The 144,179-nt window shown below is 42.6% G+C and overlaps 2 protein-coding genes across 7 annotated transcripts; one reads left to right on the top strand and one right to left on the bottom strand.

The window, feature by feature from the left end:
- Positions 1–22,908: 22,908 nt before the first annotated feature.
- On the bottom strand, positions 22,909–40,431 carry TASL (TLR adaptor interacting with endolysosomal SLC15A4). Its single transcript, XM_032777794.2, has 2 exons — positions 40,194–40,431; positions 22,909–24,810 (listed from the first exon to the last, which is right to left on the bottom strand). Exon 2 carries the CDS (start codon positions 24,807–24,809, stop codon positions 23,940–23,942), a length of 870 nt encoding a protein of 289 aa, XP_032633685.1. The 5' UTR covers position 24,810; positions 40,194–40,431; the 3' UTR covers positions 22,909–23,939.
- Positions 40,432–76,625: 36,194 nt separating this feature from the next.
- Positions 76,626–128,877, top strand: GK (glycerol kinase). 6 transcript variants are annotated; one of them, XM_032777788.2, is made up of 21 exons: positions 76,636–76,830; positions 90,098–90,171; positions 90,976–91,082; positions 91,608–91,685; positions 92,699–92,778; positions 93,595–93,732; positions 94,309–94,418; positions 95,211–95,277; positions 98,246–98,281; positions 100,252–100,319; positions 105,964–106,006; positions 107,063–107,143; positions 107,991–108,069; positions 110,247–110,343; positions 113,401–113,485; positions 115,117–115,237; positions 117,413–117,556; positions 119,418–119,498; positions 121,611–121,697; positions 124,492–124,558; positions 126,104–128,877. In XM_032777788.2, coding segments are annotated over exons 1-21 (1,722 nt in total). In that variant the 5' UTR covers positions 76,636–76,752; the 3' UTR covers positions 126,105–128,877. The 6 variants fall into 6 exon arrangements, with proteins under 6 accessions (XP_074915970.1, XP_074915985.1, XP_032633679.1 ...); XM_032777790.2 differs by lacking the exon at positions 124,492–124,558 and adding an exon at positions 96,382–96,399; XM_075059869.1 differs by lacking the exon at positions 124,492–124,558 and having other exon boundaries at positions 76,626–76,830.
- Positions 128,878–144,179: the final 15,302 nt, after the last annotated feature.

Genomic DNA, 144,179 nt, shown 5'->3' with positions numbered 1-144,179 from the left:
AAACCCATAAAGCTAATTATTGCAAAATCTAATGATGCGTATATTGGTTGCTGTGGGTAGTGGGCATCCAAAATTCACCAGGCTTGTTTAATAGCCATTAAGAAGAAAAAGATGCTCATGCTACACTCAATATTGCAGCACAGGAACTGGCATTTGCTCAGCTACTGTCTGCCTAACCTCTAACTTCTGAGTGTGTCCAAATCCAGAAAGGGCAGCCTATGTCAGGTGTACAGGTCAGTCACAAGAAGGGCCTGTAATAGGGCACACATGCCTCCACCCAAGGGAGGAAGGGGTTAATGGGCTACTAAAAGCCCAATTAGTCAAAATTAAGACAGCTGGAGCAGGAAGCAAGCCTGCAGGGAGGGGCTTAAAAAGAAAACCCTTGCCTTATAGCAGGGATCAGCAACCTTTCAGAAGTGGTGTGCTAAGGCTTCATTTATTCACTCTAATTTAAGGTTTTGTGTGCCAGTAATACATTTTAACGTGTTTAGAAGGTCTCCTTCTATAAGTCTATAATATATAACTAAACTATTGTTGTATGTAAAGTGAATAAGGTTTTACAAATGTTTCAGAAGCATCATTTAAAATTGCAGAGCCCCCCCGACTGGTGGCCAGGATCCAAGCAGTGTGAGTACCACTGAAAATCAGCTCACGTGCTGCCTTTGGCACCCATGCCTTAGGTTGCCTACCTCTGAACTATCAGCAGGGGTAGGCAGAGAGAAAGCAGATATGAAGGACTTATTGTGGGAGAAGGGCGAAGGGCCTATTGCCTGCCATATCTCCTGGAAGAATTGGAAGTGTTTGTTGCTTCAGACTTGTTTTGATCTTTGAGTGCCTTGGAAGGAGTAGAACTGTAAGTGATCTAGCCAGGGAGCTAAGTCTCTGCAACCCAAAAGGCACTGGAGGGTGGGCAGAGCAGCAGAAGACCAGCTGGGAAACTGAGACAGAGTGGTTGCTGCACTGCAGGATGCCAGAATAGGGCACCTGGTAGGGAGGTGCTGTGACAGTGCCATATAGGCACAGTGTTGGGGGTGATGTGGAGCTGCTCTGCACAGGGCAAGCAACAGAGACATTCTGCTTCAGAAAGGCAGAATGCTATGGAGCTGTGCAGGGGGAGCATGTACCAGGATACACTCTGACCAGCAGTGGTCAGGAGTCTAAATCCCTTTGAGGATCTGTGCTGTAGTGCTTAAGACCCACTCCAGGAGTGGGAGAACAGGATTCCATCCCAGGGAAGGTGATAGCAAAAGGCCTAATACCCATGCTCAGGCACAGGAGGGTGCACTCAGACACCAGGAAGGGGGTCAAAGGTACAGCTACATAGACATAGAACCAGACTCCATTCTGTGCAGGCACAGGGACACAGAAGGGAAAATGTGCACCCTCCCTAACCAGTGGTGTCTGGCGTTTACCCCCTGACAGAGGCTAGAGCAGTCCTCAGTTGTATGCCTTCTTCATTGAGCATGATGGGGCTTTGCAAGTATGTAAAGTAGCCAAGTGCATATCTGATGTAACCATGCCTTCTCCCACCCCCAATCCACCTCTATAGTCTGCTCTACCCACAACCTGCCTTCACTGTGCCCCAGAATGCCACCTGCACTCAGTGCTGTTATGCAAGTGGACATTGGAACCTCTGAAATGAGAGCATTTCCCAAGGTCCTTACCTACATGCCCTGCAACCCATTTGCACCAACCTAGCCGAACTTGGCCCTCAGTAGATGGTTGCTTGTGTGGACTGAGTATTCCTTGGCTTATAGCTGGGTGTGTGATGTACAAGGGTAGACCATATACCCTTGTTATAGAACAAGCAGCATTGGTATTAGTGATTAGAGAAAAGGACTGCGAGCTCAAGACTCCTGGAGTCTTTCTCATTTCATTCCGCTGACTTCAATGGCGTTTTCCTGATTTGCACTAGGAATAATAGCATTGAGGTCAATGTTGTTACACTAGTGTGGAGGAGAATCAAGTTTCAGGTTTATAGCCCATGGCTCTTATCTAACAATTATTTAATTGGACTGCTGCATATAGACGCAAATGTGTTTCACACTTAACTATTTGGGGAGAGATCTTCAAAGGCACAAATAGCCCTTGTGTGTCCTAACTCCCTTTTGATTTTTGCATGGGAGATAAGAGCCTCACTTCCCAACTGTCATCTTTGTGACTTTCCATTCCTCCTCCGTTGAGAGTTTAGTTCTCAGCGAAGTCCAGGAGTCCTGGATCTGTTTGTTTAAATTTGTCCAGCCATGCTTAAAAGTTACCACAACACACAAGGCTGTTTGGAAAAAAGCCCGGGGAAATGGTAGCAAATCATAGTTATTAAAGTGATGCACAGCATAGCAGCTTGTGAACAAGAGGAGTGCAACGCCTACTTCCTGCAGTGACACAATGATGAGACTGTGCCCACTATGTCTGCACTAAGGAGATGCTTTTAAGATAGTACTTCAATGAAAGTTATTAGAGGAAGGCTTTTGATGAGCATTAATTTTTACATCAGGAAAAATAAATGAGTCTCCACTTCCTTCCTTCTTCCTATGTTTTCACCTTCAGGTTAAGGTCTTAGCAAGGACAAAAAGCTGATACTTTTGCAGCTCACAACTCAGAATTAACTGTTCCTATGCCAATCTGAGTTTGAAGAAAATTTCCCTTCTAGACTGCAGTGCTGTGAGCTAGTGCTGTGGCACTTTTGAATGATTTAAATATTTTAAAAGAGTGATTAAAGAGCAAACAAGCCATGAATCCACTAAAATAGTAGGAGTCCCTAATCACTGATCACCCCTGTCCTAAATCAGCCCCTATATTTTTCTATCTCCTGAGCTCTCCCAATTGTCTAGTTTTATCCTGCTATCCTCCTTGCCACCTTCCCTTAACCGTCCTTGGATTTACAGGAAGCTAGTCCTGGTTAGACAGGTGTTCTGTCACATAACCTAGGCGGGGAGGGGGATGTGCTTAGAATTCTGAGCTATAAGTCTCATATATCATTATGGCTGTATTTCAGCCAGGTAGGAAGCCTTCCAAATCCATCTGTCTTGTAAAATCTCTTTGAGAAGTAATAATGGTTTAAAATATATTTTAACATATGAAATATGTGAACTGCATGTCAGAGTGATGATGTGTCTTTCTGCTGGTCCTTTACAATTGATTTGCTACAGCTGCTGCCAAAAATGAAATCCTAACAGGGAAAGAATTAGATCTTTCATTTCCAGGGGCTCTTTTGTACTAATATATGAACTAGAATTTAGAGCAGTTACAGCTCAGAAACCCTCACATCAGAGCACAACCAGAGAAGAACTGCAAAGGTTCAGGAATGAATGGATGAAACTGGGATCTGGCAGGCAGCTACCCAATTCTGAGTGACACTGTCCCAAATTTCCAATCTGAAGAGGGAAATCGTTGAAAAGTACAGCTTTATTCAGCATTTTTCTCTCCCTTCTCCATTTGCATCTTTTCCTCCTTACAGAAGTGGCAGGTATAACAACATTTTCCCTTCTGCCACTCGTGATGTGTTAGTGAGAGCGAGGAGCATATTCGTCAACAGTTCTGCATCCATTCCTGCAGACTGAAGAGGCAGAGTGCACAGTACACAAACCATTGAAAGATGGCTCCAGATGCGGACGGAAGCACAGGGATTGCTGGGATGCGAAACAACGCATCACAGGGCATTGGGACAGGACCCAGGATGCTCTGCTACCCCCTCCGCCTTCCCACAGTTCTTAGCAGCAGAAGAGGAAGAGATGCTCTGTGGGATAACTGCTCGAAGTGCACTGCTCTGAATACTGATGCAAGTGCCGCAAGTGTGAACACTCTATTGTGCAGGCAGCTGACAGTGTGAATGCACAACAGCAGTTTCCCTTCTCAGCGCTTTCTGAGCAGTGATGTAACTGCCGGTGATATAACTCTGCCAGTGTAGATGTACCCTAAGTTACATATATGCATAAGTACCTTGCTGGATCAGGGCCTAAGTGATACAGACAAGAAACCAACTGCACTCATGGCAATCAGAGACTAGCATATGCATATTATTACTTTGGTGGAAGAAATTTAAATGTAAATTCTGCACCTAACCAATAATTCTTTGCATAGTCTAATTTTTCTAGGAACAATGCCTTGGGTAAGGCTTGTGTGGCCCAGAAAATAAAAGCTTTAAAATTTTCTAAAATTCCATAATCCAATTTATCTGCTGCCTCTTGCTGAGTGATTTAGAGGTCCAGGGGCTTATTTAAAGCCCTCCATTCAAGGACAAGAAACAATGCTATTTAACTTCACTTATATGACCAATCTGCTAACACAGCTTGAATTTTAACTGAGTCCTCACAGCGAGCTGCTCATGATCAATCCACAGAGTAATAAAAGATACCAAAATTCACTGAGAAATATTTTTCAATGACTACATTCAAAAAACATGCAATCACTTCATTTTTCTTCTGCAGTCGGAAAAAAAGGGGAAAAAATTGTCAAGCTAATTGTGATGAATGTGGTGTTTGTTCTGTGGCAGTAATTCTGATAAAGAAAATCAGCATGCACTCCTCAGAAAACTAATTATTCACAAACATCCTTTAAAGATCTAATCTTCACACAGAGGCTATTTTATTTTATGCACTTATATGACTCCATTAATACCTAAACTCAAATTCTGGGCTACACTATTTGCTTCGCAGTTTACTTGGTTTACTCATCTAACCTTATCTAAAGAAAAGTGAGGATGGTGAGATGTTGACTTTGCAGATTCCTGCAAGTAAGCGAAACATCGTTTTAATGAAGATGAATCACTTTTCTGAGGCATGGGCTCTTCTGTACATCTGTTCAACACGTGGCCCAGCTACTTGAGCCAGGCCCTGGAGTCAAGATTTGCCCTCTCTTTTAAAAAAAATAAATTTTGGGAGTCAAATGCGGCCTTTAAAATGGACATCATCTTTAAAAAAGAAAAGTGTGCCTCATCAGTCTGGATGAGGTCAGGTATATTGTGCCTGCGTGCTAGTTTCATTGAGTTCTGTTTCTTTGTGTGAGGTAAATGTCACTCACTTCCAGTTTCAACTGAGGATTTGAGTCTGTTTTGGCTCTCTCTGGTTTTGCACCAACAGATGGTCACTGGTGCCTTCCAAATAATACCTCTATTTTAGAGTTTCATCACTGCACATTTCTAGTAAAACAAAACTGCATCTACAATTGAAACTACCGAAGGCGTGTGGGGGCGGGACAACAGTGGCTGGAGTTCACTGAGCCATTTTTTCATTTTTCCAGTGTATATTTGAGGAAAGACAGCTTTACGGACTGGTGGGGTGTTAAAGATCCTCTCAGCTTTTATTGTTTCACATGCTTAAACTATATGGAAGTCTTAATTGATACACCTAAAATAATTAACTAAAGGACAGTTTGCAAAGGACTGGTCTAATCTGTTTTTATAAGAATGTGGGAAGAATACAAATGATCAATCATGAATAATAGGAAAGTCATAGTAATAGTAATCAAAAACCATTTTTATTCAGATGTTGCTATGGAGGGATACCAATCTCTCTCATATTAGAAGTTGTAACAAGCTTTCCATTATTATAAGCCTGATTTTGAACAGCCTATCCTAAGTCTACAAAACTAAAAGCTGTCCAACTGAAATTTCAGAGGCATCAACTTATTCCATGGTAGATTTGATATATTTATTTATTTTTGTAAGTTTGGGACAAATTAACAGGGAATTTGGACAATGCATCAAATGAATCTCTGAGGATGCTTATCTTGGGTGCTTAACAATCAGGCCTCAGGACTGGGCATAGCATGGAGTGGTACTAAAATATAACTCCAGGGCAATAGATGGAGACAATATCTTAGGTTCAGTGCAGAGTTAGGTCGACAAAAGGCATAAGGTTGACCTAACTCTGTAAGCATCTATACCTCAATGTTGCTTCTGCCAATATAAGTCACCGCTACACCAACCTAATAACTCCACCTCCATCAGAGGAGCTTAGGTTGATGTAGCTAGGGCAATGCAGTGCCAACAGCCTGAGCTGTGAGCCCCAGAGAGGCAGGGCTCCAGCACTGAGCCCTGCTGTCAGCCCAAAAGGGGGTGAGGGGAAGTTCCAGCTGTCAGTGTCCCACACTGCCTCACACAGATGAGTACATGGAAGCGCTCCTGGTGATGATTGCAGTGGCTGTATGTCGACCTAACTTATGTCAACTTAATTTTGCAGTGTAGACAAGGCTTTAAACTTCATGCTACCCAACTTATGCAATATAAGTGCATTTCACCCCATGATAGTGTTTATATGGGTCACCATGAAAAAGTCAGAGTTTACCAACATATTTTGATATATAAGCAAAGTTGCTTCCCAATGTAGGTCTAGAAAATTGCTGTGGGCTGGCATTTTCAAAAGTCCCTAAGTGTCTTAAGAGCACAAGTCACATTGTGGCTTGTAAAAACAATGAGGAGTCGTTGTGGCACCTTAGAAACTAACAAAATTGTTTGGGCATAAGCTTTCGTGGGCTAGAACCCACTTCATCAGATGCATGGAGTGGAAAATACAGGAGCAGGTATAAATACATTAAAAGATGGGAGTTGCCTTACCAAATGGGAGGTCAGTCTAACGAGACAATTCAATTAACAGTAGGATACCAAGGGAGGAAAAATAACTTTTGTAGTGAGTCACTTAGATGCTTTTGAAATCTCTCATCTGATGTATTAGGTACCACAATGTAGTACATAGCAGTAAATACTGACTTTGGAGAGGCAACTACTGAAGGATGTCTAAAGACAAACAATATTGATAATACAAATAGGGGGTTCACTATGAAGAAGTATGTGTGTATGCTGTTGTTCTGTTGGTTTTAACATAGAGGCTACATGCCCTAGTCACAGACCAGGAACCTATTGTTCCAGGCACTGTATAAATGCAAAACAAAAAGATGGTCCCTGCCATCAAAGAGCTTACAATCTAAGTACATAATGTGATAAGCAAGAGAGAGAAAAAATATATTTTTAAAATCCAGAATTAGGAAACTTGAATGCCTGATATTAATAACATAAAGCTAACCTTAAGCACCTGAGAAAATGGCTTGCTTGTCAGTGGTGTTGATCACTTGCAGCTCCCATTCAAGTCAGTGGAGTTGCATCCACTCACAGTAAGGCTGAGTTTGTCTCCCTGACTTTATTAAAGGTGCATGATATGTAAGGGCTTGATTCTAATGCCCTTAACTCCTGTTGAGTGGTATCTTACCCATAATTAGCTCCACTGAAGTCAGTGGGGGTAACTTGCAGCAGAAAGTTCTATCTGGTATGGGTAACGGTGGCAAAATCTGGCCCTATGTTAGGCCAAAAGTTGGCCTTTAATTCTCATTTTAAAAAAAAATCTGTACTTGATGGCGTTACCTACTCCATTTGTGAGTGCTCCCTTGTAATTTGAAATGCTGATTAAAACTAACAGGCCAGTATCAGATGTCATATGACGTTATCTAGGTAAAATTCAGATAATTTAATGTCTTGTATGCAGTTGACCATACGTTTATGATTGGAATACAGAAACAAGGTCACTGAAGAATTTAATTTCGCAGCTCATGACAATTGGGATGTAAATTAAATAGAATGTGGAACTGTATTATCTTCTTGTAACTGTCTTTGGTCTTTTAATCCTTACAGAGTCCTTTATGTATATCAGTGGCATAAGGACCCTTGCAATGTATTTAGTGATAACTGGAATCAAATTTTTTGCCTCTTACACAAATACCACCAAAATGTGATCAAACCGTTAGCAAATACTTTTGTTCCTGACTTAAAAAGTATATTTATTGTTTTCACAGGGATACATATGTTATGTTAATCGTTTCAAGTTGATTTAATGAATATAATGGTAATGATTAGCATTTTCATCTGTCCACCCTTTAGGCAGACTCTGTGTCCAAGGAACCCTTCTGGAATCTCCTTGAGCAGAGGACCATAAGTTGATAGAAATAAAGGGAGTTGAATAGGCTTTTGCTGAGAGTTGTGTATTGTTCTAATACTTACTATTAATTGGCTTTTTCCAAAGACTGATCATATACCTCCTTCTGCAATTTTAGCGGAGCAGATAGTGAACTAAAATATCAGTCTCACCCTACTGAATATACTGGCTTTACCGGTAGTTAAAGGTGACTTGCAAAGCTTTTTCACCCTCACCCCCGCTTTTTGGCTTATGAGACTCATGATCCATGAAGATCCATTTCTGTTTTATTTAATTTGCCAAAATGCCTGCATCTGTCATTTTTTTAAATTGCAAATGGTGGCTCTGTCCTATTTCCTCCTGCCCCCAGAAAAAACAGAGTGAGAAGGAATTACGTTTTGCCCTCAACTGACATCACTGCTATTTGCGTGCCAGCCACTAGCAAATAACTTTCCTCTCTCACCTTCATATATTCTTGCCTTGGTTAAAGTTGTTATATTGCAGCCTCCCAGCACAGACAGTGTAGGAAGGAAAAATACTCACTGGCTGGGAGCAGCTCAGATTACTCTCCTGTTCTTTTTGCGGATACAGACTAACACGGCTGCTACTTTGAAACCTGTCATTATGCAAGGCACTGCATTTAGCCGTATGGAGTGGAAAATCCATCAACTTCACGAAAAAATTCCTGCTGTCTGTGTGTCCCTGATTAATGTGTCCGCAGTGTTTGTGATATCACTGTTTCAGAGAAAAGCTAGGTACACAAGTTGCTGAGGGCAATGTGGTACATCCAAAGAGTAAGCTTCCGGGAGGAATAAAAGACGGGGGGGGGGGGGAATGTTTGCCTGGGGGTTGTTTGTTTTTTAATTATTAGGAAAACTTAAACATAGCTGATAAGATAGAAGGGCTGCTAGGAAAATTCAGGAAAGCCTTACAGGTCACTATGGAGATTTTGAAAATAGTCTGAACCAAACCAAAAATAAGTGTGTGAACTTCAAACCCCCTCCCCTGCCTGCCCCAACATACCTAGACACCTCCCATTCCTCCTGCCCCAGCTTCAAGGCTGCCATGTTTTGTGCAGCTGTATGTGTAACATGTTATGCTAGTTATTTAATAGCTAATTTGCATATTTTCAAGTCATTTGTATATGATTATATGCTTCAGTGTATGATCAATACACAGTTCCCCACGCAGTGAGGCAGGCAGAACATGGAAATGCATATCATCTGACAGCTATGAGGCTGAGGCTGGGAGGGTGTCCAGGGATGCTGGATTGCTGACAGATGTGGGATTGCCAGGTTAGGTGGGTGGATTCCGAGGTGGCTGGGCTGGTGGGTGCTGAGAGGTTTCTGTGGTAATTGGGGGCTGGAAGTGCTGGGGTAGCCAGGTAGGTGGTGTCTAGGAGGGGAGCTGCAACCTCTCTGGAGGATGATGGCTGGGGTCTTGCATTTGGCTGTGAAGTAGGGGGTCTTATTGGCGGACAGAGGTCAGGCTTGGAGTAACCTGGAGGTAACATTGACTGAGCCCCCCCACATACACACACCCCTTCTGTCCCTGCCAGCTAACTGTCTGCTGTGCGGCCACCTCCCTGCCTCTCTTTGCAGCTGTGGATTCTCTGCACAAGTCCAGCAGGGGGAGCAGGCAGAAGGGAAGCCAGACAGTATGCCTGAAAGCAGGCTTCACAGTGACTACTAGAGGCCAAAGGTGGATCTGCAGCTTACAGATGGTGGTTCTGAGATAATGGGGGATAAGATCCACAAATATTACCACAGCTATCAGATACAGGGTGATCAGACTTCAAGTATGAAAAATCGAGACAGGTGGTGGAGCGTAATAGAAGCCTATATAAGAAAAAGAGCCAAAAATCAGGACTGTCCCTCTAAAATCAGGACATCTGGTCACCCTAATCAGATTCCCCATGGACACTGTGTAGCATGGCAGATGTACCAGGCAGTGTAATACTACCTACCATCAGTGGAGGTCTCATGATGAACTGGAGCTGTTTCAGCTCCTGAAGGCTGCTATACACCTGAATGCCACAGGGGACACCTGGCCCTGTGGCAAACAAAGAGCATGCATGCAGCAGAAGAAGGGAGCACATGACAGGCTATACAGCTTCTGGAAGGACTGAAGACCGTATGGAGCACCCTGCAGCTACTGTCCTTTCCTGCTGCCTCTGCTACTCCTTTCCAGTCCTACCAAAAACTAAGAGAAGGGAATTACTAATCTTGGTGATGGTAATGGTGTGTATCACACAGGTCAGGGAGGGGTTCAGAATGTGGAAGATGAGTTTTCTGACCTGGACGGTTGTGTGCAAGGGGGATATTCTTAGTCTACAAGTATCAGCTGGGAAATGTTGCCAACTCCAGCAATTATATTGTGTGTCTTGTGATCTTTGCTATTTCTCTTAAAGCCCCCGCTCCTGGAGGCCTGTGATTGAGCAGCTCAGCTTTCATATTAACAAAATAGTAAGTTTCTAGGCTTAATGGTGAAAATCATGAAAATATGAAATCTAAAGGCTTGAAACCAGAAGGAAAAATTAAAAAATGCAACATTTATTATTGTCTAAAATATTATGATATAGGCAATGTGCTTCATGATTTTTTTGAATGCTTGGAGTTAATTTTGGACAGAATTTTAGAGCTTGGTTGCAAGAAGCTTCTGATCTGTGAAGAGTTCAGCTGAGATGTAGCAGGGTTGTAGCCTAGGGAGGTAGGTATGGGGTGGAGGTGTGTTTCTGAGTAGACTGAAAGTATAAATGAGGGATCTCAAGGAGATTCAAAGATGGACGATGACATGAGAACCTGCTACCATAGGGTGGATCTGTGCTGATCTGCCCTGCGAAGGGCCAGGAAAGAACCGGGTGAGCTGTAGAGAGGATGGTGCTCTAGAACTATAGGGTACTATATAACCAAAAGGAGTGGTGCCTATCTAAGCTAGCTTTTGCAGAGATCGAGAAGAGCTACATTATGCACACCTGTGAACAGGTGTCTTTCTCGCACCCTGTGGGACAGAGATATCCTAGTCTTGGTATTTGACTTTGTCACCAAACAAATGACAATAGGACAACATGAAGTCCATCTGCGCTCACAGGCTTTCTGCTCCTAGCATTCATAGTTCAGTTCAGGCTCAGCCTGAAGTTTTCTCTACATCTAATACCAGATTCTTCATTCAGGACAGCTCAGGTCTAAAGCCTGTTTCGTTCCCCTTGTTTTATTCCTCCAGCTGGGGGGGGAGGGTCATTCCTTCCAGGCTTGATAGTGCTAACAGGTGTTGGGGGTTAGAGACATTTCCAACTTCTGTCTCCACAACAGACAATTAAGCTCTTCCTGCCCTGTTGAACCCAAGGCTTGTCCACTCTACCATTCCTTTCGATGTAATGTGTTTTTGCTTCTCTCTATTCTTAATCTTGTTGTTAACACACACATTTGAGTCTGGCATTGTTTTGAGGTAAAAATGCAGTCCATTCTGAGCAGGAAAACAACCTTCTGACTTTTTGTGAGAGGTGATTGGGGAGAAAATATCACCTGTCATGGGGCACTTGGGAAAGTCAGTATTCTTCAATGTGTCACTGCATGGCTGTGATCAGCAGGTGCACAGGGAAAGCTAGCTGACCACAAAGAAAGTCAAAATCAGGAATCTTCGGTTAAATCAAAATCAAAGCAGTTAAATGTTACAGGTGTTACCTTTCTGTACATTGGACAAAATAAATCCTCCTGAGACAGAATGAGCTCAACACTCCACCACTCCTGCCCTCTCCCAAGTGTGCGTTTATGACTCCAAGTGCAGGGAGTGACTTTTTAAGCATTGCTATTTCAGAGGGCCTGATGATTGGAGATTAGTCCTGCTTTGAGCAGGGGGTTGGGCTAGATGACCTCCTGAGGTCCCTTCCAACCCTGATATTGTATGATTCTATGATGAGTACCTCTGACTCTCATTGACTGGTGGTTGCTTAGGCTTCAAAGGAATCTAGGTATCTAACTCCCATTGCAATCAATGGGAGGTAGGCACCTAAATATCTTTAAAGATCTGGGCCTCTGTCCCTCTCAGGATCAGTCTTTACCTAGCTAATCTTTTCTCTTTTTTTTTACTGGATTCTTTTGGTAAATGCCATGCTTTTATTCCGCTGATCTGTTTTTTTCCTATCTTGTTTTTAAAAAAAATAGATGCTGGTGGTTTGTAATCAAATAATTCAAACTACTGTTTGGTTCATCTCCAGCTATAGGGTCAGTACCATATATCTGTAACATGCTCTTATTAATGGGCAGAATGACAGAGGAATATATGAAGGTAGCTTTTGAATAATGTTCAGAAATATCTCTTCAGTCAAACGGTCTGCCTCTGGAGTGCTACTTCAGCCAGCTTTGCATTTAAACCTACGTTTGCTAAATACTTCAGCAACACTTGAGACTGATTGGTTTAAAGTGGTGGAACTGACAGCCTATAACCTCAGTTTCCTAAGAGCCTCAATTATTGCTACGCTTGCCTGTGACATGTTTAATATGTTTCTTTCCTTTGATAAATAGCTTTCATTTAGAAATGCACTGGAGTTTGCCCATTGTGGACAGAAGACTGTAGGTATCATATAAATTATTATTGACTTTTTCTTCAGCTCGTTCTTATACTCCTATCCCCAAAATAGGAACCACTTTCCAGCAGAATAGTTTGCATTTAAAGGACAAAAGTTTGAGGATTGTATAAATGCAAGTACATCGGTCAGCTCTTGTTGTAATTTGACTCTAAGCCAGAGTTCCAGCTACTGGTTGTTATAGTGAAATTATACCAACAAAATATGCTGCCTAACCGAGCTGTATGCCTATTAAATCTTCCTTTCCCATAAACCATTTTAAAAAATCTCCCTTATTCTATTTTTGCTTAGTAATTTATTTGCCCAGGATCTTCACCAAAGGATCAGGCTATTAAATATCCAGGTTTTGGCTAGCCCTACCTGCTAGCTTGTCCAGGTTCACAAAATGCCTCAGTCCATCCTAAAGCAGAAGTTCCTGTGGATTTCCCTGTGGTTCACTCCCACTACTAGAGTGCCCAAGCTCCTTATTCAGTGAGAAGAGTTCAACCAGTCACACCGGGTAATTGGTTGTAGGTCCCCAGCTCTGACTCTCCTCTGGAAATGAAGGGAAGGTGGATGCTTAGTGTTTTCTGAAAATCAGAGTTGTTCTAAGCTGGCCTTGCAAAAACTGACACTTTTGAAAATCTTGCCCCCATATTGCTGTCCTCCCTTCAATAATCGATGAGGAATAGCTGGACCATTCTGTTTCCTGTGAGACAATTCTTAGCAGGAACCATTTTGTGAAATATATTTCCTGAACGTCCTGCAGAAGCTGAGCACATTTCACAACCCCCGTGCGGCAGAGATGTCATTAACTCTTCAGTCATCTCCACACCACACTGCTCTTGCATTTCTGTTAACGGTGAGTCTGCTGCCACCACAAGGCTTTGTGTAGTCCCACCAGTACAGTCTGACATCACTCAGGGTTGCCTCCAGGTGTCTAGTACGCTGCTGTACTGCTTCTTTGATCCTTTCCCCATCCTCTTATAGACTCCAATGACTCCTTTTAGACTGCTGTCTTTTATCCTTTCTCTGTGATGCCATGAGCCCATTCAGTACTCTTACTTACTTTCCTGATTCACCCCTAAGAGCACAGCAATTTTCACTTGTGTTTCTCTTTGCTTATGGAAGGATCCCCCCTCACCCCTGTGCATGGGGAAAGGAAAGCAGTGGTACTTGCCTCAGCTTCATTTCCTTTCTCTATGCTGGTCATCTCTAAGTCCTTGGCTGAATAGAAGTGTGACAGACTGTGGGGAGACAAGGTGGGGAGGTAATATCTTTTATTGGAACAACTTCTGTTAATGAGAGAGACAAGCTTTCAATCACACAGAGCCTTTCTTCAGATCTGGGAAAGGTACTCCCAGCGTCACAGCAAAATGCAAGGTGGAACAGATGTTTTAGCACAAGTCGTTAGCACAAATTGTAAGGAGCCATTCAAGGGAGAGTGACCCATTTGACACCTCTGCCATCATAGGAAAAAAAGGAGGGGGTTACAGATTCTTATAATGAGCCATAAATCCAGTGTCTTTATTAAGGCCACTGTAGTCTTTATTTTTAGCTAAAGTTAATTTTAGTGAAGTTATATTACACCATCTAGGGTTTGTCTCTGGCAGCTACAGTCTCAAGTTCAACAGAGTTATCTCTGCTTGTTTTAGAGCGAGAGTTCATAGGAACACATGAAACCATAGGCAAGTAACACATATAATCACAAGGACAAGGTCCACTATCTCATCAATTTTATTAAAGTTGCCAACAAAGTTATGAATCTCACAGCATAGACAATTCCTAGATATATCAATGCACCAGTTATAGCTACAGACATGTTCACATCCTCCTAGATAGTGTTAGAGTCTGAAGGCGCTCTCCTGGATTGATCATCAGTACAAGGATGGTTCCTGCTGGAGGTTTCCCAAGGGAAGCACAATTTTCCTGCTTTGGGCACCCCCTTGTTATAATGTGATTCTGTCTATACCTACATTCAACACATGTACATGAAAGTGTCAATGCTCTTTTTCCTTATTGGTCTGTGTCCCCTAGAAACTTGATACCCCAAATTCTACAGGTTGTGTAAGATCTCTTTATTCTCATGAGCACTGACGTACAACCTATACCCTGGAGCTAAGACACATGTTAGAGACAGAAGTGCCTCTATAGCATTTTTATGATTTAAAATTAATCTTCTGGCTAATTTTTTGCAATATTACCAGTTAGTATCTCTTTTCCCATAATCTTAGGGCATCGGGTTATTCTTCAGTCACTTATTATGTCAGCATTTTTTATCTCCAAGGCCTAAAATAGCTAAGTTAATACTTTGCAGGCCTCAGCCCACAGGTCTTGCATTTCAGCCTATCTTACTTAGATATCTAATACATGATTCCCTCTAAATACTGCTTAATCTTATGCTTCCATGATCCTAGAATTTAACTCTATTTAACATACAATTTTATATATCATGACATATGAAGTAATCATAACATCTCACAATAAATGGATAATGAACTAAAATCATTGTCTACACCGCTGTCCTTTGCTGGCCATAGAGGGCTGTTGAGCAGCCCCAGACACAGCTGTCTTTTTTAATCAAAAGGGCTTGGTTGAGTTGGTTTGTTGTTGGAGGCAAGTAGCAGAGCAAATTAGTGAAAATGCACCAGGCCTTTCACCTCCAAACCCTTGGGTTCCAATCCTTTGCCACAAATAACAATTAGTTTGGCGGGTTCAGAGAGCCATATCAAAAACCACCCCTCGAACCCAGTATGACTGGCAGTGCTTTGGAATGGAATAACAGGGCTGCTGCAGGTCACAACGGAAGATCTGTAGCAAAGCTATATAGGGAGTTTTCCTAACGCCTGTTCACAGGAAGGGGAATTCATCACTGTGCCATGGCTACTTTATACCAGTTCCAGCATAAAACTGGCTGCAAAGTAGGAGGTGCCCACATAGGACAGGGACAGGCCCATCTACACCAGCTCTCTGCCCCATCCACAGGAGGCCATGGCTTAGTGGGGAAGCTGGGGGTAGAAGGAGGGATGGTGGGATGTCCCTGCCTATGGCAGCAGGGAGAGCAAGTTAAGGCAGAGCTCAGGCTGCTCAAACCTGCTCCAAGGGTTGCTCCAGCCCTAGCACAGAAGAGATGCAAAGCATCCCCTCTCAGGGTACGTCTACACTGCACGATTATTTCGAATTAGCTTAAACCGACATTACAAAACAGATCTAATAAAATCGGTTTAGCGCGTCCACAGTGGGATCACGACATCGTTGTGTGCGTCTGGTCAAAGTACATCGTTTCAGGAGCGGTGCACTGTGAGGTAGCTGTTCTCGCTGTCCCATAGTTCCCACTTCCGGGTTGAGAGCCAGTGCCTGATGGTGGCAGAACATTGCCCCGGGTGGGCTGGGTACAGCCTCACCCTCCTTTGTGAAGTTCAGGAACCCTTTGGCGCTTTTTCCGGAGTGCATTGAGCAAACGCATGCCGCTCGTGGACCCTGAGATTCACAACGGTTCCTGCCGTTGTCAACCTCGCGTACTCTCGGTGCTGACTTTACTGACTATACTGAACAATGAAATGCAAAGGCAGGGGAAGGGAGGAAGGCGTTTGCTGAGCGGCTGGACAGCGATGACAGATGGAGGCTATTTCGCCATCACGCTGGCCCAGCGTTTTGCACTAAGAGCATTATCGCGTCCTCTCCCCTTCTGGTGGGTAGACGGTACAGTACTCTGTAGCAGCAGAAACTGTTACTTCTTCCTCTTTTTGTCATCAGTAATGGGACTAACGGATAATAACCTGTGAAATTTTTGAAGCAAAATTGGATTGACTCCTTGGGACTGAGTCAATCTTGCCTTTATGGTTAATAAATAGACGTCAGTCCGGACAGAATAGGATCGTGTATTTAGCAGTGTATCACAGCACGCTGCTCCGCATATCGTATTCCAGAGGGGAGCCCCTGAGTTAACGCACGTTGCTTCCCACCTACCTGGGCTACCATGGTAGTGACCCCCCCCAGTTTGCATGGTGGTTATGAGAATGCTGAATAGAATCAGACTTAGTTGTGATGATAAAATGAGGGGAGGCGCTCCATGGGCTATGACAGTCCATTGCAGTTCAATCTTTTCTTTTACACAGAGAGGAAGGGTCTGTGAGCTACGCCCAGGTGATAAGATGAAGACAGTTTACCAGCCGTTCTGTACATCACTGTCAGAAAAAGGGAGTATTTGCCATTTTCACCAGGAGCCCGGCCAGACTCAACAGGAGCACTCATGGGCGACCATCTACCACTGGGGGGCGAGGAGCGGTACTGCTCTTACCGCAAGCAGCATCGCGTCTGCCAGCATTCAGTACACAGAGGGTGAATTGACAGTACTCAGGAATTATTTATTACTTTTCTTTCACCGTGTGGGGGGGGGGAAAGAGACTGACGGCTGTTCCCAGAACACGAAGCACACAGTCTGTATTAGTAAGGAATTGGTGGCTCAGCAGAATGCAAATAGTTTTCAAGATGCTGTGGAGAGTGGTAGCTGTTAGTTCCTTATTACCCCCTACTCCTCCTGAGATGATTTGGTCTTCTTGGTTCCGTTCGGTTGTCACGCACCCTGTGTATCTGGAGTTTATTTTTCAACGCTTGGCTTTCTGTCTTTACGGAGCTCTGATTAAAACCGTTTGTCTACCAGTACATTCGATCAATCTAGTATCTCCCGTAAGGTTCAATGCAGAGCTACTTTTGCATTTGAAATGCATCGCACCGTGATGATCAGAGTGCGAACCGTGAAAGCAGGAAATGTCATTCTAAAGGTCTCAGGGCTTTTTCCTGTTTACTGAGGCACTCGCTCCGGTTCGGAATTGGACCAGGCGGTCAGTGTGCCTGTGGGATACTTAGAGGCCATAATTGATCGATTTCCGTCACACAGAACCCTAATTGAGTTATCCTATCGAATTAGCGCTACTCCTCTCGTCTGGGAGGAGTTCCAAAATCGATTTAAGGAGCCGTTTAACTCGATATTAATGACGACGTCGTGTGAACGGGTACAGCGTTAAATCGGTATATCGGCCATTAAACTGATTTAAAGTCGCAGTGTAGACCTGGCCTCAGTCCTTGCAGAGGGCTCTGCACTGGCCCTGAGATGTAATCCCAGCAATGTGTCCGGCTCTAGGCAGTGCTGTAACTCTTTTCATCAATGCATTTTGGTGCTTAAAGGTCAACTAATTTATTTAGGGTCATTAAGTGGCCAGTAAATAAGCTTTTTGTTCTCATTTGAACATAGCCACTCTGGCATTAAATGGTCATTTTCATATCACTTACACAGATGTGTGCATTACATAGCCATCCCCTTTGGGCTGCACTGGAAACTGGAACTGGTAAAGAAGCCGAGTCTAAGGTGCAAGACTTGAACTGAAAGGCAAGCCTGCGACCAGCTGAGCCACAGGTACACCTGTGTCATCTTGCAGCAAATCTGTGTCCCCTTCGGATTACACATTTGACACCACACACCATGGCTACTTGGATTTTCACAGTGACAGTATTCAGATAGTGATGGGCATGGAACCTTAACAGAATAGGGGCATGCTTCATCATAGGGTTACATTTATAAGCAGTTTATAAAGGACTAATAGATGTTATAAGCAGGTCACAATGTGTCGTATGTAGTATAGAAAGTTATAAGTACATTTGTAGAGGGTATTGAAGATGGTTTTAAGTCATGTTTGTAATCAATCTTTTGACTTGTTGGAGACTATAGCACGCACTTCACCACTCATTGAAGCATCTATTAATCATTTATTAAGCTTTATAAACTGTTTATTAATGTACCCTTAATGCAAAGTGGGACCTGGAAGGGATTACAATAAAGTGGGGGTAGCATTCAAGCTTTTTTTCAAAACGCTTAGGCTCTGCCACTGGAGCTAATGCTGATTCTCCAGAAACATTGTAGCAGAAGGAGCTTCATGTGTCAAGAGCTCATATGATACAGGGTAGAAATTACTGTCAGTGGAGTTACTGGAAAATAGGAGCTTCTCCTTTTCAATTTAGCATCCAAGAGAGAAAGAGAATGATTATCTGCCTTAGGTAATCACCTGACTTAATTTAGTAAGAGCCAAATTAGCATCCAAAGGGCTTTCAGCCAGGAAAGAAAGTGAGATCTAGTGTGGTAGTGACAAAAGGGATGTTAGTTTTGGCTTGAACAAAGACAGATATGGGAATGAACTTCAGTCTGAGTACAGAGTAATCTAAGGAAGTGTCCATGTGCTTAAGATGATACCTCCCTAAATTCAAATAATGTTTTGAAAATAACCTGGCCAGGGACAAGAGGTGGATGACACCTAGTTATCTCGAGGAGCAGGTTCAATACAATATTTAAAAAACAAACAAAGAAAGGAAGATATATGTAAGTATTCATACAGGAGAAGGAAACAACTGTTTGTGTCCAGGGAAAGGTTGATTATTCAGCTTCCCAAAGTAAGTGCTCAATTGGAAATTAACGCCCTTACTTTATGGATATTCAAGAATATATCAAGGGGAGTTTCCTTGACAAGAAATTTACTGTGGCTGTGCCTGCACTAGAGAACTGAACCATTGGTAGTTGATCTAATGAGAAAGCATCAATATAAGTACCAGAGATTCAGTTGTGTCTGCTCTAATTGTGTTCTTTCAGTTTTACTGTCAATCCCCATTTATGCTTTAACACACTATTACAGTCGTGCTTCCCTGTAAGTACTGAGCCTACAGTTCTCAACTCAGCTCCCTGAAACCTGCTACTGGGAGTTTTCAGTGAGCTCAGGGTAATTTTGGGGAAAGAGGTGAAATTCTTAGCTTATGTTGGGCATCACCCATAATCCTTGAGGGATTTTCCCATAATTTCAGAGGTGCTGATGCTAATTCCAAAACCTTTTCTCAAAGTGGAGGCTAGGGTGAATACTTAACTCTTGCTCTTTCCACAGCAAGAAAAGGGGAGCTTTAAGAAAGCAGTTCCAAGGCAACTGAGAGTATGTTTTGTCAATACCTGCACAGGGCCAAAATACAAGGCAAATAGTTCAGAGTTATTTCTACAAAGCTCATCTGCACCCTCTTACCCCACCAGCAGCACAGGAGAAACATGTGCTCTTACAGTGTTTGAGAATGGTGTTCACTGAGTGCAGGGCCGGCTCTAGGCACCAGCAAACCAAGCACATGCTTGGGGCGGCACATTTTCAGGGGCAACTTTCCGGCCGTCTTTTTTTTGCTTCGGGCAGCAAAAGCCTAGAGCCGGCCCTGGCAGCAGCAGCATGTCGTGCGCGGTAGTGCCCTGATGCCGCTGCAGTTCATGCCATGGGGGAACAGCACCTGCACCTTGTGGCTAGGCTGGGCAGGCTCCGAGCAGGGGACACTCGGGCTAGGGGGCTACCCCACAGGGCACACAGAGCTGCTTGAAGGTGCTGCAGAGTGGCTGCCCCCCAGTGCCGCAGCCAGGGCTGGGCAGAGTGGCCTGAGCAGCCCAGGGACTGTGGCAGGGAGGCCAGAAGCAGCAGCGGGGCCATAGAGGGCGGGGCGTTGCCGTGTGGGGCCCACATCCGCTCTCCAGGGCTCTGCTCCCTCTGGAACTACCCTGCCCCGGGCTCCTCAGCACCCTGCTGAGGCGGTCCCCCATCTTTGCCCTCCCGGGTCCCGGCCAGTCCTGGATGTGGGAGCCCTGGCTGGAGGGATCCTGGGCTGAGGTGCGGCCCGGGACCCCTACTGCTTACCCCAACCCTGCCAGCGCAGAACTGTCTGGAGGTGATGGGGAAGTGGGCGGAATCAGCACTACTTGGGCAGAGCCCGGGCTGGGGCGGCAGGGAGTGCAAGTAGGGGAGGGCACTGGTGGAGGGGGGGTGAAAGCCCAGCGCTGGGGTGAGGGGCAGCCAAATTTTTTTGTGCTTGAGGCAGCAAAAAACCTAAAGCCGGCCTTGACTGAGTGGACTGGACAGATACAACTTTGAAGTCCACGATGAAGTTTTGCATGGCAAAATATAGTGTGTTGCACAGGCTTGTGATCAAGGCAGCTGATGTTCTGGAGATCATTGTGGGCTTTAAGCCACTGGGATTCCTGAATAGTGCGGGATGTACTGATGTAACATATGTTTCCATTCTGAAGAAAAGAGTGGCAGGTTCTTGTGTGGAAGGTAGCCACATCAAATACTTGATGGCAGAGGGACGGAGCCTCTGTCACTACTGCCAACAGAACGTATTAATAATCATCCTTTTCAATGATGCAATTCTAAATCAAAACTCCAATAAGACAGCAGCCAAAATTGCAGTATATTAATCTCTTGTATCTCATTTAGCCATCTAACTGTGCTTGGTTACATACCACCTCTCACTATAGCTAGTTACAGTTGCATCTCAGGAATCTGGGGGATACCTGCCATGCTACATGACTCAGTGGAAACACTTTTTAAAACATATTCACTGTACTTGCTAATCAAGTGCCCACCATTAAGGAAAAATAAATCCAGTTGTGGACTTATGAGAATCAGCTGATTAAAATGTCAATTGTGTGATCACAAGCCACACACCAAATGCTATGCTTAGAGCTGAGTGTTTGCAAGAAACAATTTCAGTGCCTTGATGAGGATGCAAGCACTTTGGGCAAGAATATTCATGCCTCTGACTTTGCAATTCATTTTCTACTAACATTTGTATCAGTAAAAGGCAATCATTTGAATGTTAGCAGAAAGCAACCAAAAACAGGGTACAAGTGTGGTCAAACTAAACTCATTTAAAAATCTAAATGCATATCTGTTAAAAAAAAATTGCATTATTCACTTACTCTAGTAGTGCTTCACATGCTATTCACAAATAGCTTCTAAAGGGCCCATATTCTTCTGGGCAGGTTTAAAAAAGACCATAAAGAATTTGAAGAGATGTTTATTGTTAAGTGATGTTGCATAACTCTCTACATGCTCGCGTGAAAATGTGTTTCTTGGATGGAAAATAGCATCATTTCTATTTGTAAATTGCATTTGATCATTGAAGTATACTGAACTGTAACAAAGGAAAGATTACCTTTCCTGATTTGCTGCATAATAGTATTATAGTAGGTTGCTATGACAACACGATATAACACCCCTGTATTTGAATGGGGCCCTCACTTCAAAGGTATTAGAAATCTACAAATTTCAACAATTTTTACTTCAAATATTCATTTCATCCTGAAATTATCACACAGTAGGGAAGTATACATGTTATCACTAAGCAATTTGTCACAAGAGAGCAGCAACAAAATGAAGTTTTAAGTACAGTAACATGTTTATTTTTTGAAAATGTTACACGCTGATAAAAAAACTGTACAGATGAAAGTAAAAAAGATCCCGCCAAGAGAGATGCAAAGGCAACTATTAAGCTCTAACGAATTGCCAAAGCAAAAATACCTGGTGGATGTTTATTAATAATTTATGGTATTACAGTAGCACACAGAGGGGCTGGCCCCCCATTATGCTAGCTATTGTACAAACTCATAATAGGAGATAGTGCCTTCCACAAAGAACTGAGTCTAAAAATGTGAATGCAAGTCTGGGGGGTGAGAAGGACTTCCTTATAAGAGTACATCAAGAGCCAGGCTCTGTGATCTGAGGTGCATGCCAGTGATCACAGCAAGGGAAACTATTCTGAAAAAACAAGTTAATTAGGAACAAATCAGAACAAGCCCAAACTTTAACGTACTGCTTGCTGTGTACATGTACCGCTGCCCACTGTTGGGTGGGATATTTAGACTTCCTCAAGCATTCAGTGGAAATAGTCCTGTTACCTTCAATGGGTCAGGCCTTTAGTGTGCAGTTTGAAATTCTCCCAACTATGATGAATCTGATTTTCTGCTCCCTTCAATACCCTACACCACTTAATTCATAAGAAAATATTCATTAAACAGCCTAAAAAGAGGAAGTTAAGGAAGATTCTCTTTTAGCTGAAGAGGTAGAGTGCTACATTCTAAAGCTCAATTCTATTCCCCAAGCTGCATTGTATCTAGCTAGCCGGCAAAAAACACCCAATGTCTCCAGGTGATTGCAGATCACTTTTCCCAGTTCTTTTTAAAGGTTCAGTTCAGAGAAAAACAAATTTATACACACACTTGGGGAGCCTACTTGGCTCAGAATGGACCTTGGATTGGATCTGAGGGAAAGTGGGAAGGGAAGGTGGTGAAACAAAGGACGTAAGGAGATGGATAGAGTTGGGGCAGACAATAGAGATTAGTCATAGCTGCGAGATCTGGACACAGCCAGCTGTGTTTGGGAGGAAGGCTGAAGTTCACACTTGTACAAATGATTAGGGCCCTGCCAAATTCACAGCCATGAAAAAAGCGTCACGGACCATGAAACCTGGTCTCCCGCCATGGAATCTGGTCTTTTGTGTGCTTTTACCCTATGCTATACAGATTTCACGGGGAAGACCAGCATTTCTCAGATTGGGGGTCCTGATCTAAAAGGGAGCTACAGGAGGGTTACAAGGGGGATTGCAGTATTGCCACCCTCACTTCTCTACTGCCTTCAGAGCTGGGTGTTCAGAGAGTGGTGGCTGATGGCAAGCACCCAGCTCTGAAGGCAGTGCCCAGCCAGAGCAGCACAGAAGTAAGGGTGGCAATACCACACCATCCCATGCCACCCTTACTTCTGCGCTGCTGCCTTCAGAGCTGTGCAGCTGGAGAGTGGCAGCTGCTGACTGCGGGCCCAGCTCTGCAGGCAGCAGCATAGAAGTAAGGGTGGCAATACCATACCATGCCATCCTTACTTCTACATTGCTCCTGGTGGTGGCTCTGCCTTCAGAGTTGGGCTCTGGGCCAGCAGCTGCCACTCTCCAGCTGCCAAGCTCTGAAGGCTGCACCGACACCAGCCACAGTGCAGAAGTATGGGTGGCAGTACTGCAACCCACCCACCCCTGACAATAACGTTGCGACCTCCTCACAACTCCTTTTTGGGTCAGGACCCCTACAATTACAACACCATGAAATTTCAGCTTGAAATAACTGAAATAATGAAATGTACTATTTTTAAAACCCTACGACCGTGAAATTGACCAAAATGGACTGTGAATTTGGTAGGCCCCTACAAATGATAGAACTGCAGATTCCAAGCAGGAGGGAAAGCTTAGCAGGACTGGGGATCCTGGATGCAACGACTGTACAAATTATAAATAACAATAATGTTTGCAGTGTTGTTGCAGCCTTGTGGGTCCCAGGATATTAGTGAGACAAGGTGGGTGAGGTAATATCTTTTATGGGACCAGTTTGGGTTGGTGAAAGAGCCAAGCTTTCAAGCTACACAGAGCTCTTCTTCAGGACCAGATCTGTGTAGCTCGAAAGCTTTTCTCCCTGGCCAACAAAAATTGGTCAAATAACAATACTATTCATTATAACAGGGTTTAATACAATGATACCAGAAAAGTACTACACTGAGAACTTTACATTTGTATTTACAAAACCTGTGAGCTTTCTAGCTGCAGAGCACCTTAATGCCACCAGTCTACATACTGATGCTGCTTTATTGCGAAATTTGCAGACTAGGGGTGCTTATTTCACTAGATACTTTTCCACTGGCCAGTCGTAACAGGCAGTTAATGACCATGTCTTTGGCCTTGGTGGTCTCCATATTCCTCTCTCGTGATATCTGCATGCTGATTTGGTCTACGTTGGTCATGATGAGCTCAGAGGCCAGGATCTGAGTGGGGGATGCACTGTTGACCATGCTGTCCATGATATACTGCTTGTACAGCTCCACCACTTTCTGCTCTAGGTAGTCATTCAGTATTGAATTGGAGAGGGGCTGCTGGTGTTGCATTATGCTGGTCACTCGCCAGCATGATGAGTACCCTTGGATGGGCTTGCGAATGAGGTCATTGGGTGGCATCCTCATGGATTCCATAGGCGGAGGAATCTCTGATGACTCCAAAAATGGGCCTATCTCACTGTCACAGGTAAAATCTGTTGTTACTGAGCTGATAGGCATCACATGGCCACCAGCAATGTGCAAATCATTGTAATTCTTGCAAATACTTTTACAAGAAGAAGGAACCAGGTAGGTATCTCTACTTGTGGATCCTCCAGACATATCTGCAACGGGAGGTGTTTGCCTTTCAAACTCCGTGCTCTGAATAACCTGCAGTAAAGTCTCTTTCTGTCTTCCATTGTGTTTGCTTCCTTTGGAATGGACTGAAGAAAAGAACTTGCCCACAGACCTGCACCTCTGAAAGAGACTTCTGCCCTGTGTTTCATCCATGGAGGAATAGGTAAAGCCACACATGGAGCTCATCTCATGCACCTTCTCCTCTGCTGCTCGCTTTCTGTAGAGCTTGGAACTCAAGAAGTCGTCACAAAAATAGGGGATTCCACAAAGATACCCTTCTGACAACATCCTTGAAAAAAGAGGAAATGAGACATAAAAGATTAAATTAGATGATCGTTATTAGGAATAAACAAACAGGAAGATGGAACAGAAAAACAACAAGAAAAGGAAAGTAGTTCATTTGTTTGTAAAAAGATTTTTGTATTGATTATGTTCCCCCTGAAAATCTGTTATTGTTTGCATATAGATTAGCTTTAGATCAGGCTATTAGCATGAGAGTTTATCCCTTTCAAATGGCTTGAGTTAATGCAATGAGTGGCTAGTTCTCAAACTTTAGTACAGGTGACCTCTTTCAAATAGCAAGCTTCTGAGTGTGACCCCTCCCTTATAAATTAAAAACACTTTTTAATATATTTAACACCATTATAAATGCTAGATGCAAACCAGGGTTTGGGGTGGAGGCTGACAGCTCGTGACCCCCTGAGAGGTCCTGACTCCCAGTTTGAGAACCTCTATGTTAGACCAATCATATAAAATAATTTTAGGCACACTACCACATGCAATATACTGTGTTTTTGTTTTATAAGGGTATTTTGTGCAATGGCTTGTGGTTTATATCTATGTGGTTTCTGCAGAAAGTGTATTGATTTCAGCAGGTAGCCATAAAAGGTGATTTTTTTTCCCATTCTCCATGCACATTCAAGCTATGGGATTTATTTCAAAACTTGGAGGCCTTCACATGCCACAATCGGAAAAGGTGGATCTCAGATTCATGTTCTGAGTGTAACTTCTTCCTTCTTCTCAGGCTGAATAATTGTTATTTTCGTGGTTGCTTTTTCATTTAAAAAACCCCACCAGATAGTGATTATACAAATTTCTATACTTGAACTGGCCAATAATGGTTATCAGCCAGTCCGAATGCTCACTTTGAGTTCCCAAACTGAGACAGTTAGGGCCTGGTTTTCAGACATTCTCAGTACTCACAGCTCCTTTGGTTGGAGTTTTGGATATTCAGCAGTTCTGGAAATGGGGTCTGTCATAAACAGATAGTTAAGGGTTAATGCCTCTTTTACCTGTAAAGGGTTAAGAAGTTCACCTAGCCTAGCTGACACCTGACCAGAGGAACCAATGGGGGAACAAGATGTTTCAAAAGGAAGGAGGGAAGTTTTCCTTTGTTTAAGAGTTTCAGTTTCAGCCGGAATGAAAAAGATTAAGACGCAAGCCTCTTATCAGAGTAGTAAGTTAGAAGGAAAAGTAGGTGTATGATTCATTGCATTAGTAACTTGTACTTGGACCATAAAGGAATATCAAAAATTGGGTATTCAGTGTTATTAAGATTTATGCCTGGAACATCGTGTGTTAGACACTGTTGTCTGTAGAGACTAGCTGGTGTCTATTTCCCCAGAGGGTTTATCTTTTTACCTTTCTTCTTCATTAATTAAAGAACCTTCTTTTAAAAATAACCTAGATGATTTTCCTTGTATTAGATCACGGGTTGGATCTGGTCCACCCAGAGTGTGGAGAAAGGAGGGATGGTTAATTCTCCTTGTTTTAAGAATCCAAGGGATTTGGATCTGATTCACAGGAATGTGTGAGATGCTCATGCAAGGACTACTCCAGGAAGGATGGCTTGGGTGGTGGGCACGATACCAGTCTACGGTAATATAAGCTAGAATGTCCAGGCAGTCCCCACATACTTGTACCCTAAAAGTTCCAGATTGGGGGAGGAACCTTGACAGTGTTGAGCAGCGATGGGAGGGACTGTTTAGAACCAAAAGCCAGAGTTTTCTCTTCCTTGAGAGCTGAGTAAGCATGTGGAGAGGAGAGAATACATGATAGGCAACAATAAGAGATTCTAACAGAGGGCTTTTTGTTAGAAGGGAACTCCAGCTGTGATCACTGGCAGGTCATTATAATATTGCCAAGGTAAGTATTAAAACCTGTTTTACTTGTTTTTTCCCTAAAGAATCACATTAACAGTTAATCCAAAGATCCCAAGCGAGTTTCCCCCCCTCCATCGTCCTGCCCAGTATAGCTAATAGGTAGACCCGGGGAAAATGTCGGAAGTCAAGAGAAAGAACACCTCAACAGCAGCTAGAATTAGCTAAACTCCATGTTAGGAGAGCCAAAAGGAAACATGGACAGACAGAGGCCTGGCTGAGGCTGCCCATCAAGAGCTATGGGGATGACACAAAAAAGAGTGGAGGGTACACAAAAGAGATGCAGGAGAGGAAAGCGGGAAAGTCATGAAACTGGATTAGCAAGGCTAAGCGGATGTGACAGTCCAACCCTACCAACGCTTCTCCAGGTACTGCTTTCCATCCCAGAAATTCCTCCACCTACAAGTGCAGGTGATTGATACTGAGTCCTTTCTTATGAAAATTTCGACAAGGCCTGCCTTGGGTATAGCTCTATAATCATCTTAGACATGATAGAGCTAGGCACAGCTCAGTGGAACTCTTAGCGTATGGTGGTGGCTGAAATTGTCCTAAGGAAGAACATGACGATTATATAACTTTTTCAAAACCAAGCCTAGTACTTCAAATGGCTACACTTTTTGAACCATTCCCGTCTGGGCGTCCGAGCCAGGTGGAACTAGAGGTATTTACCTTCAACACTCGTACCATCATTGGAAAAGATAATTGGGACATGACTGATATAGAGCAATATGCCTAAATCTCTTAGACAGTAGATCTGTCTCTCACACTAGCAAAATGATGACTAGTTGTTATATAGAGGTGTATCCTGTGGAAATAGTAAAGGGACATCCTAAAGGGAAGCCAAATACTTGTAACCGAGCGGGGGAGATTGGAGCCAAAATGGTTGAAGTGACAGAAAAGAAAAAAAACACTCATAGATTGGAGCGAATATCAGAAAGACAAACAAACTCAAACTCTTCTACCTAGGGGGAACCCAAGGTTCCCTACAACCCATAAGGAATGCCCGATCACACTTATTTGTTCCCCTCCCCCGTCTCAGCAAAACTTCACCTCGGATTCCCTGTATTAACCAGTCTAGTCGGTGCCGATTTGTTTAAATGTAAATGCAACGGGAATATAGAAGCCAACTGCGTTTGCCAAGACCCAACCTGATTATCAGTTCATATACAACTCATATCACACCAAAAGCCCATAGCCGATCCTCTCAAATCCCTCGGAGCAAAGGGAAACTCTTGAGATTGTGGTGGAAGAAAGTTGATACGTGTGGAGAACTGGCACAAAGTGTTCAGCTATCCACCAATCTTAGTGAAATCCCAATTCATCAACCCAGAGGCCATAAGTGACAACTATCGACCCATTATGTCAAATCTTTAAAACTTGCTACAGCTGCTAAGTTGCACGTTCCGTACAAAGGGCTGGATCTATAGGAATGTGGCACTTATTGCAGGTCTAATGACATATACCCCTGCCCCCATTGTACTGGGGGAAAGACTTTGGCTCAACTATGTGAAAGCTGGCCAAGTGGAGGAATGGTCACACGAGACAGGCCAGGCAAGTAGCTGTCCACATACCTCCATGCGATGTTCGCTAGAGTCCACCAGAGGTCCCTGTGTGTGAACCTTGAACCAACAGATGGGTGAGTACCCGGCATCTTCTACTCCAGCAATGCTACCAGCCATAATTGACTCCAGTCCCAGAACCGGAAATCTGATAAAGCAAACCCAGCACTCAGGAACCGTGCTCGCACTGATCCTCCACGCGCTTGCAGCCCATTACAAACTCAGTGCCAGAGAAGGCACACCAGGCCTGAAACGGCAGAAGCAGAGCATGACACACCTACCCCAGAGCTCAAGCATGTAGCCTGAAAGTCACATAGTTGCCCAGCGGAAGACAATGTCATCAATCAACAAAAACATACACCCTTCACCTAATCATTCTCCAGAGGGATACCAAGCCAAGTCCACAGTCATAAAGTAGGAACGGTTTACTCCTAGCATCATAGGAGACAGTTCCAGGCTGAGGACAGGAAGCAGATGAAAGACTTCAGAAAGCTTGGGTGGCGGCACGGAGCACCCTACCACCTCTCAGCTCTTCTAACCGATCCCGGTTTGTTGTAGAACAAGGACTTTTATACAAGGAGACTCTTTCTGGTGAACACCAGAAAGAATGGCATCCTCAAAGACAGTTGGTAGTTCCAACTAAGTACTGGGTAAAGCTCTTGAGCTTATCCCATGACCATCCCAGTGGCCATTTTGGGGTGAAGAGAACCAATGACCAGTTGGGGAAGTCTTTCCACTGAGAGGGAATGGGCAAGGACGTTGCTAATTATGTCTGTCTTGTGAGGTGTGCCAACGAGTGGGAAAGCCCCAAGACCAGGTCAAAGCCCCTCTCCAGCCACTCCCCATAATTGAGGTCCCATTTCAGCTAGTAGCTGTGGATATTCTGGGTCCTTTCCCAAAAAAGACCCCCAGAGGAAAGCAGTACATGCTGACTTTCATGGATTTTGCTACCCAATGACAGGAAGCATTAGCTCTAAGCAACACCAGGGCTAAAAGTGTGCGCCAGGCCTTAGCAGATATTTTTGCCAGGGTAGGTTGGCCCTCCAACATCCTTACTGATTTGGGAACTAATTTCCTGGCAGGGACCATGAAAAACCTGTGGGAAGCTCATGGAGTGAATCACTTGGTTGCCACCCCTTACCACCATCAAACCAGTGGCCTGGTGGAGAGGTTTAATGGAACTTTGTGGGCCATGATCCGTAAATTCGTAAATGAACACTCCAATGATTGGAACCTAGTGTTGCAGCAGTTGCTTTTTGCCTGCAGGACTGTACCACATCCCAGGTTAGGGTTTTCACCATTCGAACTTGTGTATGGCCACGAGGTTAAGGGGCCATTACAGTTGGTGAAGCAGCAATGGGAAGGGTATACGCCTTCTCCAAGAACTAACATTCTAGACTTTGTAAGCAACCTACAAAGCATGCTCCGACACCCTTTAGCCCTTGCTAAAGAAAACCTAAAGGATGCTCAGGAAGAGCAAAAGGCCTGGTATGATAAACATACCAGACAGTGTTCCTTCAAAGTAGAGGACCAGGTTATGGTCTTAAAGGTGCTACAGGCCCATAAGATGGAAGCATCATAGGAAGGGCCATTCACGGTCCAAGAGTGCCTGGGAGCTGTTAACTATCTCATAGCATTCCCCACTTCAACCCTAAAGTGTACCATGCTAATTCTCTAAAGCCCTTTTATTCCAGAGAATTAAAGGTTTGTCAGTTTACAGCCCAGGGAGGAGATGACGCTGAGTGGCCTGAAGGTGTCTACTACAAAGGAAAAAGTGACGGTGGCGTGGAAGAGGTGAAACCTCTCATGACCCTGACATTTGCAGCGAACAGAATCTAAGCAGCTGTGCAACTAGACTTTGCGCAGAAATAGTTCAGCCAACTCCAGGACGGGACCGACAAGACACTGATTCCACGTCATTGCACACAGTACTGCTCACACCAATGAGAACCATATTAACGAACGGATCCACTCATCGCCGCAAAGAGCGTAATAAGAACAGGAAGACTCCTAAAAGTCATGCACAGATTGAGTATAAATCCCATCGTAATAACAGTGCAAGGGCATTCCAGTGGTCTAGTTACCTAAAAAGCAGATGGGAATAATGCTTTAAGCATATGGACTCATAAAGCCAAATGCTGTACTCATCCCACAACTATCCAGTGCCACGCACCCGATGAGCTAGTATTGGATAAAAATTGGATGTGCCCAGTCATATCATACATTAGACTTAACACCCAGGGGTACTCCAACGTACTGCTAGCTGAACCCGCCAAGGAAATGTAAGACACTTCATCACACATAGCAGGGTATATGAATGTAATGTCTTACTTTCGAGTGCTGCAAATGCATGCCCACCACCTTCAAAGACTGTAGATGGCTCCTAGCAGGACTGGAGAAATCTGCGTGTGCCTACCTTGATGATGTGGGCATTTTTTCTGATTCATGGACAGAACATCTGGAGCACCTGGAAAGTCTTCAAGTGTACAGGCAGGCAGACTAACTGTTAGGCTAAAATTGTCAAATAGGCCAAAACAGAGTGACTACCTGGGCACCAGTGGGTCAAGGAATAATAAACCCCCACACACACAACAACTCATACCAAAAGTGGCCTGTCCCAAAGTCAAAGAAACAGGTCACCTTATTAGGCTTGTCCGGAATATATACAGGCGATTGTACCACACTACAGCCAAATCGCTGCCCACTGACAGATCGGACCAAGAAAGAACAGCCAAACGCAGTTAAGTGGACTGATGAGTGTTAGAAGCCTAACCAGCTTCAGGAGACACCGTATACAACCCTGTGCTAAGGGACTCAGACTTGAGACAAACCATTCCTATAACCACAGATGCATCTGAGTGTGGTGTAGGAGCAGTTTTAATGCAGAAAGGACCGGATCAAAATTCCATCTTGTCGTGTTCTCAGCAAGAAACTGTCTGAGAGGGAAAGCCACTGGTCATCAATGAAAAAAGAATGCTACGCCATTGTGCACGCCCTGGAAAAGCTAAGCCCATACTTTGGAGATGGCGTTTCCAGCTACAAACTGACCATGCTGCGCTAAAGTGGCTTCATACTGCCAAGGGAAACAACAAAAAACGTCTTCGAGAGCCGCTTAGCTCTCCAATGATTTGATTTTGAAATTCAACACATTTCAGGAGCTTCTAACAAAGTAGCTGATGCACTCTCCCATGAAAGTTGCCCAGAGTTGACTGGTTAAATTGTCCTTAAAATGTGAAAAATCTTGTAGTTTTACATAAGTAGTATACATAAAGGTGCATGTGTTTTATTAATCTGTTTATTCTAAAGTTCTAGGAAGAAATCACCGCCAGTGTGGTTCAACACTGTCTGAGATTTGGGGACTGACCAGTGGCTTTCCCTCTCAGACAGGCTCATCAGAGCAAGAACCCATTCCAAGTTAGCAGGGAGGAGAAAGCAATTCACCCAGGGCCTCTCAGAAGGTAATCTATGCGTGTCATAAACAGATAGTTAAGGGTTAATGCCTCTTTTACCTGTAAAGGGTTAAGAAGTTCACCTAGCCTAGCTGACACCTAACCAGAGGAACCAGTGGGGGAACAAGATGTTTCAAAAGGAAGGAGGGAAGTTTTCCTTTGTTTAGAGTTTCAGTTTCAGCTGGAGTGAAAAAGATCAAGGAAACAGCCTCTTATCAGAGTAGTAAGTTTTAGAAAGGGATAAATAGGTTTATGTTTATTTGCTTTGTAACTTGTCTTGGTACCATTAAGTGAATTATCAAATTTGGGTATTCTTGTGTGTATTAAGATTTTTGCCACATCCTCTGTGTTTGGAATCTGTTGTCTGTAAGAGTAGCTGGTGTGCTAATCTCCCCGGAGGGTTTTCTTTTACCTTTCTTTTCTTTAATTAAAAGCCTTCTTTTTAAATACCTGATTGATTTTTTCCTTGTTTTTAGGTCCAAGGGGGTTGGAAAAGTAGTGCTTGGGGGTGGTGGCAGCAATACAAGATCTAAACTGGTAATTAAGCTTAGAAGTGTCCATGCAGGTCCCCACATCTGTAGCCTAAAGTTCAGAGCGGGGAAGGAACCTTGACAGGGTCACACTATCTCAATCAGACACCCAGAAATCAAGGCTCCCAAATCATTGGCTAGTTTTAAGAATTTAGGCCACACAGTATAGTTACATAAAAATAGCCATACAATGATTATTGAAATCAGACACTTAGAAACCAGTCGGAGTGCATAGTACTGCGTAACTGGGAGACACATGCAACGCTATGCATCAGCAAATGTGCAGCATCCCTGCATTCTGATCATTCAATTTCAGTGTAATTATTCATAATTATACATCAGGTTTTCTAAACCAATGGCAGGAAAATATCCTGTAAGAAAGGAGTCCTAGACCAGTCTCATATAGTATAGCAAAGAGGAAGTTGAATTTTACCAAGCAGATTTCACATGTTCAAATCATTTTTATCACAAAACTACCAAGTGATTGGTGAGAAATTAAAGTCTTCATTTTAGTAGTGTGTAGAACTCTTCATTTAACATTTAATCCAAATATAAAATGTAATAGGCATAGATATTGTCTCCACAGGCAGGAACACCTGTTATAGATATTTCTCAGTTTGACTGTTTCAGAATACCGGAACTGAGAGCACACAAGTGACTGGAAAATGCTTATACAAACTGTGACAGGAAAGAGGGTATCATTATGTGGCACATGGGATACTACATGCCAACTTTGTGGTTGTTGCTCATTATTGGTAGGTGTGATAGGTCTTTCACCTCCTCCAAAAGCCGTTCCTTGCATTACTGCAGCCATTGCAAAATGTGGCAATACATATTGGACAAAGTCCTGGTCCTGGCTCTGGAACCATCCTCTGAAACTGAGCCAGAAAGGAGCTGTCAGCAGGAGAGAACAGGCCCATCAGAGCAAGAACCCATTCCAAGTTAGCAGGGAGGAGAAAGCAATTCACCCAGGGCCTCTCAGAAGGTAATCTATGTGTGGAGATAATATCTACATACATATGTTAGGGACTCTGGGTCCTGGCTGTCCTCTCTCCCTGTGGCAATTCCATGTTTACCACAGCCCTGTGACTGCAGAAACTGTGATTAGCAGAACACAGTAAGAGACATGGACTCATGTCCATGGAGGGTTCCAGAGAGGGGGAGATCTCTTTCCCAAGAGGACACCTTGCCCCCTCAGATGACTGGTTTCTAGCATCCCTTCCTTTTAAACAGCTACAGAAACCCTATTGGGGGATTAATTGCCCTTAGGATTAGTTGCTGCTGGTATACTTTATTTATTAGCCACACTAAGAGAGCCATGAAAATCTATTGCAGATGTCAGATAAATTCTGCTTCCCTCATAGCAGGAGGAGATGCCAAAATAGTTCTCTCCTGTAGTTTTTCACAGGAAAGGGGAGTGTGTTGGCTTTAACTTTGGTCAGAGCAAAGATGGAATTATTGTGTTACTGACCCATATACTTATTTGTGGTGTAAATATTGAGAAACAAATAAAACATGATTACATGATCTATCCTTTTCTAATAATTGTACATAGTCTGTGCCCAGTTTATGTAGCATGTGTCATCACTGTTTTCCCAGCTGCCAGATGTACCATTCTTCTATCACAAAGTGATGTAGCAGGGAATTGAAACTGCTGGTTTCATTTCTTTGGCCAAATTCTGTAGTTCTTATTTTCAGGGTTAGATCACACCCAGTGTTGAGGGGGGGAACCCAGAAAAGTCATGAAACTGAACAAGTTCAGACCCACAGAGTACTTGGAAAAATCTAGTTGGCTGAGAGGGCTTTAGAGGATTGTTTCCCTTTCAGCCTGCAGATGTTCCCAGATCTTCAAGTGAAATCGTGCTAAGGTGAGTGGCAATTCTGAGGGCCTGGACATTTACACAGAAGCTCAATACATTCACATTATCCCCTACATCTTCTGCCCATCAGTTCAGCTAGAGGCAGGTTTCCATAGTCTCACTACTGGCAACTGGCCACACAGAGGGAATTTGAATGTGGAAAGGGTCAGCGTTATTTCCTGCAGGTGCCTTTTCTTTAGTAAGGGAAGAACAGTTATTCCCAGTTCCACTTTCTCCTGCCTCTAATACACATGCACACCACAGCGTCCCAAATGTATAGAGATCATGTATAAGAGATTGCACAGAGTTGGAGCGATGAGGATTTCATGCTCCTTTAGATCAGTCCATTTTTCTCCTGTCCTCCCTTGAAAAATTCACATGGATGTTTCATTCCAAGGGGGACAGAGAGACCAGATGGCCTAGTTCACAGTCTTTACTCTTGACATGTTTTGCCTGAGACAAGGCTGCTGGACTTTTCCCTTGCTTGGTTGTTATTTTTTAATATGGTGATTGAGTAAATTCTAAAGGAATACTAGCATAGCTTGCACTGGGGAGGAATAAAAGAAGCACTGCCTGTTATAAATTCTTTATTACCTTTATCTTTTTGGTTTTTAAAACCAAATCCCTGGCATCTGCCTTAACCTGTGTATTTTCTGTATTTCAGTGGAGAGAAGAGTTGACCTTTGATCTATGCTGCTAGCGTTAGTGTGACTACGGTGAGCCTCTGCACAAATGCCCAGAACCCAGAAATATCATAGGCTTTCTCAGACTGGCAGATCCACTGCTTGGAGATGATGGCAATGTGTGTACAAAGAGCCCAGTGCATAGCTGATAGAGAAGCTATATAGCTATATAGAATTGAACTGGCTGCCTGGCCTAGGCTAAGCAAGAGCCTGGAGCAATACATATATATAAGAAGAGTAATAATAAAATCTGCTTGTCCCCTAAAAAGCCTGAGTGAGCTGGAAGATTTCTAGAAAAGTGAAAGGAATGTAGTACAGCTAGTGGGCAAAAGGATATGTGGGATGGGGCTTTTAGAAAGGGACAGACGCAAATACATTTGGGCATGCAAAGTCCCAAAGTACGGTCCTAAATAATGTTACAGGTGTGCTGTTCGGTCTCTGGAGTTCAGCTTTGTATGTGATCCCTATACATACACAAAGCTTCCTAGAATCATAGGTGCAAATAATCCCTTCTCCCTCCATGGGCGGGGGGGACGGGGAGGAATGAAAATCCTATGGATCCCTTTCAGGAGATCCTCTCCCACCCACTAGGACTCAGAGAAGCCCTTCCATGAGGTCTGGATCCTGGTGGGAGGATGTAGAGCAAAGGCCCACCCTATGGGGAGTTTATACAAAAGTTATAGTGACTATCAGTATTAACTTTATGCCTTATGGCACTCTTACTTCCTATTCCCATCTTGAGGAGCTATAGCTGGAAGTGGAGTCCTGACAGTGCAGTATCTGTGGAGGCCTCACTGGCAGGATACAAAGGGGGATATTGCTAACATGGAGAAGGATCGGGATACTATACAGGAAGATCTGGACCACCTTGTAAACTGGAGTAATAGTAATAGGATGAAATATAATAGTGAAAAGTGCAAGGTCATGCACTTAGGGATTAATAATAAGAATTTTAGATATACATTGGGACGCATCAGTTGGAAGCAACAGAGAGGAAAGGACCTTGGGTATGGTTGATAGCAGGATGTCTATGAGCCGCAATGCGATATGGCCGTTAAAAAGCAAATGCGGTTTTAGGGTGCACAGCGCAGGTATTTCCAGCAAGGATAGGAGGTGTTAGTACCGTTATATATAGGCGGCTGGTGAGACCACCTGGAATATTGTGTGCAGTTCTGGGTCGCCCATGTTTAAGAAGGATGAATTCAAACTGGAACAGGTTCAGAGACGGGCTACTAGGATGATCCGAGAATGGAAACCTGCCTTATGAAAGGAGACTCAAAGAGCTTGGCTTGTTTAGCCTGGCCAAAAGAAGGCTGTGGGGGATAGCTTGCTCTATTAAATATATCAGGGATTAACGTTAGGAGGGAGAGGAATTATTTAAGCTTAGTACTAAGTAGGCACAAGGAAAAATGGGTGCAAACTGGATATTAGGAAGTTTAGACTTGAAATTAGACGAAGGTTTCTAACCATTAGGGGAGTGAAGTTCTGGAACAGCTCTTGAGGAAGTAGTGGGGCAAAAGACTTATCTGGCTTTAAGACTAAGCTTGATAAGTATATGGAGGATGATAGATGGGATAGTTTAATTAGGCAATTGATCTTGGATTATCAGCAGATAAGTCTGCTCAATGGTCTGTGAGGGATGTGATGGATGGGATCTGAGTTACTGCAGAGAATTCTTTCCTGGTGCTGCTGGTGAGTTGCCCACATGCTCAGGGTTTAGCTGATTCCTATATTGGGGTCAGGAGGAATTTCCTCCAGGGGATTGGCAGGGGCCTGGAGGTTTTCCGCCTTCCTCTGCAGCGTGGGGCATGGGTCACTTGCTGATGGATTCTCTGCAGCTTGAGGCTTCAAACCACAATTTTGAGGACTTCAATAACTCAGTCATAGTGTTAGGGGTTGTTATAAAAGTGGATGGGTAGGGTTCTGTGGCCTGCTTTGTGCAGGAGGTCAGACTAGATGATCATATTGGTCCCTTCTGACCTACGAGTCTATGAGTCTATGAGTCTATGAGTCAGGAAAGAGAGTGGAGCCATAAGATTTCCATGAAGATGGCCACACCTGTGGTGGATTCCCTGACATCCCCAGATTTAGGAAACTGAACCTCCTGCTCATGGCTTAAATTCAGCTGGAGCTGTCCAGAGCAAAGCTCTGATCAATATTTTCAGACCTACAGGACAGAAGCCCTGAGCCCTGGGGAGCTCTGGGAAATACTCTATGAGAATTTAAGCCCTGCTCCTGCTCATTTGATGAGGAGTAACTTGCCCCCTTCCACCACCCAACATGTACACAATGGAACAGTCTTGTACAAATTGTCCATGGGGAACCCCAATAAGTTTCCAGTCCCCTACAACTTTTTGTCCAATTTGGTCTTTATTTCAGGTCAGAAAAGGTTCCCTGGGCCATCCACTCTAAATTGCATTTTGCAAGACTCTGCATCTGAAAAGTCCTATAGCAAAGCTGTGTGATGTTGCACTCTATATGATTTTATAAACATATGCTAATGAATTAATATAATGTAACTGGAATATGCTTCAAGCAAAAGGTTTTTTGTAAGGTATCATTACAAAGTTTATTATCTACTGAGTGTGGTCATCCTATTTGTATAAATGTATCATTCTTGTATCTGAAACTAGAAATATTAAATATAACTCTGAGGGCCTATTGTAATTATGCAAAGTGTGGGCCATTAATGGTAGTTTGGAATCTTGATGGCTCCCATCAACCAGGACAATTGACTGTGGATTGCTCTGTTTGCAAGCAAGCCTTCCTGTGAGTCAGGCTGGGAGGAATGAAGGCTTAAAGTCTTACAGTGACATGTCATCATGTCACCTGAACTGGAATTCATCTTTAACCTGGTGCTTTTCCATTGAGAAGGAGGGAGTGGGACCCCAGAGAGAGACAAAGTATTCCCACCTTATGCAAAATATATATAAAGGGATGGAACAGAAGAAAGGGGAGAGAGAAGCCATCATGAAGAATCCCCTAGCTACCACCTGAGCTGGAACAAGAGCCAGGGGAAAGAATTGTGCCCAGGCCTGGAAGGTGTCCAGTCTGAGGAAAAAACTTACTGAAACATCTCTGAGGGTAAGATTATCTGTATTCAGTTTGATTAGACATAGATTTGCTCATTTTATTTTATTTTGCTTGGTGACTTACTTTGTGCTGTTTGTTACTACTTAGAACCACTTAAATCCTACTTTCTGTATTTAATAAAATCACTTTTTACTTATTAATTAACTCAGAGTATGTACAAATACTTGTGGGAGCAAGCATCTGTGCATATCTCTGTATCAGTGTTATATAGGGCGAACAATTTATGAGTTTACGCTCTATAAGCTTTATACAGGGTAAAACGGTTTTATTTGGGGTTAAACCCCACTGGGAGTTGAGCATTTGAGTGTTAAAGACAAAAGCACTTCTGTAGACTGCTTTCAGGGAAGCCTACAGCTGTTAGGGGATGTGGTTCAGACCCTGGGTCTGGGTTTGCAGCAGGCTAGTGGGTCTGGCTCAAACCAGGTAGGGCACTGAAGTCCTAAACTGCCAGAACAGGAAAGCAGGGGCAGAAGTAGTCTTGGCACATCAGGTGGCAGCTCCCAGGGGAGTTCTGTGATCCAACCAGTCACAAGCTGTTTTTAAATATTTACAGTGACTGTTCCTCAAGTGCTTCTATTGGGAGTTCATTATACTGCTCTGTTGCCATTATAGCTAAGAACCTTTCCAAATAGCAAATAAACACTTTTCTTCATTAGCCTCAGACATGATCTCCTTTGCCTACTGCCACCTAAAGCTAGGAGTTATTTTCTTCTCTTGTGTATAACTTTCTTGAGGGTGTTTGCCAGCTGTGATCATGATTCCTCTGAATCTTCTCCTTGTCTAGATTACAATTAATGGGCCAAAGCTTCCAAACTAGCTGCCTAAATTATACAAAACATGCATTTGCCTGCACAAAGGGAGTACAAAGGAACATAGGAATTGCCATTCAGGATTGGGCAGTTGTTGTCTGTAATCCACTAACCTGTCTCTGACAGTGGTCAATACCAGATGCTTCAGAGGAAGGTGAAAAAAACAAACCACCTCCATAATGGGCAATCATGGCACAACCTATCTATAACTAACTCTGCCAGTGTGAAACCGAAGCCCAAAGATTTCAGCCCCAGACAGGGGGTCTGTAATCTGAGTCCTGCTGACCAGGGCTGCAACTGAAACCTGAGCACTGCTTCAACTCCAGGCCAGAGGGCTCTGGCTTTAGCTTTGGGCAGTGGGGCTCAGGCTTCAGCTCCGGCCCAGGACCCCAGCAAGTCTGACACCAGCATTGGTGACCCCATTAAAACCCACTGGCAACCCGCAGTTTGAGTACCCCGGTACTAGACGATTTAGAGTGATACAATCTTTGTTTCTACACATCTACATGTCTCTCTTATAAGCAAATTTAAATCTCTGTTTAGTCAGTCTTAACTTTGTGGATTTTGTATGTGCATTTTAAAGCTGTATCCATGTTGTGATAATTTATTAGTATTTTGCATCTGAAGTAATTGGAGCAGGGGAAAATAGATTCATGTGCTCTTGTCACTGAAAGTGCTACACTTACTAAGAGTGGGGGACAGAGAAAGAGCTACGGTACATTGCTATTGAAACTATTGCCATGTTATGAAGAGTGAACAGTAGGAGAGTGCATGAACCTGACCATGGAATGAAAGGGTTACATCTGCTGAGGACTAAATGAAAGAGAGAGAGAGAGAGTGTGTGTGTGTGTGCGCGCACTCCTGAATTTGCTGTGAGTCTAGAAAATGCAAGGATTAAAGGTCCTACGGGTAATATTTATTTTAACCATAATTGGGTTGCTCAGAAAAATTCTAAACCTTTTGACACAGATATACAATATCCATTTTTTACTTGGGGAAAACAATCTGCATATGCAGAACTCTACTTCTAAACTGTTGCTTGGATAACTTCCTAACTCATACACACACATCAATGAAAAATGGTATAACCAGCATAAAAGCAGCACATTCAATTACACTTGCTTTAAAAGTGTTACATAATGTAGATTATTATTATTTTATTACTTGTATTATGGTAGTGCCTAGAGCCCTAGTCATTTACCAAGAGCCCACACAGGATCTGAGTGACTATGTTTTCATATCCTTAAGCCACATCAAAGACTAACTATTGTGACTCATGGTTCTGGAGGCAGATACACTAGACTGGAGTTTGTAATATACTTACCATTTCTGAAGGAACCAGAAATTGCATGTGGACATTCACAGAGGCTATGTAAAATCCTTGAAAACCTACACTGCCCACATGCCAATCAGACAAAGATTATCTGGATTTTACCAATGTGATTGCCAGTCAGACACTAACAAGCCAGGTGTAGAGGCAAGAAAATATTTACAAAGAATTGTATAGTGTATAATGTGTTTTAGTTCTTACCTTCAAGAGCTTAGCTGCTTTCCTGAGACAAAAGATACACAACAGCAAATGACCATGCAGAGAAAAATTGTAGTTCTTCCAGATAGTTTAAAAGCTCACTTGTATGTAGCTTTTTTCACATTGCAAAGTTGACATGTATTTTGTTTCTCACTCTCCATTACTCAGAAGAATTAAAGGGAAGTCCCTGGGAGATTTGGAGGTTTTATAACTGACTTCTTAGAACTACACCATATTAGACTCTTTCTTCCTCTTTTTATACCAAAATGAAACTGTGTTGTGAAACTAAATGTTGTTAAAATAGTATATTGCAACATAACACGTGTGTACCCATCAGCCTATGCTGCCAGTTCCGTAAAGAGACATGTTAATGAAATGAAAAAATATAGCAATCTGAGAGAGTTGGATAATCTAGAATTCTGTTGTGTCTTACCCCAACTTCACTCCATTTATGTAATTTTTCATCATTACAGAGATGGTAAGTCACCATAGGACCAACAGGAATCCATTCCTTAGCAGGCATACGGTCTCATAAAGACCCTATTACATCTAGCCTACTGCCAAATGAGCCAGTACAAGATGCTACTGGCACATCTGAATTGACCCCAAAAGACTAAATAAGAGTTAGCTGAAAAGGGGTTATCAGATTTCTGTACTGGGAAAATGATTACAAACTTTTCTTTCTCTTTTTTTTTAACTAAACCCTATATTATTTTTCTTTAAGAAGTCTAAGGTTTTATTATAAGCACGGAACTCTAGCTGCTAACCAGCCAAGGTATATATGCAGGTATATCATGTAGCATGATTAAATTATGTAAGTCACTTGGAAAACATGGAATCAATCAAAAAGACTGAGATCCGTGCTATCCTGGGACACTACGGGGGAGGACAGCCTTCTTTATCCCTTCATCTGTTCAGGAGAAATTGTACTGTACCATGGAACTATTTTCATTAGGTGATGATGGCTTTTCCACAGAGCCCAATAAGTTCCTGCATTTTACTAGAGCAGGGATAGATTCTAAAGAAAAATCTGAGATATGTAGATAATCATCTTCATTGTGATAATACATACACATCCCTTGAAACTCAAATTCATTAGACCCCACCTTATGCTACTTCAGATGCCAGTGTCTCATTTTTTCCTTTAGTCCAACTTTAAGTCTGAGTAGCAATAATATACAATGTCCTCTTAACCTTAGTCTTGAAAATCTGGCAAGAGACAACTGTTATCACATGTGTACATTTAACAGACGTAGTTTTTTCAAGCTTCATTCTTTGGGGGCAAATTCAGGCCTGGTTTTGCCCATCTGCCTGGGATAAATTTGGCTCTGTAGTTGGAATAGGGCATATCAAAGGTTCAAATAGTGAGAGATATTGTGAAGTATTACACTGATTTTCAGGTAATTATAAAATGATGAATATATGCTACAAGTTATCTTTTTTGGGTAATTACCATCTTCAGAAAAGGAAAGATAAAATATGAATTTTCCTCCACAGATAATGCAGCATCCTCCTCCCCTCCATTAATATGATTCCCTTAATGTGCTGCAACTTTAGACTCTTCTCCCAAACCTCCATTACCCATTGAGCTGCTGGGAATCACTAGCTTTTCTGTATTCTACAGAGCTCCATACTGCTGGTAGCTCAACAGTTCCGCTGAGAGTAAAAATGTCAAAAAATGAGTTTTTGCTAATGCAAAAGCACCTCCAGGAATAACTTAAGAAGAGTGGTCAGAATTTTAAAACTAGGTGTCTAAAGTGGGGCTTCTAGATGCATTTATCAGCATCTAGATACAAGTGGCCTGTTTTCCAAAAGAGATGAGCACTTCTAAGTCAGTGGGAGCTGCAACTTTCCAGAAATATTGAAAATCTATCTACTTTTATTCCAGTGCCTCAAGGGATTTAAAGATTTAACTTTAGGCACCCGGCTTGAAAAAATTAGTCAGTGCTCACTGCTTTACAGGACACAAAAACCACGATAGTCTGTTCTCATTCATCCTACTGTAGCTATAAGTTCCAGAGGAAGAGAGTTTTAATACTGTACTTTCTCATAAGACAAGTTGAGTATTAACACCCTGATATTTTGCAAGAGCAAGGTTCAACCTTTTGGTAGATATCCATGTTTCCTAGTGCCCTTGTTCATCTTCATCTGAAGGGCTATCCTCAGGCAGGCAGAATTATCACATGAATTGTTACGCTCTGATTTATAATCTGTTCTTTAACCTTAGCAATCTGAGGGTCAAACTTAAAGGTGAGTGAACTGCAGGGACTCTAAGATGCTGTAACACATCACCTTCTACCCCCCTTATCCTGTGCCTAAATTGGGTTGAGCTGGCATTACTGCCACAATGAGAGGGCTCAGATGATGGTGCAAATTGCAGCAGCTTTGAAACTCCTTCAGATTATTATCTGAATTTTGCTCTGAATGTTTGCGGCTGCATTTACTTATTATGCTCAATAGCCTTTGCCATCTAATGTGTACCTGTCTCAGGCAGACTGTGAGTCAGATTCACCAACACTGGCAAAAAGCCCATTTCAATGGCATCTCTCTGCATGAGAGAGAGGATTGCCCTTGGAATGACAACTTTAATTCCTTCTTGTGACCCCATAATCAGTAGGAATGTGCCGACATAGCTCAGCCCTGGCTCCTCCCTACTCCCCAGCCAATGTTGACCACCTTTTGTGGGTGGTAATGCTGCACTATTGCAAACGTGACGAGAAGGCTGAAGCTGCTTCACATACTTCATACAAACTCCACTATGTGAACTTTATGATTGAGATCCCATATCAATACAGGCTGAATATGGGCCTGCGTAGTTTAACACTGCAAAGATGGCTGCATTTCAGCAGTGAGTGAAAGGCTATTTGTCTTTGTAAAATTTGTGCAGTGTTTCGGCAACCAGTGAGGTGAAAGACACTTTATACATTTCCATTGTTATGAATATTATTATTAGGTGCTGACTCTGTGGGTTTTCCAGGGCTGGAACACACATGGGAAAAAAATGCGCCACAGCCCCCCATCAGCTTCTCCTCCTCTTCCCCACCTGCCAGCAGCTCTGCCAATCAGCGCTTCCCTCTCCCTCCCAGCACTCACCATGGATCAACTGTTTAGCAGTATGCAGGAGGTGCTGGGGGTAGGGGAAAGAGTGAGGGAGGGACGTGCTTGGAGGAGGGGCAGAACAGGGTGGGAAGAGGCAGGGCAGGGGTGGGAACAGGAGGAGCGGGATGTGGCAGGGTGGGAAGAAGTAGGCAGGGGCGGGGCTTTGGGGATAGGGGTGGAGTGGGGTGGGGCCTGATGGAGTGGGGGTGGGGTCTGGGGCACAGCAGGAGTCAAGCACACACACCCCTAGGAAAGGACAAAGTCAGTGCCTTTGGTAGGAAATAAATTCAGTCTGTATGCAGATGTCCATATTTTTTTTTGGTGCATATATTCAAGCTGTACAGAACAAAGGTGCACACTGACATCTGCAGACTAGACCAATTCAGAAACTCCTTCATGATCATAAATCATTAACTGGGGACTCTGGAACTGCAAAGGTTATAATTACATAGCCAAACTTTATAGCCTACTCTACTTATGATTTTATGCAGTATCACAAAGGGCTGCTATGAATCTTTTCCCTCTTAGAAAAAAAGACAGGCAAATATTTCAATACCTTAATTTATTGTGTGAGAGATATCATGAATAATTTAAGAAGCGTGACCATGTGTTAGCAAAATCAATATTTCAAGTTGCATAATACACCACTTTCTTAATTACAGTCCAGCACTACTTTCACACATTGATAATCACATACATACTATCAATTACATAAATAAAACAACAATAATCTTTCAGTGAGGAAGAAATATCATGGTTCTGTACAGTTCCTCTTTCTCACCCTTCTCTGTACTTAATGGAAAGCAAATTAATAGAGTGTCCTAAATAAAATATAGTGCCATTCAGTTAAACATCTATTTGCAGCTGATTCCTCTACTCCCAGGCAAAAAACTGCATCAGAAAAACACAGAAGCAAATACCCCTTCGCTGCTGCTATGCATTTCCCGGTACTGTGTGCATGTATGCAGCTCAGTAGCATCTTTCAGTGAGATGTTCTTTCCAGGGCCTCATTGAAAGCCCACTGAACTGAATGGAAGGACTCCCATTGAAATTGATGGGGTTTTGGATCAGACCCCAAGGAAATGAGAGTTCTGAACATACCTAATAATGGAGTGTATTTCCTGGATGTACCTGTGTGTCAATCAACATTTACAGGGCCTGGTTTGGACAAAATGGATCTAGAAGCAAAACATGTTCACAGAATCCAAATCTGTGCACACAGATGGGTAGTTGAATATGCTACTGCCCAATTTTCATGTGCAATTAACCTGCATGCACAACTACGCGTGTTGGGTTTTGGAGAGCAGGGGAGGGGAGCAGCAAATATGAGCTATATTCACAAAAGGTCATAGGCACCTAACTGCCATTTTAGGCACCTAAATCCCAGAATCAGGCCCAATTGTGATTTACAAAGCTCTCACTCAGCTGCTCTGAACTCTTTAGGTACCTAGTCACTAAGCACCTAAATTTCTGGAGTAAAAATTCCTGAGGCACTTACATTTCTGCCTCTGGGCATGCACACTGCATTCCCGCCGCAGGTATTCAGACACCTAAGCCCAGAACAATGCACAAACTAGGATAAGACAGATGTTCCTTTGCCCAAGTTGCTGGCAGGGCGTGATATGGTAAGCGTGCTCAGGCCTCACCTATCAGATCTGATTCCTGTAAGCAAGTGTGCACGTAACGGGCAGCAGGGGAAAGAGCAGCTCCCTAATAACTTTTAGGGTGGTTAGGATGCTCACTTGGGATATGAAATACCTCCCCGCAATTTAAGTCCTCCCTTTGCCTGAGGAGGAGAAGGGATTGGAAGTGGGAACTGCTGCCTCTCGGGTGCATGCTCTAACTCAGGGGTCGGCAACCTTTCAGAAGTGGTGTGCCAAATCTTCATAAATTCACTCTAATTTCAGGTTTCACATGCCAGTAATACATTTTAACATTTTTAGAAGGTCTCTTTCTATAAGTCTATAATATATAGCTAAACTATTGTTGTATATAAAGTAAATAAGGTTTTTAAAATGTTTAAGAAGCTTCATTTAAAATTAAATTAAAATGCAGAGCCCCCCAGACTGGTGGCCAGGACCCGGGCAGTGTGAGTGCCACTGAAAATCAGCTCGCGTGCCGACTTCAGCACACGTACCATAGGTTGCCTACCTCTGCTCTAACCATTTGGCTATGGGATATTTTGATGTGGAGCTCCTTCAGTCTCTCCAGCTGAAGGTGTTCCACTGTGAATAAATAAATGGTTCAGGAGGGATAGCCATGTTAGTCTGGATCTGTGAAAGCAGCAAAGATTCTATGGCACCTTATAGACTAACAAATGTATTGGAGCATGAGCTTTCGTGGGTGAATGTATGGTCAGGGACTTCGTCAGATGTATGTAGTGGAAATTTCCAGAGGCAGGTATAAATAATCCAAAGAGACTCCCAAGCAAAGGGAGGCACTTCCCTGCAGCCTGACTTAGGCCTGGTCTACATTAGAAAATTAAGATACACCCCTCATCTTGGCATCTTCCACTGGCTAGCTTAGGTGAGAGCTGCCTAGCGTGTTGGCTTTTGCGAATCCTGTTCTAAATCTCCAATCTTCCACATTCATTTTATAAGGAACCTAGGTGCCTCGCCCAGGCTTTGTGAATCCCAGTAATTTTCTAGCTGCCTAACCATTAAGTGGGGTCGCACTCAGCATCACCATATCTAAGTTTCTTTGTGAATCTAGCCCTAGTTCTCCAACTCATTCTTTGGTCCAAAGGGCGAAGTGGACAGCTATAATTCAGGCTCACGGGAGGATTACCCTTGGGAAAACAGAACACATTTACCATTTTTCTTTTAAGTCAGATCTTTTTAACAAAATCAAGCCAGCTTAAGGACACCACTGCATTTTGAGGTTTGGGGGCCATCTTAGCTCTTTCATTTTTATCATGTAATGGAACTCAGATGCATTGCCCAAAGCTGTGGGCTGCCTCTAGCTGGTTATTCCATGAGTAGTGCCATACTGACCCTGTCAGAATACAATAATCACATCCATGACCCTCTAGAAAGGAGTTCCATTGAGGCTTAAGAGGGCCCTGGGTGGTTTCCAGACTGCCAAATATTAGAGAACTACTAACCGCCTTAGTTCCTCTTCCTACTCAATCAAGGGAAGAATGGATATATTTATATTTATTTTTATTCTCTATTTATATTTCACTTCTCTTCCTAAAATCATGTAAACCTTTTATTTGCTTATTCATCAAGCATATAGTTTTTTTACATAGTTCCAAAGCATGGGTGGTACGTGACTCCTGCATTTGGGAAGGCTGGGCGTGAGCACCAGAAGCTTGCTAGAGGTGGGGAGCCACCAACACCTGGACCATGGCCCCACCCCCTGCTCCACTCTGAGACCCCACCCACACTCCACTCCCACTCCAGCCCAGGCCTAGCTCCCTTCCCTGAGACCCCACCTCTCATGCCTCTTTGCCCTCTCCCTCAAGACCTCCCCCCACCCACTGCTTGTGCCTCTCTGCCCCGAGCAGCGGGTGCCGGGATCCTCAAGGGAAGAGGCGGAGTGAAGGCTGGATCTCAGGGGGGAAAGGTGGAACAGGGGTGGGAAGAGGAGCAGTGTGGTCAGGGACATAGCGGAAGAAGATGAGCAGTTGTGGGGCCTCAAGGTGGAGCTCAGGCAGGGCTATGGCCCAGATGTCCTTTTGGTGGCAGCACTCCAAAGGCAGTAGGCCAGCATGCCTCCAGGGGGAGATCCTGTTTGGGGAGGCTTAGCCTCCCCTGGCCTCTTACACCCACTGCCCATGTTTCAAAGATATAAATGGAGACAAAAAGACAGGCAAGATCTTTCCTCTCAGAAACTTACAGCTGAAGTGCCCGATCCTGCACACTCTGCTCTGACAAAAGCTGCAGTGAAATCAATGGGAGTTTTATTGGAGAAAGGACTGGCTTAAGGGTTTTTTTGTCTAAGCTGTTCTGCATTATCTTCTCGCTATCAACCATCCTCTTCACCCAGCTATGTTCCATGTTTCTTCTCCAACTCCTGCTATTGTCTCGTTTGTCCCCATGCACAACCCTTGGATGGCGAAAGCTCCACAAATTACAGTAAAACGATCATTTGGAGTATTTACTGTTTCTCTAAGGTACTTGTATGGCCCCCATCACTGTAACATCCAAGTGTGATGTTACACTTCATATTCTTCATAGAAATATTGTTATGATATGAATATGGCATAACTACGATATGTTTTATGCAAGATGGGTCATGTGAGATATCATTGGAAAGGTTATGATTTGCTGAATGTGGCTCTCCAATTTGTATATCTGTATCATTTCTGTATCTGGAGTTAGGATTATTAACTATGTAACAATTATAACTGTGTTTTCACCTGGGAAACACCCACCAGACAAAAGGCAAAGAGTCTGGATGAGCCATTTATGAGAACTAATAGAACTTTGAAAATGCTAATCTTACTCCTTCCTGAGAAGATTACTGGGATGCTGCATTGACACAGCAGGGTCTAGTGACTGTGTCACCTGGCACAGGACAAAGTCTTAACTTGCTGTTACTTTTCCGCTGTAGGGAGGGTGGGGACCAAACAAAGGATTCTCGCCTTAGGTATGGCTGGGGAGGGGGTTAATCTTCACTCTCTTCCACTGCCTGCAGGAAGGAAGACTGCTAAAAACACCTGGAGGGAAAGGCAGGGCTCAGTTCAGGCTGAGAGGGTGGTCCAGTCTGTAAAGACAAACAGCTGGAACTCTAAGCTACAGAAACTCTGCAACTTGCCTAAAACAACATTGAGGGTGAGAAATTACATTTTGTAACCTGTTTCTTGAGTGCATTAAGCCTAGTTTGTGTATTTTGTTTTATTTGCTCAGTATTCTGCTTTATTCTGTTTGCTATCCCTTATTATCACATACAAGTTACCTTTTGTAGTTAATAAACTTATTTCTTGTTTATAACATAACACAGTTTGTGCAATTCATATGGGGGTGGGGAGAAGCTGTGCATCTCTCTCTTCACACTGAGGGAGCGGGAAATTTTTATGAGCTTCCGCTGTGCAGATTTTTCTATGTAGTGCAAGACAATATTATTTTGGGTTTACTCCCCAAAGGAGGTGGGTACGTGAGTGCTTGGTGAATCTCCGAACTGAATTCTCTCACACAGAGCTGACTTCTGTCTGTGTCTGCAGCTGGGTGTGGCCTTATGTGTGTGTGCTAGAGAAGGCTTGAGGGCCTGGCACAGCATAAGCAGGGTGAGGAACTCCATGCTGGTGGAACAGGAGGGTTCAGTGAGACCCCAGCACATCAAGTGGTATCCTAGATGGGAGATCGAACCCGTCACACCAAGCACCTCACATTTTCTAATGTTTTTATTCTCCTAATACCCTCTGAGGTAAGGATGTTCTATTATCCCAATCTTACATATGGGAAACTGAGGCACACACAGGCAAAGTGACTTGCATAAAGCCGCAGAGGAAGTCTGTGCATGTTGGCAGCTAGCACTCTAATCACACAACCATCCTGCCTATTTCGGGAGACCTGGGAGAGAGCGGCCATAGCCAGTCTTCCTCAGCCTGAGCAGAGATCTCCAGGATGCAAGGTCCTTGAAGGTGAAAATAAAAAAGTGAAAAGCAATGCAAGATAAGTATCTTTGAAAGTCAATGAAGGTTCAGACTAGCCATCCTCTCTAGATGTGGAGGAAGGAAAACAATTCTTCAGTTCCAAGAAAAATAGCTGGGAGGGGGCTCAGGGCTGGAGTAAGGGGTTGGGATGTGGAAGGGGATGCAAGGTGCTGGCTCTGGGAGGGAGGGGGTTCTGACTTGGGGCAAGGGTTGGGGTGCGGGTGGGAGTATGGGGTCTGGGACGGAGTTTGGGTTTGGGAGGAGGTTCTGACCTGGGGCAGGGTATTCGGGGTGCAAGTTCCAGCTGGGTGACGCTTACCTCAGGCAACTCCCGTTAGGAGGTGCAGTGGGGTTGGCTCCCTGCCTGCCATGGCTTCATGCTGCTCCCACCAGCACTGCCCCTTCAGCTCTGATTGGCTGCAGTTACTGGCTAATGGGAACTGCGGAACCAGCGCTGGAGGGGTACTATATTGGATGCTTCACAAGTATGATGGTACTAATGGCTCCAAACACTATTCCTAACATCTCCTGGATTAAACCACTCTTAACACACATGATGTAGAAAGGAATCATTACTGGGCCTGTGATATGACCAATCGGTAGGCCCAGGAGGAAGTTAATAAAGGAGCAACAGCTTGAAAATAGGTGAGACCTTTAATTTAGGGATTATTTCAGGTGTAACAGTGACAGGACAGTGAGCTGCAGCCCTGAGTACATGAGGAGGTGATGGTTGAGGACTTGCTTTTATTTCTTGGGGGTGGGGAGGGACAGGGGAGAGAATTCCTTTCCCCAAGACTGACTTATTAGAGCCCAGGCAGCTCCATTCCGCCCCCTCCATTAACCAGGTGGTCTGGTTCCCTTAGCTAATCCATTATTTTCCGGCTAATTCTGAAGGGGAACTGGCTTAATATAATGTCGAGCTTTCTGATGACACTTTCACTGGAAGTATGAAACAGCTGACTCCCGAGTTCCTGGAATAAGACAGACATTCTAACATAGAAGCTTTTATTCAGTCGCATTGTGCAAAAAGGAGTCTTGCATCACATTTCTACTGTACTTCTCAACCTACTACTGTGAGTTATTAGGGGGAACATTTTAAGGTTTACACAGAGCAGTTTTCACTGGAAATGGGATTGTGAAATAGATGGGGGCATTCCCTTTTGTGTTCTTACTGTATCCTCAGTTCAATATAATGAAGTATATACAACTCAGGATTTTTAAAACAATGTGTGTAAAATACCAAATAAGATTTGGAGAAATTCAGGCAGGACTTCTGTGGCATAAGGGCTGGCTATTTCAGCTGTACTGAAAGATGTGTGCACTAGCTATTTGGAGCCATCTAGTGATACTTTAGTTGCATGCAACTTAACTAAAATAACATGTTTTCCAAATACTGTATCTTATTGGGGGGGGGGGTTATTTGTTTTGCTCTCTTTTCCGTTTCTCTTCCTCTGCTCTGGCTACTCTTATTTCTTTCAGCTACCAAGAAAATAAACATTCAGACTGGGCCAAACTAATCCCTGGTAAAACTCCAGTGAAATTAGTGTCTGAATTCAGGCAGTCTCTGTGGTAGGGTTACTCCTGAAATGAGTATGGCTCACCGTACAGGAAATTTCAGTGCAGCAATAGCAAGTATGGTAGAACTGCTGAGTAATTAAGACAGTACTGTCAATGTTTTTCCCACATGGCCAACCAGTTCACAGAAGGGTACTCATAGGCATTGCTTGCAGTGTTGTTAAATGTGGGTTCTTTTGGTAAAAGCAGCTCTCTAGAGCAGACTTCCATGTTTCAGACTCCAAGGGAGAGGAAACAAACATTAGGAGATGAGACAGCCACAATGAACTTGATCAGTTCAAACTACAAGTATATAAGATTATATTATGCAGTAGAAGTGACGTTCATGGATGCGAGGGGGGAGAGGTTATCATGAACAAATTTCTGGAAGGTTGGTGAAATATGGGTAAAGTGGAAGGCTCAGGAAGTAGGATTTTGTTGAAGGAGTGTCATAGACCTGGAAGAAAAGAGAGAATTCAAAGAGTCAGGTATCCAAATAAGCACAAAGAGGCTGTTTTAGGTAGAGGGATCAGCATGGAAGAAGGAGGTGAGATAGGGATACATGTAGTAAGAAAATTAAAATTTCTAGGGATAGAATAGAAAATATGAGACGATATGGCCAGGAAGATGGAAGAGAGTGCCAGTCAGTTGAGCATCTCCAAAAATGAAGGGAGAGAATGTGCACTAGATTCTGGAATAGACAGGAAGGCCCTGAAAATCTTTGAGGATAGAATATTTATATGCCTGCTTTTTGGTACTGAGCGATGGTAGGGAAGTGGAGGAGAGTCAAGTGCTTAGTGTATATTCTAATGTAGCTGCAATGGAAGCTTCCAACAATCCATGAAGAGAAATGAGATTGCAAGAACCAGAAGATCAAGGCTACAAATGGTTAAAGATGAAAACGTATTAGGAAAAAGTTAATCATCATCACATTATCTATAGGCACTGTATTACCAATGCAGCATAATAAAAAGTTGTGTAAGCATAATAATAAAATACATTATATATAATTATCAGAGTAAATAAAAGTAATAAAATAAATACAAGAGATAAAGCAGAGGAACAGCTGGCTGGGGAATAAAGAGAGGACAGTTATATGGTTAAAGCAAGGTCTGAGTTGGATTCTCAGCTCTGTCCCAGGCTTCCTGTGTGACTTTGAGTGAGTCGTTTAACCACTGTATGAATCAGCTTCCTCATCCATAAAAACAGTACCCTCTTGCTAGAGGTTTTTTAAATTAAATTAATCAATGTTTATAAATTGCTTGGAGAATCTTAGAGTAAAGGTATTACCCATGTGTAGCATATTATTATTCTATAGATAAGGAAAGCGTTATCTCTGTGGCCTCGATCACGTGAGGGTGGGAGGGAAACAAAGTAAAGAACTTCAGAGTGGTGTTTAAGACAAGTGAGTTCAATAAACATTAGGTCAGATCAGACAGTACAGAAAAGCCAATTTTAGAAGAAGGAAGTAGGTTAAGTAATTTGAATTGCCATTGATCATCATATGGTCAATCTAGTTCTCATCTCTGCCATTTGGAGAACACTATGTCAGCTTGTGGATTTCACCATGTTGGAACAAGGTTCTGCCGATGACTAGATCATTCATATTACAGAAATCAACAAGCCTCTCTCTGTTTTCATTCATGGTACCACACCATTACTCTGTCATTGTTTGTGTTGTCCTTACCAAACTTGGCATTCAGGTCTTCCATGACGATAGTTAGGTCGTGGCATAGTACTCTCTCTCTGTCTCCTCCTGTAATGTGAGATAGAATTTGTCCTTTTCTTTTCATCACTGTCATATGTCAAAGCACTGAATCAGAGTAATATTACTGTGTTTCCCTTTCAGTCTGTCTCTCATAAGGTTGCTGCCGATGGATTTCTATTCAAACAGGGCATGCTCCACTCCCTTCTTCAAAAGGATGGCAACACCCTCATGGTGTTGTCCATCATCTCGTCCAGAATACAGCAAAGTTTCTCCCAACGCTATTGTTAATCTTCCTGATCCCATCCATCTGCTCTCCCTGACACCCAGGATATGTAAGCTGTAGCTGCTGTGACCCGAGTTACCTTCCCTATTTCATACATTGTCCGTACAGTCAAAAAAACAAGTTTGGTTTTTGTCTTGGTGTTGAGCACTTCAATCTTCATGCCAGTGGCTTCCTTTTGGCTTTCATCACTGGCAGTCAGACAGGTCATTGACTCCTGAAGGCAATCACACACAGTAATGGTTGATTTCTCCGCCTCGGTTTCCGTAACATATTTTGTTTTTTATGGGACAGGGTTGTTAGCTCCTCTCCCAACCTGGAGGACCAGGGTGTCTGTTTTGCCTGGCCCCTCCCACACAGGCCAACCCAGCATGGTTGAACCTGCCAGGAGCAAAAAGCCCCCACCGACACAGACTCTGGGGATTGTTAGAGCATGCAAGCTGTCCTGCCACGACAAAGAATGGACACTTTTTTGCTTTAAGTGCTGCTTAATGCTTGATTTCAGGGCCAAATGCGTCTCTAGATTCCAGAAATGGCTGGCACCTTTAATGAGTTGGCAAATAGTTTGCTTTAGGAAGGAACTTTAGAAATCATTAGAAATTAAAGGTGTTTTAGTATCCACACCAGTTCAGTATGTTTTTGTTGCATAATTTCATACCTGGATGAAGTCTGGATAATGATTTACAAGGATTGAGAATGTAAATTGGTTTCAGCTCCAAACTGAGCAGCCATTTTAGGAAGACTTATTGAGCACTCAGGAACTCAGAGATGTTGACTCTAAGCACTTTGAATGCTATTGTGTATCAAAGTAAAAGTAATGCAAAAATGTTTGCAATGTAATTATTCACACCCAAATACCATGGTAAGACAAAGAGCATCTGACACTAGGAGAGCACTTTGCCTTCTGCTTTATAGCTACTATTAGAAGTATGGCTCAAACTCATCCCCCTCCCACCGTGTGATATATTGCACAATGTCCTATTTCATTCAGAGCAAAATGAAAGACATGTTGCAATGGTTTCAGCAATTTTTGTTAGTAATAATTCCCCTGTGTGAGGACACAGTAGACATGAAGTTAACCGTGTTCTTTCCATGCAGGATTCAGTCCTCCTCCAGGATACGCAGGGTTGCTTGCTGCCCTGAAACAGGACAATTGCCTAGCACTTATGCTGAGCATGTGGGCTATTGCGCGGAGAACGGGCTAATTCCACATGCTGTACTACAGTGGTGTCCATCATGTGGCTCTGGAAGCTTAAAACCATGGCCCTCAAGGGCAACTGTGTTTGAAAAGAAAATTTGTATTTGAATATGAATTGGGGATATGGCCCCTCAGCTGTGTCCTGTGGTTTTTAAACTAAAATGGCTGAATCACCCCTGTTACCATGGAGAGGAGGTGGGGCACCAGCTGTCTCCCTAGGTGCCTCCCATTATATGCTCTATAACCCATGAGGCAGCTGTAGTGTGAGCTGGGTGCTCATGAGCAGCTGCTTTCTCTTTGCTGCTACAGCTGCTCCTCTGTTAGATTAGTTGTTCCCCAAAATTATTTGAACTACTGGTCCAGTAGCTCCTCCCCATAGACTGGGGGAGGGGCCTTCAGTCACAGGTGGGCTTGTGCCTCCCAACTCCTGGCTTTCAATAGCTGCTCCTCTGCTGGCTGCCCACTGCATCTAAAGGGAGGGAGGGAGGAGTAGATCTAGCTGCTCTGTTGCCTGTTTCCCTACCAGGCTGTAGGATTCCTCAAGGAGAGCTGAATTAACTGTCTCTCCCTGAACTCATGGAGACAATCTAGTGAAGGATGGTTCTCCTCCTGCATACAGTCATCCAGGGCATCCTAGGAGAGAGGAGAGGAGAAGCTGAGAACCATCCACCAGTTACAGTCCCCAGAGTCTCTCCTGCAGACCTGGCACAGGTTAGAGCACCCTGTGGACTGCTCTAACATGTGCAATCTGGCTATGGTACCCACAGCAGAGCACAATGGCAGCAGAAGAGGCCAGATAATCTGCTTGCAAGTATTAATTTTGGCCTTTTTGAAGTAATATGTTTGACCATCAGGCTTAAAAGGTTGCACACCCTTGCTGTATTATGTGGTGAAGGGCCACAATCTACTTCATGTTGTGATGAGAAAAAGTAGGCATATTTGTAGTGCAGAGCAGGGGAGGTGAATACCCAACCAGTGATACTCTGTTTCCCCTTTGTCAAAAGTGTCTGTTATGCAGCCACTTGGGAGTCCAGAAATTGCTTCACCTGCAGCCCAGAAGAAACAGCCCTTTCACGGTTATTCCTATTCAGGATCAGAAGATATTACTTCTTTCCAGGGCTGGTTGAGCTAGGCTGCCAAGTCTGCAACTTCAGGGGATTGATGGCCAAGGGGTGTGTGAAGACAGGTTGTCCATTCCATGCCATCTTATGGCTACTCCAGGGATCTGAGAACCGTTGAGCCTCATGTTGGTACCACAGGGTATCCCTAACAATCAGTATACAAAATCTCCATCCTTACCTTATGTCCTTGGCAGCTACATATTAAGTTGCTGCTCATTTGGCCCTGTGGCTGGTATATCTGCGCAGTTAGCTTTCCAATATCTGGTGAGACTTTTTTTAAATCCAATAGCCATAGATGACTCATGGCTCTTGATATGGAATCTAAAGGGGAGAACACCTGACCAGCCCATGTCTCTCCTCTGCCCAGCAATACCCCGCTCTGTACCCAGCTCAGGGCTGCCACACTCTCCCTGCCCCAACAGAATTACCTGTGGGGTGAAGAGGAGCTCTGTCCCTCTCTCGCTGCATCTCCTCTCTCCTCCCCACCCACCTCTCCCCCACCAGCATGTTTGGCCACTCTCCCTAGCAGCCAGGCCCAGGCAGGGAGTGGAACAGAGCCACTGCTTACACAGCTGAAGCTGGCAGTTCCAGGTTGCTGCTCCGCACAACATAACGGCTTCCTGTGAGAGATCCTGGCAGGGGCAGTGGCCCGCCCCACCCCCCCTCCTTCTTTCCTGCCCAGGCTGTCTGCTGGGGACAGGGGCCGAGTGATTTGGAGCCCACTCTTTCCCCTTCAGCATGTTTCTGGCTTGCTCGGCCCTTGATCCGGCAGCCAGCCCCAGACAGGGAGCTGAGGGGGCAAGGCAGGCCGCCACCCCAGCGAGGCTCTCTCTTAGGCAGCTGCTGCACTGCACAGAGCAGCAATCCAGAGCAGCCGGCATGAAAATTGGCTCGTTCTGCCCCTTCTGCTCCCTGCTAGAGCCCAGCTGCTAGGGACAGGGGCTGAGCATGCTGGGGGGAAGGCACAGTGGGAGAAGGACAGAGCCCCTCTCTGTCCCCCCCCTCCCCCCCGGCAGGCCAAGCAGAAATCTGGAGGGGCGCTTGACTCCACATGCCCCCCCACCATGCATCATTTGTGCCTAGGGTTGCCAACTTTCTACTTGCACAAAACGGAACACTCTTGCCCGGCCCCCTACCCTGCCTCTCCCGTGAAGCCTCGCCCATGCCCCACCCCTTCTCCAAGCCCGGCCCACTCCATCCCCTCCACTCATTGGCTCATTTTCACTGAGCTGGCTCAGCGGGCTGGGATGCAGGAGGGGGTGAGGGCTCTGGCTGGGGGTGCAGGCTCTGGGGTGGGGCCAGGGATGAGGGGTTGGAGCCAAGGGGTTTGGAGTATGAAAGGAGGCTCTGGACTGAGGCAGGGGCTGGGGTGTGGGAGGAGGTACAGGCTCTGCACTGGCAGTGCTGGTTCAAGGGTGGGGCCAGAAATTAGAGATTCAGGGTGCAGGAGGGGGCTCCAGGCTGGGGCAGGGGGTTGGCGTGTGGCAGAGCTGAGGGCTCCAGCTGGGGTTGTGGGCTCTGATGTAGGGCCCAGGTTGAGGGATTTGGGGTGTAAGAGGGTGCTGTGGGCTGGGACCAAGGGATTCAGAGGGTGGGAGGGGAATCAGGGCTGAGGTTGGGAGTTGGGGCCTGGGAGGGGAGGGGTCAGGGTGCAGACTCTGAACTCTGGGCTCCTACACTGAGGCATAGCCAGGCAGATCTGCGCACTGCCCCATCCTCAGGCACCTCCCTCACAGCTTCCATTGGCCGTGTTTCTGCTTGGGGTGGGGGTAGCCCCCTGGCTACCCCTACGCATAGGAGCTGGAGAGGGGACATGCCACCTGCTTCCCAGAAGCCATGCAGTGCAGAGGCTAGCCGGGAGCCTGCCAGCCCCGCTGCGCAGCGCCACCAACCAGACAGTCAACAGCCCAGTTAGTGATGCTGACAGGAGCCACCAGGATCTCTTTTCGACCCGGTGTTTCAATCAAAAACGGAACACTTAATCACCCTACCTATTCCAATAGCCTCTCAAACATACCAGTTAAAACCAATCAATGGAGAGGTTGGTTTTGACTTTGTGATAAACATCTATGTCCATGCGCTACCCCCTGACATTTAGCGATGGATGTAGAACATACCACGTGCAGGGGAAGTGAGCATCTCCCTTCTCTTGGGATCCCACCCATAGCACCCAGCTAAGTATTTACATATCTGACTTTTACAGGATATGTGGTTGTTTCATGTTTACATCATGCAAACATCAGCACATAACCCTCACCATATAAAAACAATTCAGAGCTTGCTTCCTACATAGTTCGTGCACAATGATGTAAGCTCCCACATTTAATATTATAGGATTCCTGCTTGGGCAGGCCACTAAATTCAGAATTCTGTGCTAAAAACAGATCTTCCTTGGGTTAGCTATACATACATTTTCAAAAAAAAGTCTCCTTTGGTTGTCAAGATATGTCGCTGAACTGTCTTTTTGCATTAGGCCCCAGATCGAGCCTTAATGTACAATCCTTAATGCTATTGTGTAATTCTTAAATCTTTCACTCTTGCCCCAGAAGGTTACATGTGCAACATGCTGCATTAGCAGAGACCACCAAACATTGCTTAGACTGCCTTAATCATCAGAGTCTTCAAAATAAATCCTTAAGCACATACATATAGAGTGAGCATGACATAACTGCACCACAAAGCTCCTCTTTTATTAAAGGGATCGTGCTTTTAATATCAAAATCTACAAAGAAAAGATAAGCAAATGGAAAAATAGCAGCAATTCATCCTGGAATAAATATGAAAAACATCCTCCTGTTTTGGTGCCATTCGTGTATATAACTTTAAGGAAAAGCGTGCCTGGCTCACTACAAAAAGGTCACCCACTCTGAGAGTAGCTTTCCAGTGATTTGGGTGTAGTGTCTTGATGATGGATGTTGAGGTGCTCAAAGAGAATGAGATCAGAATTTTCGGAAACAATTCAAAAGTTAGCCCCCAGATTTGAAACAAAACTGAATATTTGTCTCTATACAGAGCCCTAATATAGATTTAATTGCCTAAGTATGATAGCATATAATTCTGCTTGTTTCACAAATATTATGGTCTATAGTAATTTGGGGTTTGGTCAGTTTATCTGGGCCCACTTCCAATACATGTATGATTCTGTGTGCTATCTGACCAAGTTTTCTTCTTCAATTTCATAGTTTGTACTGTGGTCTTCTAGCAGCTCATCAACTTGAGTTGTATTAGCCCATTGATTCAGACATATGGTTTAACTCCTACTAGCATGAATGGAAGTTACACACGTTTGGTTAAATAAACCCTATATATATTCCAATAATCTGGAGGATTATTTACTCATGGTAATTAGTTGTCTTTTTACTATTTTCACTGAGTTCTTGTACCACTCTAATGCAAAAACAAGCTCTTTGTGTTTAACTGCATCAGTGTGTTTTTTGTTTGTTTTGTATTATAGAATCAATAAAGTTTTTAATCACAAAGGGTCAAATCCTGTGAAGTCTTCAGTCAGTTTTTATTCAGTCCTTATTTAGGCAAGACTCCCATACACGTCAGTGTAATCAGTGCATGAGAATGGACTTATGGCTTTGTCCTCTGATGGGTGCTGCATACCCTCATTTCTCATAGACTTAAGAGTGTTCAACCTCTTCCAGAATGGGACCCTAAATAAGGACTGGGACCAAAGTATGTTGTAAAGTAGGAAATGAAAAGAAGGAATACTAAACCCATGCAAATGTATCATTGTATACTGTTTTGGGTATATAATGCCTGAATTCTTTTGACTATGCCACGATATAATTTCTCCATAATTTTGGTACTTATTAGCAGCATCCTCTATTTAACTGCAGACTGTGCCTTCCAATATTGTTTATAGTTTTCATTATACAAAGCATTGTATCAAATAGTTCACATTTCTGTATCTGTTCCTGTTGACAATTCATGTACAGCAGTCTCATGGTTCTCTGTCATTGCTCTTATGAGGATTAGGTGGCGAGAAGTCCATAACGGATATTCTTTGTTTTTTAATGTAGCCACTATTCTATTAAAAAATAAACACAAACATACAGAGATAATTAATGAAGCTCCTCAAGCAAAGTATTATTTGCTGTAGTAATTCTGTAATCAAGGCTAATTCTACAATAAACATGGCAAAACAAAAGAACACATAAATTTCAGTCCAACACAAACACCAAACAGCACATAGACTGGGCATAAATTAAGGCAGTGGTCCATGCTTGTTCTTTGTGAACTCAGTGAAAAAACTTCCATTGACTTCAACGGGAGCGGGAGCTGGCCTATAAATATTCTTGGATATTCAAACAGTGGTGAACTAAGACTCCAGGCATCTAGTAGCTTGTCTTATTAGCTGGATAACAGCCCAGCAGCTATTGTGTATAGCAGACATAATAGAACTAGGTATACAGCACATGAAATCAAATCTCAAAGACATGGCTCATGTTCAGTGTGGGCTGAAGCTGACTTCTTGCCTCATGAAACATGATGGAAATACCAACATAGAAGCAGGTAAGGGTTGCAATTAAATGTCTTTTATACTGGTGTTATCTCATCATAAATATAACCTGTGCGTGCCAAATGAACAGCCAGGTATGAACTCTTCTGTAGGAGTCATGTCATTGCATAGATCATTTTCCTTGATTTACAATAAAATCTAGGAGCCAGCTCTTTAACTGGTGTAAATCAGTGTAGTTTCATTAGATTCACTGGAGCTATACTGACTTATACTATCTGAGTACGTGATCCTAGGATTTTATCTGACGCCAACATCATGAAATATTAATTACCCCCCAAAAAAGGAATATGCGGGCAAACGAATCTTTTGTAGTTATTAGAATGTTATTAAATGACATGGATGTAATCAATTAATAGAACTCTAGCTTCTAAATGTAAATGACTTACACAGGCTATACCCATTCCTTAGGCTTTATCTACATTAGCACTTTAGTCAGCAAAATTTTGTTGGTCAGGAATGTGAAAAAAACATTACCCCCCCCCCCCAACTGACATAAGTTTCGCCAACAAAAGTGCTGGTGCGAACAGTGCTATGTCGGCAGAAGAGCATCTCCTGCCAGCACAGCTACTGCCGCTCACTGGGGGTGGTTTAACTATGCCAATGGGAGAGTTCTCTCCTGCTGGCTTAGAGTAGCTACACAGGAGACCTCAGAGCAGCACAGTTGCAGCAGTACAGCTGTCAGGTCCCTAGTGTAGACAAAGCCTTAGACTGGTAGCTTCACTACGTAATGTGTAAAAGGAAACATTTGAAACTACTCAAAGAGCAGAGATTGCTAGATTGTTTGTATGCTTGATGGATATATAGTATGTTATTAGATGGTTCAGTCCTGCTCCAACTGGAGTCAATAGAAGTATTGTCAAACATTTCTGAGGGAATGGGATTAGGTCAACAGGAGAAGTTTAAGGACATGAGACTCTAATCCTACAAATAGTGATCCACTCTAAAGATTCATTCCTGGGTGGTTATGCACATCATCTCAATAGGAGTTGAGAGGGCTCAGTGCACTGCAGCATTGTCCAGTGGTTTGAGTACTAGCCTTGGACTTGAGAGAGCTTGGTTCAACTCCCTGCTCCATCTCCACAAAGTGTGTGTGACCTTGGGCAAGTCACTCAGGCCCAGATTCTTGGAAGCCAGTGGGAATGAGGTGCCTAAATAATTTTGAGGATCTGGGCCTTAGTCTCTCAGTGTCTTGATTTCCTATCTGTAAAATGGGGATATTAGCATTTCCTTACCTCACAGGGATTATACATTAAAGATTGTGAGGCATTCAAATAACATGGGGGGTCACATAAGTAACTAAGATAGATCAATAAACTCTAAAATAGTGGGCAGTTCTGAATTTCCAAAACCTTGTGTGAAGATAAAATATCATACTGCAGGATCAGCAACATCATTGCCACCCTGTAGCAGAACAGCAGAGCTTGGGACGGAATGTTGGTAATGTCTTTTTAAACATTTTTATAAATGAATATGTTTCTATAAATGATGCTGTCAGATGTTATAAAATAACCTACTCTGCAACGCTGAACTCCATTTCACTTTTGGAGCCCACTGTAGACATGTGATTGCTCCAGCCTGAAATCCTACTCATTTATTCTGCTTTATTTAATTTGTATTAGTTGTACGTGAATGTGGAGCTCAGACCAGCGAAGGATTAATAAAATTTGCTTGAGACAGAGTGATAGCGTCGGGGTTTTCATACAGCTCTGCTAATGCTTCTTGTTCCTGATGTGTCATTCCCTACTACATCAGTCCTAGATTTTTTCAAAAATTTATTTATGCACGCATTTCTGCTAGAGTTTAGGATGAAAATCACTAAACTCATTTTCAGTTCTGACCTGAGCCATAGTTTACAGAAAGCAGACAGCTGCTGGTGTTTACAATAATTCATCCTTTTTTAAATGTTGCTACTAATCACAATCTATCAGTTTTACTTGTACATCATTTTTGGCAACATTCACCTGTCTATTATAAAACAACATATGTGAAATGATGCACTGTACAAATTCTTTCTGCCTTGCTTCTGTGGAGTTAAACTGGAAGCCAGTGCAAGGAACAGAGCCCAGGGAAAACAGTACTCTTCTTATGTGCTTTTGGGATGTGAATAGGCTGAATTCAGTTGACTAAAGCAGTAAGATAGAAAACAAAACATGGCTTCTGGAAAACTAGCAGAAGGCTCAGTCTCATGTAACACTTCTCTTTAATATGATAAGCTTTTTCATTCCAGGATCCTACAAAGTGTCTCTTACAACAGTTAAATGCTTCTGAACTAACCATACTATTGTTTGTTTGTATAATTCTCTTCATTTCTCCCCATGAGGAAGCAGAGGTCATACCCTGTATGATGAAAGAAAAGACCCAGAATCCCCTGCAATAAATGAAGTACAGCCTACCAAGGAAAATGCTAGCATAAACAGTCTCTTAAATCGATAGTGACCACTGATTGACCAGTGAAGGAATGAAATAGCCTTCCAGGACAGTACAGGTCAGGTCAGGTTGAAATAATTATTATCTGAAGGTTTGTTGATCAAAATGTTTTGCAAACTTTGTGATAAGATGCAGTAGATATTATTACACTAGTTAGTGACTGTGGGCAGATGCAGGGAAACCCAATGGTACTTTTAGGTAAGCCGAAGCCTTGTTGCAAGAAACATTGCAGTTCATTTTAAAACTTCTGCAGCACAATACAGAGAAAAACTTTCATCAGTGTGGATGGAAAAAAAAAGAAAACAGAAAAAACAGCTCAGCAGAAGAGCATTAGTGTTTTTATACATTTCTAAAAAAAAATTTCTCCATGTTGATTTTAAAAGCATAGCATTTCATCCAGTTACTGTTCACTTATCATAGGTTTTGTGGTAAATTACTTACAGAATATAATTCAGATATTTGCTATGAAGCAATACACTTCTTTATCAGTTCACTGACTGATAATACAGCAATTAAAGTGGGATTTTATTTCAGTAAAAAAATCCTTTTTGCTTGATTTCCCTTAGCAGTAGCAAAAGAGGACAACACATGAATGAGAGATGCTAGTACATATTCCAGCTGTTCTTTGCTTGAGCCTTACTTTTCCTTTCCTCTATTAAATGCCACCGTCCGCCTTTTACCAGACATTCATTTTAAAATATCCTCCACACACTTACTATCATAGAACAAAGAACAGATGGTAGAGCTTCTAAGGGAAAGAAATATGGTTGTCTGCCTAAAGAAATGGATAGAAAACACCAAGATCTCTAAATGGCTTTGTCCAAAAAAGCCTGGGGTCAGAGGAACTGAGTATTGGCAATTTCCAATTGTGCTACAGCGGGAGCTTAGTATGCTGGCAAAGTCCCTTTTCCTGCTGTAATAACAAAGGTAAAATGAATCAGCCATATGAAGATAATTTGCATAAGCACATAAAGATGAAAACCAGGGAAAGGTAGGAAGGAAGAAATGTTTATCTGAGGGCTCAGTCAAACCTACTCTGCAGTGACCTGACTATGTCTCTTTCCCCTCCTATTATGCAGAACACAGTCCTTCCCTGAAGAAGTAAATGAGTTTCCCCACTTCATTCTTTCTGTCTTTGAACACTAATGAGTGGTGAATTTAGAGGGCGTTAAAGGCTCAGTTCTCGTTGAATTTCATTACTACCAGAGCACTTGGACCTGTGTGTCTATTTGCACTGCATTACTGAATTTACCTTAAGAATTTTACAGTATGTTTCCTTTGCACTTATTTAGTTCTTTCTATCCATGTATCCTAATTCTCTTTACCAGCGTAAAGTAATCTAGCTTCACAACAACACTGTGAGGCAGGGTAGTCAACAGGTGGACTGCAGGCCAGATCTGGACTGCCAGATGCTTTAGAACAGACCCCAAACTCTTTCTATTTACTTATTACCATTATTATTTTTTATTATTATTTTCTCTGGAATCTGGACCTTGACTAGACCTTGCCCAAGAATTCTGGACCTTGTCAAAAAATAATTGACTACCCCTGCTATGAAGAATGTCTGATTATCCCCATTTTCCAGAAGAAGAAGTTGAGGCATGGAGAGTTTAAGTGCCTAAGGACAGAGGACAGAACTGAACCATCCCTCTTGACTCAAAATCCTGTGTCTCAGACACAAGACCATCCTTTGTCCTTGGTTTGTACTTTTTTCTTAAACCATTGGTCTTCCTTTCAGAGTTAACAGGTGTCCCATGAATGCCAAGATTTCACAAGTACACTTCTAAAGTAGAATATTCAAATGTACAAAACCCATGCGAAATAATTGCATGTGAAAAAAATTGCATTTTCCAGAGCTACCTGCAAGCCCTAGGTTATGCTTCTACAGTAGCTGTCATAAACAGATAGCTAAGGGTTAATGGTTCTTTTACCTGTAAAGGGTTAACAAAGGGAACCACACACCTGACCAGAGGACCAATCAGGAAACTGGATTTTTCGAAGCTCAGGGAGGGAATGTTTTGGGGGGGGTGTCTTTTGTCTGTCTCTCGGCTATGAGAGGGATCTTTCTATCTTCAAGCTTCTAATCTTCTGTTTCCCAGTTGTAAGTACAGGTATAAGACAATATAGGTTTTTATATTGTTTTTGTATTTACATGTGTGTAGTTGCTGGAATGTTTAAATTGTATTTCTTTTTTGAATAAGGTTGTTTATTCATTTTTTCTTTTAAGCAATTGACCCTGTATTGTCAACCTGATACAGAGACTATGTTTATGTGTTTTTCTTTCTTTTTATATAAAGCTTTCTTTTTAAGACCTGTTTGAGTTTTCTCTGGGTAGGCTAAAGAACGAAGGGAAGGGAAATTCTCTTTGTGTTAGATTTTCAGAGGGTGAATCTGTGCAGCCTCAGGGGAAGAAGGAGTGGGGGGAAGGTGAATTATCCTCTCTGTTTTGAAAGTCAAGGAGTTTAAGTACAGTATCATCCAGGATAACCCAGGGAGGGGGAGCCGGGGATGAGATAAAGAGGAGACAAGGGGAGGAGGTTGTTTTCCCTTTGGTGTGAGACTCAGGGCCTTGGAGTCTTGGGGTCCCCCAGAGAAGGTTTTGGGAGACCTGAGGGAGCCAAACCCTGGAATCCTTGGCTGGTGGCAGCAATATCAGATCTAAGCTGGTAATTAAGCTTAGAGGATTCATGCTAGCTTCTCAGTTTATGAACGCTAAGATTCAAATCTGAGTAGGAAGCTACGACAGTAGCTCTGCAGTGTCCCAACTGTGTGGAGTTTGGAGGGAGTGGAGGGGGAATGGGTTTCTGTCCCCAAACCTAAAGAGGAAAAACAGTGGAAGTTTTCACAACTTGAAACTATATTCATTTGTGCAGCTGTCCCTCTGTGCTGTGGAACCTTCTTCTGCGGACATTGTGGGGAGTGAAGTGGAGTGTCCAGTAGCACTACTCCTGCAGAAGCCCTATTTGCCAGGGATCATGCAGCAATACAGGGGCAAAGGGCATCCACAAAGATGCTCTCTGCCTTCTGCGAACCCCCTGAAATATGAGAGTTCAGGGGTTGAACACCCAGCTTCTTCCATGGAGCACACACACTCCGCATCCATATGTGACAACATATAGGAAAATCCACACATCAAACCTGAGAGCTCTTTCACCCCTTCCCCCAACTCCATTCCCCCAGCAGGTTCTTCCCATAAAGAAGTAAATGCTCTTCCCCAAAACCATGAAGAAAAGCTTACAGGAAGAGAAACATCTTCTTCCCAATGAACATATAATAATCTCAGACGCTATGAAGGCCTAAAGCCCCTCTCATTATACATAAGACACGGGAATATTGCCTCCCTTCCCCTACCTCTTAAAAGCTTCCCTGCACCTTTACAGATTCTGCAGTTTTCTGTAGTAACTTTGATTTACAGGTCTTGAAGAAGTTTTGGTTTTCCCCTGACTCCTCTCACATTTCCAAAGACAATACACACCTTTCTTTGACTTTGGAGATAGTTTGAGGTTCTGCATAGGACTGTTATAGTATTATTAGCTGGTTTGGCAGCATAAGAGGTTTTAGCTTGTACATAAAATTTGGAAATGGATTTTATAGTAAATGGCAATAATTTTGGCATGCAAACCAGGGGATAAAATGTTTTATAGGTATAAGTTCTGAGGCAGAGAATACCCAAGACCTTGCTCATAAGTATTTATTTCTCCAGTAATTATTTATTCTACTTTTCCAGAAATGTTCATTTTCTAACTATTAGATTCTTTTAACATATTATTTTTGCCTGGTTTTCCTTTTTTTCCTTTAGTTATATGACTGTTAATTACTTTACATAGAAGAGTTTATTGAATTAAGCAAAGAAGCACTCAAGATAGTCCAACATATTCTACTTCTTAAATTTGAATTAATTTAATCTAAGATTTGCTTTTGGCCACAAGAATAATGCAAAAACTGACCAATGTGTGACAGAGCCTTTGTGTAAAAGGTCATCATGAGGCAAGAGACAAACAATTCTTTCATACCAGTTCAAAAGAAAATGCCTACATACTACAACACAGCTATAAATTTCAACACTACAATTGCAGCTTCATGATTCAGTGCTTCTGGCCAAATTCTGGCAGGGTGCTGCACATAGAAAAAAACCCAGCACAGCGAGCATGGAGTGGAAGTTTTCCACTTTAATCTTGACTTCCCCAACATCCACAGAGAAGCTCCTGCATATTCTTTATGACAGGAACTATAAATGGTCATTTTAAGGTGGGGCCTTAGCATTTGGAGCATGATCTATTTGTAGGTGCCGCCTGACCCTAAGAGAACCTGTATGCCAACAAGTGCACTCCGACACACATTATTCATGATCTTAGCAGGGCACAGGAGCGCATGTGACCAATGACCCAGAAAGTGAGTATGCATCAGTACTTATGATGTGCACTAGTCTTGGAATAATGTGCAAACTGAGTTGAAATATGGTCAATACAAAATCGGAACAAATCTGTGTAGGATGCTGAATATTTGGATTCAAGTCGCTGGACTCTCAGTCACATTAAGAGCGAGCATGGAAAGATGTGTTGACAGCTGACATCTATGCCTTAATTTACACTGTCACATGCTAGGACAAGCCTGGTGCAGTCACATTTTGCCCTTCACTTGGGTCAAGAGAGAAGAATCAGTTAGGAAGAGCAGGATTTAATTAGATGAATTCATCTCATTTTGCTGAGATGAAAATCTGCTTCTCTTCTACTAGATTATGGTTCTTTAGCCACTGGATTTTGTGCATGTGTTTAATTCCTCTTGTAACTGTAGCTTGAAACAAAAATTTTGTCTGAAGCTAGTCAGTGAATTTGTGTCTACCAGAAACTGCATTTTGAGCAAATAAAGCATCCGTCTGAAAAATTTTGTCAGTCTCTACTCCCTGTGTCATTGATACCAATATGTACCAGGTTCCTACTCAGAACTCACTAGAAATTGGTTTAGATGGCTCTTAATATTTGCTTTCACAATCAACTTTGTCATTTTTCTTGTGAAAGTATTCTTTTGAGTCACTGACTTCATCTCAAAGAATTATTTCACAACAAAGCCATCTCCACCCACAACTGCTATGTCACCACTGACACGCATAAGAAAAAAGAATCGTCTGACAGGATACTTACATTTGCAGACAAAACCACACACTTGATCATTACATTATTGTTTCAGGAAAATAATGGACTGTGAAATACTTGACAAACATCACATCCACCACAATCTTTCCAGTCTCTGAAATCCAGCCACCAGATAATGATCACATCAGCATACAAAAGGGGCACCATTGTCATCCTCAACTGTGATGACCACATCAATGAGGCCGACACTGACTCCAACTCAGAGAAGACCCCACACTTCAGTTCACCCAGGAATTCAAGAATACCATCAAATTTCCCAAACAACGCCACAAGAAACTCTACAACCTCATCCCCACAAGAACCCACCCCAGGGACGTACTACATGCTTTGCAAGATACACAGACAAGGGAACCCCAGACAGAGCCATCATATCCGGCCACAGCACTCCTACTGAAGGAGTATCAAGACTCATAGAAACCATCCTTAAGCCATTCACCACACAAAGGGATAGTTTTCTCCAGGACACAACAGACTTCCTCCAGAAACCCCACAACATTATCAGCCTTCCTCAGAACAACATTTTTGCCAGTTTGGATGCCACCTCCCTCTACACCAACATCCCTCACAAAGGGAGCCTCACTGCTTGCCTCAAATATCTACAAGACAATGGACAACACTCAGATATCCACACAAACATGTTGCCAAACTCACTCATAACAACTTTACATTCAACGACAAACATATTGTCCAAACTATGGAAACAGCCATGGTTATTAGGATGGCTCCCCAATATGCTAACCTCTTCCTGGGCCACATGCGGGAAGAATTTCTGGACAAACGCACAACTGAACCAATGATATATCTGACATAGATCAATATTTAAGCTCTCTTTACAACACCCCCACACAACTACCAACTTCCTGCACACCACTATCAGTTTCAGCAATGGAATCCTACAGATAACTATATATAAGATACCTGTGGATCACACACTTATGTTCACAGATCCAGTAACCACCCTGAACACACCAAAAAGTTTGTTATCTACAGCCAGGCACTCATGTACCACTGAATATGCTTGAAGGAGAAAGTCCAGCATATACACCTTAACACACTTAAAACTGTCTTCACCAAACAAGGACACTCCACCAGATTGTAGATCACATCATGGAATGGGCTATCCAAATACCCTGAAAGAACCTGCTTCAATACAGAAAAAAAAAAGCCCCTTCTGACAACTTGAGTTGTATCCTTCCACCTCCTACTGGAACCCATTCAGGGTTTCCTTAAACAATTACAACCAATACTTGATGGAAACCACATCCTGAAATAAATCATTCTTGAACCTCTTCTTCTGGCTTTCAAACAGCACCCCCTAACTCACTAAGTTCATCATCAGAAGCAAACTCCTCACAGACCAGGACTCACCAACTCTAAGCAGTACCGGACCCTGCCAGAACAACAAATGCAAAACCTGCAGACATATCTCCACTGCTATAATGATCAATACCCACCACAACACCCCTTTCAAGATCCATGCCATCCACTTGCCTAGTACAACATATGACATACCTCATACAGTGCACTAAATGCCCAAATGACAACTATGTGGGTGAAACAAGATAATTACTACATTATTCATTGAACTCACAGAGAAAATTGGTAAAAGACAAAAACACCCTGTGACCTGTGGGAGAACGTTCAACCACAAATCAAGACCTATCAGTATTCATCTTCAAAGGAAACCTGCACAACACCTTCAAAAGGTGAGCCTAAGAGCTTAAATTCAGAATTTTGTTAGATACTAATGTAACCCTTCTGTCAGTCAGAGTTGGCAGCAACAAGGGCTGGGTTCAGTATCTTGGGGTTCCTTTTCAACAATACCACACAAAACTGGCTCGAGCCCCTACCCAGTGACCTGGGACAATTACACACCTCCACTTGTGCGCCTCAAAGAGGCAACACTTCCTTTCTCACAGGCACAGAGCCTAAGTGTAGCAAAAAAAAATTAATAAAAGGAGGGAAATAATGTGGCATTAATCTGGGGAAAACACTGCAAACAGGGTTTATAAACATAAACCATGAGCAAAAGATCCACCACCAAGTAAGTAGGACAGTGTCCTTTTCCCCTCAGGTTTTTAAGTCCAGCAACCCAAAAGTCCCTTTAACGTGCCTGTCCCTTCTCTGCACCCCACTCACAGTTGCTGTCCTTGGCCAGTGCAGCCTCAGAGTTCAGAGGTAAATCTGCAGAGTTCACTTTCCAGCCTGGCTCCTGGGGGCGGGGGGCGGGGGTGCAGTGTTTAGGCTGTTCATCACGCCTCTCCACCAGCTGCACCTCTCTGCTAGCCACCTTGCTGGCCACACCTCTCCACCAGCCATGTCAAGATGTCTTCAGGGCCCCCCACTTAATACAGCTCTCGGTGATTTCAGTTGTTAGTGGAGGAGCCTCACTGCTGGTGCACACTGGGAAGTCTCCTGCATCAGAGACACTGTCCCAAAGCAGGTCTAATACTTTGACCTAGGTATCAGTGATTTCAACTCTGCAGCATGTAACAAGACTCCCAATTGAGTCTATATTAGCTCTGTTATTACACAGTGGAGAGAAGAAGGGTCAAATGGTGTCTGGCCCTTAGACAAGGCCCACACTACCTGGCACAAGTACCTATCCCCACCCTCTCCCAACTCACTGGGCTTTGGAACCCATGTCCCCTACCTAGCGAGTGTCGTTTATTTGAGGGTGAGTCCCTCAATCAGGAAATGCCAAGCACAGTTTTGCTGCCTTGGATTCACACAACAAGGATAACAACCCTTTATTACTCCTGCCCCAATAACAAGGAGACTGGCTTTGTCAAAAGAAAGCCTGGGGTCAGAGGAACTGAGTATTGGCAATTTCCATTTGTGCCACAGCGGGAGCTTAGTATGCTAGCAAAGTCCCTTTTCCTGCTGTAATAACAAAGACAAAATGAATCAGCCGTATAAAGATAATTTGCATAAGCACCTAAAGATGAAAACAAGGGAAAGGAAGGATGGAAGAATTACTTGTCTGAGGGCTCAGACAAACCTACTCTGCAGTGACCTGACTATGTCCCTTTCCCTTCCTATTATGCAGAACACAGTCCTTCCTTGAAGAATTAAATGAGTTTCACCACTTTATTCTTTCTGTCTTTGAACATGCCAGCCAAAAGTGACTATTTGGGCAAGGAATGCCATCATGCTGAGCACCTAGGCGGAATGAGTGTGTCCATGCAAACAAGATCAGCTCCTGAAGGCCTTTTCAACAGCTCACCACTAGATGTCAGGGGAGAGCTCATTCAGAGTCTGCTGACACTAAAAATTATGAACTTAATAAAGACACCAGATTTATGGCTCATTACAACAATCTATAACCCACTAACTATAAGGTGATGAGTCATCCCTAAACTAAGGCCTGATTAAGCCACATGCACTGAATAGTTATTCCTGTGCTAGGCTCCAACCAAACCACAAACCAGGAGGTAGTCTGGTGACTATCAGAGCAGATGTATAAGCCACTATCAGAAATTGTGATGAGGATGTGGGGCCTAGTGGCTGGATCTGTGGCAGTTGGATCTAATGATCAAAACCAAGGGGTCAGAGCTGGAATCAGGAGTCCACAGCAGGATTGAAGCATAGCTGGAGCAGGACTAGGAATGTGGCTGAAGCAAGAGCAAATGTGGAGCAGGCGAAGGCTAGTGGTTCTTTTACCACTATCTGTTACCACTATCTGTCAGGCAGGGGAGAGTTCAAAGCCATGAAGCGACACTCAGCAGACTGAGCTGCTGTTTCTCCTGTGAAGCTAACATACCTGCCCTGAGGGTCATCAGACCAGCTCCTGGCTTGTGGACTGGCTGGAGCCTAGCACAGGAATGACTCTTCAGTACATGTGACTTAAAAAGGCTCTTGTTCAGGGATGACTTGAAGGCCCACCAGGTTAATTTGTTGAATGATCCCATAGGGGCCTAGGTAATGGGCATCTAGTTTCCTTGAGGGTCAAGAGGTATTTGAGAGCCATACCCTGTCTCTGATGGCCAAGGGAGGATGGTCTTGTTGATGGTCAGCGTATTGTTTGCAATCTTCCTTGGCAGAGTTTAGGTGTGATTTTAATTCCTCTTGATTGCAGAGGACATGTTGAATCAAATCAGAGGCCACATGGACATGGGAGAACAGCAGTACAGATGTATGAAATGAGGGGTGGAAGCCATAACTGGCATAGAAGGGACTGTGGCAGATTGATCTGTGATTAGAGTTATTGTAAGCAAACTGGTGAAAGCCAAAAGTCAGAGACAGTCATCTTGATGATAGTTGATAAAGCAGCAGAGATATTGTTCTAGAACAGTAGTTTATAACCTGTGATCCGTGGCCCCCAACCACAGAGTATGTCTAACTTGTGTAGGGAAAGCCACTGGTGGGCCCGGTTGGTGTGTTTACCTGCCCTGTCCGCAGGTTCCGCCGATCGCGGCTCTTAGTGGCCGCAGATCACTGCTCTGGGCCAAAGGGAGCTGCTGGAAGCAGCGGCCAGTTTGTCCGTCGGCCTGCGCCGCTTCCAGCAGCTCCCATTGGCCCGGAGCAGCGATCAGCGGCCAGTCGGAGCCACGATCGGCCGGACCTGCGGACGGGGCTGTCATGGTATAATTCCCCACTCTGAACCTTAGCGTCCAAAAGATGAGGTACCAGAATGAATTCCTCTAAGCTTAATTACCAGCTTAGATCCTGTAGCGCTGCCATCAACCAGGAATTCCAGTGCCTGGTACACTCTGGTCCCCCCAAAACCTTGCCCAGGGACCCCTAAGACCCAGACCCTCTGGATCTTAACCCAAGGAGAGTAAACCCTTTCCCCCACCATTGCCTCTCCCAGACTTCCCCTCCCTGGGTTACCCTGGAAGATCACTGTGATTCAAACTCCTTGAATCACAAAACAGAGAGGAAAATTCACCCTTCCTCCCTCCTTCTCTTTCCCCTCCAGACTCTCCTGGAGAGAAAGTAATCCTAACACAGAGAAAATTAACTTTTTCTCTTCCCTTCCTCCTTTCTCCCCACCAATTCCCTGGTGGATCCGACCCAGTCCTGGGGTCTCACCAGAATAAAAAAAATCAGGTTCTTAAACAAGAAAAGCTTTTAATTAAAGAGAGAAAAACAGTAAAAATTATCTTTGTAAATTTAAAATGGAATAGGTACAGGGTCTCTTTCAGCTATAGACACTGAGAATACCCTCCCAGCCTAAGTATACAAGTGCAAATTAATTAAAATCCTTTCAGCAAAATACAAGTTTGAACTCCTTCAGCCAAATATACATTTGAACTTCTTCCAGCCATATGCCCATTTGCAAATAAAGAAAACAACATAAGCTTAACATTGCCTTATCTTACCTAGTACTCACTATTTTGACTTATAAAGCCTGTATTGGAGAATTGGAGGAAGAACCTGTTGCACATCTGGTCCCTCTGAGCCCCCAGAGTGAACAACAACCAAACACTAACAGCACACACCAACTTCCCTCCCTCAAGATTTGAAAGTATCCTGTACTCTGATTGGTCCTCTGCTCAGGTGACAGCCAGGCTTACTGAACTTGTTAACCCTTTACAGTCAAAAGAGATATAAAGTACTTCTGTTCTATTAACTCCTACTATCTGTTTATGACAGGGGCAGGTAAACACAACGGCCCGGCCCGCCAGGGCTTTCCCTATACAAGCAGCAACCTCTGTTTGAGAAACCCTGGTCTAAGATTTCCAAAGGGGCCTCCACCTCCATTTGAACTTTTTTAGGGGTCTGCAAATGAAAAAAGGTTGAAAATCACTCTACTAAAACTTGATTTACCCATTCTGTCTATCCATCTGGAGATGATAAGCAGAGGAAATATGCAGGGTTTGAACCATGCTCCCTAAAAGCAAAAGTCAAATTGTTACCCACGATTGGATGTAATGGCAGTTGATAACCCATGGTTATCATGCCAATCACCAAAGGAATTATTCTTCTTTAACACTGAACAAAGCACTTCAATAGAAGAAGAAATACAAAGCTACAACTCTGCTTCATGGGAGAGCTTTTGTCTAGAATATTCTCATTTGTCATTCCTGCTTGACATCCTGATATAGATTTTAAGGAGTGAGTACACATAGCAGCAGCAGCTTTCCAACTCCAGGTCTCTGAAGACCTCTAGAGCAAAGGTTCCCAAACTTGGTTTGCAGCTTGTTCAGAGTAAGCCCCTGGCAGGCCGCAAGAGGCTTTGTTTATCTGAGCGTCCGCAGGTATGTCCGCTCCCAGCTCCCAGTGGCTGCGGTTCGTCAAGTTTGGGAACCCCGGCTCTAGACAGTTCAACTTCACCTGCCTACTGTCCTCTCTACCCCTCAACTTTAACTTCAAAATTTTAAAAATCTAAATCACTTTTCACAATTTAGTTAGCTGGTGATTTTTTTCTTCTTCAGTGGTGGAGTTGTTTGGTTTGTTTGGGTGAGTGTTTTGTTTTGGGGTTTGTTTGGTTTGTTGCGGGATGTGGTTGCTATATTGCACTAATGTACTTCTAGTCAGCTTGGGAAAAAATAAATGTTTTCACTGAAATTCAAAGCAAAATTATTTTAAATAATTACATTAATATTGGAATTGGACTTGTACATATTGTTTCTTTCACAAAGGAAAATGTTAGGCATATACACATTTACAAAAACCTAAATGTTACACTTAGACTGATATTGTCCCTTTAATAAAATTTAGATGAACTTTTTAAAGTTCATTGAGTAACTTAAGTGTGGCAGTAATCTTTCAAGTTCCTGTTTTGCGTAAATACCAGTAACTCAGCTGGAATGATTACAAATCATAGTATTGGCGTCATTTCATACAGAGGAGGAGCAGTAACCATAAGCTTTGTAAATTGCAAGATTCAACACATTCCAGTAGAAAAATATTCAGAAAAATCTCAAATTACTGTCTCCACATCAGCAAACTGTGATACATTTTTCTAATAACTGCAAGCAGATATGAATCAATGTTACTTTTTCTCACTTTAATATTTTCATTTCCATGCTGCCTTGTGTCTCAACTCTCCTCTATAAGGATCACTATAAGAGACATTCTTCATTTTAGGCTCAAATTTACTTCCATTGCACACAAAAACAAACTGTCCTGTCCCTTTTGTTATGTGAAGTGGCTGTCTCCTTTTGTCCAAACTAAAAACATGGCCTGACTCTCCTCATGGACGTCTAGCCATCAGCTCAAACTCAATATGGCTAAAAAAGAGCTCTGAGGCGGGAAACTGAACCTATGTTTACACCATGCCACAGTGCAGATTACAGGGGTGTGAACTGAAGAGTGCATCAAAGTGTTGCAGTGTATTTCCCCCATGTAGATGCTGTTGGCCCAAACTAAAAGATACTTAGTTCGCATTAACACACAGTCTTCTTCAAACAGGAGTATGTTAACACAAACTAGGTACCTTTAGTTTTAGTTCATGTTAACACCATCCACACAGGGCAGTTACAGTGCAGGACTCCGGTGTGCATTGCAATTCACAGCCCTGTAGTCCAAACTGCAGAGCTGTGTAGACAAGCCTTTAATCTCCCCCCCAAAAAATCCTTCCCACTATCTCTTTTCTCAATCACTGTGGACAACACCAGTATCTTGACTGCCAGTCGGAGTTTGACTAGACTTGACAGTTGTTTCAGATCAACTTGATTTTTGGAGGGATAAAATGTTTTGCTTTTACATACAAAAGTTTTTTTTTTTCCAAATTAACTGATGTCTCATCCTCCTTTAATTAATCCATTTTGTAAGCAAGTTACCAACATTTGGGATACATTTTCGCACAATAAGGTAGATGAGGACACATTCCCATTATAATTAAACTGCTCTGCCTCTCGCATCTGCTCCTGGAACTCAGTCCACTGCTGCAACATAGGAAAGGAGCTCTGCTAGGGTACGAAAATATCAGGGACAATAACAGGATCTCTGGCAGACCTTGTATGGCCAGCATCCACTATGAGGAGTTGTGCTGTATTTTTCAAAGGAAGGCCACCATCAAACCCTGGCATGTTGTGGACTTCACTGAGGATGCTCCTGGGGACACGAACCAGAATATCTAGCAGAAGGAGATTGACCAAGACACCCAGGATCTCTTCAACCCACTAAAAAGTAAAGCAGAGACAGTACCAAAGACCCAGGAGATCCCTGAATCGCAGGTGGAAAGCCAACCTGACTGTGCTGAAGAGGGGACTTCTTCCAATAAGTATGGTATGTTATATTACAATACAAATGTGCAGGGTTATTTAAATAACTTTAAATAACTTCCAGGTACTGTCAGAGCACCACCATTTTTGGCTAGACTTTCTCTGCCTCCTCAGATTTTAGCTGTGGTGTATTTAAAATTGTGTTAAAACTAAAGCTCTCACTTTAATATGTAAGGGATTTCCTGGTCCTGTTTGCGGGCTAGGGGACCCTGTAGGGAAGCACGTGAACTGAATCAGCCTGAAAGGAGCCAGCCTAAATCAATGTGGATTGAGCTGTGCCTTTCTGCCTGCTTTGTCTCTCTCTGGTTTTGGTTTTTGTGTGTTAGAGTTCTGGATTCTAAGAAAGTAATGTTATGTTGCAGACTTCCAGAAAAAGAAAAACATAAAATACTCTAACTTCTCTGTGTGTATGCTGAGAACATAACATTAGCTATCCCCTCTGGCAGGCTCAAATGGCAGCTGCGCTGGAGAATTTAAAAGCTCCATACAACGTATTCATCTGAAATATCAAATTCTACAAGCATCAGGAGCAAGTGTTCTTGGTCCCTGTGACCCTAAGAGCCCCTTTATGCCAACTGGCAAGCCCAACAAACTGTTGTCAGAATATTTAGCCAAACGGCATCATATAAGGTATCATATCACACAGGGGCAGCTCAAAGTATTTTGCTGCCCCAAGCACTGCAGGCAGACTGCCTTTGGCGGCTTGCCTGAGGGAGGTCCCTGGTCCTGCTGATTCGGCGGCACGCTTGCAGGAGGTCCGCCAAAGCAGCGGGACCAGCAGACGCAGGCAAGCCGCCAGAGGCAACCTGCCTGCTGCCCTCGCAGCAACTGGCAAAGCGCCCCCAGTGGCTTGCCACCCCAGTCACGTGCTTGGTGTGCTGGTGCCTAGAGCTGCCCAATATCATATAAAAACTGGTGAGCCACTTGTCATGGAAATCATTGTGATATGATTGTTGTGTACAAAAGAGTTATGTATGTATGCTGGTAATATGGTCTCAACACATAGTGTGAAGGCAGCACACTGATAAACAAGTTTATTCTTGACAAACAAATATGGTTTTGCCTTTTTTTCCATTGTAAATCAAGCAAGCCAGCACTGTAGATAAGGGAAGTTCATTTGTACCTGAATCCACATGAAAAGCAAATTAAGAGGGGGCAAGGATAGCATCAGCTTCTTGGAGCACAACCCGCAAGGGAGAACTTGATTGGGAATATGTTTGTTTGAAAGTCTTCTTGGCTTGACTCTGAACCAGGTTAGCACAGCTCTTTAAAGAGAAAGGGCTGAGGGCTGCTTTGCCAGAGAGAGAGGAATAGGCAAGGACTGAGCACAGAACTATAGCACATTTCCGGCATTCTCCCTTTCCCCACCCCTCGGCTTCACGTCTGGCCTCTGCCACCCAGGGACCTTGGCCAACCCACTCCCAGAGCCAGCTGTTTGCAGCACGTGTCCGCCTCCAGGGGCAGGCGCAGGCGCACCTCGAATATTGGTCCGTTGTCCGCATCCTGCGCCTCGCCCCCTCCGCGCCCCGCGCGCTGATTGGCCGCGGCGGCGCAGCGTGTCGGCCGGCGCCCCCTTCTCTCGCCCCGCCCCCTAAGCCCGAACTGGAGCCACGCGCCGGGGGCGCACGTAGGAAGAGAGCGCGCTGGAGGCGCCGGGAAACGTTTTGCTCGGCAGTTCCCGGGTAGGGTCGCCTAGGAGACGCGGCTCGCGAGCGGCTCCCATGGCTGCGTCGGACCGAGTGGTGCTGGGGCCGCTGGTGGGTTCAATCGACCAGGGCACCAGCTCCACGCGCTTCCTGGTGAGTAACCGGCGCGGTGCCCTGGGATGGGAGCCCGGGTGTCCACACAGAGCCCTGGCTCTGACTCCAGTTTGACCTCCCTGGGAGAGGTCCCCAAGCCCCTCCTTCCATCTAAATCGCTGTGACTCTGCGGTCCCAGGTGCCTGCTTAGGGGTGGGTCAGAGCCTCAGTCCGCTTGTGAATTGGGTCCAAGCCCTGTCACTTTGCAGGCCTGAGTTACAAGGTCTGCGTAGTGTACTGTGGCTGAGTTAGCAGCACTGTGAGAACTAGGTCTAGCAACTGTAAACCCAGGTTCCCAATTAAGTGTGTGTGATCAAGCGTGGGTCTGGAAACACGGGTACACCAGAGCTGCAATGAGAGTGTCTCAGAGCCTGGGTCAAGCGACTTAAACATATGGAGCTCAGGCTCTGGGGCTAAACATTGCAGTGTAGCAGTGGTTTCCCCAGGAACTGAAATTTGGGGCGGGTGTTCGAATTTACGGGGGGGGTGTGTGTCAGGACCAAAGAGATATGAATAAAGTAAATGTTTTGTTAGGATAATGCAAATTTAACATAAGGATAATGCAGATTACACCAAAACATATAACAGGTCTAGATTTCTAAAACCATATAATTTTTTAAAAAAATATATTTAATTTAAATTGACTTTTGAAAAGTAAGCCATCATGGGATAAGGGGGAAGTCCTCTCATGGATCAGTAACTGGTTAAAAGATGGGAAACAAAGGGTAGAAATAAATTGTCATTTTTCAGAATGAAGAGAGAGAAATAGTGGTATCTCTGAGGAGTTGGTACTGGGACCATTACTGTTCAACATACTCATAAATGATCTGGAAAAATGGGTAAACAGTGAGGTGGCAAAATTTGCAGATGATACAAAACTATTCAAGATAGTTAAGTCCAGGTAGACTGCAAAGAGTTACAAAGGGATCTCACAAAACTGGGTGACTGGGCAACAAAAATGGCAGATGAAATTCAATGTTGATAAATGCAAAGTAATGCTCATTGGAAAACAATGTCAACTGTACATACAAAATGAAGTATCACAGGGGTAGCTGTGTTAGTCTGGATCTGTAAAAGCAGCAGAGAATCCTGTGGCACCTTAGAGACTAACAGACGTTTTGGATCATGAGCTTTCGTGGGTGAATACCCACGGACTCTGAATTAGCTGTTACTACTCCTACTATCCGAAAGATCTTGGAGTCATTGTGGGTAGTCTCTGAAAATATCCACTCAATTGTGCAGCTGCAGTCAATATCCCCAACATTTTGTTTGCTTTTTTAAAAAGAATAGGAGTACTTGTGGCACCTTAGAGACTAACGATTATTTATTGAGCATAAGCTTTTGTGGGCTCCAGCCCTTCATTGGATGTGGGCCACGAAAGCTTACGCTCAAATAAATTTTGTTAGTCTCTAAGGTGCTACAAGTACCCTGTTCTTTTGTGATACAGACTAACATGGCTGCTACTCTGAAACTGTGTTTTTTTAAGAAAGGGTAGATAATAAGACAGAAAACATCATATTGCCTCTATATAAATCCATGGTATGTGTACACCTTGAATAGTGTGTGCAGATCTGGTCACCCCATGCCAAAAAGGAGGTATTGGAAATGGAAAAGGTACAGAGATGCCGCAACTAAAATGATCAGGGTATGAAACAGGAGGAGAGATTACAATGACTGGGAATTTTCAGCTTAGAAAAGAGATGACTAAGGGGATATGATAAGGTCATAAAATGGTGACTGGTGTGAAGAAAGTGAATAAGGAAATGTTATTTAATCCTTCACTAACGCAAGAACTAGCAGCCACCACCCAATGAAATTAATAGGCGGCAGGTTTTTAGAAACAAAAAAAGTACTTCTTCACACAACATAAGTCAACCTGTGGAACTCTTTGTCAGGGAATGCTGTGAAGACCAAAACTAGAACAGGATTACAAAAAGAACTAGATAAATTCCTGTGAGAATAGGTCCATCAATGGTTTATTAGCCAGGATGGGGAGGGATGCAACCCATGCTCTGAGTGTTCCTAGCCTGTTTGCCAGAAGCTGGGAATGGGCAACAGGGGGATGGATCACTTGATGATTACCTGTTCTGTTCATTCCCTCTGAAGCACCTGGCCTTGACCACTGTAGGAAGACAGATACTGGACTATATGGACCATTGGTTTGACCCAGTATGACCATTCTTATGTAAAAATTAATTATTATAAAAATGTTTAGTACAGAAACGCCCCAACATAATGACCTCTCAAGATAACAACAATGTGAGATAACAACCTTGGCAAACACTGCATTTTAAAATCTTGGGCTACTAAGAAACATATATTTATATAAGTTCCACTCCCAGTTCACAAATCTAGCATTCTGGAGCAAAGTCACTAAAATATAGTCCGACAAACAAATGTTTATTAACGTGCCCCTTCATTTAAACTATCAGAGGTGCTTTCACGTGACTACACCTCCAGGTGGGGGACAAGAAAGCACCTTTGCACATTCCTCCAGCTGCTCACTGTTTGCTCTGGCCAGATGACTGTTCGTTGTGCCACTGTTCACTCCACCACTCTGTTGCCAATGGCCTGCGCAGTCATCTTCGGCTGCCACTGCCACTTGGCTACACTTGCAAGTTGCAGCGCTGGTGAGGGGGTTACAGCGCTGCAACTTACTCGGTGTCCACACTTACAAGCTCAGCCAGTGCTGCAACTCCCTGGCTGCAGCGCTGGCTGTACTCCTGGTCTGCTACGGGTGTAGCGAATCCAGCGCTGGTGATGCAGTGCTGCTCATCAGGTGTGGACACTCACCAGCGCTTTTATTGGCCTCCAGGGTATTAAGAGGTATCCCAGAATTCCTGTCTACAAAAAACCAGAAGGTACTCCCTGGAGCTACCAAAACACAGCTGCTCTTTGCTCCAGCGAGCGAGCGAGCCGAGGCTTTGGAATGTTCACAGCTGTTTGCTTGAGGAGACAAACAGCACAGGCGGGGGGGAGGGAGTCCGTCGTTGAGAAGCTGCTTATCTGGTCTGAAGCCTTTTACATTTAAGAGTGATTGAGAGAGGGGTGGGGGAAATGGCCAGAATTTGCAAGGCAGGGAGCTCACAGTGTCTGCTCCAAAAATCCGCTCTCTCTGTCTCCCCGATGCTCCCTGTCACACTCCACCCCACCCCCCTGCTTTTGAACTTGCAAGGCAGGGAGCTGTCACAGTGTCTGCTCCAAAAAATCCACTCTCTCTGTCTCCCCCACGCTCCCTGTCACACTCCACCCACCCCCCTCTTTTGAAAAGCACGTTGCAGCCACTTGAACGCTGGGATAGCTGCCCACAATGCACCACTCCCAACAGCGCTGCAAGTGCTGCAAATGTGGCCACACTGCAGCGCTGGTAGCTGTCAGTGTGGCCACACTGCAGCGCTGTTCCTACACAGCTGTACGACCACAGCTGTAACTCCCAGCGCTGCACGTCAGTGATTTCAGCTGCAGTGGTCATTTAACAGAACAAAGACTATCTATGGAGCTAATCAGCTCTGTCTTTAAACAGTGGAGAGCGACAGGTCCCAACCTCTCTTTTGATGCCCTCAATCAGCACAGGCTAAGTACAGTTCTACTGCCTTTTACTCATATAGTAAGGGAACAACATTTCATTCCACCCCCCACCCCGCATTCAAGTGATTTGTAACCCAACCCCAGCCAAAATCTGTCACTTGGGCGACACAGCTCTGTTTGCTGGATACCTAGGTAGATTAGGTGTGAATGTAAATACAATCTGGTCCTGAAACCTTTCGCCCCAGCTTGTCATTAGCTGTCAGGGAGAGCTCATTTAGACTTTGCTTACAAATCATCATTTGAAATTATTAGGTTGGCCAACATCACTGAAATGAATGCACTGACATTGTCATAAAAAACAACGCTGTATAAGGAAGCTAGTCTATAAATTCATACTTTTCAAATCTATTATACTTTCAGATAGATATATTTTATCATACACTGTATATGCTTTTAAAGTGTGTATTAATGTTTCAATTTCAATTCAGATTTCCAAACTGGCATGTTTCAGAGTAGCAGCCGTGTTAGTCTGTATCCGCAAAAAGAACAGGCATACTTGTGGGCACCTTAGATAGAGACTAACAAATGTATTTGAGCATAAGCTTTCATGGCCCACTTCATTTGATACATAGAATGGAACTTATAGCGAGGAGATATATATACATACAGAGAACATGAAAAGGTGGGAGTTGCTCATCCAACTCTGAGGCTAATTAATTAAGATACGCTATTGTCAGCAGGAGGAAAAAAAAAACACTTTGTAGTGATAATCAATATAGCCCATTTAAGACAGTTTAACAGAAGGTCTGAGGATTATTAACATGGGCCAACAGATTCATGTGTAATGGCTCAGTCATTCCCAGTCTCTATTTAAGCCTAAGTTGAAATTGTATCTAGTTTGCGTATTAATTAAAGTTCAGCAGTAGTTGGAGTCTGTTTCCCCCTGAAGCTTTTCTGTTGCAAAAAATTGCCACCTTTAAATCTGTTACTGAGTGGCCAGAGAGGTTGATCAGTGTTCTCCTACTGGTTTTTGAATGTTATGGTTCCTGAGTCAGGCTTGGTCCATTTATTCTTTTGCGTAGACTGTCCGGTTGGCCAATGTACATGGCAGAGGGCATTGCTGGCACATGATGGCATATAATCACATTGGGTAATGATAGTGAAAGTGAACGAGCCCTGATGGTGTGGCTGATGTGATTAGGTCCTACTATGGTGTCCCTTGAATAGATATGTGAACAGAGAATCCTTGTTGCAAATGCCTTATAGACTAACAGACGTTTGGAGCGTGAGCTTTCGTGGATGAATACCCACTTGTCAGACGCAGGTAGTGGAAATTTCCAGGGGTAGGTGTAATATATGCTAGCAAGCAAGCTAGAGATAACGAGGTTAGTTCAATCAAGAGGATGGGGCCTGTTCTAGCAGTAGAGGTGTGAAAACCAAGAGAGGAGAAACTGGTTCTGTAATTGGCAAGCCATTCACGTCTTTGTTTAGTCCAGAGCTGATGGTGTCAAATTTGCAAATGAACTGAAGCTCAGCAGTTTTCTTTTGAAGTCTGGAAAGGTCCTGAGTTTTTTTGCTGCAGGATGGCCACCTTAAGGTCTGCTGTAGTGTGGCCAGGGAGGTTGAAGTGCTCTCCTACAGGTTTTGTATATTGCCATTCCTGATATCTGATTTGTGTCCATTTATCCTTTCCGTAGTGACTGTCCAGTTTGGCCGATGTACATAGCAGAGGGGCATTGCTGGCATATGATGGGCGTATATTACATTGGTGGACGTGCAGGTGAATGAACCAGTGATGGTGTGGCTGATCTGGTTAGGTCCTGTGATGGTGTCGCTGGGTGTAGATATGTGGGCAGAGTTGGCATCGAGGTTTGTTGCATGGATTGGTTCCTGAGGTAGAGTTATCTATGGTATGGTGTGCAGTTGCTGGTGAGAATACGTTTTTGAAACAGGTTGGCGAGTTGTCGTTGGGCAAGGATTGGCTGCACCAAGACCTGTGAAAGTGTGGGATCATTGTCCAGGATGGTTGTAGATCCTGATGATGCGTTGAGGGGTTTAGCTGGGGGCTATATGTGATGGCCAGTGGAGTCCTGTTGGTTTTTTTCTTGGGTTTTCTTGTTGTAGGAGGCTTCTGGGTACACGTCTGGCTCTGTTGATCTGTTTCCTTATTTCCTCGTGCACGGTTATTGTATTTTGAGAATGCTTGGTGGAGATTTTGTAGGTGTTGGTCTCTGTCTGAGGGATTAGAGCAGATGCGGTTGTACCTCAGTGCTGGCTGTAGACAATGGAGTCGTGTGATGTGCCCGGGATGGAAGCTGGAGGCATGGAAGGTAGACATAGCGGTCGGTAGGTTTTCGATATAGGGTGGTGTTAATGTGACCATCACTTATTTGCACCAGGTGTCTAGAAAGTGGACCTCCTGTGTAGATTGGTCCAGGCTGAGGTTGATGGTGGGGTGGAAGCTGGTTGAAAACTCGTGGTGGAATTTCTAGAGTCTCCTCCCATTGGTCCAGATGATGAAGATGTCATCAATGTAGCGTATAGGTCGAGAAGGGGCGTTTGCGAGTGGACGAGAGCTGAGGAAGCATTGTTCACAGGTCAGCCATAAAAATATTGGCGTATTGTGGGCCATGCGGGTTGCCCATAGCAGTGCACTGATCTGGAATATATATTGTCATCAAACTTGAAATAGTTGTGTGTGAGTATAAATGCACAGAGCTCAGCAGCCGGTTGTGCTGTGGCATCATCAGGATACTGTTCCTGACAGCTTGTATTCCATCTGTGTGGGATGTTTGTTGTAGAGAGCTCTACATCCATGGTGGCTAGGATGGTGTTTTCTGGGAGGTGACCAATGCATTCACATGTAGTTTCCTCAGGAAATCAGAGGTGTCACGGAGATAGCTGGGAGTGGCTGGTGGCATAGGGTCTGAGTAGAGAGTCCACATATCAGACAGTCCTTCCAGTGAGAGTGCCAATGCCTGAGATGATGAGATGATGGGGCGTCCAGGATTTCCGGGTTTGTGGATCTTGGGTAGTAGATAGAATAACCCTGGTCGTGGCTCTAAGGGTATGCTGATTTGTTCCGGTGTTAGTGTAGGGAGTGTCCTGAGTAGATGGTGCAGTTCCTTAGTGTATTCCTCAGGAAGCCAGACAACTCTCCAATTCCTTGGCCGCCAGACAACTCCCCAATACCAAATTCTACAGGCCAGAGTTGTCTGGCTGAACGTAATGGCTAGTGGTGTTCTGTTATTTCTGTGTTGGGCCTGTCTTGTAGTAGGTGATTTCTGGGTACTCTTCTGGCTCTGTCAATCTGTTTTTTCACTTCAGCAGGTGGGTATTGTAGTTTTAAGAATGCTTAATAGAGATCTTGTAGGTGTTTATCTCTGTCTGAGGGGACTGGAGCAAATGTGGTTGTATCTTAGAGTTTGGCTGTAGACAATGGATCTTGTGGTGTGTCCTGGATGGAAACTGGAGGCCTGTAGGTAAGTATAGTGGTCAGTAGGTTTCCGACATAGGGTGGTGTTTATGTGACCATCTCTTATTAGCACAGTAGCGTCAAGGAAATGAACCAGATGTGTGGATTGGTCTAGGCTGAGGTTGATGGTGGGATGAAAATTGTTGAAATCATGGTGGAATTCCTCAAGGGCTTCTTTTCCACCAGTCCAGATGATGAAGATGTCATCAATGTAGCGCAAGTAGAGTAGAGGCATTAGGGGGATGAGAGCAAGGAAACGTTGTTCTAAATCAGCCATAAAAATGTTGGCTTACTACAGGGCCATGCGGGTACCCATAGCAGTGCCACTGACTTGAAGGTATATATTGTCCACAAATGTGAAATAGTTGTGGGTGAGGACAAATTCGCTAAGTTCAGCCATCAGGTTTGGCATATAACTAGTTCACAAAACTGGGGTGGGGGGTGTTGGGGAAATTCAGGAGGGGTGTACACCCCCCTGGGGGGGGGGGTGTAGGGGAAATCACTGCGGTGTAGACATTTAGGCTTGAGCTGGAGCCTGGGCTCTGAGACTATCACCTTTTGAGGTGTTTCAGTGTCTGGACCCCAGCCTGAGCCTGAAGGCTATATGGCAGTTCTTAGCCATTTGAGACCACATCACCCTGGGTCCCATGGACCTGGGCTTAGTGTGCAGGGCACCATTGAACCCACTAGATGTTTCGCCACTGAGTTCAGTGGTGGCAGGATTCTCCCCATGGCTCTCATTCTCTGCTGATACGTTGCAGCTTGTGTTGTTTCTGACAGATATGAAATCTTGCTTTTCTGATCTGAGAGTGGCTTACATCCACTGGGCACCCAGTCAGAACGTGTAGATATGAAATGAGTAAACCAGGTGCCTACACAGAATACGTCCCATGGCTTGCCTTAAAGTTACTGATAAGGAGTAGTGTAAAATAGCACAGGGACTCAACTACATTGCCACCCTGAAGCCTGTTTCTGCCTGTGTGAATAATGACTCCTGCTAATGCCTCAGGTAGGCCCCCATTCTGCAAAGACTTAGCACACACTTAACTTTACGCACTGAGAAGTTCTAGTGACTTAAATGGACTTTTCACAGTGCATAAAGTTTAAGCATATGTTTAAGTCTTTAGTTTACAGGCCTTTGATAGGTCCTCAAATTATAAAGGCCCTGGTATGCACCACAACTTACCTAAAATATATATTGGTGCTGAAAGCTAGTGCAGAAAGCTTAAGGCCAGTAATGGTTCTTTTATCTTATTTATTTAAAAAGCCAAACTCTGTTCTGCTTCTTACTGCAGAAGTGCTCAGAGACCACCAGTAAAAGTTAGGGACCTGTTGTGCTAAGTACTATACAAACACATGGGAAGAAATGGTTTTTATTCTCAAAAGTTTAATGCCCTAGTCCTACAATTGGGTATGCTAGTTACCCACTGTATTGCAGTAAATGAGGCATAGCAAGGATGTGGGGTTTCATGCTTGTAGATCCAATTGCAGGACTGAGGTATAAGAAGAGTAATAAGCCCCCCTCCCTTTCCAAAGTGAAAGGGTACTAAAAAAATTAGTGTAGTGGTGTTGATAAGCATGTTGACTTCTGTGAGTGAGGGTTTTTTGTTTGTTTGTTTGTTTAATTCTGCCCCTCCTCTGAGAAGAACCACATGAAAGGTGTCTGGAGGGGATATACTCATAACATAGAGAAGTGTGACTTTTATAACTGGTTTTGGATATTCATTGAGCTTTTTTTTTTTTTTTTTTTTTTTTTTTTTTTTTTTTTTTTTTTTTGTTACTCCAAAGCAAAGGCTACCTTTACAACCAAAATACTCTTACACATAGGGCATTAGAAGCAAAGTAAGTGAATGGGCCATTTTTATTGCTTCATCTCTGGGTGTGTGCTCTAAAACCACACAAATAGATGTGGATGGCCTGGTTGGGCTGGGTGGGAAGAGTAGTGTAGCCTTTTTGGGGAACCAGGAAGCTTGCAAAGGGAAGAGTTAGAGAGGTGCTTTAGCAGCCAGGAGCTGGGGGAGGGATACCCTACCCTTTTTTTTTTTTTTTTTGAAATGTCACTTTGCAGTTACGGAAATATTCCAAATATTAATTTTACTACATTTTATCTTTATATGTTGGAAAATATTCCTTTCCTTCAGCATTCCCTAAAAACATTCCACTTCCAGTATTTATTTGGAGAAACAAATAATTTTATAAATAAAATTTTAAGTCTGTTGTATTTTAAAGGCTTGTTAATACTTTGGGGTGTGATTTTTATTATAAACAAGGAAACAAAAATCCATGTAACATGTCCTGTTATCTTGGGGGTTTATGAAGAATGTTTCTTTACATAGCATATGTGCTGCAGTATCTCTTTAAAGCAGGACTGGGCAAACTTTTTGGCCCGAGGGCCATCAGGGAATAGAAATTGTATGGTGGGCCATGAATGCTCACAGAATTGAGGTTGGGGTGTGGGCTCTCGGGTGGGGTTAGGGATGAGTATTTGGGGTGTAGGAAGATGCTCTGGACTGGGACTGAGGGACTCAGAGGGTGGGAGGGGGATTGGATCAGGGGTGGAGGAAGGGGTGCAGGTTCCGGCTGGGGGTATGGGCTCTGGGGTCAAGCTGGGGATGAGGAGTTAGTTTTGTTTTTAAATGTGTGCATTTGACAGCTTTTTATGTATAGTCAGACTAGCTTTCACCCTTATAAGATTAGTTTGGTTTTATTATAAATACACAAAGAAGAGAAAAATATTTTTAAAAAACAAAAGTGTGATTGTAAATTTCCAGAAATATATATTCAGGTGCAGGTGTAGTACCTGCAACCACTCCTAATTCTTTTTGAACTTAATAAATAGCAAAATGTTGCTATTCTCTTAAAATAGTAGGGTGATTAAAATATTACAAAAATAAAAAGTGCCATGAACTTGTGTCAAGAAATCTCCTTTTACCTCAGTGAGCGGAGAGTTAACTCATAAACACCAGCATGGTGAAAAGAGCATAGAGGGACCTACCCCCTACCACCCCATTCACTCAGAATAAATGAATATGTATAAAATAGAAATAACACAAAGTGGGAGGAGACTGTGCTGAGGGAGCATACCATTTTACCAGGTGCCAGTCTACTGTTACAAGTCTAGTCTTCTGTTAGTCTGTTTTTCACTAGATCTAGCCTCTTCTTACCTGTCCACCTTATTGTCTTGGCTCCTATGCATGTTTTCCTCTTTATAGATGTCTTTCCCTATCATTTCCAACTGTTGCTTTCTTTTTATATCTGCATCATCCATCTCAGTAGGAGGCAACAGTTACTTACCTTGCTTATGCCTGTTATTAATACAGAATCACTTGTAGAAGAAGTGTGAATATTACTCTGGCCATGTGATTTTAAGTAATTTCCAAGTGATATTTGCTGTTGTCAGGAATAAAAATATGGTCATGGAGCTAAAATGCTGTGCAATTCTCTTCCTTAGGTGAGTGAGAAAAATGTGTGTGAATCCTACGTTGCATTTAAACCCCCTGGATACTACTAAAATGTATTTCAAAGCATGGGTGGTAAAATCAGGTAGACAAAACAAATGCTCCTAAATGGATTAAAATCTGGCCCAGGTGTGTAACTCAGTCTCATCACCCGGAGTATTTGGCACTTGACAGGGAATTAGAGTGAGGGAGGTTTTTTTGTTTGTTTGTTTGTTTGTTTTTACTTATCCCTGTTCATATTGGACAGGTTTCCACAGCACAAAGTTACCAGCACTACCATCACTAATTGGCAGTTTCAGAGAGGCCAAGGATTGTTGGCTATCAAGACTGATTTACCATCTCGCCCACAGAGAGGGTCCTGTTGAGTAAAGGTTGAGGCACTTTGGCTGGGTAGAGAACCTCGGTGACTGTTGCCTGTGTTGTGACTAAATCTGTTACCCTAGGTTCTAGGTCTGTCAGCCTGCCACGTACTCACTTTAAAAGAGAGGTGGTGTTATAATAGAATCTTTGTTCTGTTCTAACATTTAGATAATGAACACTAAAGGTAAAATTGCGTCAGACTGTAAACACTCTTCCTTTGAGTAACCAAAACTGGCAACTAATTAAAAGAAACCTTAGTTTCCAGTAACTAAAGTGACCTTTTCAGCCTCATTCTGTTAACTAGCTGACAAGAGTAAATAGCGTCATCTAACTTCTTAGCACAAGGCAGAATTTATGTGAGCCTAGCCAACTAGAAAATACTTAAGAAAATTAAAATATTGCAGATATTTTAACTGGTACCTTGTAATATGTCTTGATGATTACTTAAAAGGAAAAATAAAGTAAAATACTGCACAGCTGCAGACTGTTACCTTTTGTCCCTTAAATTTGTTTCATCCTTTGTCAGGTGGCACTTCCTTTGTGTCTGTCTAGTGGCAGCCCTGCAAGCAACAGTTTATGGGAGAGGAGTTTTTAATCTGTCCCCTTTTTACCAAATATCCCATTTGTTTGACTCCAAACACCATTTTCTACTTCTTTTTAGAGGCTGATGATTGTTTTTATGAGGGTTTTGTTTTCTTTTGGGGTGGCCTTTGTGCAGTTCCCAGCATAAGACACAACTTAAACCAACAAAAATGGTTTAACTTAAAAACAAAACTTTTTCAGACTAACAAGGAGAATCACATTAAAAGAAAAGAAATGGCATACCTAACATATAGTTTGACTCTCCCTAGAGATGATAGGTAGATTCTGGAATCTGGTAAACTTTTTTTCATTGCAAGGAATATTCACCAAGTCCATAGTCTCTGTAAACAAAATGACAAATACAGTAATAAAACAACTGACCAGTTTATTCTCATACTCTATTGTTACCTTCCACTTCTGAATAGAAAGATTTTGACTTACTTTTAGGGTATGTCTACACTACCCGCCAGATCAGTGAGTAGCGCTTGATCTATCAGGGATCAGTTTATTGCATGTAGTGTAGATGCGATAAATGGATCACCCATCGCTCTCCCGTCAACTGCTGAACTCCAGTTCTGTGAGAGGTGGAAGCAAAGTTGACGGGGATGCTGCATCAATTGACCTTGCGCTGTGAGAACGCGAGGTAAGTCGAACTAAGTTGTGTATCTTAGGTCGATCTCCTACACCCCCCCCGCCCCCCCGCAGTATAGACCAGACCTTAGCCACATTAGTTTATACTGCTTCTCCATTCTTATTTATACCTTTGGAGACTAAACATTATAATGGAATTCAATGTGTGTATAGTCACATGTGCTAAGAATTGAATGAGCACATAAGTCTGTGTATTGCAAAATGACTACATTGATGACAGCATCCTGCCGGGGGTAAATACTTATGTGGGAAACAACACCAAGGCTTGCGAAATGGGGATGAGTGCACTTCCTTCCCAGTGCTTCAGCCTTAGTTGGCGTAGGAGTGAAAGCTTGGCCTGGCTTAAAATGTGCTGACGTTACACTGTCTGAGTGACTTCACCCATTTGTGCCAACATCCTTTTTAGCCAAAAGAAAGACAGGAATATGCCGTCCTCCGTTTGGGAGCATGTATGAGAGTATGAATGTTGCTAACGTGCCAAAAGATGTGTGTTTCTAAAAAAAAAAAAAAAAAGTCTGTTCTTAGTAAAAGAAATGCTTAGCAAATTGTTTTGTTACTAGGCTTTTGACTTTTTTTAAAAAAATCTCATCTTTTTCCTCTTGATGTGCACACACAAGCCCTCGTAATCGTTAATGGAAGTTAGATAGGTGCACTGAGGAAGAGATTATTTATATTGTCATAGCACCTAGAAGTCCTGATGCAAGGCACTGTACAGACTTGTAGTATAGGCAGTCCCTTCCTGTCCCAAAGAGTTTAGCGTAGCTTAATTGCAAGACTGAACAGGCGGCTGAAACACAAGATGCGTAGATGGAGGGAAGAGGAAGGATGACATAACCATAGTATATTTTGTGTAATGCCACATAACTACCAGGCCAGGGGCAGGTTAACAACTGGCAATGTTCTCTGGAATCATAGCAGAAATGAGTCTTTGAGCTTAATTTTATCACACTGGACAGTACAGAAATGAAATCACTTTACCACCTTCATGACTAGCTACTTGACTTGGAAGCATGGGTGGGGACAAAGAAAGCAGCTATCACATCTAACATCACTTGGTGTAATTTTACACACGGGCCTAGGTTGCTCATTTAGGGTTGCCATGCGTCTGGTTTTCAACCAGAACACCTGGTCCAAAAGGGACCCTGTCTCCTCATATATGGTTTGTCTAATCCATAGGCAAAAATTTATTTAATCTGTATCCTTTTATCTGCAGGTTTTTAATGCAAGAACAGCAGAGCTCCTGAGTCATCATCAAGTAGAAATAAAACAGGAATTCCCTAAAGAAGGGTATGATCTCTGTATATCTTCTATTCTGTTTCTGTCTACCTTTCAACATGGCAAAAGCCTATTTAATAGGATCTGTGTGCATAATTACAATTGAAGCCAGTGAGTAATCTGTTAAAAATATGGAATCGGTTGCTAATGTTTTAGAGTGGTAGGAAAGAATAATTCAACAGATCCTTTTTTAAAAACAAAAATATTTCCCTCCTTTGTATGGCCTAATAGAAATCTTATTAACTCCTAAAAATGTTTATGGAAGTTTAATCCTCACAATAGTTACTCACCCATTTTCTTGCACTGTCCAATCTTGCTTAAAATGGTGACACTACTCATTCTCTTGACTGACTTGCCTACATTTACATTCTCCAGCTTCACCTATGAAGTCTGCACAACTTATTCTCTATCTCTAAATTTGCTGTACACTGTTCACCTGGAGTTATCCCCAGACTCTTCCCTCTCTGTACTGAGGCTGTATGCATGTATCTGTAGAAGATAGGAAAAAGGCTCTTCTAATTTTGAAATATCCATATAGCATTTTTAGAGAAAGTGAGACTGACTATTCAAACTATTAGGCTGTTTGATTAAACAAACACTTTCTATATGATGCAGAATAACGTTGGTCATTCTCACGTGGAATCAGAACAAGTTGACCAGAGGGAAAAACTAGTTGAGTTAATTTTTTGATACTCTTTAATAGTGTGAACATGTGACTCTATGGAATGCTCTTAGAATTCTTATGCAGCTCTCCATAAATGTAACATCTGCCTCATGTTAGCTTCTTTTTTGATTGCTGTCTAATATTTGTTAAAGATGGGTGGAACAAGATCCAAAGGAAATCTTGCAGTCCGTTTATGAATGTGTGGAGAAAACATGTGAGAAATTGAACCAGCTAAACATAGACATCACCAACATAAAAGGTATTGCTGCGGTTTCTTATGTATAACTAGCTGCTTTTCAGAATATGCTTTTGGGACTGAGGAAGGTCAGAACATCCACTAATGAAGTCAGTGATTAGAAAAGAAGCAGGATTTAGCCCCATGTAAAAAAAAAAAAAAAAAAAGCACTGCATGTTGGGGAAATAAGGTATTGCTGACACTTACCAGCAGTGCATTGTTTTGCCAAATAGACCCAATAAAATTCTCTGTCTGGGGGTTGCAAAAAGGTTAGACAGCTAATGGATGAAATACTGATCACATTACACTGCAGTGCCTGGTGTTACAAAACTTTAGTTTCTTTGTTCATGTTAGTTTGTGAACATCAAACAGAAGAATAAGAGATGTAGAGCAGGGTTCAATTTTTTTTGAAATGATAGAAAAGTGCTATACCAAGAAGGTAAAAAGCATACGCCAAAAGGGTTTTATTTTCCTTTCACTTCCTTTTCTTTCCTGTCCTCTAAAAATCTCTTAAGTGTACTCTGCCTCCCCTCCCCCTTTGTTTTCCAGCTGTTGGAGTCAGCAATCAGAGAGAGACAACTGTGGTTTGGGACAAGACAACTGGAGAACCTCTCTATAATGCTATTGGTACGTGTATCAGTGCCTACCTGGTGTCTGTAGCTTCTTAAAGCTTATATACACTTCCTTTCAGTACAGCGTCGCTGCAGTTGTACAAGCAGATTTTTAGAAATCCCATCTAAATCTTGTTAGAACCTGCTAATAATAATGACAGTTTTTGGTGGCCTTTCCCAAAAGCCGTATGTTTGCAACTACTGATGTTGCAGTTACACAGAAAAATATCCTAGTTAAATAAATAAAGATAAATAATAAAGATGAGTTAACACTTCACAATTTAGCTTAATAAATCTTTTAATAGGGCTTCAGTAAAATAGAATGTTCACAGTTTGTGTTTGTCAGAGGTCTGAAGTTCTACCTTGTCTGTTTTTGTAGAATGGAAGGGTCCTGAGAACTTTCACAAACCTGAACTTGGCATTGCTTTGAGAGAAGGGGTTTAAGTTCTTTCTTCCGAGTAGCTTTTTGTGTTTAATGTTCAAGTGTGTGATGTTTAAGACTTTATCTTACGTAAAGCTGAGCATCAGTACTTCTTTAACGCTGTTTACTGCTGTAGTTGAGTGTTCGCACAGAAATAGTAAATAATCAACCTATTACTGTATGTACTTTAAGCTTTCTAGTTGAATGGCCTTGGTCTTCTGGTAAACTATTAAGTATTGTTACTCACTCACTTGTTTGACCTCTGTATTATTCACGAATAGACTGAGAAACACAAAATATATCCATGGTAGCCTCTTTTTGTAGAAAGTCATATTGTTATGTTACGGACCAGTTAGCCTTGCAAATAGAACTAGGTTACCTGTCCCTCCTATATTTTTACAATGATGCAGAAATATGCATATGAATATTTCTTTTCTGCCAATTTTTTCTTTATTAAAAATATTTTAGTGTCAGTTTTCTGACTTTAAGGACTTCAGCAATTTTTAGCAGAAGCTATACAATTCCACTGTCCTTTGGCTCTGACAAATAGCTAATGGTGGTTGAATTATTATAAATGTGTTGTGTGTGTGCTCTATTTTGGTTTCTAGTGTGGCTTGACCTGAGAACCCAGCCAACAGTTGAGAGGCTTCTTAAAATAATTCCAGGGCAAAATAAATCCTTTTTTAAGGTAAGGGATTTTTCTAGAATATCCAGTTAGTAATGCTTTAAATTAAGATTTCCAAATAGTCTGTGTGTTTAATTTATTTTCTATTTGAAGTCTTGGGCATTATGTACCAGATGCCTCTTTTAAACCCACTAAACTGAGAGTTAAGGCTTCCGCTAGAATTAGGAGTTAATATTGTCTTTAGCCCACTTTCCCATCCCATATTTTTCATACTAAAAATTAATTATTAGAGTAACTTTTAATTTATAGCACTAATTTAATATGACTAATTTGAGAGCTGAGAAGCTGTTTCACTAGAGTCCATCTTCCTTTCACATTCAGCTTTTAACCTGGTGGCTGTATACTGGCCAAATGATGTCCTGCTTCTTTGTTCTATAGCCACATTTGATTGGAGTGGGTTAGTGAACCAGCATATCAACTTGCTTTGCTGTCAAGCTACAAATGTAACTGAAGGTTCATCCTTTCAGTGTCAGGTTGCTCATTGCAACATCAGTGTTTGCTATCTTATCCCAGGCAGCTATCATAAACAAGATAGGAAGTCTGTATATGCCTTTATCTTGTTGCCACATGAGAGATCTTTGAACTGTAAACTGATCAGTTGTTGTGATCTTTGTTCATAGGCATGTTGGTCTTGGGTTTTGGTGTGAGAGGGTTTTATGGTATTGGGAATGCTTGGTCTTATTTAAAAAAAGAAGAAAAATGAGGTTTAAATAAAGAATCTTGAGTTTCCTTTCTCTTTCCCTAACTTCATAGACAAGTACAATAGTTACTGGAGGGGATTAACTCATGGCATGTCCTAAATTACTCTCATTCTTGCAGACCAAGACTGGCCTTCCACTTAGCACATATTTCAGTGCAGTGAAACTTCGGTGGCTCCTAGATAACGTGGAAGAGATCAGGCAAGCTGTTCATGATGGGCGAGCTATGTTTGGTACCATTGATTCATGGCTTATATGGGTATGTGTATGGGGGTTCTTTTCTTAAAAAAAATTTTTTTGTACAACAGATTTTCATTGTCCACCTTTATACCAACTATTGATGAAAGAGGCATTCTCTGGATGTCACATGACCAGAATTATGCTTTTGTGGAACTTTCTTGGTACTTGTGTGGCTACAAGCAGCATTTTAAAAAAGAAATCTTTAAAAAAATATATATATCACGTGCCTTAGATCATATGGGTGGAGGAGAAATTAAAACTTACATAAAATTTAGATCGGTAACCTTTTTCTAATCTCTGTTTTGTGTATATGCATTATATATTCTGTCCGTTATGGATATTCTTGTCTAGCTCTTCATTCGCGTGTTGCAAAGATATCAAAGTTCCAACTTATCGCAAGGGTGCAAAAATACTATTTCTATTTCTCAAAATACTTCATTGATTTCATTCTTACTAACTATAAAACTGACTATTAAACTGTGGCTTTTCAAACATTCACCTGTTACTGGAGGGCTAGTAACTGGATTATTTTGTCTGAACTGTTGACTAATTTATTTATTTTATTTTTACTAGCATTCTTGGTTGCTTTTTCCAGAGTTTGACGGGTGGGAAGAATGGAGGTGTTCATTGTACAGATGTCACCAATGCCAGTAGAACAATGTTGTTCAACATTCATTCCTTGGAGTGGGATTCTGAACTCTGCCAGTAATTTTAATTTTTTGTTTAAATCTATTGAAATAGCTCTATTAATCAATGATGTGTAAAGACAGACACTAATTGTGATTTTCAAAATAAGAATCTTCCATCAATGCTTGTCTGGTCACATTTGTGACTAAGAGTGATTAGTTGGATTTATTATGAATATAACAGTTAGGCTTTATTCTCTCTAAATAGGATGACCAGATATCTCATTTTTAAAGGGACAGTCCCATTTTTTGGGACTTATTCTTATATAGGCACTATTACCTGTCTCGTTTTTTCACAGTTGCTGTCTGGTAACCCTATCTCTAAATATCTACATAACTTCTGTTTGGATTAATGAAGAGGCCGGATTTTAGGGTCTTTTTATATTGAAAACCTGGTACACAGAAGTGATTGAAATATTAATAGTTTGCCTTTAATTTCTGAGTTATCCGACTACTCCTTCAGCATATTATCCAAGTATAGTACAAAATGGTAGTCTCATTGCTTTAAATTTAAACTTAAAAAATTTGTTTGATATCCCAGCATGTATTCACTTTATTTTATTTCAAAATAAGAATGATTTTCCAGCTGTAAAAATGGAGTTGGATCTGTCTATAAAAAGTTCAGCAAAGCAAATATTGCTTCATAACTCAAACATTCCAATACTTTCCCACATCTTTCTAGGAAAGACATTAGGTCATGATCTAAGATGTGGCTATCAAAGATCCCTTTACATTATGTTTAATTTGTCTCAAAGTAGAAAACGTAAAACAATTTCCCTAGCATAACTAAATGCAAAATATTTTTTTCCAGTTTTTTTGATGTTCCCATGGAAATACTTCCAAAAGTGCGGAGTTCCTCTGAGATTTATGGTTTGATGGTATGTTTTCTTCTTCTTAAACTTACTCTCAAAGATATAGCTATTGGCGCTGGGGGCGTGGATTGAATGACTTTACGCTGATTAAAAGCAAGCTAATAGCTCTCTAGTTTTCTAGAACAATGTGGGTTGCTTTATCAAATGGTATGAATCTGATGTCAGCATCTGTTAGCCTTTTAATGGTATGTCAAATTAATATAATTGCAGATAACAGCACTCTTGATGAGTGTCAAACTAGTAAAACTCAGTTGGAAGTTTTTGAGACTAGTAAATATCTGATTCTTGTGAACTGCTTATTGAATTTTGATAAGTAGCTGGTGAATTAATCTATAAGCTGCAGATTAAAAGTAATAAGATAACTTCAAATAGTGCCTTTCCTGGGGCCACTATCCCGTGCTCCCAGAACAGCCAAAACTCACATGGGCAGCTTCCATGTGAGTCTCTTATCCTGGCAGGAATGCTGGGTAAGTCCCGTTCAGTGTTTTATCCCTGTGGGATTGAGTAAAGGATTTGGTAGGGTTCTGTGGGAGTTGGAAGAAATGCAGGTTCCATCTTGGATTGCGTCCTTTTGAGAAGTAAATTCTAGTTGATTGTGTGTAAAGTTTGTTACAAAAACATGTTGGAGCATTGCTGATGCGTTTGTAATCAAACGGTTCTTTCCCCAGGCTGAGCCGTGGTCATTCAGTTGAAAAGAGGTGGTGCACAATTGCAGAACTTAGTAACAGAACTTCATGCCTGGATAAAGGCTGCAGGACAGGATCCTGTTTACCTGTTGGGAACTTATTTTGCTTTCATGGGTGTCCTTTTATCTTAACTCCAGAAAAAGATTATGGATTGTTCTCAATTTAACAAAGTGAAAAAGAAAAAGAAACCACTTTTTTATTTATTTTTTTTTTAAAGGTTCTAAATGCAAGTGCTACTAGGAATCTTAGTTGGTGTCTACTAATTTTTGAAGGGGTTAGATCAGAGTGAATTTTATTCTGACTTGAACCAATGCAGCAATTGGAAGAAGAGAGAGAGATGTTCATGGGAAATAAGACAAGATAGCTGATTATGATCTTTTTTTATCTTTCTCCTTCCTACCTATTATTTTCTTGCTGACTGTAGAAAATGTGCCCTAGTCTGGTGAGTAGAGACATTCATTAGGCTGTCCACAAGTTATGTCTCATCCATTCCTTTCAGATACAGTGCATTTCCATTTACTTAGAGGCATGCAACATAACATTTGTAAAACTAACAGATCCAGCTAGCATCTCCAGATTGAGACATTGCGGTTAAGTGACCAGTGTTACTAGTATGTTTGAATAAAGTTTGACAATTTCATATTTATAAAGAGAAACAGGTCTGTCTATCTTTGTAATGAGAATGTGTTATTTCAGTGTAATAGAATTAAGGTTTGTAATGTTTGTTTAAATTTTAATATTAAACTAGCAAAAAGCCCAGTCAGTTAAAATGGGAGTTGTGGAAACTACTGAGATTTCCTAATTGGAAATGCACTGTCATGTCTTATGCATGTCTTCAATGAAAATGTATAGTCATAGCTCAAGAAAAAATCTGCTAGTTACTTAAAATATACTTTGCTTTTATTAAGACTGATTCCTGGCGATGCCTGTGGTCATTTATAGGAATACAGCTGAAGAATTTTTCTAGCACATGGTTGTTTTTTGAAGTACTGCTTAGATTGAAAACACTATGTGGTCTTAAAATAAGATCTGTTATTGTTTACTTGTTAAATCACCTTATCACAATCACTTATAATAGGAAAGTATCTGTTCATAGTATTTCATTGAACCTTGTTGTTATAGGCCACATGCATGCATACCTCAAACGATGGTCTGTTTTTTATGTTAACAAGATTGCTTTTTATTTTAACTGTGTATGGAAAACTAACAACTAAAACTGGTTTCTGGAGTCCTCTATCTTAGGCTATGGAGTAAATGCATGAATCTTGCTATTTATTGTTTTGATTTTAGGCCCTGATTTGATAGATTAAGCAAAGGTGCTGTGCACACAAGAATTCAAACCAAACTGCTGTAGTGATCCAAATTCCTCCTGTAAACACTAGGACCTGCTCTATCCCTTAACTGGAAGGCATCAGTCTGCCTCAGTACTTCTCTTTTCTGTTCTGCAGAGAGGAAGAAGCCACTTACCCCACCTCCCCTCATAGGGAATGTTATTTTGGGAGGTGGATTACCTACCTTGATGGCAAAATGCCTGCTGTAATGCCTGTAGTATAGACGCTCCCTGAGAAGGCTATTTTCTGCTGACAATAGCCAGTGAGAATTATCTGCTTTCGCTGTGTTAGATGTAGCTGATTGACTGGTGGAGGAATAAGTTGGAGTAGCTTTGAAGAGATGTCATTATGATATAAAATGAAGTCAACGGGAGCTGGATCAAGTAATTTAGCTCTCAGTGACACTTTATGGGTTCCTGAGAGTGGAAAGATCTTTATCTCAAAATTAGCGAGCAGACTGTTGATCTATAAATGCCATTTTTATCCATGACAGTTGTTACACCATATGGCATTGATAGTAAAATGAAAAGGCGTGAAAACACAAACAAGCAGAAAGAGTTTACAATATTTTTGTGGAGCGCCTCTGAGTGAAAGGAAAAGTGTTGTTGCAAGCTGACTTCTTCAACATAATATCTAGCTTGTGCCAAGAGGCAAATTTTCAGTATTGTTGAAACTCTTTAGTCAAGGCACAGTTTTCCTTTAAATGCAAACTTTTCTTTTTTTAAAAAAAAATTTTTAAAAAGCAGCCTTTTGAAGTGGCAGTGACACACCTTGCTTTTAAGTTACTACCCATTCTGGTACGAGGGCTCTTTGCTGCAACTGTTTCTGTCCCCACCTGAAGCATGCATGTCTCCATTTAAAAACTGAGGACTGTCTTTCCTTTATTGCTTAAATGTTACAATAATTGATAAGCAAGCAGTGCGAAATAACTGGTTTGTCTTTCTGTACTTTTGTCAGAAATCCGGAGCCCTGACAGGTGTGCCAATTTCTGGGGTGAGTTCTTCTCCAATTCGAATTCTGGCATGAGGACTTGGCTCTGCTTGGAGAGACCCTTACTAGATATAACTTTAAAAATAAACTGATTATTTTAGAAAACTGACTTATATTTGCAACAAAATGCAATCATTTTAAACAAGTACAGTATACTTGCTAACTTACATTAGTAATGAAGACCATTGTGAATTAATGAATTAAGGCTGATCACGCAAACAAGTACAATAGAACGTCAGGGTTACAAACACCAGAAGTATGAACTGACCAGTCAACCACAGACCTCATTTGGAACTAGAAGTACATGATCAGGCAGCAGCAGAGACCAAAAAAAGAAGCAAATACAGTACAGTACTGTGTTTAACATAAACTACTAAAAAAATAAAGGGAAAGCAGCATTTTTCTTCTGCATAATAAAGTTTCAAAGCTGTATTAAGTCAATGTTCAGCTGTAAACTTTTGAAAGAACTTCCATAACATTTTGTTCAGAGGTCCAACATTTCACAGTTAAGCAAAACCTCCATTCCCCTGAGGTGTTCATAACTCTGAGGTTCTACTGTATGTTAGCAATTTAACTCTCACAAATAGTGCCATGGAAATCTAGGACACTTCTGTCATGGTATGCACCCCCACTCTGAACCTTAGCGTCCAAAAGATGGGGTACCAGCATGAATTCCTCTAAGCTTAATTACCAGCTTAGATCTTGTAGCACTGCCACCAGCCAGGACTTGCAGTGCCTGGTATACTCTGGTCCTCCCAAAACCTTCCCAGGGGACCCCAAGACCCAGACCCCATGGATCTTGAAACAAGGAGGAACTGACTATCTCCCTCCCCGCCCGCCCCCATCCCCCTCTTAGACTTTCCCTCCCTGGGTTGTCTGGAGAGGCTTCACCAACTCACTGGTGAAACAAGATCCAAATTCCTTGAATCTTAACACAAGGGAAAATAAACCCTTCCCCCACCGTGTCCTCTCCCAGGCTTTCCCTCCCTGGGCTATCCTGGAGAGAKAGACAGATTCAAGCTCCGTGAATCTAAAACAAAGGGAAATTCRCATCCTCCCTCCCTTTCCCCCCACCACTCYYTGGTGAGTTTAGACTCAATTCCCTTGAGCCTTAACAARGGGGGAAAAAATYAATCAGGTTTTTTTTAAAAGAAAAGCTTTTAATAAAAGAAAGAAAAAGTAAAAATTGTYTYTGTAAAATCAAGATGGAAAATGTTACAGGGTCTTTCAGCTTATAGACACCAGGGAGAATCCTCCCYCCAGCACAAATACAAGTTGCAACARAGATACAATCCTTCCAGMAAAATACAYATTTGCAAATAAAGAAAACAAACAAACAAAAAAAAAAAGACTAAACCACCTTTCTAACTGGTACTTACTAAATTGAACAGAAGATTGGAGAGTCTGTATACCTGTCTGGTCCCTCTTAGATCCCTGAGAGAACAGAGAACAACGAAAGCAGCACAAAACAAAGACTTCCCTCCACTGAGATTTGAAAGTATCTTGTCTCCTGATTGGTCCTCTGGTCAGATGTTAGCCAGGTTTATTGGACTTGTTAACCCTTTACTATCTGTTTATGACAACTTCACAGTAAGTAAACATCATAAATGGATAACTCATCAGAAAATGAAAGATCGTCATATGGCTACCAGATCTACATGCACAAATCTTGAAGTGAGCGGAGAATTTGGTGACTAATGTCAAACACATGCAGATATTGCACTTGATCATACTTTACTAAATGAATTGTTACCATAGCTAGTGGTTCTAATTAGCACTTTTCGTTTGTGGTTTCAGTAGAGGGGAGAAGGAATGAATATTCATGAAGACTGCGCTTGTGTTCACTACATTCTAATTTACAGTGTACACAACCCAAATTGGGATTATAGGCCTAGAAGTAATTGATTTAAGGTTATTGTTGTTATACAGTGATTCATATGCTTTCTTTGCTAAGAACATGTCTGTCCTTTCAGTGCCTGGGTGACCAGTCTGCTGCTCTAGTTGGACAAATGTGTTTCAAGGATGGACAAGCAAAAAACACGTAAGTTAGCATAACAATATTGAAAGCAAATACTAGATCATCTTTATCCTCCATTGTGAATGCAGTGGGGATGGGGGAAAACTGGATAAGGTTACAAAGGCTAAACATTGCAGTTTGAACACAGATGGCTGCAATTCCTTCTCCTTCTTGCTCCTTTTCCTTTTTAAAAAGATATTAACAGAATTAATTTTTTTTATCATTTAAGGTTGCCTGGCAGTAGCTCATGCCCTTCCAGAATATCTACTTCAGCAAAACTCATACGTGTGAAAACCAGGAAATATTTAGTTAAAGTACATGCCCATTCAACCTTAACTCTGCCTGCCTTGAGTGATACCACAGTAAGCCCATGTATTTGCACTCTACTTTTGCCCTGTATTGAACAGGAGCTACCTATGCCTGCTTTACACTGACACACTTAGCCTACTTCACAGAAAGACCACCACACCTACTAAACTCCTTCAGCTCCTTCATCCTTATGGACACAATGCCATCAAATACTAGCCGTCACTTACCAGACTCTCTGACTGCTCTTATCTCCCACCTAACTGCTGACAGTTCCCCTGGCAAAACCACCCCATACTCTGCTAGTGACATCGCCTACACAACACAGCGCTGAAATGAGGCATACTAGGTGTCTCAAGTTACATGTTTTGATGCTTCCCAGGATTATGAAGCACCTCCTTACTACCTGCCCTTAGCATGAGGAATCCTTGTGTGTGCCTGCTGTGGGTCAGCTCCCTCCCTTCACTGGTTACAGGCAACACAAGCACTCTCCTCTCAGCGCATACAGGCTCCAGTATCCCTCTGTAGGTTAGCAATAGGCACATTCCAATCTCTGAGCATCTCTCTGGATTGTCCACTGGACACTCGCAATATTCACAGCTTCCAAAAAAAAGTACATCCTAGCATACCAGATACACCTTGGATCACCGCTCCACTTAACACACGGCACTTGGATAAGTCCATAGTGAAAACAAGTAAGTTTATTTAATGGAGTTAGAGATTTAAGTGGTAGCAAGTAGAAATATTGGAAACAAATAGTTGGATATAAAATAAAAGATCACGCATTCTAGAACCTGCACTGACTTAACTAGTTACTGTCATGACTTAGTGAAAAGCTCTCACAAAATCCTTCCAGCGTTTTACAGCCAACCTTGGCTGTGATTGTCATTCATGAGACAAGCATGCTGTTAGCTTGCCTGTCAGTGCAAACATCCAGGGTGTTTCCCTGTATCTTGGGTTATTACTCACCCCACCCCTGAAAAAACCCTGTTGTCCTTACTCAGGAAACAGGATGTCTTTCCTGCTGGTTATGTTTTCCTTTGTGTCCCTTTCTTGTCAATTGCTAATCAAGAGATTGTGAATTCAGCTCAAATTGTAGCTAGGCCTGCATTGTGAAACACACCTCACAATATGCACATGACCAACCAGAGAGAGAGAAATGTTTCTTCCCTTCTACCTAACAAGAGCATATTTTATCCCCTTCTGGGGACATGCCTTAGCTCTCATACCTTAATAACATAATTTTCAATACAGATACAAAATTCTCTCAACATTATATATACACATACATTTTTGCAATGATTATGATAACCAGTTGGCTACTGGTTCTTGGTAGATGTCATCAGATTCCACCGGTGTGGTGCTCTGCTCTGTTCAGTGTTGATAACAGTCGGCTGCGTGCATGTGTTCCTTTGTGCTGCCTGGCTCTGCAGATCGCTGGCACAGCAGACTCCGAGAGAACCCCTAATGATCACAGACTCCGATAAGGTACAAAGGCACCCGGCCAGGTTTATTGTCAAATGAAGCACAATAATAGTTCCTCACAGACTCTACAGGACATACTACAAATATGTGCTCCCTGACAATGGACCACTCAGTCAGTGGCGGGACTCTCCACTGCCCCCTAGGCCAGAGAAAGACGTCCACTGGGGGGTACATTCTTATATCCAGGTACAAACAGGTTACACATCATTGAACGTGCTGAGGTACAGCCCCTTCATGCATTAGGATGTTCCCTTTCTCTTGATTGGTTCGAACAAACAAATCTATCCATCGTATCCTTTTGACCATTTTTAGGCTGGGTCTGCCTGTTCCTTGTTGTCTTTGTGGGATGTCCTGGCACATGTTCTTTTAGCAGCCTTCCTCTTGCCAACTTCTGTGAGCAGGGCCTGCCTCTGGCTCACAGCCTAACTTTGCTTTATGTTAGCAACGTCTTGACCATTACTTCAGTTCAGGCCTCTGATACCAAGGGTGTATGTCTCAGGGCCTCATCTTACTACAGTAGATACCTCGCATGCCACCTTCTGGTAAATATAATGGTGCATATATCTAACGTATAGGATCCCAATATGTACCCCCTCTGCCAGTTGACTAGGAACCTCTTGCTACCCCATGTGTCCCTTTTTCCTTTGGTCTCTCTCACACAGGGATTGGCGAAGGTGCTTGCGCGCACACACACACACACACACACCAAGGGCCAAAATCCCTGATCACCTCCTATTGCAATCACATCTCTTTAAAGATACTCCATCTTATTTCTCAACCAGCTACAGCTTGCACAGTGAATGTAGATAATTCCCAGTGGCTCTTGACCACTCCATGGGTACAGAGTTAAAGTTGCATGGACATTTACCTTAACTCACTATTTCCTGTTTTCCACAAGTTTGAGTTCTGCTGACTTAGACACTTGGAAGGAGCACAAGCTATGTTTGGGCAACCTTCACTCTAGATTAATAAAGCTTTTTAGTGTTTGTTTTCCTATGGTTAGGTTTGGTTTGTTTTTTTTTTTTTTAAGAAAAATGTTGATAGGATTTAGTGGTCACTTAGGCATTTGTAATTATCACAGATGTTCAGATGCTTCTGTGGACAGATAATAAGTGTTAGCACTTACAAACGCTTTACATCAGATCTCAAGGAAATAAAGTTATTTTTCTCCTTGTGTCGGTGGGGAAACTGAGGCACAGAGGTGACATGACTTGGCCACAGTCACCCAGCATGCCAGTGACAGAGCCAAGAATAGTCTGAGTCCTAGCCATAGGGAGTCTACACATTCAGCTGCAGCATAGGAGGCTCAGTGGTGTGAAGTGGCCTTTTTCCTTAGATGTTCTCATTCAGCTAAGAACAAGACATGGAGATGAATGTGGCCTACAACAGTACAACTCGGAGACATGCGAACTCATAGGAGGTGGTGTTACCATCCTCCTCCACTGTGCAAGGGAGCCTATGATATGCACATATCCTCACCCTAGTCTCAGCAGTGTTGTCTTGATGCATTCTTCAAGCATGCTTGTTCTAAGCTTACTCCACCCAGAGAGGCAGGGCTTCACCACATCCTATCTCACACTGGTGGGTGGGGAGGATAGAGAGAGATTCCTAGAGAGAGAAGCCTCCCACATATCCTGACTCTAATGTGGTTGGGGACAGGCAAAGGGGCTCAGATGCCCTCAGGAGGACTAGCCCACTAGCTCTGTGCTCACACAGGGATGTGGAAAGGGTCAGATTCCAGTAGCTGGGCAGAGGCCCCTACATCTCCCAACTCACAAAGGGGATCAGGCAGAGGAGCTCAGATGCCTCCTCAAAATAGCAGTATATCTGTGGACAGCCACTTGGGCTTGCTGCTCTGAGTATGGTCCCACCCAACACTCCTGGGAACATAATTGGACAGCTTTCTCCACACACTGCCCGTGCTACAGGGCACACATTGTTATTTTTCAATGCTAGCTTGAGGACAGCTAGCATGGGTACATCTGTGTGAGCTGGGAGTCACCTCCCAGCCTAAATGTAGACATACCCACAGAGTTGAGCTTTAAACAAAAAGCTGGTCTAGTCCTTACTGTGGTGGACCTGGTCTATTGTACTGACATGTGGTAGGTAGGTTAGTCATGTTGGTTTTGGCTCAGTTTAAAATACTGAACACACTGAAACTTGATAGCTCCAAAAGTTTACTGCAAGGAACTAAATCAAATTGGATGAATCCCCAGGATATAGTGGTGCATCTTGCAAAATCTGAAAGCGGTAAAATCTCCCATCATAAATTGAGTCACCCAAGCACAACAAACATAGGTGCTGGAGCGTGGTAGGATTACAGTATAAGGGTGAATGGCAAGAAAACATTTCAGTGCTCAGCCAGCAGGCTAGACCAGGAGGGAGGATTTCATTTTGGATGGAGCATTTAGCCTAAAGCCAGAAATGTTAGGACATCTTCACCTCTCAGCCTTGTCCCTTGGTAGAATAGCTGATTAGTTAAATTGGAGAAGTACAGTTTCAAAACATACCTGAAGTGTTTGTGGAAGTGGAATTAAACATTCAGCAGATGCATAATTCTTTGCTTAGTTGAGTTATTGTACAGTTAAGCATCTAACTCTCACACGATCACGTGCTTTATTGAGCAAATGGGTACTTGCAAAATAGCCTTGAAACCTGATGCAATCCGACTAAAAGTGTCGGAACTGGGTTGGGTAGGAAAAGAACTAGACCCAATCAGGTTCAATGTAGGAGCAGCTGTCTGGCGGCCAACAGGAGCTGGGCACTACTTTGCTGCGCTCACATGTGCAGCAAGGCGAGTATGCCAAGGAATTTCAGTACACTCACACAGAGCAGTAGAGGGTGGTAAATAGTAGTACAGCCACTGCTGCACTGACACCACAGGCAGAAAGAGGAAAGCTGACCCTGGGGCAGGCGGTAGGAGTGGGACTGCCTGAGGTTCAGGGGGAAGGGTCAGGGTCAGGGTCGGGTTAGAAAAATGACTTGACCTGTAAGCATTGGGTGAGCTTGGGTCCAGGTCAGGTCTAAAAATTAGGCTTGAGCCGCCAACCTAATGCAAAATAGGTTTTTAACACAATATAAGAAAGTGTGCTCATTGCTAGTTGCATTTTGATCATTATTCTTTCCATATTAATCTTCACTTTACCACCTGTTTATACCCTGAGTTACCATTTAATTGTCTTCTACTTTACTGGAACACACAATGATCTTTGTAACTGACACACACAATTTTTTAACCTATAAGAGCTTTTTTTTTTTTTTTTAAACAAATGCAGTGACTAAAAAGTGTTTTTCTGGATGCATTTTACTTGTTTCATATGCACATATCAATTGTTTTGTCAAAATATACCTCTGAAATAATTCATGCATTACTATTTTAAACTAACCTGTTGCCTGCATGTTGTTACAAAGGAATTTCTCACTGTTTTTAATTACACATGATGAAAACCTGTTGTAGTTTATCTGAGTGTTTTTTAAAACATGTTTGTCAGCTTCATATTTTTTTAGACAATTTGAAAATGCACCACTCCCATTATGTGGTGTTTCTAAAAATGTTCTCTCTTTAGTGAGTCTCTTGTAGTTAATCTTAAAATTACTCTTCCTGTTACAAGCTCTGCAAACTGCCCTTCTTCCTTAATTGCTCAGTTAAAAGTTGGAGACATAATTCAGCTAAGTTTTATACGAAGCTCATTTTACAAGTTACTCCTAGACTAATTGTAAGGTGGCGGTGATGATGTTTTGCTATATTAAGTTGCCTTATCATGACATTCCTATAGCTCAACTATGATAAATGAATGTCAAAGATGTCTATCTTCTGTTCCTGGTTCTTCATTTTCTGTTCATAAATTACTACCTTATGTCTTTTTTTCCACTACAGGTATGGAACAGGATGTTTCTTGCTTTGCAATACAGGTCAAAAGGTTGGTTGCTTGAATTGGAAATAGCTTGCTAGGAGTATGTATTTTTCAGTCAAGTTGCTTGTTTTGCTAAATAAGCAGGTCTTGTTCCATAAGCCCTTCATACATTTTCCTAGTGGGTATCCCTTGAGTCACTTCACTTCCATATCCCCATATATTTTTTTGTTTTTTTTCTTTTGGTCCAAGGTCATAAAGTGTGTAATGTGCACAAGATTAAGTGAAGTTATTTTATGTTTTAAAATGGAGAACAAATTATAATAGACAATTGACTATACAAAAGGTCTAAAAGGAAAATAGCTCACTTGTGTGTGCTCATGTGCTGTCTTGTTAAGCATGAGTAATTTAAAATAACTGCAATGTTTTTCTTATTCCACTTAAAAGTTGCTCACATAGTTCCTACAGGTGCGGAAAAAGGGCATCTTGTAAGCTACAAGACTAGAAAGCAACATTTCATTCAACATGTGGCTTGCCAAGGCTCCATTTCCTTGTTTTATGCTTCCTAAATTGCTAAAAAGGGAAATGACAAACTTTCATAATCTCACCCTGTTCTTTTGCATATGCTTTCCTACCTCTACCTACATGATTCTCTGCCTGTTGGTTCCCTATTCCCTTAGCTGTCTGCTCCTCTTCTACTCCTTTGGCAATACTTCTTGACTACTTCCATTGCCTTCCCTCTGTTTTCTTGGAAAATTCTTTCTTGCCTCACCGCTCCATCTAGAGGCAGCTAAGCTTGAGTCTGATCCTTGTTACCAGCTGCTTCTGCAGGCCTCCAGGTTCTTCTTTGTGGTGAAGACTCTGGAAGCTTCTGGAAATAAGCAGCATCAACAAGTTTCCATGGGTTTCAGATTGGGAACTGTGCTAAAACATTGGCTAATTTAGTTTCTGAACTTACTTACCTGTTATACTAAAGATTGTTTTTTCTCCTTTACCCTTTATAAATAAGGATCTCTCCTAATTTTACTATTTTACAGTATTTTATGCAGTAATTTCTCTTAGAAATGCAACTCCTGACTTTTCCGATTCAAGCACTTGATGGTTTATCCATATTTTATCTTTTAGCCTGTTTTGTCTGAACATGGCCTTCTGACCACAGTGGCTTACAAACTGGGCAGAGACAAACCTGTATGTTATGCACTAGAAGTAAGTATATGTGGCAATTGCTCCCATCCCCTCTTTTTGACACCTTTTTTTTTTTTCTTTTCATTCTTGGAATCTTGATTCAGAGAAACTGTTGAGCAGATGGAAGAGTGAATCCTTCTGTGTGCACAGAAATCTTAATTATGTCAGAATGTTTCCAGCCTTATGACAGACCTTTACACATACAGTAAACAAAAAGGAAAAAATAAGAGGAAGTCCTAACATTCTGTTCCATTCTTAAATACGCACTGTTACCCTTAAAACTAACCATCTTCACTCAGGGCAAGCGTGACTAGGTATTGCTTTGTCATCTAATGCCGTGGTTTTTTAGAGCAAACTTCTAAAAGATCAGGAGCATCTACCATACCTGTGGGAAGGCTCAGTGTTCTTAGACATTGATCCTCCAAACACTAAGCACATGAGTAGTCACTCCGAAGTCAGTGGAACTATTCATGGGCCTGAAGTTGAGCACACCTTTGTATCATCAGGATTTGGAGGCCTTAGGTTGGGATACATAAGGCATTCAGACCTCGCAACTGTGTATACCGAAGTCCAGATGTGACAGCTCGGGCCTGGGCCATAAAGCCAGTCTGACCAATATCTTGACAATTCTTTGGGGGGAGAATCTCCATGTGGTAGAGAACTGGAGTAGTGTTGACTTCCCGGCACTACTGTGCTTTGACACTCCCCCAGCCGCTGAACAGCCCGTGGCGCCAAAGGGTTGTTCAAGTACAATTTAGAGCTCTGCAAAGCTGATAGATGGGCATTTTTGTCCCACCTTTCTGGACTCTTGATTTCTTTTATGCTAGAAATTAGTAAATTTCATGTATGACTATTCTTGTTTCCCTAGGGCTCTGTTGCCATAGCTGGTGCTGTTGTTCGTTGGCTAAGGGACAATCTCGGTATAGTAAAGTCTTCAAGTGAAGTTGGTGAGTATTCATAACTTCGTAAAAGTTTTTCAAACTGAATAGAGGGCGAACACGATCTTGGAGTCTCTAGTGTTGAATAAAAGGTCAAAAGATGCAAATAAAATAGAAGAGGAGGGACTACAGGAAAACATGTGTTAAGTGTATACCAGTTCTTTTTGCAATTACTAAAAAAGATTATGTAAAGTTACATTTTTTACATATAGCATTGCTGCTAGTCTAGCAAAACCTCATTACTGCTGAAATATGTAGACATTACTAAGAGCTGTGCTACGCTGACATAGCAGATTTATTGGTTCATTTTAGTATTGAGACGTTTGGGATAAATAGTACACACATATCACTCTGTGGTCCACTGAAAATTGTGTCACAACACCTACAGACTTGTTCCTGGACTAAGAAATGGGGGACTGAAGCCCCAGACCTGCAGTGTGCTCTGTGCAAGGGGTGCATGGAGTTCATTGAAAGATTAAGACCTGTATTTTCAGGACTCTACCAAATGGCATTTAACTTGGAATGTGAATGTAATATCTGAGAATAATCCATTTTGCTTGAGAATGGATTTGCCAGTAGAAACTTGGGTAGCTAACACTTATTCTTAGAAGATTAAACTAAAAATGCAAATGTGTAATGCTTTGAAATTTTGGAACAGAATTGACTTCTGAAAAATTAACCGTATACAAGGGATAAAATTTTGAAAAAGAAAGGAACTTTTTGTTATTGACCAAAGTCATTTGGACAGTCTTGTCAGTTTTACACCAAGCCTGAACAGATTTCATGTTTTGTATTACAATTTAAAAAAAATGGTAACAGTCAAGTATTTTCTAAAGTTAGACTCGTAAATCCATATTTCGACATCTAAACAGATATATCCTGAAGTGCTGAGAATCCACAGTTCCCACTGACTTCAGTGGGAGCTGGGGTTGCATAATTCCTGCACAACTGCAACTGAACTTCTGAAAATTTTAATGTTCAGTTTTTGTCAGCATTACTCAACATTTAGGAACGTACCTTTATTATTCTCATCTGTGGTTGATCCCAGAGAACTTCTTTAGAGGGAAAATGTATTGTCTACACAAGAATGCTTTTTTAAAAGGACATTGTTAGCATAAAATCTATTCGGTTTCAGAAGAGTTGGAAGTAGTTGCAGATCCTATGCATGACCCTAAGTTCTCCTCACCAATTTTTACAATTGCATATTCTTATTCTTGGTTTCTGTGTTTTGATCCACACAAACAGGGGAAATTTACTTCACAGTACAGGGGAAACTATGAAACAGACCCTATGGTATTGTCAAATGGAGAAAGCAAATAAGTTGGACGGGAAAGGAAACAAAGCAATACTCTTTTCCATCATTTTTCAGTTAAGGTTGGCACAGTTGCTACCTTTAATGATGATAGGTAAAACTTTCAGAAGTGCAACTCTTAAGTCCCTGCCAAGAACCAAATGAAATATCCAGAATTGCAAAGGGAGAAATAAAATGGCTCCTCATAACTGAAATCTAAGGATATGTCTGCACAGGAGCTGGAGGGTAAATTCCAGCTCAGGTAGACATACCCATGCTAGCTTTGATTTAGCTAGCATGCTAAAAAATAGCAAGGAAGCCTTACCTACACTGACAGCTGGATAGGCTAGCCACCCTGAGAATATACCTAGGATCTCAGACGGGATTCTACTCGAGGTGACTAGCCTGTCCCGCCACTGCACCAATCTTTAGTGTGCTAGCTCTGATCAAACTAGTGAAGGTATATTTATCAAAGCTGGAAAAGGCACCTTCTAGCTCCAGTGTAGACAGAACATAATTGGGCATTGCTCAGACACTGAAACAACTTGCTTTTCAGAAGCAGATAGATCCTAGTCCCGTGATCCCAGTTTTTTGGTGTGTTCCTGGTAACAAATTTCAGCTTGTTTTTTCCACAGGGACCTATGTGAGGTTCGATGCCCAAATTCCATTGAATAACATTGTAACTGGCTGAATAACAATAGTACAACCATCTAGGTATCAGAGTAGCCATGTGGTATCTTCTAACTGCAGTTGATTTTGTTAACTGTTTTCATAAATGTGTGTTTGAGCATTTTGTCTCTTAAATAATCTCTGGAGCAGATTGCAAAATCAAACATTTCTTTAGCCTTAGATATTGTATTTGTGCAAAACTAAAGGCTTTTTGTATGTGTGCTAGAAAAACTTGCTGCAGAAGTGGGAACTTCGTATGGCTGCTACTTTGTCCCAGCATTCTCAGGATTATATGCACCATACTGGGAACCCAGTGCACGAGGGTAAGGATAACTATTATATTTGTAGGAATAGGTAATTATATTATGAAAAATCCATAGGTGGCTGCTAGAGGGCAACCAGAACTATTAACCATCCTGGACCTTTCAAAACACAAATTTTCTTGAATTTGTTTTTGGGTCTGTCATAAACAGATAGCTACGGGTTAATGTCTCTTTCACCTGCAAAGGGGTAACAAACAACACCTGACCAGAGGACCAATAAGGAAACAAGAGATTTTCAGATCTCAAGGGAGGGAAGTTTTGGGTGTGTGTTTTTTTGTCTCGTCTCTGTTGCTCTCTTGGCTCTGAGAGTGATCTCTTTATCTCCAGGCTTTCTAATCTTCTGTTTCCAAGTGTAAGTACAAAGGTAGAAGACAATAGGCTTATATTGTGGTGTTTTTTTTGTATTTACATGTGTGTAGTTTGCTGGAATGTTTAAATTGTATTTCTTTTTGGATAAGGCAGTTTATTTATTTTGTTTTCTTTTAAGCCAACGACCCTGTATATTGTCACCTTGATACAGAGACCATTTTTATGTCTTTTTCTTTCTTTTCTTTTTAAGACCTGTTTGATTTTTTTCTCTGGTTAAGGCTAAGGAACGAAGAGAGGGGAAAACCTCTTTGTGTTACAAAGCTTGCATTTGCAGGGACTCTGAGTGAGGGTGAGAGAAACCTGATCTCTCTGTGTTTGGGTTTCAAGGAATTGAAGCAGGGTAATCTCCTAGAGTACCCAGGGCGGGAAGATCTGGGAGGAGGTAAAGAGGGGCAAGGGAAGTGGGTTATTTCCCTTTGTTGTGAGACTCAGGGCATCTAAGTCTTGGGGTCCCCCAGGGAAGGTTTTGGGGAGACCAGAGTGAGCCAGACACTGGAATTTCTGGCTAGTGGTAGCGCTATCAGATCTAAGCTGGTAATTAAGCTTGGAGGTTTCATGCAGGCACCCACATTTTGGACGCTAAGGTTCAGAATTGGGACTTATGCTATAGGACAGGGTCCCCCGAGAGCACCGCCCCCTGTTGTCTCACCAAAAGGGGCCTGGAGCAGGGCTGCTTGTGGTACGCAGCTGGTAGTAGTGATGGCGGCTGCTGCTCAAAACAAACAGCAGTCTACAATACACCCATGAGCAGGAAGTTCTGTGTTCAGCATCCTTCCCCAAAACAAAAAACTCAGTAGAGAAAGCAGGGAGAAAAACTACCCTTGAGAGATGCAACTGACGGTGGACGAGGGGAGAACGAGAGAAGCCAAAGTCTCCACCTTACCCCAAGAGCCTGGCAGTCTGTGGTAGGAAGAGTGAGACAGAAATTAATCATGATGGGTGAGTTTTGGGGGCAGTGCTGCAGAAGATCTCAACCTTCATTACGGTTGCTTTTGCCTGCTGGTTTCTGGTGTGTTTTTAATCTGCCACAGGAAAAGTTAAGGAAGCAGAGCTTGTCTCTCCCCGTTTCCTTGGACATACCTCTGCACATACAGTACATGGCCTACTTCCTCTCTTCTAGAAGAGTCACTAGGAACCAGCAGGCAACAGCAGTAGGAAGTGGGGAACTTGGTGCTGAGAACTGTCCATGTTCAGTTCATCAGTGCTCCCCACACGTCCGGGTATTTTTAACTATCCCATGGCAAGAAGGGTTCTCAATATGGGTCCCATAACTGTCATTCCTTTTGGGGAGGACATATGCTCATGGTCAACTCTCCCTCTTTCCAGCCTATTGGATTCTGTCTAGTGTATTTCCATGCCCCATCTTTGTTTCACATTTAACCAGCTGCTGTTTCAAGTAATAGTCTCTTATGTTTGCGCTCTGTTGCTGCTGACTTTCCCCGGTCTCAATGGGCCTTAGCAATGGGATATGTGGGAGCACCACAACCATTATTTAAATGTGAAATAATTTTCTTAAAATTCTTAAGAGGTCACTTACTCTTCCTTGGGGGGGAGGGATAGCTCAGTGGTTTGCGTATTGGCCTGCTAAACCCAGGGTTGTGAGCCCAATCCTTGAGGGGGTCATTTAGGGATCTGGGGCAAAAAAAAAAATAGTCGGGGTTTGGTCCTGCTTTGAGCACGGAGTTGGACTAGATGACCTCCTGAGGTCCCTTCCAACCCTGATATTGTATGATTCTTTTTTGAAAAACAGAAAGAAGGAAGAGAAAGTGGGGATAGGGTAGCCTCACCTGTTAAAACTTTAAAATAGGCATCCCATTTAGTGACATACCTATGCAGTCCTGTTGAACCTCTTGTCTGCCTGTTTAAGATTATTTTATTAATACAAAATTCTGTATAAAAATGCTGATGCTAATTTTTCAGGCCATTGTTTAACATTTATTAGCTCTGACCCATGCCAAAATCAATTCTAAGAGAACGTCTAAAATAATATCTAAATTGGCTTGTACTCCTTATGGTGTCAAACTGGGTTTATGTGTAGTGTATGTTGATGCATCATTCAGATGCAGAACTGTTGGAGAAATGAGGTTGGCTTATCATATTCGACGTACCCTAACTTGATGCAATTCATCTAAGGACAAATACTACATTACTTAGACCCAAAACTCCTTTTGTTGGAACTCTTGACTATTACTTGTTTAAAGCAGACTGGGTAACATACCAGTTTTACATACCAAGAACATAGTCCTGTCCCCAGTGAAGCCCTTATATGAGAACTGAAAGAACAGATATATAGTATACAGTGGAAATCAGAGGTTCTTTTGAAACATAAGATGGCTTGCCTGGGGAGGTCACCCTGTTCGCACACTTTTGTGGGGGGGAAGAGGGGGGGGAATAAGTAGAATGTAATATGTGAGGCAATGAAGTGAAGTGTCCATGTTATAAAGATAATCGTGTTCTCTGTGTGAAACAGAAATTTTTAGTGTTAACATCCAAGGGGAGAATATTCAATGGGATTTTAAAACATTACCATGAGAGGTTTTTTCCTATTTTTAGATGCTCTAATTTTAAACCACAGTATCTGTACACAGTGCAATACAAATGTGCTTGAAAATCTCAGGTGTAAGACTTAAACATAATCTGATCAAGATTAGTGATCCTAGTCACTTATTATCTGTTTTGTCTTAACAGTATTATCTGTGGCCTTACTCAGTTTACAAATAAAAACCACATTGCCTTCGCTGCGTTAGAGGCTGTCTGCTTTCAAACACGAGAGGTAAAGGCAAACTTGCTCCTAAACTTCTGGGGTTTTCTTGTTTTTGAGTTTGACTATGAACAATGATGATTTGTGGTATTTAAAAATTTCTCCTACAAGCTGATGAAAAGATCCAGTTAAGTTTAGTAGCCCCAGATTTGTAAAGGTATCGAGGCATTGCTGTGCTCAGTGTTGCAACACCTACCTGATTTAAGAGCCTAAATCTCATTTTCAAAAAATGATTTAGACATTTAAGAATAGGCTGTTAACTCAGGTAGATGTTGCAATATTGAGCACAGCAGTGCTTCGATAGCTTTACAAATCTGGGCCATAGTGCATATTCCACCTCTAGAATTGTTCTCCTCTGTAAGTGTTTCACCTTGTAGTATTAAATACTTGCTATGATAGTGTCTGGTGCTAATTTGGGCCCCATTGTGCTGAGCTCTATACAAAAAAAAAACAAAAACCCACAGTCCCTGCTCTGATGGGCCAACAGTCTAACCCTGAACCACTCATGTATCTTTATACTGATAAAATGCATGTGCGTGCGCACGCGCACACACACACAGGTTATAGGGGACTGCAATTTGCAACTTCTGCGGTTACAAGCCTGGCTGTAATCATTAGTGGGTGAGGAATATTACTGGGGAAAGGCAGCTAGAATTTTACCTCAGAATTCATACAGCTTCGGTGATATAGGCCGCCTAAGAGAGGTTGGAATCAGTACGTCTACTGGTTGGCCTGGTACCACCTGCTTTTTGAGGTTGGGCTGACTGCCACACTGAGTCCCCTGAGATAAGAGAGCAGTGAGTGAAGTTGCAAGCAGCTTGGTGTCCCTGCTCATGCTGTCAGGAGTGATTGTTTTAAGTAGTCTTGACTCTCTCTGGTGCTTATTTGGCCCTCATCACAACAATATATGAGCCCCTTGTTAGGTGTCTGACTGTGCTAGAATAGTAAATTGAATCTCCTCATTTTATTTTCTTTCTGCTTAGAGGCTCGCACAAAATGCAGGTAAACTTGTCACAGAATTACTCTTCCCCTGTTCCTGTTTTGCTTTTTTCACAAAAAGAATCAGAACATTTCTCTGTGCTTTAATTCCAGTTGAAGTTAGAGGTATTTTACCTCTACAATAAATCCCAGCATTACAAGTTCATTCTTTTTATGAACTGCCATCAGTAAATCCTTAGCTTCTCTTTTACCTCAGTTCCTCTTCCTTGCCCAAGGAACTGTGGAAGACCTCTAAACAACCTGTCTAGGCAGTCAGAGGTCTCCATTTGGTAGTCTGAGTCTCCGGGGTCAACTTTGTGTGAAGATGAAGCCATCTTCTCACCTCTAGAGGTTAGATCTATTTTTATTTAAGTCCTATGTATACATGCCTTTTAAGCATGTTTTGTAGACTCTCTCTACATGTCTAGTAGTAATGAGAATGTAACACTTTTCCCATACACACATTTTAAGAGTATATTGGAATATGTTTGAGTAATGTGGGAGCAAACCACTATTGTGTCTGCCTGCTTTCTGTATTGTGGAGGAACAGGACTTCAGAGGAGTGTTCTCAGTCTGGAACTCTTCAACAAGCTTTCTTTTTGTTGAAAGAGGATCTTGTGTTTCTGCACAGTGAACTGTGTAATATGGTAGTGCTCTTCTTTCAGATTTTGGATGCTATGAACAAGGACTGTGGAATACCACTGAGTGAGTTACAAGTAGATGGAGGAATGACCAACAACAAGATTCTCATGCAGCTTCAAGCAGATATTCTCTGTATTCAAGTAGGTAAGTGCAAACTGACTGTTTAGACTTCTTAAAAACAAAATAAGGGTATAAAAAGCTGAACAAACATCAAATGTGGGTGTTAGCTTTTTTGCTGCTATCCTTCCCATCACTGTTCGGGGTGGGGTTGAGGATTTAAATAAAAGCCCTGTATAGCCTAGTTTTTGGGAGGGGAGTGTCTGAGGCCCAACAAGGATTGTAGTATTCTAGAGGTGCTTGGCTCTTTCTGACTTCTGTTACTGAAGCATTACAGCACCATAGTAGAGGTCTAAGATCTAATGCAGGTTCTGCTTAGGCAAGGTTTGTCATCCGAGTTCAGATTCTAAACCCACATATAGGTCATTTGGAGTCTGATGTAGAGGCCAGTTCACAAGACGGCACCCCAGCTGCATCATACATATGGGGGAACCCGAAACAAAATCGCCAGTAGGGTGGCAGCTGCTAGGAGTTGTACTCTTTCCCCCCCACCCCTCAATTCTGCCTGCCCAGCTCTTCCTTGTGGCTTAAGTGGAAGGAAGTTCCATGACACAGTGTAGAACAGGGGTCGGCAGCCTCTGGTACACAGGCTGGGCCGGTTTGTTTACCTTCTGCGTCTGCAAGTTCGGCCGATTTGCAGCTCCCACTGGCCACAGTTCGCCACTCCAGGCCAATGAGGGCTGCGGGAAGCAGCGGCCAGCACATCCCTCAGCCCTCGCTGCTTCCTGCCGTCCCTATTGGCCTGGGATGGCAAACCATGGCCGGGCGAACCTGCAGATGCGGCAGGTAAACAAACCAGCCCAGCCTGCCAGGGTGCTTACCCTAGCAGGCCGCGGGCCAAAGGTTGCTGATCCCTGGTGTAGAACATGGAAAGATGGAAACAAAATGTCACTGTCTTCTGCACCTAATGATGTGGGGAGGAAGGGGGTCTCTCCCGCATTGGTTATGAAGAGGTGGCCTGAAAGGGAAGAGAAGCAAATGGAAAATTCCTCAGCTATGTATTAACGTGGTGAATGTAGTGGAGAAACCTAGATAAGATGCCTCCCTTGGAAGAGGCAGGTCTGAGGGGAATAAAGAGCCACTTCTTCAGCAAATGAAGTTTCAGAGACCAAAGGTATTGATACAACAGCAGCGCAACGTGATTATAATAAAGGGTATCAAGCTGGGTCTGCAAAGCCATTGTATGATGAAAAGGCTCTTTAGCTCTTGAGACGGAGTGCCATTGCTCTAAGCGAGTTGCTGTTTAAAGCCTCTTGCAGTAATACACCAGAAAAGTGTATAGGTTTGCAGAACTTCAGCAGCAGTGAGAATAAAACACCTTTCCCAAACCCCTATTGTCATACTGTTGTGACAGATGTGGAGCTGCTGTGAATACTGATACATAATTTATTAATGTGGTATCTGACCTGGCCACGGTAGTTTCCGTATAGTTGTATTGAGTTAATAGAATTTCCTGTGTCAGTGTATTGAGTTAGCTTAATACAGGCTGCTGGAAAAACAAGCAGGAAGGCAACACAACAGCTCCCCGGTAAGAAAGCCCTGGCACACATTTCATAACTTTGAGAATCCTGTATTCTGTCTCCATGGAAGTTGCCAGCCTTGTTTTTGCCATTGCTGAGAGTTAACAAATCAAAGGGTTATAAAAAATTAAAGTGATGTATTCTCTGAGAAGGGAGGTGATCAGAAAGACTGAGCAGAGACAGGAGAGAGAAGTGTCTCCCTCCTGCTTCCCTTCCCCCTGTGGAAGATGGATAGAGACCTGTTTAGCTAGATGTGTGTGTATAGTTTGTCTATTATTTTTAATATTAGTTTTCTCTGAAATGTTTTTGTTCTAAATAAATAATACTTAGCCTTCTTAAAAGCTATTATATGGTCACTGTGATAACCACAAGTCACTGACTGAGGGGACAGAACTGCATGACTGAACCTAAGTCATGCTTGTTGAGATAATAGTGATTAGCATCTGGGAACCACAGCCTGAGGCCCACTCTGAGAGTGAGAGAAGCCTAGAAGCCTAGAAGGGGCAGAGGAGGGTGCTCCAAAGAGGTCAGACATATTAGACCAGGAACTGTGACAACTGTGTTAAAGGGAGGTTTGCAAACTTTAAACCTTAGGGAAGCTATAGTAGCCCAGTTAGACCTCTTTGTCTGTGCACTTTGACCCATAAAGAAAAATGGTTTGTGGTCCTTTGTTTCACTTTAGTGAAGCCATCAATGCCTGAAACAACAGCACTAGGAGCTGCAATGGCAGCCGGAGCGGCAGAAGGAGTTGGAGTTTGGAGTCTGAATCCTGGAGATTTGACAGCAGTGACATGGGAACGATTTGAACCACAGATCAATCCTGAGGGTAAAAGAAATTGGAAGTTTGAACTTTAAAATGATCTGAAAACCTCCTCCCCCTACCCTCCAAATCCTTTCTGTCAGCATACATGTAAATTTAAATTGAATGGTTGGCCAAACTCTGTCAGTTCTTGAAGCCGTTGAACACCCCAGTGTAAAGATGGTTATTGATAATTAGCAGTACGAGTTCTCAGACTGTGGTGACAAGTCTGCAGTGGTTGATGCTCTGGCTTTTTAGGAGGGAGGTGTGGGTTCCAGCTGCTTGCTTTGCCAATAGTTGGGCAATAATGATGGAGCAGGCAAAAATGATTTCATACCATAGCTCTTTATGTAAGAGCTTGTCATTTAGTGAGGCTTGATTTGAAGGCTTTTTGTTTCAACCAGTTGAAAACTGATAAAATCCCACTTCCCCCTCTGATTCCACAGTGTTGAAAATTGTTGGCAGAGGATGCTAGTGGTCCCTAAAGATTCTACACAGTTGCTGGATTTCAGGGCTTCAGAAGGGGCCAACTTTTTATAATTTTAGGGCTGTCTTTGTAGAGCAGGTTGTTATCTTTAAAATTAGCTCACTGTTCTAACTAATGTGTTATCTTGCATCTGTTCTTAGATACCTCTGGAGACAAACTTGGCATTATAATTAATACATATGCAAGACTCAAGCATTTCTCCCTTTTTAGTAGAGATTTTAATATTTGATAGCATATGCTCTTTGCACAACCTTTCTGTCTGGGTATTTTTAACAGCAATAAATTTCTATCAGTTCCCCTTCCTGGTATATTAACTTCAAAGGATTTGAAACTGACTATTACTGCTTCAATTTGGATTATACTTCCAAATCTGCCTAGGGAATTTGTAGGGGAAAAGTTGAGTTTTAAAGTCTGATTCTCCACTGCCCATATCCCAGCATATTAGTACTGAGTCACAGTTGAGTCAGAATGACCGCAAATAACTGCCTAGGAACGAGAACCACAGAAAAGAATGTCGGGATTAGAGTGGATAATAAACTAAATATAAGTTTTTACAAAGTTATACTGTCTCCTGAAAAAAAGCCAACATCATTCTGGGATGTATTAGCTGGGATAAGGCCTCCGCTGGAGTTCTGTTCAGTTCTGGCCATGACACTTGGGAAAGATGTGGATAAATTAGAGAAAGTCAAGAGGGAGGAGAGCAACAAATGATTAAAGGTCTGAAAAAACATGATCTAGGAGGACAGATTGAAATGAAAAAAGCAAATGTATTTAGTCTGTAGAAGAGAAGACTGAGGGGCCGGGGGGACATGACAACAGTCTTCAGGGACTTACAAGGTTTTTATAAATTGTTCTCCTTAACCACTTATGGTAGGACAAGAAGCAATGGGCTTAAATTGCAGCAAGAGAGGTTTAGGTTGGACATTAGGAAAAACTTTCTAACTATCAGTCAGTTAAGTGCTGGAACAAATTACTTAGGGAGGTTGTGGAATCTTGGTCATTGAAGGATTTTTAAGAGGAGGCTAGACAAACACCTGTTAGGGATGATCTAAATAATACTTAGTCCTGCTGCAGTGCAGGGGACTGGGGTAGATAACCTACTGAGGTCCCTTCCAGTCCTACATTTCCATGATTCTAAGTGAAGTGCAGTAGAGAATAGAGTATGTGATCCTTACTCTGTAAATGTTTGGAGTTGTGAAGAATTGATACATTGCTAGTTGTTCATGCATTATTTGTTGTTGTGTTTTTTATCACTTCAGACATTCTGTTATAATGGGGATGAGTTCTTAAGTAACTGCTGTGTATGCTTTGGGAAATCCTTGCAGAACAAAGGTTTAATAATGAATTTAATATGTGGAAAAACTAAAGTTAAAGAACATTAATTCCTCTTTATGATTCCAGAGAGTGAATATCGCTATGCCAGGTGGAAGAAAGCTGTAATGAAATCAATGGGCTGGGAGATATCTGAACCTCAGGCAAATGGTAAACCATTATATTTTATATTTCAGTGACTAGCACAAGTTGAATGTCCTTCAAAACCTCAATAGCCCTCTATTACAGAAATGTATTTTTCTCCTGTAAAAGACAGAAAAAAAATCCTTACTGCTTGTTTTTTAAAAATTGCTTTTTATTAAATTTTAGCACTTTATTAAATTTTAGAACCGTCTAGCTCTGCTTCTAAGAAAACGGCATTTTAACATTTAAAAATTTTTATCGCTGGAGCTCTGAAATCATGTAAAAACAAGCTATTTAACTTAAGGATTAATTATTCCTTTTAAAAAATGAACTGTACAGTTGAAAGGATAATGGCCTATTTCCTTGTTGGCATTATCCTTTAGCTTAATTGAAAAAGAGATTATTTGCAGTAAAAGGGCTATAGATGTAAAACAAATCAAACAGGAAGTAAGTGCATTTTGCTATGTCATTATTAATGAGATTTTACTTCTAATATGTAAGTTACTGCAAAGATAATAAAATAATAAGATAATACAGTGGTTCTCAAACAGTTCCAGAACATGACCTCACGCTACAAAAGGAAAGTGTTTTAGGACCCTCATGTCCCTTTTTTTTTTTTTTTTTTTTTTTTAAAGTGGGTAGGTGTGAGAGGAAGGTGGTCACAACCCCTTGAAACCTGAATTGTGACCCACAGCTTGAGAATCCATGTACTAATTTTTATGAAGTAAAAATAACATGGGACTGACTATATGCCCCATACAGTGAAAGCAACAGCTTTCTGAACAACTAAACAGTAGCTACATTTTTAAAGTAGCATATCATTTCATACTGTGTAGTATTAGCAAGGTCAATTTAAACAAAAGCTGTCCCACTGCTGCTGCTGGACTTAGAATGTAATCATCCACTAATTACGAATAGTCTAGATTGAGGCCTATAAAATAAGGCTGATTTTGATCTGAGCTAAATGAGCAATAGAAATGGTCCATGCGGCATGCTGCCTTCTCTCAATGAAAGGGCAAACCTTCCTCAGAGAGAGAGAGGGAGAGAGAGAGAGAAAAGCTCCATGCAAAAGACATTTTCAGACCATGTTAGTAAGGTAAATGAAGCACTGGCCTAAGATCAGTGAAAGTATTTCTGACCCTGTTTGAGCTAGATTACTCAAATTAGGATTATAATAAATTTATTTGGGGAGGGAGAGAGATTTAAAGCACACAATGCTATATGCATTTCTCTAGAGCACACAAAAAAAACAACTATATTACAGTGTTATAAAAACTGGATTTAAAAACCAAATTCAAGAGAAAATGAAGAGTTTGTGGAGGAAGCATTTTGGAAGAGGGAAGCTGCAGCAACTAGAAGGAATTACCTTGCTCCTGGGGACAGCTTAAATGCATATTAATTGGACATCTTATTAATTCAATGTACATTTAAACACTCAGTTCATTGTCATATTTTTAAAAGGATTGGACTAGGTAAATATACTTCGAATGTCACAAGCGCAAAAAACAAATTTTATCTGGAATCCCTAGAAGAGCAAATACATACATAACTTTAATACAAATGACAAAAGTTCTTTTTCAGTAAACTGTCAGTTGTGACTGAGATGCCTTACCTGGGACAGACACTAATGTTATGTACCCTAAAATCCCCAACAGCCAGATAATGAAGTGTGTATACAGGGTGTTTCCCCATTAACAGAATTGAAAATTCTGCCAGCCCTTAAAAAATATGCTTAATTCCCTTTTCACCTGAAGTGATGAGCAGAATATAAGTATTTTACCAAAATCTGCTTACAGTCATCTCAGGTTACCGCTGGGGGAATCTTTGATATTTACCATCCCTCTTGTTTTGAAATTGTTGCACTTGCTTTCTGCTTTATACTGAATAATATTAGAGATGGGCTCTACCTAATAACTTTGAAAGCTAGAGAATTCTGGATCCAGATTCAAATGTATATGGCTTGGGCTTATCTCTATACAGTGTGCATGTAACACTTTTAATAACATTTTGGCAGATGTTACTACTCTTTTTTTGTAACTTTTTTGCTGTTCATCTGATTCTTAACACAAATATTGCAATTTATATATATTTCTCTTTTGATTTGCTTGACTGGAAACTCCTTCTACTGGATGACATCAGGTGACTCTAGTATCTTCTCTAGTCTGCCTTTGGGTTTTTATATAGTGAGTAGCATGATAATGGTAATCGGAGCAAAGTACATCTCAGGTTAGTTATTTGAACTAGATAATTCTACAAGGTCTCTACACTAGTTTTAAATGTATTTATGTGCCATTTGTTTGTTCTCAACAAGAAAGTTTTCAATGCTCTTTGTTGCTCATGCATACAAAGAAAAGTTAACGGTGGGAATTAAACCTATAATTAGTGAGAAAATTCAGGTGAATGCTGGAACTCTGTTTGGAACTCATTCCATTGTGCTTTAAGTTTGTATGCAAAATTCTGCATAAAAACTTGGACTGTATAGTCCATGGTACTCTTTTTTTATTTGATTTGTGCATCTAGTATACAAGATATACCCTTTGGAGCATGCTGACAGAGGATCATATTCTCTGCAGTAGCATGGTATAACTGAGTTAAAATAAGCGTTTTAGCCTGTGTCCTGTACTTATTTTCATTTAAACTGCATTGAGGGCCTGGCTTAAAGTGATAACAGGCAAATGTATTTTCCGCTCTCCTTGCAAGAGATATAGGAGTTCAAACAATTTGAATGTTTTCTATTCTGATCCACTTGGAGCTATTGGTCTATTTGTACAGACTTTGCAAACTAAACAGCTTCATTATTTTGCTCATATACACTTTGCTTCCTCCAATCTAACTAACTAGACTTGTCTGTATGTATAAAGAAAAGAGAGCCTAGTAGGCCTATGCATTTAAAAAAAATTATTTTTAAATAGGAAGAATTGTGTGCATGTGCAGTAAATATTTATTTTCAGTTACAATTGATCTTTTGTTTAAAAGGAAGTTAACTGTAGATCAACAAGGTTTAAAAATAGTGTATTTGAATAGCAGAAACACAAATGTCTTATTTATATACTTTATTTTGCTTTCTTACAATATAGAGACCCACGTGGCTTATTTTGAGCTTTTTGTTTTAAAAAAATACAAAAGGCAAGCTGTCAGCCTGAAGCAGCACAGTGGCCATAAACTTCTGAAATAGTGTTTCTGAAACACTGACCCAAACCCTTAATGACTCTGGAACACTTTTCTAATGATCTGAAAATAATTTGTTTCAGTTCAGTCTGTTGCTCATATTGTTCAATGCTATGTTTTTTTCCCCGTGGTCTTTAAAGACTGTGTGTGGCCTGCACTTGTCTGAAAGTTTTATGGTAAAAATCTGGAACATATCTGAAAGTGAGTTTGATGAGCTACCGCTTAAATGGATAGTGCAGCACTTGAAGGAGGGCCCTGGCTGGAAAACTCAGTTACAAGTCAGTACTTTATAAAAACAAATTTATACAAATAGGTAAATTTTTAACAAGCTTAATGAGAAAACTCTTCAGTTTTAATTGCAGTACTGATTCCTGACCACATGTGGGACACCTACAACAATATGAAATTTGACATTAGAAAGCAAGTTAATACTTTGTCCACTTCTGCTTATGATTATTATTTTTCAAAATGTTGGGTTTATTTGTTTAAAAATGCTTTCTCCAGTAACCTAAGTGCGTATCTAAACTCACATGCTTGGAACCAATGTCAGTTTTAGTGGGTGGGGAGGAATTAAGATTAAGTCTCGTCAGCTCTCACATGACATCTGCAGGAATAAAAGCCTGGGAAAACAGAATCCTTGAATCACTCTGACCTTCAGACCATGTTCCTCCTCTTGTTTTCAAGTTATCATGAGGTGAGGGTTCACTAACTAAAGACAAACTTTAAAAATATAACTGAAGTGTTGAAAAGAAATTAAGGCAGGCATGCACAGATGGGCTTTTAATGTATTATTTACACAGTAGGCTTCAGGGGCAAAAATATATAAAATTGAAACTGGTTAACAAACTCAAAAGGAAAAAAAATCCTTCATTAGAAGGGACTTCCCTCTTAAAACAGTCACATTTGGTCATATTCTTATTTACAGCAGTGTAACCCCACTGACTCATTTGAGTCTTGATGATTGCATTGGAGCTGCAGTGTCAATTAGAAGATAATTTACTTAATTTAACAGAGGGTTAAATTTCCTGTCTTGTATGCAATGAATCAGCACCAGGCAACAACACAGTTGTTAATCATGTGCCTTCTGGGCAACCTTGTGATGCTATACCAGGGTTTCTCAAATAGGGGTCGCCACTTGTGTAGGGAAAGCCCCTGGCGAGCTGGGACGGTGTGTTTATCTGCCCCGTCTGCAGGTCCAGATGATCATAGCTCCCTATTGGCCACGGTTTGCGGCCAGTAAGTCCCTCGGCCCGCCGCCGCTTCCAGCAGCTCTCATTGGGCCAGTGGGAGCCGTGATCGGCTGGACCTGTGGATGGGGCAGGTAAACACACCGGCCTGGCCCACCAGGGGCTTTCCCTACACAAGCAGCGACCCCTGTTTGAGAAACCCTGTGCTAGAGCTACTGCAGGGGGAGAAGAATCTCTCTCCTTGCTAGTACAGTATCTGGAGCACTACTGCAGCAAGGATGTTTATACAGAAGCTGCCAAATTGGAAATTGTCCTTAATTTAGTAACTTCATCACTGCGTTTCACTGTACCAGAAATCAAACAGGAATCACTTAATTAACAACACCTAAAGACCTCAGAGTATTCCCTTTTGCTCCAGGGAAAAAAAGACTAATGGTGCATCTAATAAACAGTGTTTTCATTGTAACTTATGCAGCATGCTGAGTCTTGGTGCTGCAGTCTCATTAGATTTATTTTTTTAAGCTTAGCTGTTTGACTTGTCACTTGATGTGAGATTGCTAACAAAATATAAAATAAAATAAAACCTTGTGTGCTGTTTGAAGTTGCACTAATTATTTCTTGTAGTGATTTTCTTATTTTGATGAAAATTGGCATTCTTTCCTTAGAGTTGGAACTGAAGCAACGTCTTTGCATGGTGCATTGTGCTGTCCCAGTTGCTTCCTCTGAAAGATAGTATGAAATCTAGCTGCATCTAGTTAAGATCCCACAAAAGACTGCATTAGCCCTGCTGATGAGGCCATGTTCCAAAACATGTCATAAAATTCTGCCTACCTAAATTCCGGTGCTATTGCTCATGGATGAGACATTCTTCCTCAACTTTTGTCTCTTAAATTGGTGCGTGTTCTGGTGGCTACTGCATTCAACCACAGAGATGGCTATGAAATTGCAAACTAGTACAGATGGCATAACAGCACCCACTACAGAAATGCAGAAAAATCTGTGCAAATTGGCTCAGTTAGGATTTTAACTGTGGAAAAGCTGATCCCCATTTCAAGAAAATGAAGCTAAGAGCATCTCATTTCATCCCCTCCATGTAGTGTTAAAGACTTTTGCCCATCTTGTGTGTTGTCTCCTCTCCCCCACCACACAACAGAAGACACAGCCCAAGCTCTGGGGCATAGTGAGTTACAGTAGTATAGTGGAGTCCATCATACGCGCATTTAACTTATGCAAATTCAACTGTATGCGCTCAGCAAAAAAAAAAAGAGAAATAACGATTCCGCCCACCATTCCACTCAATCAGTGTATGCCCCGGAGTGAGCGTGAGATGGGAGACATGAATCTGCTGTCTCTCTCAGTTCCCAGGTGTGTGTCATAGTGTGAGCATCTCACTGCACTGAGTGTGGTTCTAGTGTTTAAAGATACTGTCAGAGGTGAAAGTAAGCTGGTACAGTCCGGTATGGCGTACCGGCAAGAGCTGGTACGCCATGCCGGACCAGATCAGACCAGCTTCCACAGGCTGGCAATTTAAAGGACCCGGGCCTCCCTGCAGCAACTGGAGCCCTGGGCCCTTTAAATCACTGCAGGAGCCCTGTCACTGCTACCCCAGGGCTCTGGCAGCTGGCCTCTGGCGGTGCTTTAAAGGGCCTGGGGCTCTGGCTGCGGGAATTCCCGGATCTTTAAAGCGCTGCCCGAGCCTGGCTGCCAGAGCTCTGGGGTAGTGGCAGCAGGGCTTGGGCGGTGCTTTAAAGGGCCAGGCTCCCTGCAGCGGCCAGTGCCCTGGGCCCTTTAAATCACTGCCGGAGCCCTGTAGCCAGTACCCCAGGGCTCTGGCAGCAGGACTCGGGAGGCAATTTAAAAGGTCCAGGGCTCCAGCCGCTGCAGGGAGCCCCGGGCCCTTTAAATCACCAGCCTGGGGAAGCCAATCCAGTCTGGCGTCGCGTACCGGCTCTTGCCGGTACATCGTACCGGCTTACTTTCACCTCTGAGTATACTGTGCTTTATTGGCGATTTTTACGGGATTTTCAAGGGTAATTTTGACTATACGCGATTTTCGCCTTACACATTGACTTTAGAACCTAACCCCCGCGTAAGATGCGACTCCGCTGTATATGTTTGCCATGTGAAACATCTCGTTATAGCCTCATTTTTGTAAATTGGCTAAGAGCTAGTAAAAAACATGGCATATTCCTTTTATAGCATAACTGAATGATTCCATGTTATAAAGATATGTTTGGTATATTCTGTACTTCTGATGTATACTCTTTTCTGTTTAAGGAATTGACAAATGAGGCTACTTAATGGATTACTGGAATTCAGCCTGTTTGGTTTATGTGCGAAGAGAGAAGAATCCAGTTATCTCCCAATATGATGTCACTGTTTGTATGATTAGTTAATTTATAAACCCATCTGTTGTCTGACCTAGAGAGACATCCAAGATGATGGATTTCTAACCTGAAATACGGAAACTAAGCTTTCCTCACCCCCCCACCCCCACAATTATACCCGTCTTTTCTCCTCCCTGATTCCCCACCACCACCTTTTAAGTAGCGTTTCAGGGTCTGTAGGTCCTAACTTTGTTTGAAGACGTGCCATAAATAGAAGTTGTAGCCTTTCTAATTGTTGGTACTTTATTATAATGCACTATAGTAAGTCATAAAATAGTAAAATTATTTCCCAGCTACTGTGAATTACCATAGTTATATTTCTATGGTTTCTAAAAGCATTTTTGGTTCAGTAGGCATTGGATTGAAACATCTCTATTGGTATAGGTTTTTTGTTTGTTTGTTTTTTAACACTAACTCAGTGTATAATCTGTACCGGACACTTTAATATCTGCTGGTAATGTCAGCAGACTCTTCTTAAATATTGCTCAAAACATTAAATGAGGTTTATTTTATTGTCTCTTGCATACATTCATGGGATGATCATTGATAAGAACTATTTAAGACACTAAATCCTAACTGTCTCTTTTGGAAGGGGGTAGGCAAAATCAACTTTTTTGTAAAGGCCATTTTTGTATCTTTGCATTGTTTTGAAAGCTAGATTTTACACAGGCACACTGTCCACAGGGGAGCCTGGTAGTCCTTAACAGCCAGTAGCCCTTACAGTTAAAAGGATGTATTGACCCTTGTTGTCCAGTGCTGCGTTTGGTCTTTTCTCATCCCAGTTTAAGATACTACATGATGCACAAAACTTTAGAAAAATGCAGCTATTGCTGTTTACAAAACAGGATCCACTCTAAATAAGTTGTTCTCCCTCATCACTTTCTGTTCTTGATTACATTTAGTGTATCTTAAGGACCAAAAGCTGCTTCTGAATTTGCATCACCATGTTTTAACTTCACAGTGAGCTTGTTTTGTGTCTTGAATTGTGGTGACTGCAAGCCCAAATCAAAGCTTCGGGATACACAAACTTGAGTATCCAAAACTAGGCACTTAAGGTCTAAGCCACAAATTTAGAAATTGCTTTCAGTCCACTTAAAAGTTTAGACCCTGTATATCTGAACAAATAGTCATCTAATATGATTATAGGTTCTTCTCACTTTTCCTGTTTGCATAGTGACAATCTGACAGTAGCAACATAAATTATTTAAAAGTTTATTTGATGGGGCAGAGAAAATGATTCTGCAGTTTCTACATAGGCAAAATGATACTAATGTTACAGTGACACTGAGGAGGAGGGTCAGTGTGGGAACTTTCCTGTCATTTATTTTGAATGTTTCTCATAGATGCACTAGGAGCTAAAGAGAGTGCTTTTGTGTTCAGAAGATCTCTCCTGGTCTGCTTTATGCAAAAGCAGTCATTCTTTAATAAAGCTTTATTTCTCCCATAAACTGTAAAGGAGGAGCTAGTAGAGAATATGAAGTATTGGAGCTACATAAAAGTTCAGGTCTGAACATGTGTTTAATATAAACTGCCTTTTTATTATCAAGTGCAATGAAGTCTGAAAACCTCTGCTTTTTAAATGTTCACTGAGGAATATATTTTCCCATTGGTGCTTGTATAACTGATATTCATGGGAGTCTGATGCATTGGTGGAAATATATAACCTCCCTTCATGTCCATAATCTATTCACTCAGTCCTTAGGTCACTTGAATGTACTTTGTCCACACTAACTGCTGTAAATACCTAGTCTTTGAATATGTGTAGCAATGAAGGTTTCTGGTTTTCAGTATGTATTCAGATGTATCTGTAGAAGTATACTGAAGGAGTGTCATCAGTAAATAATGGTAAAACAACAAAACTCCTCAGCTTTACACAATTCTTAATCTTCATACCCTTTGTGACTTTCTCTCTTCAACCTCACATCTATACTACAGGGACTACATTGGCATAGCTACGGGGTAGTTATGCCATCTTAATTCTGTACCGTGGCTGCAGCCTGCTCCAATATAAGTTTTTCCATTGGTATAGGAACAACACCTTGCCAGGTGATGGTATCTTGGTTGACGGAAGCATGCTTTTGTTGACCTAGCTGCATCTACACAGGGAATTAGGTCGGCATGGCTACATCGCTTTTGGGAGGTGAGTGTTTCACATCCTTGAGCAATGCAGCTATGTTGGACTAACCACCAGTGTAGGCCAGACAAACACCAGGAACCAGTGTCGTGCTAATAGCCCTTGGAGGAGGACACTGTTGAAGGGTGGTGCATACTCTAGAAAATGGGGTTTCTGAATAGTTATTTGCCAAAATTACTTCCCAGGTGGTTATTTTCTCCAGAATAATGCTGAAACACGAAACCTGTAATAAGTAATGAACTGGAAATCATTAATTTCATTGTGTTGCCTTTTACACTGGTGTATCTGTCTTTTGCAAACAGTATTGATTCTGCTGGTTTTCTGACAAATCAAACCTGTTGTGAGATGATGCTGTTCCAACTGCAGTTTGTGAGTAAATGACTAACTTATTTTTTGTGAGATTCAAATTACTGTTACAGATATTTTTTTAAAAACTGTTATTTCAACACCATTGTTAATTTTCTATCAAAATAGCTTATATTAACTGTAAATAACTTGAAAACCTCTTCAAATAAATTGTGTGAATAGAAGTTGACTCTTTTTTTCTATAAGTTGCCAGATTTATGAATTCTTACTCGAGAAACACATTGACATTGAAATACCATGAATAAATTGGCTTAAAAATTTCTCCGTTCTTGCTTGCAGATATGTATTTGCAGAGGAAAACGTGAATGAAAACTTAACATGCAGTATACCATATGTACAGTGTATTACTATCTAAATCACCCCCCATTTATTCAGCTCTTCATAAAATCTTATTTTCCAAAGTTCGGTTAATTGGTTTTGCCGCTTGCTCTCACTTGGGCTGATCAGTGGCATTTTCAGTTGTAAGGATCAGATTTGAAAGTGCTTTGATATTTTTCTGTTTCTAGGTTATTGAAGGAAATAAGACTATCGTACGTTGAGGAGCCATGGCGGTGAGGGGTGGGAGGGAGAGGCGGGGGCGGACTAGTAAAACAATGAAAGGACTACGGTTTGAGGATATTGTTGATCAGTAGGTGGGTGCAGCTGCATGGTACTAAAATCTAGCTGTCTTAAATAGAGAGAGAGAGAGGTTGCGTATGTGGTGACTCTTATTCTCTAAGTGTACATTGTCTCCAAAGGCACACTATGAGTATATGGCCACTACATACTTTACTTCAATGTAAATTGCTGTCATCTATCTGGTTATGGGTCTGAGTAGTAACTGGTGTATAGGTGCATGCAAGTCTCTTGCCATTATATTCAGACCCCCATCTATATCACAAATCCATGTCTGGGACTTGCTGCAAAATCCATCCTTCACACACAATTGTGCCTAGAATACCAACTTCCATTCAATTAAAAAAAATTTTAAAAGCCCTTATGGCCGTGAGTCTGTAGAACATTGGCTCTGTTCTGCATCAAAATGGGTGAATTGTCTTTAGGTATCAAGCTTAACAAAAATGAATGACCACTTCACCGCTGATCTTTTTAGCAGAAACTTCCAGTAGATGGGCTTACTCCACGATACCAAGCCGTTTTCCATTCCTCTGCAGGTATCCAACATGCCGGTGGCCTCTTAACAGCCAAGATTCCAGCTGTGCCCCAGAGAGCTGGCATTAGGAAATACACAAATCACTAGTATATCAAAACCTAAAAATAGCGATGCTAGCACAAAATCGAACTCGATATAAAAATAAGTATGCCTCTTGTACGGACTTATTCTGAAAGGAAGCTCTCAGAACTCCCAGTCTGCTGGAGCAAGGTGCTGTAAAATTAACATGTTTAAAGTTAGGCTTCCAAATAAAGAGACCCTGCTTTGCAGAGACACTGCAAATTTTGGACTAGGTATTTTTTTTTTTCAATACCCAAGTCTGCAAATTTTGGCCATGGTCCATCTGCCTAGAAAATAATGAATCTGTTTCTCATTGAGAAACAAACATACTATGAGATTTAATAAATTCAGGATGATTGTTTTCCTTCTTTATTCAGTACGAAAGGAATGTTTAGCCCAGTGATGCACAAACTTTTCCTGTTGCGCCTACCCCTTACCAGTAGTGGAATCTGTCTGTGTGCCCCCCTCCCACCCCCAGTTGGCTCAGCAGAGGCGCTTGCGCTGAGGGCAGAACTGGGGATGGTGGAGAGTAGGGCTAGAGGCAGAGCTGGCCTGGGAGCAGAGAGGGAGTGAAAGCAGTGCTGGGCTAGGGCCAGAGCAGAGCTGGGGGCAGAGTGGGACTGGATGGTGTTTCTACCCTGCTGCATGGCCCTTAGATGTTCCTCTGGGCCCTCACAGTTGGGGACCACTGATTTAGCCTGATGGAAATGCAAATCATACTGGGGCAAAGGGCCAGTGAATTGCTAGCAGCCCTGCTGACTACAGAAAATTTGGAAAATTTTGCTAGCAGAACTACGGAATAGGATACTTCCCCACGTGGTCCTGAGGGAACAACCAGTGAATTTTGTCAATAGTCAAGTCTTGCACACCTCAGAATATGTGAGTGATCCTAACTGTATGAAAAGTTCTGTGGAGGGGATTAATTTACCCACAGTAACTTAATGGATCTTGAAGATGATGCAGACCTATCTTTGATGTGAAGAGATTAAAGCAACTATTAAAATGCTAAATATAGGTTAAATCCTCTGGGAGGATGGCCTGCGGGCTGTTTCACAAAGCTGCTTCTGATAAGAGAGCTTTTTCTGCAGTCATTTATGCAGAGAAAGTGCCCATTGACTTCAGTAGAAGTTTGCCTGCATTGTGTACTTCAGGTTGCGCCAGGTAGTATTAGAGGCTGAGGAAAAGAAAACATTAGTTCACTGTTTTGTAGAAAGCAGTTGGCCCTTCCATGGCAGCTTTCATCCAAGGATCTCAAAATATTTTTGCCATTTTATTATTTGCCTTTTTTAAAAGGGATTTTGATGTTTAGCTGTTGACAAGGAGTTAACTAGTCAGTTGTTGGTTAGGAATTGCCATACTGGATCAGACTCATGATCCACCTAGTCCAGAGGTTTTCAAACTTGGTTCGCAGCTTCTTTAGGATAAACCCCAGGCGGGCCGCGAGACACTTTGTTGACCTGAGCGTCCACAGATACGGGCACTCGCAGCTCCCAATGGCCATGGTTTGCCGTTCCCAGCCACTGGGAACTGCGAGCAGACGTACCTGTGGATGCTCAGATTAACAAAGCGTCTCGCAGCCCACCCAGGGTTTACCCTGAACAAGCCACACCACCAAGTTTGGGAACCCCTGACCTAGTCTGATATCTTGTCTCCCACAATGACCAGGATCACCCATCTGAGAGAGGCTCAAAGAATCCAGCTGTAGGCAGATGTGGGATAATCTGCTCCCCATGAAGGCCTCATCCTAATTGTTTTAAGACCTGAAGCATGAGTCTTTATCTCTAGCAAAAGTTTAACAAGACTATCCAGAGTATGTGGATAACTTGTGAAACATCCAATCCCTTTTTGAATCTTGCTAAATCTTGGCCTAAGTGACATCCTGGAATAGTGAGCTCCAGAGTCTGATTCCATGTTGTGTGAAAAAGTGCTTCCTTTTATAAGTCTCTACAATTTGCCATCTTTCAACTTCATGGATTGTCTTTGTTCTTGTGTTATGAGATGGGGAGAACAAAAGTTCTCCTACTTTCTCAGTACTATTCAAATTTTTTTTATATATTTTTACCATGTCCCCTCTCATCTCCTCTCTAAGGTAAACAGTCCAAACTTTTGCAGTCTCTCACTATATGATTTTTTTCCATATGCCTAATAATTTTTGTCATCCTTTTCTGAACACCTCTTTAATTCTACAATATCCTTTTTGAGATGGGATGGCCGGTATTCTATATTAGGGTGTGTTATGAATTGAACATAATGGTATGTTTTCAATATTAATCCCAACCGTGTGGGTATGTTTGTGGTCTCCAAAAGTTGACCTAGTATTAAATAATCTTTTCTAATAGAGTGTGTCATCAGAAACTGTAAAACACTTTACATACTTAAGCCCCTTATTTTAATAAATTATAACAGATCATTATAAGTAATTATTCCATGTTAGTGTTGAGTGGTTTGTTTGGGAGGCTGATCTAATAAGTTTCATTTATCTTTCCCTATATGCTTACAGGTCAAATAGAATGCAAATGTGGGCTTGTCTACACCCTAAATTGGTTTGAAATCAGTTAAGTTAGTACAATGCCCTCTAATGTGGACACAGTTATATCGGTGTAAAGGTGCCTTGTACTTGTGTAGCTTATTCCTATAAATTTAGGGGAATTCTGTTCCCTTAGCTGTGTGCATTAATACAGTCATTACTTATGTGCCCACATATTTTTTTTCCCCACATGACCTCTGCCTTGACTAGTGCTTAGGCTGGATGATGATCACTTAAGTAGCTGTTCCATATTTTAGTTTTAAACTCATCGCTCAATGAATGGCCTATGATTTAGTGCACACTGCTCAGTCTACATGTTTCCTCTTCCTGGCCTGCCTCATCATCTCCTTTTCATTGCAGTCAGGTGGATTCCTCTTCTGTGCTGTGTGGATGCAAGCAGGGGGTCATTGAAAGCACATGGGGTAGGGAGGAGAGACTCAGTGCTCTCTGTTCTGTTGCCCAATCCCACACTAGCCTGCAGCAGCCACTAGTGGGGAAGTCCATGCTCCAGTCCTGGGCTGTAGGGAGCATGTTCATTTGCTCTGGGGGGATGGCACATATATAGTCTGGCCAACACTGGCATCTATCAGAGGCTTGAGTATGCACAGTGATGACAGAATCTTCAGAGATATTAATGGCTAAGCTAAGCATCTACTGAGCATGTGCTAACTCTGATTTTTTATTTTTTTTTTTTTTTTTTTTTTTTTAAGGCTTATATCTTGGCTACGTTTGTGCACGTTTTCACAAAAATAGCAAAATGCACATCCTTGACCTAAAGTTCACTTCTGCCAAGTTTCAAGTCCCTACTCGGAAACGGGGGGATGCTAGTTTCTCAAAGAAAGGGTTGCTAATGTTTTTTTTTTAAATGGGAAACATATTTTCCCCTGGCCTTAGTCTCAGAAACAGCTCAATCATTTTGGCTAAAAGTTTCCAAAACAAATTTAGCCTGAGCAAGAAAACCAGCATAGAAAACATCATCTCAAATGGTTCAAGTTGGTAAAGTTATAAGCAACATAAAACAGGGTCTTACAATAGAAAGTGTCAGACAACCTTAATTATGCAGTGCACCTGTCCAGCCTATAATAAATTAATCATCTAGTTCTATTCACAGTGGTAGGGGGATAGGATAGTAAGATATGGTCCTCAAGCAGTTGGACACTTGAATTGGCAGTGAGTTGTGTGACAGTTACAGTTTTTGAGTGTGTGACTGTAATCCTTTGCTGTTTAATGGCCATTACAGCTCATATCAGTAAAGGGAATTGTGTGTGTATATATAGTAGATATGAATAAAAGAGGCTGTGTTTATGGTCACTTCCTTCTTTCCTAACAACAAGATAACCCCCACTTAGTAGCCAGACCTCTTGCTGGTTTCCAGTCCATTCCTGTTACTACAGGATTATCTCTCTTTCTTCCAGGCGCATTTGTTATACGCAATCCGTTTTCATTTCTACCAGATGTGAATATTAACTCGAGAAGTAGGATTCATTACAGCTTTATTTCAACTTCTGTGTTTAAACAGAAACCCTGTTGCAGACTATACAAGTGAAACTTCAGGAATATGCCAGCTGAGCAGAGTAAGAGGCTCACAGCTGTGCCAATGCACTTTGGGAATGTCCTGTTGGAAAGAAAAGGAATTCTGATAGCGTACTAGTGTTCCTTGCAAGGCACTCTAAAATTACATCTCACCAAGCACAACATCGGCTTCCCTAGGCTTACAGCATCCCAAACCATTCTCCTATATCTCATCCTCAATTACTCACAAAATCCCTCCCTAAAGCCAGGATAAGATCCTCTAAGAACCTTAGAAGCACATTAGTACTAAATTAGCCAAAGCAAGAGACTCAGGTAGGTTAGTCATGCCCCTGGAGACCTAAAATCTCCTACAGACTAGGAAACTAAGGCACAGAGTTTGTGGCCCAAGCTTGCTCAGCCTCACTTAATTTCCCAGGCTCAGTGCTGTCAGGGCATGGTTCTGAGTCTGCCTAGCTGAGGTGAAGTGCTGGGTACCTGTCTCTTAGGGTTAGGGTGGCCAGATGTCCTGATTTTATAGGGACAGTCCTGATATTTGGGGCTTTTTCTTATATAGGCTCCCACCCTCTATCCCAATTTTTCACACTTGCTGTCTGGTCACCCTACTTAGGGTCTACCCATTCTTGGCCCTCATGGCCCACTCATATCTCTTTGAGCCAATGTTATGCCATGCTCAGTTCCCCATGGTGATTACAATACTGTGTGCTTGTGGTGCAGGCCAAGCATGTCTGCTCTTGGTTCCCAGCCTACACCTTGCCTGGTCTTAATATTCTATGTGTTTCTGCCATTCGCCAAGCCTTCCTGTTCTTAGCTCCAGGTCCCTGTTGTTGCCTGTGTCTACGCTGCAAAGAAATGCTTGTGGCAGCCACTCTGGGACTACAGACCTGGTTGCTCTGTGGTGCTAAAAATAGCCATAACAATGTTCCTGCTTGTGCTCTAAAATCCAGCGAGAGTGTTGGGTTTCAGAGCCCGTGCTTCAGCCCAAGTAGGAACATCTACCCAGCTATTTTCAGTGCCATATTATGAACCATATGAGCCCAAGTCTGCAGACTGGGCTCTGAGATTGCTGCTATAGACTATGCAGTGTAGACATACCTGGTGAAGTGTCGATGGCATATTCTGAGCTTGCCTCATCTCGGCCCTTACAGTTTGCCTGTATCATGCATGAAGCTGTCCTCAGTTCCTACTGTGTATCAGCACTGGCATGCCTGGGGCTTGCACTAACCCTGTCCATTTACAGCTCCACCCCCCACTAATAGATTTGTATGAATATGCCTTGCATCCAACAAGTTCATAATCTGCTGCACACCCAAGTCTAGCACAGTCTGTAATATAGGCCACACTGTTCTCCATGCCTAGTCTCACTCTATGTCTGTGGCATGTAGCAAGCATGCCTATTCTTGGGTGCCTGCTCTGGTCCCAGTTCCCTGGTCCTGTGATATGCCCCACACCTGCCTGTTTTCCACTCCCCATCTTATAGCTGTGGGTGACCAAGTTGTGCACCTACCCAGTCCATTCTCAGCTACATGTCTCAGCCTCAGCATGGACCAAACCAAGCTTCTCTTAGCTGACAGCCCCAGTTGAAACTGTGCGCCTCTGGCATGCAGCAAGTATGCCACACCCAAACCTCATCATTGTGTATTTGGGCTATGCATTGAGCCTGCCTGTTCTCACCTCCCTGCCCCAGTCTTAGAGCTCTGTGCCTGCACGTTGTGTCTGCACATTGTCTGTTCTTTGCTTCCGTGCTCGGTACAGTGCTGTGTGCCTGTGACATTCACTGGGCCTGTCCAGTGTCAGTTTCCCTGCCCAGTCTCAACAATGTGGGTCTGTGGCCTACACTGAGCCTGCCTCATCTCAGCCAGGGCTGGTTATCAGCACTATGTACTGAGCTTTCACCTCAGCTTCCCAGTGTATATCAGCATTGAGTGTCTGGGGTGTGTACTGAACCTGCCCATTCTCAGCTACACGGGCCAGTCCCAGCAGGATGTGTCTACAGCGAGGACCAAGTCCATCCATTCTCATTGTGGCTAGTTCTCTGAAAACATCTGCTCAGTGTGCAGTGGCAGTCAAAAAAGCTAACAATGTTAGGAACCATTAGGAAAGGGACAGACAAGACCATGCCACCATATAAATCCATGGTAGGCCCACACCTTGAATACTGGGTTCAGTTTTGGTTGCACACTCTCAGAAAAGATATATTAGAGTTGGAAAATGTACAAAGTCACCCAACAAAAATGATTAAGGGTATGGAACAGCTTCTATCGAGGAGAGATTAAAAAGATGGGACTGTCATTTTAGAAAAGAGATGACTCAAGGGGGATATGGTAGAGGTCTTGAAAATCATGACTGGTGTAGGGGAAGTGTTATTTATCCCTTTATGTAACACAAGAACCAGGGGTCACCCGATGAAATTAATAGCAGGTTTAAAACAAACCTAAGGAATCATTTATTCACACAGCACACAGTCAACGTGTGGAACTCATTGCTAGGGGATGTTGTGAAGACCAAAAATATAACTGGATTAAAAAAAGAATGAGACAAGTTTATGGAGAATAGATCCATCAATGGCTTTAAACCAAGATGGTCAGAGACACAGCTGCATGCTCTGAGTGTCCCTAAACTGCTGACTGCCAAAAGCAGGGCCTGGAAGATGGTATGGATCACTCAATCATTGCCTTGTTCTATTCTTTCCCTCTGAAACACCTAACATTGGCCACTGTCAGAAGACAGGTTACTGGCTAGATGGTCCACTGGACAGACTCATTATGGCCATTCTTATGCATCCCACTCGTAATTTTCTGCATCTGTAGCGTTCAGGAAACTGCCCAAACCCATGATCTACCGCTGTATGGCTGTGATACATACCGAGCCTACCCGTTCCCGTTACTGAATGTTCGTGCCATGCACTAAGCCAGGAATTGTCTACTCAGGACTGTATGTCTATAACATATAATGACCACACCAGTTCTCTGCTCCCCATTTTGCTCTCAGCACTTGCTTTCTATGGTATTACCTGAGCCTGTTCTGCCCATCTGTGCTCAGTGCTCTATGCCCATGCACAGAGTATGTCAGTGGCACAGGACAAGCCCATCTGTTCTCAGCAGCCATTCCCAGTTGTAATGTGGTGTGCCCGTGGCATGCCGCACACCTGCACAGTCTCAGTTCTCCATCCCGTTACTGAGCCAGCCCATTTTCGACTCTGTCCCATCACAACACTGTGTCCTGACCACCCCGTCTCCCACAACCTTGGTGACTGCCTGAACCACTGGGTGATGGGGAAAAGGTTGATGCTACTAGCCTGTTGCAAGAAAGGGCTGACCAGGCTTACGTGCCTAACTTCAGGCATGGGCTTCAAGTGGCGTTAGGGGTTTAACTCCCTGTGCCAGGCAAGACTGGGGCAGAGAGAGTTAAAAAAAACCATGGTGGCAAGTCTCAGAGGCACGGGCAATTGAATAGTGTTCCGGAGGGCTTAAGAGAGCAATCCAGACTTTTGGGCCTGGGGTCTATGACCACGCCCCACCCCCTGCTCCTTGCAGGGATTCAGAGCCCAGGCTCTAGCCCAAACTTGTTGCTGCAGGTCTTTTGTAAACCTCTCCTTTGTGCCGCCAGTCCTGAGCATGCCAATTCTCAGCCCCCCATCCCTGCATGTCTGTGCCATGCTCCAAGCCAGGCCATCACCACCAGCCCAGCTCAGAGTTGTGTCTCTATAGGCATGGTTCCCAAACTGTTCAGGGGTGTATCCCCCCCCTCGCACAATCTCTGAACACAACCCTCCCTCCCTCCTTCCCCCACAGCTGAGAGAACGGTCACGCGGACGGGGTAAAGGTGCCTAGGCTGGGGCCACAGTTGGGACCAGGAGTGGAGCTCGGTGACACTCCCTCCCTGCTCCCTGTGGGGTTTGTCTGGGCCCCAGCCATGCCCCCCTACCCCACCCCAATGGTCCTCCACACCCCCGGTCTACAGCAAATAGTGACCATACCAGGTCTCTGTGCCCCATTTCAGTCTCGGCAGTTGCTGGCTGTATTATGAACTGAGCTTGTTTGTTCCCAGCTACATGACCAAGCCTAACTGTGTGTATGTGTCATGGAGCAAACAAACCTGGCCTCAGCACCCTATTTTGGCCTCACTACAAGGTGCCTGTGATGTACACCACTTCTGCCTGGCCGTGCCAGGCACCAAGCCAGCCCATTCTCAGCTACACAGCCTAATCGCAGCATGGGCTGTCTGCGGCACAGACCAATCCCACCCCTTTTCAGCTCCCGCCCACTATCAACTCCAGTTGTAAGGTGGGTGGGGGGTTAGTGCTGTGTGCTTATAGCAGGAGGCGGCAACCTTTCAGAAGCAGTGTGCCGAGTCTTCACTTATTCACTCTAATTTAAGGTTTCACGTGCCAGTAATACATGTTAACATTTTTAGAAGGGCTCTTTCTATAATATATAACTAAACTATTGTTGTATGTAAAGTAAATAAGGTTTTTTAAATGTTTAAGAAGCTTCATTTAAAATTAAATAAAAATGCAGAGGCCCCTGCAGACCGGTGGCCGGGACTTGGGCAGTCTGAGTGCCACTGAAAATCAGCTTGCGTGCTGCCTTCAGCACCTGTGCCATAGTTTGCCTACCCCTGGCTTATAGCATACACTGACCACACCTGTTCTCTGAACCCCCTTTTTTCAGTCTGAGCACTTGCTCTCTGTGCCAGGCATTGAGATTTTCTGTTCTAATCTCCCCACCCCAAACCATTTACGTGACTGTGCTATGGTGTTTGGTAACTACTATGCACTGAGCTTGTTGATTTTCAGGGTCCCTCCATAGGCTCCAGGTTATGTTCCTGTGCCATGCTCTCCCTCAGCTCCTTGCCCCAACCTTAGCGCTTTGTGGCTGTTTGCTATATGTCTGCGCACAGTGCTGTGTACCTGTGCCATGCACATGCTCATCTCCCCACTTTAACAGCCAAACTCTGTGTGCGTGCATGCGTGTGTGTGTGTGTGTGTCATACGCTGAGCCTGCCTTATCTGAGTACTGAACTGCTGCAGTCTCAGATGGCACTTTAGCCCATACCAAGCATGCACTGAATTATCCATTTCATGGCAAAGTAGGACTGGAAGGATCCACAAGTCATCTAATCCAGGCTCCTGCACTCAAGGCACGACTAACTAGACCATTCTTGACATGTGTTTGTCTAACCTGCGCTGGAAAAAAACCTTCAAGGACAGAGAGGCCACAACCTCCCTAGGCAATTTCTTGACTTCCTTATGTGTATCAACAGTATGTCCCTGTGGCATGCACCAAGCCTGGTCTTTCTCAGGTCTTCTGCTCCAGATAGTAGTTCTGGATGAGCATGTCGTGCACCTAGCCAGCCTGTTCTCAGTGCCTGCCCCAGCTGTAGCATGGACCAAATAACCCCCGTCTTCGTTTCCAGCCTCAGTCATAGTGCTGTGTGTATATAACCATACAGATCTATGATTGAAGCTGGGAACAACAACACATGCCCATTCTCAGCTCCCCTCTACCCAGGCAGCAGTTCCTGGGTGCTGTGATATGCAGCAAGCCTGTCAGTTCTCAGGTCCCCAACCCGATCCCATTACTGAATACCTGATTCAGTCTGTGCTCAACTCCCCATCCTTTTTCCATACAACTGGGCACTGTGCTGTGTGTGCTCATACCATGCACCAGCCACGCCTGTTATCAATGCCCCATTTCAGTCTCAGCACTTGCGTTCCATGGTATGAACTGAGTCTCTCTGTGCTCAGCTCCCCTGGCCACACTCAGTTTAGTTTACCTGTACCATGTACTCAGATGGCCTGGTTTTAGTGCCTCCTGTGTATCTATCGGCACTAAGTGATTGTGGCATGCACTGAATGTGTCCATTCTGAGCATCCCACCTAGCTAATAGCTCTGTGTGCCAAGGCCAGGCACCAAGCCAGCTCAGTCAGCACTGTGCATCTGTGGTATGGCGCAAAGAAACCTCAGCTCCCAACCCTAGCTGTAACTCTGCATGCTTCTGGAATACAGCAAGCCTGTGCTTTCTTATCTTCTGTTCACAGCCCTCATGCTGTGTGCCTGTGATATACCACAAGTCTGCCTGCGCTCAGCTCCCCCCCACCTCTGATCCCATTACTGAGTGCCTGGCCTATTCCCCCTGCAGTGCTGTGTACATATGGCATATGCCTGTTTTTTAAATCTTAATAGTTGCTTTTTGTGCCGTGCATCAAGCTTGCCTGTGTGCATTTCCCCACCGCAGTCTGTTTACTGTGTGTGTCTGTGCCGTGCACTGAAGCAGCCTGGTCAGAACTCCGTGCCCAAGTCTCACAGCTCTGCCTACCTTGTCTGCTCTTCTCTCCCAGGCTGTGGGTACTGTTCTGTGTGCCTGTGTTATGTGCCAATCCAGCCTGTTCTGCACTCATAACTCTTGCCTTGCAATGTGTGATTATACCAGGGACTAGCCTGCCCCTTCTAAGCTCCGCACACTGGGCTTAGTGCTGTGCGTCTGTGGCATGCATTTCCTGGTTTTAGCACTCCACCCTGGACTTAGCTTTGTGTGCCTGCACCATGCCAGTCTCAGTTAATCCACAATGCTGGCACTGTGTGCCTTTGGCATGTAGCATGTTTGCCTGGTCTCAATCTGTCACCCTAATCTCACAGCTGCATGCCCTTGCCATCCACCAAGCTTGCCAGTTATCTTCCTGCAATGCTACTTGTCCGTGGCAGTCACTGAGCAAGTCTGGTTACAGCTCCACACCCTAGTCTCTACGTCTGGAGTCTTTAGCACGCACTTGGCTCCTCATTCTTAACTGTCTCCCTTGTCCCAGCATTGTGTGCCTTAGACTTGCACTGCCTGTGTCAGGTCCCCATTTTCTGAGGGATGTGTTAGTGGCATTCACCAGCCCTGCCCAGTTTCACTTCCCTCCACTGCTCTCTATGCTGTGTGCATGTGACAGGTACCAAGCATGTTTGTCCTCAGCTCCCCAACCCAGTCATAGCTCTGGGTGCCTGAACTATATGCTGAATCTGCTGTTCTCAGCTTCTCACCGTATGGCATGCACTAAGTATATCTCCCAACAACAGTCTCAATGCAGTGAGCGTGTAGCTTACACTGCCCATGCTAGTGCTCAGCTACTAGCTCTCCAGGCCCATTACAGTGTGGCATGTCTAAGGCCTGACCCATGCCTGCCCATTATCAGAACATGTTTAATGGTACTGCAGTCAGGCCTGACCCACTAACGCTGCTAAATATAAACGGAGCCAACAAAATCGTCATTTTAATGTAATCCCTTTTTGATGAGGATAAATCAGGGTTCAGCAGCCTTTCAGAAGTGCTGTGCTGAGTGTTCATTTATTCAGTCTGATTTAAGGTTAGTGTTTTTAGGTCTCTTTCTATAAGTCAATAATATATAACCAAACTATTGTTGTATGTAAAGTAAATAAGGATTTTAAAAAGTTTAAGAAGTTTCATTTAAAATTAAATTAAAACGCAGAGCCCTCCCTCGGACCAGTGGCCAGGACCCAGGCAGCATGAGTGCCACCAAAAATCACCTCGTGTGCTGCCTTCGGCACGTGTGCCATAGGTTGCCTACCCGTGGGCTACATATTTAAAGCATACCAGAAAATTAAATTACTTTAACTTAGTCACTTACAAAACCCCAACAAGTTTACAGGGTCCCTCTAAAAACTGTTTGAGTGATTAGTTGAGTGCATTGATTGATAAAACTTGATGCGCTCTCTTGCTTCCTTTTTGAGTCATTAATCTCTATTTCCCTTTCCTAAACAAAGTTCATCACAGCCTGTTCACTGGAACCACACATGGTTGAAGGTTTTTCCAAAGAACAGTGCAACAAAACAGATTTGTCTCCACTTTCATTTCTCTATCCAAGCAGATGTTAAGGAAATGCAGTTCTGGTTGTAAAAACAAAACTCTTATTTGATCAGCTGGGTAGCTAGATACTGCCGGCCCAATTCATGAGCCTTGCTTTATTTGAGTAAACAGCGCTTTGTACTAAGAAGCCATTGGCACAGATGTGATATTTATGTTCGTTTTTAACAAACCCAACTTTGCTTTGCCGCTGGATGACGTCTTTCACCATTTACTAATACAGCCTGAATTAGCATTAGGAAAATGTCACAAGCAAATTGTAAATGATCGTGTAGTTTATGGGGCAGTCGCAGTATGAAATGCTCCTAGGTGGCTATGCAAGTTCTGCTTTTAATTTGGGGCTTTGATTTATTAAGTATAACAACCATAAATTATATTTTCTGAGCAAAAGAGCAGAGAATTGTTTTCGTTTTCTTAATCACCTTTTTTTTTGCTTTAGCTCAAAAATTACCAGCTGTTTTTAATTAAAAACAAGACACTTGTTGACTTCACTCATTTTTCATGGAAGCTAAATTCACTTATAATAAAAGGTGCTCAACTCACAGCACTGTAATGTGAAGGCCTGTGTGTAGCCACATAACAAGTCATGCATGGACAGCAGACTACCTATGCTTCACAATGTCCTCCCTCATGTTCCACATAAACAGGGAAGGCAGCTCACTCCCTGCCACCTCTTTTGAAATTACAAAGTGTGGTGTAGCCACCTATTCACTAGGAACTGAAGGAGCCCCCCATAACTCATTGCCTACAGGCCAGCACCATTAAAGGGAAGTTGCCTTTAGCCACCAGAGCCAGATTTGACTCAGTAATCCAGTAACTGGAAATTCTGTAAAAGCAGCAGAGAATCCTGTGGCACCTTATAGACTAACAGACGTTTTGGAGCATGAGCTTTCGTGGGTGAATACCCACTTCGTCAGACGAATGTAGTGGAAATTTCCAGGAGCAGGTATATATATGCTAGCAAAGAAGCTGTCCAGGCTCCTGTTTGTTTGCAAGTCTTCAGGATCCTGAATGTGCACACATATATCAAATTCAGGCTCTCTTTGCAGAGCTAATGGGAGTTTTGGTGACTCAAGGAAAGCAGGCTTGACTTTTAATGAACACATGGAGTTTTTTCAGGGTGAATCACCCTTTGCAACAGTCCAGCACCAAGCCTATACGGTATTGCCATGACTGATCATTCAAAAAAACATGTCATGTCCCTCCAAAAACTGAGATTGGCTTAAAAAATCATGATTTTTAAAAAAATAACAAACAACAATGGATTCTTTCTATTACTTGCCTTCTGGTTTTTGAGCGTTTAGGGTTTCATATTTTCAAGCTTTTATCTGCAACTGCATGAGCTATAAAAATTTTTTTTTTTTTTTTTTAAAAAAGAGCTACTCCTATAATCACATAACTCCAGGACCTTGAGTTTTAAGAAAAACAACAAATATTGCAAGACTCATGATAAAATCTCAAGACTCAGCAACATTGGCTATGCACCAATTAAATCATACCTATGGCCTCAAAACAAGGCTTACGTGGGATGTAAGCAATGCACGGTCCTTGTGTTGGACTTTTGTACAAAGACAAATATCACCTTTAATTATACTGAAATATTTATTATTTTAGGTCACCTGTGAAAGGGCTCCCGTTCAGGGTTGGGGGAATAAGAGAAGGCAGGGTTTTATGCCATATGCCAATGGAGTGTGTCTACATATCAGTGATATTTATGTGGTTCCCCCATCACCTTAGTATTTGAACACCTCACAATTAGCGTATTTATCCTCACAACATCCCTGTGAGGTACAGAAGTGCTATTACCCCCATTTTACAGATAGGAAACTGAGGCACAGAGAGGCTAAAGCCCAAATCCATAGAGATATTTAGGCTCCTAACGTCCATGGAAGTTAGATGCCTTTGAGGATCTGGGCCTCAATGACTTGCTCAAGGTCACAGAAGAAAAGAGTAGTGATTTGAACACAGGTCTTCCAACTCCTGAGCTAGAGTGTACAGCAGGCTACTACAGTTAGCAGACTGACCAGTTGTCGGGCTGTAGTCATTGCCTTGAAAAAGCACGATGCTCAGGAACAAGTCCTGCTCAGCCATTTGTGGCACATCATCCTTCCCTAAGTGTCACTTAAAACTTGTGAAAGCGCACAACAAAAATAAATAAAAACAATTTACAAATCCAGAGTACTGTGATTGCATCTATTTATCAAGTTTACCAAGTAATTGTGTAAAGCAACTCAGTTTAAAGCACTGCACAAGTTTTAATTAAAATTCACATCTATATAAAACAAGGAATTCATAGAGTCTTATACTTGTACCTTGACAGAAGAATTTTA

Source organism: Chelonoidis abingdonii, chromosome 1 (genome assembly GCF_003597395.2).
Source record: "Chelonoidis abingdonii isolate Lonesome George chromosome 1, CheloAbing_2.0, whole genome shotgun sequence".
Taxonomy (NCBI): Eukaryota; Metazoa; Chordata; order Testudines; family Testudinidae; genus Chelonoidis; species Chelonoidis abingdonii.
This window is presented reverse-complemented; position numbering and strand designations above follow the sequence as displayed.

Coding starts and splice junctions, on each gene's coding strand:
- GK (XM_032777788.2), top strand. CDS start 76,753: ATGGCTGCGTCGGACCGAGTGGTGCTGGGGCCGCTGGTGGGTTCAATC. Junction 90,172..90,975: donor CAGGAATTCCCTAAAGAAGG/GTATGATCTCTG, acceptor TATTTGTTAAAG/ATGGGTGGAACAAGATCCAA. Junction 100,320..105,963: donor GATGGACAAGCAAAAAACAC/GTAAGTTAGCAT, acceptor TTTCCACTACAG/GTATGGAACAGGATGTTTCT.
- TASL (XM_032777794.2), bottom strand. CDS start 24,809: ATGTTGTCAGAAGGGTATCTTTGTGGAATCCCCTATTTTTGTGACGAC.